The sequence below is a fragment of the Desmodus rotundus genome, chromosome 2, assembly GCF_022682495.2.
Source record: "Desmodus rotundus isolate HL8 chromosome 2, HLdesRot8A.1, whole genome shotgun sequence".
Lineage (NCBI taxonomy): Eukaryota > Metazoa > Chordata > Mammalia > Chiroptera > Phyllostomidae > Desmodus > Desmodus rotundus.
In genome coordinates, this window is record NC_071388.1 from 197,404,108 (window position 1) to 197,548,286 (window position 144,179).

General features: G+C 43.7%; 2 protein-coding genes and 1 pseudogene across 4 annotated transcripts; all 3 read right to left on the reverse strand.

Annotated features, from left to right (window-relative positions):
- Positions 1-15,502: 15,502 nt before the first annotated feature.
- On the reverse strand, positions 15,503-15,710 carry LOC112308101 (U2 spliceosomal RNA; annotated as a pseudogene).
- A 7,545-nt stretch (positions 15,711-23,255) lies between these two features.
- On the reverse strand, positions 23,256-113,227 carry PAX3 (paired box 3). 3 transcript variants are annotated; one of them, XM_024563916.3, is made up of 9 exons: positions 112,770-113,227; positions 111,257-111,492; positions 109,802-109,928; positions 108,515-108,649; positions 51,544-51,749; positions 42,980-43,145; positions 41,921-42,135; positions 25,275-25,521; positions 23,256-24,791 (listed from the first exon to the last, which is right to left on the reverse strand). In XM_024563916.3, the coding sequence occupies exons 1-9, from the start codon at positions 112,852-112,854 to the stop codon at positions 24,757-24,759; spliced, it is 1,452 nt and encodes a 483-aa protein (XP_024419684.1). In that variant the 5' UTR covers positions 112,855-113,227; the 3' UTR covers positions 23,256-24,756. The 3 variants fall into 3 exon arrangements, with proteins under 3 accessions (XP_024419684.1, XP_045054469.1, XP_071076825.1); XM_045198534.2 differs by having other exon boundaries at positions 109,802-109,931; XM_071220724.1 differs by lacking the exon at positions 108,515-108,649 and having other exon boundaries at positions 23,281-24,791; positions 109,802-109,931; positions 112,770-113,210.
- Positions 113,228-131,846: 18,619 nt separating this feature from the next.
- RNF228 (ring finger protein 228) lies at positions 131,847-135,717 on the reverse strand. The gene is made up of 2 exons (XM_053919119.2): positions 135,380-135,717; positions 131,847-135,196 (listed from the first exon to the last, which is right to left on the reverse strand). Exon 2 carries the CDS (start codon positions 134,576-134,578, stop codon positions 133,580-133,582), a length of 999 nt encoding a protein of 332 aa, XP_053775094.1. The 5' UTR covers positions 134,579-135,196; positions 135,380-135,717; the 3' UTR covers positions 131,847-133,579.
- Between the last annotated feature and the right edge of the window lie 8,462 nt (positions 135,718-144,179).

A 144,179-nucleotide genomic window follows, 5' to 3' on the forward strand; every position in this document is an offset into this window, starting at 1 on the left:
AAGCTTAAAGCTTAAGAAAAAAATTCCAGGATAGAACTATGATTTCATCCAGCTGAGACAATGGTTCTTGCTAAAGTTTGGGGGACTTTTTTTCTACAGAAACAATGATTTGATAAATTTATTGAGAACTTTCCTTCTATTGGTACTTGGCTATTTATCTATCTTTCCCTATCTCAATTTTATCCATTTAATGAATTTCCTTTTCTCCTAAATGAGTTCATCACATTTGAAAAATTAATAGTTATGATATGCCAAAGATCCAACCCACTACAGCATATTGCACTAAAAGAACGAATGACAATTTCATGACCTAAATTGCCGCTTCTCGTTAATATGGATTCCACATCCTAATTACGTATAGCTCAAGTTCTCACTAAGATTAAACAAAATTGAGTTTTGGGTCATGAACAGAACTGACCCACAGGAGAATGGCAGGGCAGAGCCGTTCGGGAATTCTGGCCTGTGTACAACCTGCACAGTTATACAAGCGGCCGTAGGTCCCAGACACAGTGTTTCTCACCTGGACCATCCCAGTAGCTTCCGCATTGATCTCCCTGACTCCACTCCTGCCTCCCTACTGTCTGTCCTTCACACAACAGCCAGAGCGAAACTTTAAAATCAAATCAAAACCTTCCAGTGCCTTGGAAGGGCCCTTCCAAAACCCTTTATGCTTAGAACGAAATCTAGTGATCTGACTGTGACCAGCAAGGCCTTGCATGATCTGGACCTGGCCTACTCTCCTAGACTCTGGTCCCCCGACTTCTCCCCAGCTCAATTTACATTCCCACATGCCATGCTCTTTCCTTTGCATTGACCTCACACTCTCTGATTCCTCTGCCTAGAATCTTCTTGCCCCAGATCATCACATTTGTAACTCTTTCTTGTCATTCAATGCTGCTCAAATACCACCTACCCAGACATACTGGGTCTAACCCTGTTCCTAAAACATCGCTCCTAACCCTAGCTAGCCTCTTATCCTGCTTTATTTTTCTCCTTACCATTACAGCTTAACCTGGCACTTACTCATTGTCCCTGGCTCTTAGAGTTGTATCTGTCACACAGTTGACACTCAATTAATGAATTTATAACATAGTGACAAAATGCAATAGTTTTGATGCTTTCACAGACAGTGGGAGCCGCCCTTATTCATTAATGATGTTTGCAATGTGGCATCTGTTACTATTGATGATGTTGTTAGCATTCTTATAACCCTTTCAAGAGGGCCACTGAAAATCGTGATACGAAAACAAACACAAAGAGCCTCTAAATCAGTCTATAATGTTAAAGAAATCATTGAGTTAGACAACCTGATAATTGTAAATAAATACACATTAAATATACTGTGCCTTTGCCTTAACTTAATTAGTATTAAAAATATATCTGTTTTTCTTTTACATATACCAGAGTAACCTGAGGAAATAAATGACTATTAATAGACACCAATGAAAATCAGAGAAACACTAGTGTTATAAGATTTACAAACATTTCCAAGTCATGGAAAGCAAAAATGTCAGCTTTCAACTCCTAGCTTTCCAGTCAAAGGATATAAAACAGCACCATAATTATGTTCTGCAGATGTTGTGCTAATAATTTTCCCATAGCATATGAACTCAATCAGGTTGGAGGGGGGCAGGAAAGGAATTGATATACTTCCATATTCAGTGGTATTAGCTCATAAGCAAGGAGAAAACGTGTTCTGCTATGCCACACATACTCTCGGAGTTAATGCCCAATGAAAGCAAAAACCCATGGTCTCTCCAGCCAGATAACATCATGAGTGACAAATTCCTTGGAACTATTTACCATTTGATTCAAATGGTTTTTCTTCCCATAATTTAAAAGAACACAATCCAAAAATTCCATTACTCATGCTCCATGATAAATTAATGGCATGTGAATACCAACTTATAAGGAGAAAAAGTCATTATAAATTACATTGCTTCTTGAAAGTCCTTTTGTAAATAAATCAGCATTTTAGGAAGTGGGCTTTTTCTCTTGCTTCAGGCATTATCTGAGCTTAGCAATGATTTTGGCTTATCAGGCTGGAATTAGCTGAATGAGGTATCTACAACCCCCAAGAGAGAGGAGCCTCTACAACTACTTAACACAGTGCCCTTCTTTCAAAGAATGCATTGGTCTTCAAAGCCACTCTTCACCGCTGTAGACGGTCACATTCCCAGGGCAGTGCTTCCCTCACTGCACTGGTACAGATCTTTCTTTGAAAGGGCTTGCTTGGAGCAGCTATAACCCAAAAAGACAGCTAATGCCAGGAAAGAGCAAAACAACATGACAGAGGGGACGAAGAAATAGGCATTGTCATATGGTTTGGATTTGGGATTTTTTCTCTTCTGTCGCATTCTTTACTTTGCTTTCCAGTTTTCTTCCCAGTAGTTGGAAAAAAACACTGAAAGATTTGAGAAGCCAGTTCTCTTGATTTATACTGCAGCCTTTCTCAAGAATTAAAAAAGAAGGCGGGGGGAGGGGTAACTTCAGCTTCAGATCAAGCTGGTGTCCTGTTCATTTCCTTCTTTGCTTCCTCCTTCATAAGAAGGCAACTTCCCTACTTGCTCAGTTCTAGCTACTGGATCGTGTTTTGCCCTACAACCCTAAGTACCTTGAGAAGAAAACTCGTTTCTAAAACAGAAACTAAAATGCACTTGCAGACTGACTATAAATATAAATGTTCATTGCAACTTTAATTAATACTTTTAGTATTTGGGGTAAAATGCAGGCTTGACTTCTCTTTCTTAGAGGAAAAATAAAGTTGGAAAGGACACATTGGTTTAGTGTCTGTTATTTTTAAATAAAAGTCTGAATCATACCTCTCATTTCATTTACTTGCCCTTGAAAAAGTAAGGGATAGAAAAAGCACAATTTTAAATCTTCAGAATCAACTCCAAATTTAATATTTTCATTGTAGTTCCCAAACAAACAAAACCATGTTTTAACTTCACTCTCCCCCAGAAAAGGAACTGCTTTCCTAAGTTTCTCAGCAAATGAAATCCTGAACTGTCCTGGGCCAGTCAATGGCCTGGGGAAATTTCAGATGGGTTTTTAGTGTAGTTTGTCCTGGATCGGGTCCCCTTGTTTGATATGAGTGACCCAGGCTTCTGTGGACTCAAACTTCCTATTGTGTTTTACCAGCACAGCCATCTAAAGTAAATTGTTGTTTTACAAAGTAGTGAAATTCTATCTCAGCTACAAACATGCGCAAACACACACAAACCTTCCATCTCTGGACAAACGACAATCGCAGCTGTTTCTGCCTGGGATCTGAGTTCTCAGGGCCAAGCACGCCCCCTTTGAAGTGGAGGGCACCTCTGCCGACCTGCATTTTGCAAACTTTGTGCTGTTTCTCTAAGCCTGACCCCTGAACTGATTGTCTGATGACTAATTCACATGCTAAGCTCGCGGTATATCGGTATCACTGGCTTGCCTGCGTTTGTCATTAAGGGTTTGTAGTAAAAAGAAAGATGAAAGAGAAAGGTGTAATATTAGACCAGCAGCCAAACATCTTATGAGTGTGTTTTGAAAATGTGACTTATAAGAGAAATAGGCAACTCATTTGAAATAAGTCTTTCAAGTTACATAGAAGGTCTATAGGTTTTTGTTTCTTAACTTCGCTGACTTTGATTCCTTTCCTTCCAAATAGTTGGCTACTATTTAAAGTGTGCCTTATGCAAGAGCAATGTCATTGCTTAAGAAAATAAAGCTTGACTCTCCAACAGGCCTTTATCTGAAACTTACCTGTCCTTCTACCACCATCAGTGTCACCAAAGTAATCTGACAGAATCAAAGAAAAGGCTGTACGTATATGGTGCTTCCGATTGAAGAAGCTAAGTGGCTTGTTAAATCCATTACCAGGGTTTCTGAGCTGTTAAGATAACCTTTTGTCTTACACATATACACAGAAGATGACAAGTCTGATTTTTCTAAACTTTCCATCACAAAAGTAATTTCATTCAGCATTATTTTTTGTCCCTGAGATTTATGGTCTATTAATACTATGAAAGATAGTCTGTTGGGGCATCTTGACAAATGCTGCAACAAAACTCTTTAAAGAACTAGTGGGGCCTCTAAATGTGGATAATGGCTCTTTGAACAGACTCCAAAGGCCCATTTCCATAGACTGGCCCAATTCTTTTAAAGAAATACATAACAAGAAGTCAAATAAAAGGGGTGGGGCAAAATGAGAAGATTAAAAAGAGAGTAAAAGATTAAAAGAGGAAAAGAAATAAGGAAAATTCAAAAGGAAAAAAAGATCAAAAAGAGGATTAACCACGTTACTTGTTGTTTTTCAGAAATTAAAAAAGTATGGAGGATAAGGAATTTGTTTCCTTTTGGCCCAAGAAAAATGCCAATTATGGTAGCTAAACTGCCCGGATCACATATCGGCATGCTTTGGAAATGTGAGAAATGGATGGGAAATATAAACATGGAGCAATAGCTTACAGTTATGTTATGAATTAAGCCAGAAAAATATCAAGATTTAGTCACTGAATAAGCTGCCAAGGTTAATTTTCTCTGATGAACTTGAGCAACATCAGAATAGAAGCGATAGCACTGTAGTTGCATGTTTTCTGCAAACCACCCCCCCACTGCTTTCTAGAATCAAATTCTTCATTTTCTCATGGAGAGAAACCCCAGGCTAAGAGAGCGTAGTCAACAATAATGAAGTCAAGAAATTGACTTTCATTTCTTGATTTGTATTTGATCAGCGCCCGAGTTCTGAGTTTAGGTCTCTGACAGACATAGTAAAACCAGGTAGCCACACTGTCATGGAGAGTCGTTTAGTAATGGTCTTTGTATGTTATTACCTGTTGGGGGTTTTTGTGGTATCATTTTGATATCAGAAATTGATCATTTAAATTCACTTTTCAGGTTCTATATATTTGATAAAATTGATCTCACACATCTTAAAAAGGAATATACATTTTATTATTGAATATGTGTGTGTGTGTTTCAGACCACTTAGTTTATTTTATTTCTGATGAACTTATAGCAATATTTTTTCAATTCTTTTTTCTGGTCCACATATTTCCTTTGGGTTTGGCTTCTTTTGTTGTGGTGGTTGCCTGTGCTCCAGCTAATCCAAAGCTAAACATGTTTGGGGTTGTTTTTTAACTATAGATGTTTTTAATTGCCAGATATTAATAGCTTAAAAACAGAAAATCAAATAATTTAGAAGCTCTAAAACATAAAACAGAGAAAGAGTAAATCATGAATTAGAAGCTAGAATGAAGGGAAAAATTAAAACATCATTATATTATACTAATACCAAACGAATTCTAATAAAATAAAGATTTAAATTCTAAAGCATGAGATAAAATTATATAAGAAATTATTTATAGCATTTTGGTACTCTAATATGTACTTAATATATTCTTTCTTAAATACTCAGTATATATAGACATATATACATACATATACACCTGTATATATATGTATATATATCAAGAATGCAATTTAATGGAAATTTGAATAGATTTAGCAGCATCTCATTTTTCTCCCCCTCTGTTATAAACTACGTAAAATTTTTCCTAAATCCTAGGTGCTTTTAATTTTATTCCATTTTTTTTTAAAAGACAGGTAGCACAGAATGCAACCCAGAAAAGTGCAAGAATTTTATATTAATTGACCCATTTGTCAGCTGTCAAGAGGAGTGGAGTGTCACTTCTGAGGAAGGTCACGAGAAACAAACATCTCAGGGCAGGAGCCACAGTGGGCACTTGACTGCCTGCGGTCTCCATCCTGTGTGCGCTTTGGTGGGGTGGGCGCCACGCTGAAGCCAAGGCCAGAAGGATGACCGGTTACCAAAGCCAATGAGAAGCTGGCTGAAATTAGAGTTGCTTACCACAGCAATCTCAATGGAAACCCACCCTATGGAAATAAAAGTGCCAACATGAAAGGGTATATACAGTTTACCCCAGTATATTTACTAGCAGAAAAAAATCTGACTTCATTCTTCCATCCATCAGGAAGTAGAGTAATAAATTAGGACAGATCCACCCTCTGCAATATTATGTAATAGGATGCCCATCATATCAACTGTTATGTGAAAAAATAAAGTGAAAAATAATGTGCTACAAACAAAACAAAAAGCAACCACAAATGTGGGTTGTATGTGAACGTTAGGAATCAGTGAAAGGATACTGTTAAGATTGGGAGACTAGAGGGAGATCTGCAGACCTAAACTTTTTATTTATGTGCCTCTTTCTGATTTGGTTATAAGAAGTATAGGATCAATTATATGTAATATATTGATTAATAAATTATTTATAACATATATTAGACTATATATATAGTCTAAGAAGGATTATAAGGACAAAAATACATTGTTATTCCCTATCCACTTTTTTAAAAAATCTTTCTTCTAAGCTCTAATTTTTTGAACCAACCTTTAGGCCTCTGAAGATGACAAAGAAGAATGAGGGAGAGTCCCCAAGTAGGTAAAGGAAACTGAAGTTGCAGAATAACTGGAGGATGAATGTTTCTGGAAGAATGAACACCACGTGCAAGGGCCCGGGGGTAGTAGGTGCTTGAAGTGGTAAGGAACAATAAGGAGGCCAATGTGGACATGGCTGCGTAAGCAGGAAGTTTAGAACAAAAGCGGCTGTAAAGGGACTCAGGGGACGGATTATAAAAGATGGGTTTTACAAACAAATTTACTGCAACTCAAACTAAGAAAACACTTCTGCGTTACAAACCAGTACATGGCTATGTACACACTCAAGTGACACACACACAAATCACAGTTTGAAAACCACATTGACTTTCATTCTAAGTGTGAGAAAAGTCACCGAAAGCAGAGGTGTTACAAGATTTGACCTACATTTTAGAGAATCAGTCTGGCAGCTAGGTGGAAAATAGACTCGTGAATGGGTGGGAAGAGGGGGAGCAGCGAGTCTTGTTGGTAGGTACTGAGGTACTGGTCTGGCTAAGATAGGGTCGTGGCTACACTGGAATGTTAGCAGTAGCAGTAACAAGAGGTGATGGGATTAAGGATATATTTATAATGCAAAGCTCTTTGAATGTTCCAGTAATTTGGATGTACAGCATTAGAGAAAGAGAAGAATTAAAAATGACTCTCAATTTGGGGACATAATCCACTGGGTTACTGATGATGCCATTTATTGACACATAGTTGAGCAATATAATAGAACCAGATGGTGACAAAGGGAATTAAGAATGCTACCTAGGACACATTAAGTTTGAGCTGTCTTTTATACACTCATTTGGAAAAGTTGAGTGGTCCCTTTAAAGTTAGAATGGCTACGTGGCTTGTGTTGGCTAATGAAATGTAAGAAATGAAGTGTGTCATTGTGGCAGAGACATAAATTTAAGTGACATCACTGTCTACATGGTTAGCTAGTACAGCACAGAACAAATAGGAGCTTTGAGGGCAGGATTTTTCCTGCTGTGAATCTCAGCCATGAAATTAATGTAGGGGTTGTGGCCAGATTTTTTAATGAAATCAAATTAACAGAATAGGATAGGGGAGGGTCAGATAAAACAGGATGGGATGGGATGGGATGGAATAGAATAGAATAGAATAAAATAGATCAAAGAACAAGAACTACACCCTTGTCATAAAACTGTGGCCAGTTACGCTGAGCTGTGTGAGAGAGACAGTTAGCTAGAAAGATGTGAGGAACGTCTGCACTGGCAAACAATATTTGATCTTTGCTAACCTGCATCTCATTTACCTCTGCAGTGGGCGATGGTTTACCATAACAGGATAGATAGCATTGTCCATATGTTTAGTTAGGATACTGGAAGTGAAAATAAGTCCATAGAGAAAATCCCCAAGTCACACAACCTAATGCTAGACCTGCCCCTTTTCTGCCTTGCTGTCTTTCTTTATAGCAGTTTATCACTCAGCTGGGACATAAAATATCAATAGGACTGAAAGGCCCAGTCATGACCCCCCTTCCATGGTTATATTTGGATGTGCTCAATGATCTGGATGGTAGTGTCATTTTGTGCATTTATAGCCAAGCCTCTCCTCACACATGAGAATACAAAAAAGAATAAGAGAATCTCCATGGTGACCATACATTTGAATGCTTGCTAACTGATACCTACTATTATAATAAGATTCCATGTGAACAAATACTTAAATTCAACTTCAATGACTTGAAACACTCACCCAACAAATATTTATTGAACAGCCACTAGTTTGCAGAAAAGAACTATCTTGTTTATTTCTCATGACAACCCTGAGAAGGATGAGTTAATATCTCTATTTAATAGCTAAGAAAACCAAGATTCATGGGGTTGAATGAGTTACCTATTCAGCTAATCAGTGGGACATGGGATTGCATGCCAGATCTTTCTAAAGCCAAGTCACTCTGCATGTTATTGCATTACATTACAGCAACTTTATCTAGATACACTGTTTGTGTTGCTGTCAAAGGAAAATATCAGAAGCACCTGACTTCTCAGTCAAAAAGGGAGTGGTGAAGTGAATTATGGTACATCCGATAATGGCCACTAATGCAGGAGAACTATATGATATATATAGAAAGGTTTTCAACATATATTAGGCAGAAATAAAACAATCCAACAACCAAGAAAAAAACACAGGATAGTGTTTATTAAATATTCTTATCTGAATACTAAAGAAGAGATGCATACATATATCCATATACCTACTACATATGTCTACGTATTCTGAGCACAATATAGCAGAGTTCTTTTAACAGTGGCTGCCCCTGTAGAGAAGGACTCAGGGTCTTTTCATGATTTACCAAGTGCGCTATTAAAGCACAAGGTGATCATAAGTGCTATATAGTTAGAGTAATTCCAGATCCCTTCCTTGGCACAAGAGTGGGAATGCATCTCCCCAAATCCTTTTTGAGATTAGATCACATGACTTGCTTTGGTCAATACAACGTGAGCAGATACAAAAGGAGTCATGTCTGAGTGGAGCTCTTAAGAGCTCAATGCCCAACTCACCCTTCCGTCCCAGCCACACTAAAAGCAAGTGCAGAGATAAAACCTCCACCATCCAGAGTCCCCGAGTGACCACGATGAACAGAGTTCTCCTGCCAAACCACATCTCGCTGTCTCTCTCACAAATGTAGAGAGAACAAGAAATACACCTATGTTATCTTAAGCCACTAACAGTGGAGGTTGCTTATTATGGCAGCATGGCACAGCCTATTCTGATGGATGCAATGTACAGTCAAGATTTCTATGTATAAAGAAACATAAACCTAGCAATTACATTCAAATGTTTTAGTATTTTTAAATACTAAAGGGAACAATGTGTTCTAAAATAATAAATTGGTTCATTCATTCATTAAGCAAATATTTATTGAGGGATAAATATGTCCCAGGCAATTATAAGCACAAGGGAAGTACCATTAAATAAGACAGACAAGATCCTAACTCTTGCAATTAATGCAAATAAATGAGGAAGAAGAGATCAGGTAATAATATGGGCTCTGATGAAAATAAAAGCCACATGGTGTCACAGGAGGGACTGGGTGACAAGGCTGGGTGGTCAGAGAAGCCTCTGGGAAGAAATCACTTCAGCTGATGGTTGCATTACAATGATAGTTCTAAAACCACAAAGAAGTTTCTTTAAACTTCTCCACAGCCTCCAAATATTCTCAAGTAGGCCTACATTTCATTGTATGTCAGAATAACACCATGAAATAAATTCCTCACAGCAGATAAAGTGATGGGGTAATAGAGTCCTCAGTAGAAAACCCAGGAGGAGGTCCTGCTTTCACCGAGAAAGTGTGGGACCATATTTAGTTACACCTGCAGATGGAACCGATAGAATCCTAAGTGGAGACAGAAGCAAATGTTGGCACCTCTCTAAGTGGGGAGGCCTCCAGTCGAAAACGTATCCCATAAAACATCAATCAAGATAGCAGTAAAAGGGGTGAAATGCATACACACGTAAAAACAATTGAAAACATATTTGCCTAATTATACAGACAAAGATATCAAGACCAGTGCTGAAAGGAGATGAAAACCTAGGAGATGGGAAATCTCTGCTCCAATGGAACCCAACACCAGGGCTGGTAACAGGGCCTCAGGGACAAATGCCACCAATCACAACAACATTAAAGATTTAATAAAGCCTGTGAAGTGTTTCCAAAGAAAGGAGGATCTGAAAGAAGGAAGCCACAATTCTGCTTTTATCAGCAATTAGTCTTTTATATTTTTATATCAAGCGAACTTTATTAAATCATTCTGCAAAGGTCAAGAAGGATGTGTCTTTCCTGATCTATTTTCATATTTCATGACACAGACTGAGTAACTGGATTATATACACTGTATTTCCAAAGACTGGAAGACATTTATGCTCAAGTGTTCATTTCCTGTGGTGTGATATTAGTCACTTAGACAATGGGGGTTTATACGATGCTTGGTATGTGTAAGAACTCAGCCAATTCCTTTTCTTTTTTTCTTTTTTTTTGTTTTGGTGCCTGAAAAAATCTTCCAGTTACCAGCTGTCAAAAACACAACTTAACTGATTATCAATAGAAAAAGCAAGTACTTCCAATTCATCTGTACAGGCATAAGGAATCACATACTCCAGGTTGCCACAGTCAACACTTTACAGGAGGTATAAAATCCATTTAGCTGCCAGATACTAATTTATAAGCTACCAAATTTCTTGTAGTCAAGATATCTTCTTTTCCCAAATATTGGAGTGATGCTTGAGACTCAAAAAGTCTGCCTAATCCTAAAGAGGACCCCAATATTTAAATTTTTATTGCATCATTGTGACAATCATTTTGAAAGTGACAATGATACAACAGTACACTCTATGTATCTTTCATCCAACAATTTAACATTTTTTTTGAAAATTCACAAACATTATCTCATTTTTCTTTCAGCATCTCTAACAAGTAGACACTGCCTAGTATCATAATCCCCAATGCAAAGAAGCAGAAAAAAACCAAATCATCAGTAGTTGTGTTTGGGTTATGGCTCTTCAAATGAATTATTTTCTTCTTTCAATATTTTTCTGTGTTTTCTAATTTTCTTTAATGGACCTTTTTTATTTTCGCCATGAAAACAGAATTGTCAACATTTGAGGTAAATACTAACAATCATCATTATTCCCATAGCTGACCCCATAAGGCAAGAATTGAGGTCTTTTCTCGGTCTTATTTTCACCAACCCATTGGCCTCTACACCACACACTCTTCTTCACTAAGAAGCAGAGAGACATGTCTTTTATCTCTATACCCAGTAGGGAGGGAAAAAGAATTAATATTTCTTGAAAGTTCACTATGAGCCGGAGCTGTGCTAAAACACATAAAATTAACCCAGTTAATCTCACCATCCTGTGAGCTAAGTATTTGTCACTTAATTCTGAAAATGGCAGCTCAGAGAAGCTACTGCTTCAAGGGCATAAGTAAACTAATACCAGGAGACCAAATCAGCATCCAAACCCCACATCTGACTGATTGCACAGCCAGTGGTCTCTCCAGTATGGTGCACACAGGCCAAGTCTTATCATCTACCCTCCCAGCATTTCCAGTACTGTCTCCATCCAACACATCCTCCACAGAGCATGGAAATGAGAGAGCATTCCTCCTGCACTTGAAAGTTTTCAGTCACTTCCCACTGCACACAGAACCCAACCTAAGATCCTTCCTGTGGCCTACAGGTGGGGTGGCATGACCCACCCCAGGCCAGGTTCATCTTGGGCCACATTCCCCCTTCACATACCAGATGTAAGGACCTAACTTCAGTATCTCAAAACAAGCAAAGCTCTTTTTCAAATCCAGGCCATCGCGTATGCTGTTCCCTCTACTTAGAAAGCTCCTGTATTCACTTCACAAAGTTGATTTCTTATTCTCTGGCAGGCCTTCCCTGATGCCTCAGTCTATGTAGGTCTTGTTACTCTCTCTTTGCATCTTATTCTCTCCCTGACCAACACTCAGCACAATTGCTAATTATATTTGTGTTTCTTTACCCATTTATATATATCCTCCCTACCTGAGCTTCAGAAGCCAGGAACCAAGTCTGTTTGATGAACAACACATCGCAGATGCTAACACAATTCCTGCCTAGAAGAAGGTTCTCAAAAAGTATTTACCAAATACTGTATTTTGCAGTGTATAATGGGTGCTTTTTTACCCAAATATTTGAGGGAAAAATAAGGGTTCACACTATACATTAGGTATACCTTGTATCTTATGTTTTGTAATTATTTGTTACATAAAATTTCTTGTATCATAATATGTTCAAAAATAAATTGTAAAATTCCTTTATAACACAAAAAACAAGTATCTAAATATAAATAAGTAAATAATTGAATTAAAAAATTAAAACAAAAGATTTTTTTCCTGAAAGTTTGGGCCAAAAATGTGGGTGCACATTATACACAGCAAAATACGGTAGTCATTATACCCATGTATAATGTGCATCCTTATTTTTCCCTCAAAAATTTGGGCAAAAAAGTGTGCACTATACTCAGCAAAATATGTAAATAAATTAAGAAATTAGATCTCAGGCCCCCACTTCACATTCTAATTGTTAACAAAATTTTTCACTTTTATTCCAAAGGTCGTTTGGCCCGACTGGGTCTGGCTCTGCCATCAGTCAGCACTGGCTTCATTCTTATCTTCAAGACCGTGTCAGTGACATTACTGGGAAGTGATTCTTCCTTCCCTCCTGACCTTTGCCCTGGGTTCCGCTGGACCCGTCTGACCCAATACATGGCTGCTGCACAACTGACCAAAGTTGGGACTCTTTCAGCAAAGAAGACAAAGGGGAATGACCCTTTGGGGAGTCAAACAATAGATCACTTCCTTTCCCGGACCTCGTGATTAAAAGCCCACAGTCCTGTGTCTGCAGCAAAATCTGCTCACAGTGTCTCCCCAATGAAAACTAGAAATGCTTCTCTCCAAGAGATTCTTGACATCCCCAGTGCTGTTAGGAATCAGTCCTGCAGCTGTTAGGAATCAGTCCTGCAGCCAAACATCCCTCCGTGGGTGAGCACAGGGGGTGGGGGGCTCTGGGGGCCACTGCCTCGGACTGACCCTTGCTGTGCTTCCTTTGGGCCTTAGAAACAGACCTGTTTTCATGGCAACAGCTGCAGTAATAAGGCGCCGTCAGTAAAGACTCTTTGGAGCAGAGGTCAGCCTATTATTTTATTGTTTGTAACTTCAGTCCCATTAGTTTTGGAACTCTTGGTGGTAAGAGGGAGTCCATTTTCAAACTACGACCCTATATGGCAAAAGAAAGAAACTATGAATACATCTTCTCAACATACTACGTTCACATGAAGGAGCTATTTTGTGACTTCTCCATAGACGGCCGTTAAAAATAATCCTTCTGTGTATGTCAACTATAATTTAAAATAAATTTAAAAAACAAATAATCCCTCCATTATTTTAGCAACTTGGAAGATTAATGTGCAAGTTTAAAAGCCAAGAAACACATTTAACTATCTGCATCTTATGATTAATGTGGTTAAATAATAATATTAATAACTAACATTGATTATTCATCACCCGCCAAGCACATTGCAAGATAACGTTTAACCCTCAACAGAGTCAATAAAGGCACCATAACCACATTTCTTTCTTTATAGAATTTAAAATTACTTTAGAGAAATAAGATAACACCCAAAATTATAGAACTAGTAAAAAATTTTAACTTGCTGAACCAGAATTTAAAACTTAGGTCCTCAGTCCCCCAAGGTCTATAGCACTAGGTTACACAGCCACCACTTTCAGAATGATGTGTCATTTTTAAGGATTTTGATAATGCAAAGGAGTAGAAAGAGGGTTGTCTCAGAAGAACATAGCCCCTACTTTGGAATCCTATGAATTTCAGCAGCTTGGGGGTCTTTTTCAGCCTATCCGTGGAATCCCTGGGTGGAGATGCAGTAGTTCCCATCTTGGGTACTGTCCCCAGCTCCAAAAGAAGCTCTCCAAAATGCTCTTTCCAACAATGTATTGTAGGTTGTGTCTGCCCCTCCCTGCTCTGAAACCCTAATCTAGCAGCCTCACGTGCACTTAGGAGGAAACCCTTATGATGCCCCTCAAAGCCCTGCAAAAGCCAGCCTCTGACATCCTCACCAGTGGCATTTCCACCACTCCCTCCTAGCTGGAGTGGTGGAAATGCCTTCCCAAATCCTTCCCAAAAAATCAGTCTAGTCTGCAGTCCACTCAGACCCTACTCCTGAGCTCCAAGTGGGGCTAAAGAAAATCACTCCCTCCCCTGGGCGCTCCCTGCTGCTCCACAACCTCTGTGTCCCAAGACAGAGTGCTTACTGCTCCCCTGAGGCCACTTTAAGTGCCCGCCTCCTCCCAGTCACAACTGTGTGGCCTCTTCTTCCACCTGCTAACATGCCTGTGTTCTTCCCTACTTCTGCTATTTAAGAAGAAAAGGTTTAAAAGTATACTCTCTGTCCTGAATAAAGCCAGTCCCCCTAAATCCCTCTCATCCCCTCTGTACTCTGCAAGGACTTGCTCACTTCCATCAGTGACCTCTTTTCTTCTGCATCTTCAGCATCTCTACACCAGTTTCCTAGGGCTGCTGTAACAACCTGCTGCAAACTTGGTGGCTCATAACAATAGAAATGTATTGTCTCACAGTTCTGGAGGTTAGAAGCCCAAAGGGATATCAGGGTTGGGTCCTCTTGAGGGTGCTGAGAGAAAAAGCTGTCCCATGCCTCTCTCCCAGCTTCTGGCGGTGGCTGGCAATCCTTGGTGTTCCTTGGTATTTCTTAACGTGTAGCTGTAGCATTTCAATCTCCGCCTGTCATCACATGTGTCTGTCTGAGGCTCTTGTCTTTTCATAAGGACTCCAGTCATATTGGATTAAGGGCCCACCCTACTCCTCTGGGACCTCATCTTAACTTACATAGTAATGACATCTGCAGGGACTCTGTTTCCAAATGAGGCCACATTCCCAGGTATGAAGAGTTAGTACTTGAATGTGTATTTTGGGGAGACACAATTCAACCCACAAGAATCACCCATGCCATCAGCCTATTCTTCTCAGCCTATGAATGTGGTTAAATCTCTCATCCTACCAATCCCTCTCTTATTCTCAAACAAATATCTCCAGCAGATACAACTTCCTAAATGCAGGTTTATGTGTCAGTCACCTATTAGACAGCCCTCCTTGGATGTCCCTGAGACACTTCCCCATAAGTAGGTTATGCCCAAAAATGAACACATGAGCTTCTCCATACCTATTCCTCTTCCTCCTGCTTTCTTTATCTCGGTGCAAAGTACCATCATCAAGCCCATCACCCAAGCAAGAATCCTGGAAATTACCCCAGATTCTTCTCTCCCCTCACCCTCCTCAATCAATCTGTCCATAAGGCCTTACATTATCAGCAAACTATAAAGAAAAAAGTACATTAAGAATAGACTTTAGTATTTAAATCAATCAAACAAGTGAATGTGTTGTATTTAAGGTAGAAAGAACTATCCATCTGATGCATAATAACCAAGTATAAATGGTAAAAAACCATTTGATTCCATTCAATAAATGTGTCAAGTAGGTTGACAATGAATAAAATAAAGTTGGAAATACAAAAATAACCAATATACTGTCCTTATCTTCAGAAATTTAAACTATGGAGGAGACAGAAAAGTTGCAAATAGTTATGAAACTGTTTACATGGGCAAGTCTGATGCTCCAGATCTCCTGGAACTATATTAAACTGATAAGAACAGATACTACACTCGATCTTAGCCAAAAGGCTGAGAAGCAATCTCTCCTGGAACTATAGAAGAACATTCTATAACTATCAAAGAGCATTCTCATTCTTAGAAAGCAAACACCCATACTAAACCCCAAGAAGTCCAACCTTTGACCAGATTCCTCTCATCTAAACAGCTCCCGGAATGCTTGGTAAATGACTACATCTTGCATATAAATTTCACTTAACCATCTCAGCCAACCAGCTGGCTTTGGAGAGACTGCACCTGACACCTTTTAACCTCCCTGTGTCAGCCTTCCTCAGGCAGCATCTGCCGGTGTTCCACCACTTCTCCCAGCTGAGGCAGGACTCTTCCTTCCTCGCTTAGGGCAATAGCTAAGGCTGACTTTCTCTGAAAAGTCAGGAATAACAGAAAGCGACTGTGAAACAGAAAGCTTAAATCTCATTACAATCTGTGGGCCCTCTCAGACCCCTCTTCACCCTTCCCCTCCTCTGTAGGAACTGCTCTATAGACCCACATGCTTGGCTCCTGTGCCTTCTGGCTTCTAAGTGGGCTCAGCCCATAGGAGCCCCAGCAGGAGTTTGGAGAGTTTTCCCTTGCTTCACTCCTCTTGCAGCTGCCTCTGGATGTCTCTGTCCCTTCACTAGAGGTCACTCTCAGAGCCAACTGCTCTCCAGGACTCTCCCACCCCACCCCATAGCACTCTCCTTCTCTCCCGCTCGCTCGAATAATCCCTTGCAATTCCCCTACACCCCCCCCAACTTATAAACAGTCTCTTTCTTAAAAGACCTTCTCTAAATTTCCAAATTCAAGAGTGACATTTGTTTCCTGTTGACTCTCACTGATACAACCCATGATTGCCTGAGACCCAGACCCAAATGCTCCCACCGACCTCTTCTCCTGTGCTCCTGGGACAGTTTACTTCCCCTAAGCAGGTCTCTACTCTTCCAAACCCAGAAAGAAGGAACTGATTTCCTACAGGTAAATATAATATGCAAACATAAAACACCTACAAAGATAATTTTTTACATCTGTCTGCAAAGCTGCTTAATTTCTCAACATTTGTACACACATGTATATGTTATTTACTCTCCCTTCTAGAGTAGGATATTTGCTTTCCCTTTACATAACCAAGAACACACTAAAGTTTGTTTGGGAGGGGCGGGGTAGAGTTTTCTCCTCAAAATAATTTAAACTTGGAGCTTAAAAACAAAAAATAAGAAAGACAATTCTTCCTATTTTTGTCCATCCAGGCTAAGCAAAGAGATCATGGGGCCAATTACACACCTTTGGGTAATTAGTAAGAATGGGTCATCCCAGTCAACCTGGAACAAAGGGCACTACAGCATCCAGAGCTTCCCAATGATGAAAACGCAGCTGGGCTACTAAGAACTGGCATTATACCCCTACGAAGCTTTTGGGGGGCGCAGCTTAGAAAGGTGACAATCATGGCAGATACATGTTCCTCCTCCCATGTGTTTCTTATTGGGCCCCTGAGGTAGAAAGTCTCTCAATCCATTTTTAAGGAATAAAGAATTATCCCATATTTCCTAACCTCAGGTCTTCTGAACCCTCTGAACTGGAGATCATCAGGGTGAGTGCCAAGAGACGACAACTTCTTCCCAGACAAACCTCCAGAGGCCAGGCAGTGGCATTGTCCCCTTGCTGAGGGGACAAGAAAAATTTAAAAAACAAAAAACAACCAGAACTGACAGAAAATCAAACTGTATGGAAGTCTGACAACCAAGGAGATAAAGAAGAAACACTCACCCAGACCAGTAAGAGAGGCGGAAACGGGCAGCCGGGGCAGGGAGGACCGGTGGCAAGGCAGTGGCTGGAGGACCCAGCGAGGTGGCGGATTGCGGAACAAACAGGGCAGGCAGTGCAACAGCTAGCAGACCCTGTGTCCCCTCATTCATGCATAGATAAACCAGGAGGAACCTCGGGGGAGCAAAACAGACCACCCAACCCAGGGCTCCAGCGTGGGGAAATAAAACCTCAAACCTCTGATTGAAAACACCTGTGGGGGTTGAGATGGCAGCAGGAGAAACTCCCAGCCTCACAAGAGTGTTAGTTGGAGGGACCCACAGGGTCCTAGAGCATACACAAGCCCACCCACTCGGGAATCAGCACCAGAGGGGCCCAATTTGATTGTGGGTAGCAGAGGGAGTGACTGAAATCCGGCAGACAGTGGAGCAAGCGCCATTGCTCCCTCTTGGCCCCTCCCCCACATACAGCATCACAGCACAGCAACCAGCGTTACCCTGCCCCGGTGAACACCTAAGGCTCTGCCCCTTTATGTAACAGGCATGCCAAGACAAAAAAAAAATGGCCCAAATGAAAGAACAGATCAAAGCTCCAGAAAAAATACAACTAAGCAACAAAGAGATAGCCAACCTATCAGATGCACAATTCAAAACACTGGTAATCAGGAAGCTCACAGAATTGGTTGAGCTTGGTCACAAATTAGATGAAAAAATGAAGGCTATGCTAAGAGAAACAAAGGAAAATGTACAGGGAACCAATAGTGATGTGAAGGAAACTGGGACTCAAATCAACGGTGTGGACCAGAAGGAAGAAAGAAACATCCAACCAGAAAAGAATGAAGAAACATGAATTCGGAAAAATGAGGAGAGGCTTAGGAACATCCAGGACATCTTCAAACGTTCCAACATCTGAATCATAGGGGTGCCAGAAGGAGAAGAGGAAGAGCAAAGAATTGAAAACTTATTTGAACAAATAATGAAGGAGAACTTCCCCAATCTGGCCAAGGAAATAGACTTCCAGGAAGTCCAGGAAGCTCAGAGAGTCCCAAAGAGGCTGGACCCAAGGAGGAACACAGCAAGGCACATCATAATTACATTACCCAAGATTAAATATAAGGAGAGAATCTTAGAAGCAGCAAGAGAAAAAGAGACAGTTACCTACAAAGGAGTTCCCATAAGACTGTCAGCTGATTTCTCAAAAGAGACCTTACAGGGGCTGGAAAGAAGTATTTGAAGTCATGAAAGGCAAGGACCTACATCTAAGATTACTGTATCCAGCAAAGCTATCATTTAGAATGGAAGGGCAGATCAAGTGCTTCTCAGATAAGGTCAAGTTAAAGGAGTTCATCATCACCACACCCTTATTATATGAAATGTTAAAGGGATTTATCTAAGAAAATGAAGATAAAAAATATAAACAGTAAAAATGACAGCAAACTCACAGTTATTAACAACCACACCTAAAACAAAAACAAAAGCAAACTAAGCAAACAACTAGAACAGAAACAGAACAACAGAAATGGAGATCACATGGAGGGTTATCAATAGGGGAGTGGGAGGGGGAGAGAGGGGGGAAAGGTATAGAGAATAAGTAGCATAAATGGTAGGTAGAAAATAGACAGGGGGAGGGTAAGAATAGTATAGGAAATGTAGAAGCCAAATAACTTGTGTGTATGACCCGTGGACATGAACTATAGGGGAGGAATGTGGGAGGGAGGAGGTGGGCAGGATGGAGTGGAGTGAAGGGGGGAAATGGGACAACTATAATAGCATAATCAATAAATATATTTTTTTAAAAAAAGGGAAAAAAAGAAAGAAGATCAATACTATGAACAATAAAATGGCAATAAATTCACAACTATCAACAATTGAATCTAAGGAAACTAAGCAAACAAGCAGAACAAAAACAGAAACAGAAATATGGAGACCATGGGGAGGGTTATCAGTTGGGAAGGAGAATGGGGAGAATGGGGGGAAAGGTGCAGGGATTAAGAAGTACAAATTGGCAGGTACAAAATAGACAAGGAGAGTTTAAGAACAGTATAGGAAATGGAGAAGCCAAAGAACTTACATGTATGACCCACAGACATGAACTAAGGGGGGATTGCTGAAGGAAATGGGGTGTACAGGTAGAGGGGGGCAAAAGGAGGAAATTGGGACAACTGTAATAGCATAATCAACAAAATAGATTTAAAAAAATAAATAAATAAAAGTGAAAAAGAAAGAAAAAAAAGAAACGAACTTTTTGGCCAACCCAATATTTATCCCTAGAAAAGGTTATTTTTTCTAAAAAGTGTTCCAATGCCCTCTTCTCTGGGGTTCCCACACTAACTTTTGCTTACACGTTACTTTGTGTTCAAATTCTTTGCTTACTGATCTAGCTCATTAAGAGCTGTGGTCTTTTGATGGCAGGAGGAGCTTGATAAATATCAAACACATTAATGAATTAGGAAATAAAAACCACTGCCTATCTCCCTCACTCTGCAAATAATGAAAAGAGCTGGCTAGGGGCCTTATTTTCAAGGCCCAGGAGCTGAGTTAATGCTCGTCTTCAAGGATTAAGGAAGCCAGATGAGAGCCTGAGGGCCAAGATGTCAACACGCTTCTTGGGGAAAAGCCCCAGCACTACTGATTTCTGAGGGAAATGGGGACCTGCTGGAGATCCACTAGGACATGTCAACCAAACACGAATTCCATGGCCTACCTTCCCCCAGCATCACTGCCGCTTTTTACATCTCTCCCTCTAGGTCGAGAGCTGGTGGTAGGGCTTGGGGACATGTGAGGCTCACATGTCTCCATACTCCAAAGTGACTTCCCTCTCTTAGCTTTGCTCTGGTAAGTGACCCTAATCACTATTTCAAGTCCCAGAAAACTCATCAATCAGCTTTCTGGTTAAGTGTGGCCAAGACTTCAATGCAGCCAAAGACTTCTCCCTGAGTTGGTGCTTTGTCAACCCTCCCTGAATCCATCTCTGTGGATTCTGAATCCAGCAGTCCAGGTGCACCCAAGCACCAGTCTGGTTGTGGTTGTTGTTGTTGTTGTTGTTGTCGTCGTCGTCTTAATAAATCCTCAGAATCCTATACTGGCCGTGGTGAAACCAGAGCTCTAAGCAATAAACTAACTAGCTATTTCTCTTTTCTGTTCTAATCTTCCTGGTGGTGAATCCAGAAAAATCGACTTTGTGTCATCTACGTCAGTCAGAAGAAACACAGAAATATGGCTTTTACTGAACAGGCAGGTACTGAGTACCCATCGTGGGTCAGACGTGATGGGATGTGATGGTCGGCAATACCCACGAGTTCTATCTATAAAAAAGACAGAGCTAGCTCACATCACTGGTATTTGCAAGAAGCCTGAGCCTAGCTCTGTTTCTCCCGTTCCATTCACTTATCATCTAGCACTCCAGACCCACGAGTGCATGTCTGGCCCTGAGACGGGCTTTGTGGATCTCTTTGCATAAGTACTGCCACTTGTCACTTATCCTGCTCCTCAACATTTGACACCAGCTCTCCTTATCCATAAGTGATTGAACACCCAAAATTACTCAGAATGGTTGAGGCCCAAGTCTTTGTCCTCCAAACAGAATTTGTTCCTATAGAGATATTCATTCTAGTTCCATGTGAAAGTTATATAGTTTGAGGATTGATTCTTCCATTGCATGTCCACACAATGAGTATTAATTAATGTGTCCCCTCTCCATTTAAGACTCTTTCTCAACTATAACCATAAGTCAGTGACTTTGTCTATTCCATCGGTCCTATATGCTGGCACTAATGAAGCCCCTTTCTAACACAGGATGTTCCCCAAATATCCAAATGTCTATGAAAGTACATTTCCAAACTGGGCTAATTAAAAACCTAAATCAGTATGTTTGTTTCCATCACAGATGTGAAATACAGTCCCCATTCCTAGGAAAGTTACTGTCAAGCAATGACTTAGCACCTCACATTAATACAGCCATTATTTAATAATTTTAAGTTTTGATTTTCAATTTTAGTTGTAACTTTACAAATTTTAATTTGTATAGCTATATGGACAAGGGGAACCTCTCCAGACACAATCAGGTTGAAGCCCAGTTGAATGCCAAGGTCTCAGAGTCCTTAAAGCTGCTTGTCCCAGGGAATGAAGTGAGGACCCCAACTGGGATTAGGACTGGGGAAGTCACATCCCCATTCCCTTGGAGATGGATTTGATACAAAAAAATAGGGAACAAATGATCTACAGAGACTTTCAACAGGAGAAATATGAGCAAAGCAACATGTGTCCAAGGTATGCAGAAATAAAAGGACATAAAGAAGTATATCAAAAAGAGACATGAGCCACACATGCCAGGTTCTGAGATCGGGAGGGAAAGGGAAGTGATATGGAAGACCAGTTGCTCTTGTGTAATCCCACATCCCGTAGTTTCTCCGGTGACTTGGGAGTTCATTTTTTTAATGCTTGTTTTCAACTTGAGTTTGGCATGAGGATGGGCTGACACAGGGAAGTGAATATTGCAGGCAGCATTTGAAAGGGCAATAGGAAAACAGGTTCTGCCAGTAGCCTGAGTAGAAGTCAAAGCCGGCTTCTGCTATGTCTGGCTGTGTGCAGCCCTGGCCAAACTGATGAACAAGTATAGATCTCAGTCCACTCATCTGTAAATTGGGGCTAAAAAAGCCTGCCTCACAGGATTTTGTAAGGATGAAGCAAGATAACAAAAGTCACTGGGATTGCCTTCCTTTTCTCTTCTTATAAGAGTCTTGGAAAAATGATTGTCAGAAAAAAAGCCAACGTAGTTGATTGAAAAGACAAGTGTATGAGTTAAAAAGACCAAAGACATTTAAAGAATTTGGAAGTTTTTACCTACTACATTTCAGGTCCTTGGGGTTTTTAAGAGATGACCTCCATGCTTTAGATCAGTGATGATGGGAATGTTCTGTATCTTTCCTGCCCAATGCAGTAGCTTTGGGCTATTGCACACTTAGGCATGGCTAGTGCAACTGAGGAACTCACTTGTTAATTTCATGTACTTTTAATTACTTTGAATAGTCGCACATGGCCAGTTGCTACCAAATTGAACAGCGCTTCTTGATATGAACTCACGTAAGCTCCACATGGCTCAGTTTCCTCATCTAACAAAGAGGAATGCTAATGCCATCACCTGTTACATGTTAGATGTTGGGAGAAATAAGTTAGCACAAGTTAGAACTCATGATTATTCATCTGATAAAAGCAGTCCGCATGATTTATGGCAACTATGTGCTTCCTCCCCTGTCGTACCCGCTAGGTTATAAGCACAGCTATAACACCAGTGCCAAGAGCCACGATGGCACATTTAGACTCTCATTAAATAAATGTTTAAATAAGTGTTGGAGGGAGGAAAAATGAATGAAAGAGGCAGTAATGGTTTTCATGAAGAGTGAAGAAAGCATCTAAAACAAAGTAAATAAAATATGAGCGCTTTTAATACAAATTTCAGTGAAGACAGCCGTTGGAGATGAGGATGAAGTTAGGTGCTCTGGGTGGGGAGGAGGCGGGGGAGGGGGGGGACACGCTTCCAAGTTCAGTGATGGGACTGACAGTCTGAGAGAACCAAGGAGAGAAGAATCTGACCTTAAGGGATTTTTCTAGATTCTACCTCTATAAAAATACAAATTTCAATTCTTAAAAGTGTGTCCAACCAAAGTTCTTTAGGAAAATACTACTCTGGGTTGTGTGGCTTCATTTGTCCATGTTATAACCTAATCTGAAAGGCACCACTAGAAGTGAAGTCTGTGTTTTGCTGGCTCCCCATTTCCAAGGTTTTATTAATACTACATCCACCCATTCCCACAAAAAAAGCAGTGTGGGGCAAGTTTTCATAGCTGTTTATTCATTATAAATAGTAAATATTTACTGCACTTTTTACATGAAAGACATTTTTACAACACGTTGTTGTTGGTGGAGGCTGCAACACAAAGATAGAACTTCTCCCCATCCATCACCCTCTAAGACCAATGTATGAACTAAACTCGGTACTACGTCTAGTCTCGCTAACCCACTATGTCATAGTTCTTAACTCTAAAGGGAATGTATCTGTGCCTACCTCATTCATGGGTCCAAGAATAGAAAGAAATAAATAACGCTGCCTTCCCCCTTCTTGTTCCTCCTAACACCTCAAAAAACAAATTTATTGACATTCTAAAATGTCACCGCACAAACGTATGTAAACCTCAGTCCTATAATCTTTCCATATTGGATATCATTGTATAATTTAAAAGCACATGAGAGCCACATGGACATTTCTGTTCTTGCCCTGCCTTTCATAGAAAAGAGAATGTAAACGTAGTCATCTTAAAAGCATTATTCTCGAACACGTTCTCTAGTCAAAAGGAGCAAGCCGGGTGTTGGCTGTCCAGCAAATAGCAAACATCACTGCATTCGACCATAGTGAATCATGAGCTGCGAAAATAAAAGCACCTGCAAAAATATAGTTCTGATTCTGTTTATATGACCCTGGCCATTGCCAAAGCTTCCGTGAGGTACACAGTATTGCACACTGGTAAGCAGCTGTGGGAATGCATGTCACCGCTCCACCCGCCCTCCCCACCCCGTTGGCTTCTACACGAAAATGAATGGGGAAACGGCACACACCTCTCCCACACTGGGAGAGAAAGCACACTTTCTTCCTGTCACCCCGTGTCCTATTAGCAAGATGTATCCTTCCGGGACATGTAGTAACAACTGAAGGACAACTGAGGATAAGGTAACAAATAATTTATTTGGGAGGTCCTTTACAACTAGGCTAACTTCCTAAAAATGGTGGCATTTATTTTTATATCAATTTCCAGTGTGTAAAATCAAGGGTTCCTCTGTTCTTGCTTCATTAAGTGAACAGTTTGAAAGTTGTACAAGTGTCAGCATTGGATATCAATCATGTTATACTTTAGAGAATCTCCGACTACATTCTAGAACATTCAGTTTGCCCAGACCAGTCCAGATAAATCTCACACACACATGTGCATGCACACACATGCATGCACACCCAGACACACACACAAATGGAATGTTCAGCTCCTTGATCATCAGCACTAAAGAGTTGGGACATTTGATAAGTTGCCATGTTAAATCATTGCCTTAAAATGTTGCATTCATCTTTATTGTTCCGGGTCTTCCCTTTCTCCACTGCTTTTGTCCGGCATGTTCAAAAGAATTTGAAACCAACTACTGGAGAAAGAAAATCAATCATTCTCCTTTGTCTCCTGTTAAGACTGCCCCCCAAAAGGGTGATATATTTTTCTGAGAAGATTCTTCACGTCTCGGCTGTGGAGACCGGAACCAGGGCCAGTTTTAGCTCCAAGTGGACAGTCCATTTACGCGATATCTGGCTTGAGATAATGAAAGGCACCTGTAAGAAAACACACACAGCTTTTTAGGTCGTGCTGGGACAACTCACAGCAAGGGGCAAAATCAGATACAGGCTGACAATGTCATATTTAATACCATGGTATCAAAGGATCGAGACTAATATTTTTATTCCTGAGACAAGTTCGACACAACTCTGTGTCTTTGGGATTACTCTCCACGTGATCCTTGAGCTGACCTCATTAAGAACATGTGTTTCCAATGCCAGCGGTTATTTCGTTTCGGCCAACCCTCGTGTTTTACCTAGTGGCAATCAGGTTTCACATCTCAGCAATTAATAACCGCAAGATGTTGTTGACATCAGTTAAGAAAATAATTGTACAAGTGAGTCCTTGCTGGAACAATCAGCTGGCTTTGCCACAATGTTGATCCTGGGCTGTGAGGCTGAATCAGGCCACCACCTCCCCTTGCTTGACATTTTTTACCCTTCCAGAAGCACATACACCCTAGAAAGTGCAAGGCTTACTTTGTCCATACTGCCCATATTGGTAGCCTGTGACAGCGTCCATACTGTAGCCAGTGGTGCTATAGGTGGGTGGACAATAGGACTGAGATGTTGGCAGACTGTCCAAGCTCTTCATGTGCTCTAGTCTCTGACTGCAGCTGGCCGACACCGTGGTGGTAGGTTCCAGGCCCCCGGTGAGAGGGGACAGAGCGTAATCGGTCTGGGGCTGGTGGGGTACCCCACCATGGTTGGTCAGGAGTCCCATTACCTACAATAAACAGGCAGATTTAGGAAGGCATGAGAATGTGAGGAGGGCCAGATCATAGGGTATTGCTGACGAAGTAACTGGCCAGGTCCCATTTCTATTTCTCTGGAAATCTACTGTTAAAGAGCTGTCCGGAAGATGGTGACCCCAATTCAAAGTGGCAGAGATATCACATCAGGCCCAACGATTACATCTGACTGCAGTCTCAGCAAAAGGAAAGGGGAGAGCATGTGGGCATGTGGGGAGAAAGAGAAAAGAAAAAGAAGGAAGGAAAAGGGAGGAAAGAGAGAGAGTGATAAAATCAAACCGGGATTTCAAAGGAGAAGGGAAGAAGGGACACAGGGACAGAGCTAAGGAGAAATTATATCGGCTCATATAGGATAATGTCGAACCATATATTACATCTGTTGTGCATGTCATTTTGAACAGGCATTTGCTTGTATGCTTTTCAAGTTAAATGAATTCAAATCAAACTCTTTTCCTTTATTTTGAGATCTTTCTGTCTTTTTTCAAAGTGTTCCCTCTCAAAGTTCCTCCCTATCTTGGGATCCATCATTAATTAGAAATAATTACTCCATCCCTGATGCTTCCTTGTACTTCCCTCACCCCTCCCACTGCGTAATCAGTCACTAACACTGAGTTGCAAGAGATTTGAGGGGAATAACCTACTCAGCTTTATGTGCCCAGCACCTAACACAGTGCTTAGCACCTATTAGGGAATGAACAAATGAATGGATGACTAGATGAATGAATGAATGGCAAATGATTCTCCAAGTAACTGCTTCCATTGCTTATTCTTCCATTTCTTCTCTAAGCTAAAATTTCATATAACATAAGTGTTAAATGAAAAGCCCAAAATGCAAACATGTTATAAAAAGTCCACTCTGTTTTGTCAATAACTCTAAAGAGCAAGCGAACTTAAAAAAAAAAAACTGTGATAACAGAACTACTTTCAGATTAGCACAGTGACATGCTTCACAAACTCAGGCTCACTGACCCTTACAACACCTTGTTTCAGAAGTAAGTGGATAATTAATTTTGCAGCTGGAAACCTGTCACACAAGAGAGGAAGTGATTTTTCTCAAGTTCATACAATTCAGTGGCAGGGCTGAAAGAGCAATTGCAGAAAAATTCGACTGTTGGGTAAAGAGCCTCGTGTGTTTACAAAAATCACCTGCTTACAAAGTACGGAGAGGCAGGGGCCCACACTGGTACAGTATTACCGTAATAGTCCTGTTGTGTTTTATGATGTTTGAAGGCTATGAAGCTTAAAGTGTACACAGAAGAGTAGGAGGCAGGGGCAGCAATGAAACCCCATGCCTGACTCTGGGCCTCATCCTGCCCTCCAAGGAAATTCAGACCTTAGAAGCTGGGATCAAGAGCTTCCAGCAAGGCGAGAGGGAGAGGCTAGTCTTGCATCCCAGAAAGCACCTGAAATTAGATTCCAAAAAACAATGAGGCCACAATCCCCTTCGGGAAGGGTTTGCATAATCCTCACAGCTAAACACAATCTTCTTGAAAGAAAGCTTTAAACTGATCCATCTTCAATTAGCCCCAAGAGATGAGAGGGACAGAAAGACAGAGACACACCACCTTTTGTAGATGACCCCTGTCTCCACTTCTTCGTCATAACGTCCAACTTCTTAAGGGCATTTCCAGATTTTCTTCAGCCATGTGGTGAAATATCTTTTTAAAAATCTCTAAAACTTACATATATGCTAAAAAATCACCATATGCAAGAGAGCATAGTTTTGTTTTATTGGTGATTTGGGGGAAATGAAAATCACAAAATAAAGTATGAGTCAATAGGATTCACAGCTCCAGGAGAATGGAAAGCACAGAAGCTGGGGCTCTCTTGGGGACCTACTCTACAATTTATAGTGAGTTATTTCATTCATTTTCTCATTTTAAAAAGTTGAACATAACCTAGAAAGCACTGAAGTTATTTTCTGAATGTTCTTTCAGCTACGTGGGGTTTTTTTTCTGCCTTTCCTTAAGTTGCATAGATGATTTTACAGTGCATACTTGGAAAATTTATAGACTTCAATTTACATAATAATTTATTAAATACTTCATTTTAAGCCAAAATTACATGTCTATTAGAAGGAAAGAGTCTTCAAAATAGAGGTTGTTCAGTGTGAAATGCACTCTTATTTAAATCAGAGGTACCTCTTTGTGTACTGGCCTAATGGGCAAGAATGGATATGGAAAATCAAAATACCAAAAAATGTGATTTTTTTATGAAAAGGAGATAATGACACAGAGTGCAAATATTTTACTGTAAATAAGCTGTGCTTAATTTTCAGAAACACATAGAAAAAGCAATTCTGTGACTGTATCGATCCAGAGAAGAAAATTACCCAGTGGTACTAGGTAAAAAGGAAGATATTTTAAACTAGTAGCATCCTTCATGAAGACAGATACTTGAAACTCAGTTAATGGTATGTCACTTTAAGGAAGAAATGGAATACTCTACATACAGTTATAGTTGGAGAGTAAGAGCAGAATTTTATTCAAAACATACACACTCTCCCATGAGCTATATGTACATTTTTGTGATAAAGGTTTTTTTCATCCTCTGCCATACATTTCTTGTTTGCATAACTTTGAAGGCAGCAATAACTTTTACCATGGGGGAAGGGGGGAACCATGAAGACTCTAAAAGAGAAGAAATGTTCCTGCCTATAAGCAAAATTCTGCTTCTGATGTTCATGGAGCAAATTTCTGCAGTTGCTGAATTGGAAAAAATGTAGGACAGGATTTAAATCTGAGACCTTGAAATATATCTATTGGTGGGTGGAGATACCAGGCAGAGCCATATTCTAGGGCAATAGAGAGACAGTTCCTCAAACATTGCAGGGCACAGTGTCATTAAGACAGCAGGAGCATGACCCAATCAGAAAGAATGGCTGCTGGGTGAATGAAACGGAAGAGATGCTTATTGGATCTTCCTATCAGTATTGCCACCTGTCACACATGGGAAGCTAGTGACAAGAGGATCCTGCTTTAGCAATAGCTCTTAGCTCAGCAGCCCAATACTTGCGGTGGCTAATGGGAAGAAATGAAGAGGACCAGAGGCCAAGTACCTTTGGTCCCTCTGATTTCCCTGATAGATCCCAGGAAATAAGACATTCTCCTACAAACTCATATTTCCATTGTGATCCTCGCAAACTGTAATTGTGATTTGTGTCTCAAGCATTGTATGAGGATGAGGAAAGGCATGCTAAAATTTTCCTACATTTGGTTGCAAAATGAAATTAATAAATAATTATAACTAATGCAATTTATTTCAATATTTCACATTGCTAAGACTAGAGAAATGTACACTGTAATAACTTATAATTTAAAATTTAAAAATGAAATCTCTGTTGGAAAAAATAGTAAATATACAAATACAAAATATATTACTTTCCCCTGACGTAGTTTAAAACCTCAAATCTCTGTGGAAGGGTCCCATTACACTCTTATGTACGTTTCTTTAAAAGCTATTTTATATTTCATGTGGTTTAAGGAAAGCTATGAAAATTTCTTTTCACTGCACAAAGAAGTTGGTAAACGAACTTCTTGGAACCATCCCCACTCCCCCCGAGGATGGTTATGGAATGTCTTCCAGTCCTTTTCTCTTTTAGAATATTATCAGGGTTTCTTTTGTACATACTTTTCCTACAGCAATTGTAATTCAAAACATAAAATAAAATCTTAATTTGTTGCAAAGTGTGTTTTTTTCCTCTCATTAACCATTCATTAGTAAGTTATTTTTAGTACAGGGATGGCCACTTTCGCCTGAATTTTTTTTTTTTTTTTGATTTGGAGTAGGAGGAACACAATTGCCTGCCTTTCACAATATATTTCAAAGGAAAGAAATAAACTTAATTCTGTCTCTGGAACACTGGCCACATTATTAAATGTCACATAAATATAAAGGGCATTTTTCTAAAAACTTCTACTCGTCCCTCCAAAGTGTACTGACTACAGTGACTATATGTATTTGTTTAATTTGGATATTGGATAAACCAAACCAATATTCAAACATCTACCCAAATGATTTTTGCAGTGCGGGTGCCACTGAAGTCACCTAATGGTTAAACCTCAGTGACCGCATCTCCGAGGCCGAAACGCCTACATTGGAACAGCAGAGACTTTCCAGAAAATGTTGTCTTCAGATTCAAATGCCTTAGGAATTATCCTGCAGTTGATTAGCATCTAAATAATTAGATTTTTGGCCCTGTGTGTTTGAAAGCTATATGAGGGAAGTTGCCTGAAGGCAGAAGTTTCTCTGAAGGTAAGTAGGGTGACCTTCTCACCCAGACCAGAGTTAGGGAAAGGGCATGGCTGACCTCTACCAAACCTGACAGAACCCCAGTGCCTGTAACACACCCTGCTAAATACATCATTATTTTTTATTTTAATCATTAGCTCCCTTTACAAGTAGCTATGTTTAATGCGTGATGAAAGAGTGTGAGTCCCAGACAAGTGTGGTTCAGATGTTCACATATTTTCAAGTTTTATTTGTGAAGAATACAGTAAGTACTGTCTCCATTAAACTCTAAGTAACACATATGCTTTAATCTCCAGTCCTGTGACCAATTACAGAATCGGTTCTATTTTATCAATTCTTTAGAATACCTATTTCTTAACAGAGCTAAGCTGTTAAATTGGTAGGAATATTCTTTAGGGACTGATGCCTAAAATATAAATCTAGGCAAAGAATTAGCATAGAAAAGGCTTGCAAAATGCATGTATGTATATATATGTATATATATACATACCCAAATATGTATAGTTTACGTCTAGCTAGTAATGAACACTCATATTATGTCCATCTATTATCGATAAAATAAGGCCCATTTAAAAAAAGGCTTATTCTATCTAAATGAAAAAGTATGCGAGTTAATACATTTGGTATTTGACTATGTTAGACCCACCATGGGCCGTAATAAAGTTCTCATATGTTTTAATTCATTTACGCATGCCTGCATTTAATATGCTTTCTGAGCATGTCTACAATTAATATGATTTATGGGGAAAGAACATGTGCAATATTGGGGAGGGGAGTACAACATACATGTTTTTTTTTCCTTCTATGAATGAAAAATATAACAAAACGGCTCAAGGAGAATTGTTGGTGCATAGCATACTGAGATGGACTGACAGAGCCCTGAGTGAACTTGGGGGAGTTAATGATATCCTCTTATCTGACCCTGACACATTTGCAGCATGTAATTTACAGAAGCTCTGTCCAGGGAATCTTGACAAATGCTCCTAACGATGTCAGGGCAATGTTCCATTCTAATGCAAAACAGATGTGGGTCAGATACCCTCATTCATCACTTCACACAAGAGTCTCAAACTCTTTCTGGAAGGAATGACATTACCTGCTGTTAACTCTTCTTGGATCAGGGAATTCCTCACAATCACAGTAGCCCTCTTAATGGGTAAGCACTCAAACCTATCATCGTTTCAAAAACCTGTCTGAGCACATGGTTGTGGAAAATCAAACATATATCTTGGTTTAATTTCATGACGACTGCAGGACACATTTGCTAAATATCAATTGACCTGTTGGAACCTAAAATTCCAAATATAGAAAGGGAAAAACTCTGCCGGGGCATCCCACAATACTTCAGTGAGATAGCATTTAAACCTTTCTCTCTAATTGTCCATAAACTAAACCTTCATTCAAGGCAATGCAGGACTCATTCCCCCTAATAACCATTCATAAATCTGAACCTTGAAGAAACTTCAGTGCCCAGCTCTGAGTTTCACCAAGAAAAAAATCGTATAATAAACTAGAACTACACATTGCCATTTAGCAAAAAGAGACTCAATTTTGCCTCTCCTAACCAAAGGGATATTAGGCTCCACTACTTCCATCCCACTAAAATTTCCCTTCCACCCAAAACCCTAACAACATAGAGGGCAGACATTCCAGCTTACTAAAGGAGGAAAACAGTTGCCCGGTTCAACAAGAAAATTTCTTCTTTCTTCCAGATCATTTGTGAAGGAGGCAAATATGTCTGTGGCTGCCCAAAGTCAAAGTCATAAGATTCCACCTACTAAATGCCTGAAGATTATAGAAGAGAAGCATCCCTTTCCTTCTCTCCATGTGAAGGACGATAGGACAGAGGAAAGAGCCAAATGAACAGACCAAGTGCTACTGAACCAATGAATAGATGTCAAGAATAACCATAGCCTTTGGGAAATGTTTTCTGGTCAGTTGCACAGGCTGTGTGGTAGGGAAGAATAAGCAATCATTTCAGACGCATGGAAATGTGCAGTAACTCGACAGACTTGGGTCACCGTCTGAGCGTAGAGTCTTCCCAGAACTAGAAGCTACAGCTCCACTAGGCTAAAATCCTGTATACCTTAGTTCCCTCCCTTGCCTGATTCTCGGGGCATTGGACCAGTAGCGATGTTGCATTGCTTTTCCACTAGAAAATGCACTTGCATCCTTGACCATAAATTGGGTGGTAGCTATGCCTCCTATTGCACAGGCAACTTTGTGTGGGCTGGCAACAAACAGGGAAGCCACACACACAGGTCTCTGACCTACAGAAATTGTCTGCTCCTACAGATTAGACGAAATAGTCTTCTTGATTTAGTGATTGAAAGAATGCTTCCTAATCAATGAACTCAAAATTACTTAGATGGCCCCTTACTTTCTAAAACCTTTCTAGTGTTCCTGTTGTTTTTGCTGCTTCTATCCTTTAGGGTGAGAAAATCATCAGATTGTCCTGCCTTTGAAGTAAGTATCATGCTTCCAATTTATCCAGTATCTGGAATCATAGAAACTGGACTATCTCATTTTTAAATGAATTCAGGTGATATTATATTCCAATAAATCAAAACAAGAAAGAGAAAAGGAAAACAATAGGACAATCCTCTCTCCTCCCCACACTTAGCCACACGGAATGAAGGGTTGTGGGCTCTCATTTTCGCTGTAGCAGATTCTTGTGTTATTGTGATCCTAATTACTCAAACAAAATCAGTATGTTTTACGCTGCATTTCTGGGGACTATCATATCCCAGGCATATTACAATTGCTGTATTCTGAATGGATAGCGATATGAGTCCTTAGCTGTTTAGAACGTCCCAGTGTAATAGTCCCTGAAAATACCTCAGCCCACCAAGAAACTGCCTTTCTTTGATATTACTCAGTTTCCACATTTGTTCTTTGTCAGGGACAAAGAAAAGTTTTGTGTTTTTTTTTGGTCAGAGGTTCACGTGGTATTTTTAAGTAAACAAAAATGAAACAGTGTTATTCCTTTATCAAAAAGCATTTAAACTTCCGAGGTGCTGTATTTCTCAGCAGAGCTCTATAAGACGACTCTTTTTAAGTGTCTTCCAAGTTTAACAAGAAGATGAAACAGAGCTGAGACGGTTAAAGCAGCGTGTCCGGAGACACACAGCTAGTGAGGGGCTCATAAGTACTAGAGACTCGTGCTTTCGACTTTGGGGCTCCTCGCCCAGAAGGATGAGTTTTACCCACACTGCAACCAATTCACTAAACGGGAATTCTCTCTCTTTCCTTCACTCCCTTATCTGCCTTATCTAAGTAAACATTATTAAGCAGTGCACAGGTTCTTTAAAATTACTCTTTCCTGTTAAGTTGTTATACAAAGGGGTGACAGTATGTTGACTCGGACCACAGAATCAGATGTTTAACAGAAGCATTCCCTTGTAAGAAAAATCAGGAGTTGGGTCTCCACCTGTGTTTTCTTCCATTCAGCATTTCCTAGGAAATGTTCCTCAAAACTTGGTGGTTTCCTATTCAGCAAAAGCGCTCCTTAGTTAAACAGAAAGCACCGAGCCACACGAGCACGTCTCCACACTGCTAGCCTTGTCAGAGACTTCAGCAGGCTAATGTATACTGAGACTCTGAACGACAAAGGGATGTAATTTGTAACATCTGCCAAACTGTTGATTCAGAATTCATTTTCCCCCAAATTGTCATTCCAAGGAGCCCACTTTGGGGATCAAGCCTTGATTATGAGACACCGTTTGGTTTCTGGGTATTCAAAGATGATTATGACTTAGGACCATTCCTCCAGAACAGCAATTTTTGACAGGTGTGTTACGAGAATTTTTAAAACATGTAACACCTGACTACTTAGGCAGGGGCACTGACCTCTTTTCCCTTAGATTGTCAAATTTTAAAAAGTGACAGCAGCCAACACAACAATAGCCATGCGGTATGCATAAACAAAATTATAACTATTTTTTTGTCAAATCAACAAAAAATACGTATTTTGTGGTGTGCTGCAGAATTTTAGGGATTAGTTTACATGTGCCATGAGATGGAAAAAGTTGAAAATCACTGCTCGTAGCCCAGAGTCAAAAAAGGAAATGGTTACTTTATAAAACGGTGTGGCATATGTTTTAACAAGGTATGAACACAGAGGCTAAAAGAAGTTCTGCCTGCGAGATTTATGGAAGGGTTGACATTGAACTAGAAATTTTGCCATGGAGTCATATAAGTAAGAGGATTGGTTCTATAAAGGGCTTTTAAATCTCAGAACAGATCCAAAGTTTTAATCCAATTTTTTAATGCAAGTTGCACAGAGTGAGACAGTGCTGTGTGAGGAAAAAAAAGTTAATGATTTCTTTAAATAATACCTCCCTCCTTCATTAGTTCAGCATTGAGGGCTAGCTGCACACATAAGAAATATTCCCTTTAGCCCTGGCTGGTGTGGCTCAGTGGATTGAGCTCTGGTCTACATACTGAAGGGTCGCTGGTTCGATTCCTGGTCATGGCACATGCCTCAGTTGTGGGCCAGGTCCCCGGTTTGGGGTGTGGGAGAGGCAACTGCACATTGATGTTTCTCTCCCACTCTTTCTCCCTCCCTACCCCTCTCTCTAAAAATAAATAAATAAAATCTTTAAAAGAAAGAGAGAAATATTCCCTTTAAGGTAGAACTGCTACCCTGTGGTTCTACAGAGTGCGCTGTCTCTAGGGTGTCCCAATTTGCCATCTTTCGCTTGGATCAGCAGGGACAATGCCATCACTAATTTCCGAAATGCTCGTTTACTAAACTCTAGTGAAATGTCAAGAGTAATTTTTAAATATTGCACTGTACATTGAAAAATATACACCTCTGATGGAACCCAGACTGTTTTGCAGAGACAGATTCTTGAGGGGGAAAAAAAACAAAAAAACAGTACACAACTAATGACTGAATCCAGCCTTCTATGTCTGCAGTACAAAGCACACATTCAGCCCCTAATTGAATAAATATGCAAGTATTCAGATTTCTGAAGATATTGCCATTTTGCAAATGCAGTAATAAATTAAAAGCTTTACATTGCATTCCAACCCCATATAAAGGGTTGATTCAGACCACTGGCCTCACACTAGAATCCAGCACAGCTTTACCGTGTATTATTGAATACAAAGAAAAACTTTTATTCTAGTAGCTTAGTTATGGACCAAGCAATCACACTCAATTTTTTCTCCTCAATGGCTGAAGGAATTCAAATGGGCCTAAAAACGATGGGGTTGTTGCATTTGATTTGTGTAACGTACGGGAGAAAGTTGCTGATGGAGTTTCTATTTAAATCAGTTCAGCAGACACCAGAAACTTTTAATTCAGCAAGAAAGGTTTTCTTGTGGCTTATTTCAGTGACATGATGTAAGATTCAATCACTGGCTGCTGCTCCCTCCTTTTCTCTAAAAAAGGAGACTTTGGCCACATATTTGTTTCTCTCACAATGCTCCAAATCTGTAACTAACTCGAGACTGTGGCTAGAGCTGACATAAACCAGGGCTCTCCTCATATTCTTTAGGGGTAGTGACCACAGCCTTCAGGGAAAAACCAATGGCACCAAGTCAATTACAGTCTGCATCGATTCAACAAATGGATTAGCAGCACTCTTTTCACCGCCTAGAGAACATCTCAAAAACCTAATACGGCAGAATGGAAACATGCAAATGGCCGATGGTTATTCCAGTGTAGCTGAGATGGGCTCACTATGGTCATAAACTTGAGCCTTCGTAAACATGACAGGCTTCTGCAGCCCTGGGTTTGAGCTCATGAACTGCTTTAGAAATGAAACAGAAGAGCCTCAAGCTGCCCCTGTTGTCTGGAATGTTTCTCTGTCCAAGCTCTGCCGGACACCCCACCAATCTCTTTAATCAAAATCATTTCTTTCTCTTCCACAGATGAATTTCTGGAAAGTGTGACGATGAGGAAGTGGCTCTGCTGGGCAATGGCTGGTGGCAGGCCACCTGCGTGCTGGGATCTGCACAATGATAAAAGTAGGCCAAGGGCGCAGGACCTGCAGCCTGTGTGTGAGATGGACAAAACAACTCGCCTGGCAGCAGGGAGCTTCTGGATGCACGCTCAGAAATGGCCAGGAGCTGGCCCTGCCACCAGGGGAGATCTTACTGCTTTTATATGTCTCAGCAGCACAAGGGAAGGTCAAGGAATGACCATGCCACGGTGAAAAAGATTGTCTCCCGATATAAAACCAAAACGTACCCATCACAAGCATTCTTAATGATTGCTCCCCATCCACCTACCAAGCTGATGCATCGTAGGCCCTGACTGCCTCCATGGACAAAGAACCACCATCTTGCCGGCAGCTAAGGAATTTGAGATCATTGTGAACAGTGTGGTCCAACAACTGACAAGCAAAATCAAAAGCAGTCTTGAATTTTGTGTACACATATTAACACTTAAATGCTTCTCCCTAATAAGTTTCAGGATTAACAAATGTTCGTCAAAAGAAACTGTGCTGAGCAATTGAAATCTAATTTGAAATGGAACCACAACAGTCTAATACATATATGCATGAAATGGAGAAGCTGCTTAATAAGCGTAGCTGACACCAAATATGCAATTTACATACATTACACACTAATAATCTCGATTTTAATATTATTCTTTAAAAGCAACTGTGGGGGTGGTTGAGTTAAAGGTTTTCTTTTGTGAAATGTGAATAAGAACAAAAGATGACCCTGGCGTCTTCTGCCATTAACCACAATCTCGTTAACATAAAGATCTCGCCGCTCTTCCTTGAGTTCATTTCTGAGACTGTGCCTCATCCCCACAAAGCTGTGATGATTCAACCAGACTTAACAGATGAATGGTCGGTAAACCTGATGAGATCTGCAGACCTACTCTTTGTTCTTGAGTTGTGGAGTGGGGAGCAAACATCCAAGCGTTTTCAAGCCTGCTACAAAAATCTTTATGAGATTTTTTTTTCTTTCCTCAGTAGATTATCCATGAAATAGGACAGGTGTACTGGTTATTCAATTACATCTTACCCAAGACCTGGGCTAACTTTGAAATGAGGCCTCTGAGCATAGTTCTTACCGTGGGGATTTATTAATAACAGTTAAACATTCTCTCAAACAAAACTTTTTTTTTTGTAATTTAAGCCTATTTTCTTATTTTGTCATTTGTTTCACTCATAAACCAGAAACGAAAATCTGCCCATCTGCTCTAAACATAAAATGTGTTCATAATAATCCAGATTTATACCAAATGTATTTTTAAGTGTTGCTGAATTGAGAGAGTCCTCAAAATTTATGGCCTCTGAGGTTGCAAAGAGGACTTCCTCTTTTTACGGAGGGAAATGCTTAAAATGAACGTAAGAAAGGCTTAGAAAGCTTCTTGGATATCAAATGGCTCCATAAGAAAAAAAATGTCAATGATATGAGTAAATGAATCAAAACCATATGGATCAAATTTTCCCTAAAATACACAGTTTGAAAAATTAAGGAGGAAAAGTGCTTGGCAAAATGTGTTTTACGTTTTACCAAACCCAAAACATTTGAAGAATCATTTGCAATGGTTGATGAACCTTAAATGCAGCCAAGTTGGCCCACGATTGTATACTACATAGCAATAAAAAACAAAAGCTTCCTCGAAATCACGTAACCCACTGATACAGCATGTCACTCAAGAAATTATTAGAGACCGTCACCAAGAACTGTGGAGTTTGCAGACGCAGAGTGGGGGCAGAGCGTGAAATGATAAAAGGTTGTTCGGGTCAAAGGCCTTGTTTTTCTGGTTTGGCTGTATGTGTTCTGGAGGTGGGGGAGCAGTGAGGGTAGTGTTTCTTGCAAAGTTAATTAGAAGAACATGTTAATTAGTCTCATGCCTTGAGCACGTGGTAGTATTTCCTTGGCACTCCCTACTCCAAGTCAACGATCCGTTCTCTGTCCTGCATGTGCAGGAAGGTGCTGGTAACAGGCACGGTCTCTGTTTCCCTGGGTTCTTTCTCGGTCGTCTCACACCAAGAGAACACAGCCTTCCACAAGAAGGCAGCTACTGCCGGAGGAATGAATCCCTCTGTAAGAGTGAGTTGAATGGTTTTCTTCTCAGAGAGTGTTTCGTCATTCATTACAAAAGCCCTGTCTCCTGAAAGGGTTATGTAGTTCAGACAAAATGCAATTCAGAGACTGCAGAAAATTTTGAGGTCATTGTCTCCCCCCTCCCTCACCCGTCACTGAGAATCCCACCTCCAGCCCCCTGACAGATCCAGTCTTTGAGGGAATGGGAAGCCAAACACTCCCACTCTGAAGCCCTTCAGCTTGCCTACAGGAAGATCAGGGTGAACATCAGTGCCGGAGCCCCTGGAGAACTTTCTAGGACACTGTGCTTCCTCAGCAAGTAGAGTATGTAATTTCTGTTTATAGAAGAATTAGTAACAACTGCAAGACAGATGGATAAGGCTCCTGACTCCGGCTGTTACTCCCCTGTCATTTCTGTAACTGTGTGCGTCAGCCTCAGTTTTCCCATAAGTTAAGTGGGGCCGTCTCCTAGATATAGTTACTGATTTCCTCAGAACAAGGTAAACTTGTCAACAATTAAGCAGAACACACACCCTTTCAGAGCTTGAGGGAAGATATGAACAAAGTTCCTAAAAATTGTTGGCGGTGTTCTGAGATTTATAGTGTCATATGTACATGTCAACCCATTTTTGCTCCAATCTCAGCAGCTGGACAGGTATGACCTTCCTGAGTCCCTGCTTTACAAACCTGTTCCTCCCAGAGCCGAGACCTTCCCTGAGACAAGGGCTGAGGGCATCTAACCAACACCACTCAGCTAATAACTTTGATTCCAAGGTTTAAAAGGATGTTTTGCTTGAAGGGGCAGATAGGTTAGAAACCCCCAAAGAAAAGCAACTACGGTCCACACATAGAGAAATAATAAGCCCGTGCTGGTGTCTGTTAACACCTTCACAAGAAACTTGGAAAGCCCATTGTACAAAAGTTCACACACATTCTAACTCATGATTTTCAAGTTGGGATGGCAAATAACACATCAGTTTTCATGACACTAGGGAAACAGTCAAATAAAATGCACAAATATTTTTAACATGTCAAACAGCGTTCACTGAAGGGATCTGCAATGAGTTGGTCATGATGACTCAAACAACACCCACTACCATTCAATTTAAACTACTAGGTGGGGAAGGGTCTGTGATGAAAGGTAAAGACAGAGGAAAGGTAAGATGCAAAGTCACACACACTGCTACCTCAGGTGTGTTTTTTTAAAAGATGTAAGACCCGAAAGGAAGAACTAGAAGGCAACAAGCAAAAACATTAACAGTGGTTGCCCAAGGTAATTTTTTTCTCCTCTAAAAACACTTTAAAAACTATTTCCATTTTCTACAATAAGCACACAGATTATTAGTATATGTTAGATTAATAGAAAAAGTGTGTAAAGCAAAAATATACGTATATAGTGTATTAGCATAAAGAGTGTAATTTAACCTGAACCCCGACAAGTTTAGAAATCTAGTTCCTACTAAATGATTTTAAAATAAGACTGAAGCCCAGAAGCCAAGAATCCCAGGTTCTAGTCCCACTTGTCTCACTCTCTGCCCTGTGGCTTCAACAGGGTCACAAGCTCTCTGAGCTTCAGTTGATGTGTCTGCATTGTAAGTGTCCAGATAGAGGCAGAGAAGTGAAAAAGTGAAAAGAAAAGAAGATACGGCAATCCTAGGATTAGTTTCATTGTAATATTACATAGTCTAATATATTAATAAGCTCTTCTACAAAATAAACAATAAGCCTAAAGGGTCCCCTCTTCCCTTTCTCTCCTTTAGTTTACAGGTACATGGGCTTTTATTCTTCAAATTTTCTTCGTAGTATTTTTAATAAAGCCAGACAATCAAACATGGGGCACGCCCCCCACCCTTGCTCAAACAGAGGCATTCCTGAGGAGTGATACATCCCAAAAGCTATAGAAATCTGAGTCCTAATTCCCGAAGGTTCTACTCCCACGTTTTGTAAAGATGTTTGACAAGATACTAATTCATTCACTGTCTTTCATTCTTCAACTTTGTGTGAGAAAATAAGAAGCTTCACAGTATTCATCTCTTTGCTAACTCTTCGGGGAAGCTACCAGAACTGAGACCACATGGGTTCCTACTGGACGTTTGAGGCAGGAATGTATGGTAGAAATGCAAAATATCCTGGATATTTGCAATGCTTTAAGGAAGAAATTAACATAACATGTAAAAGCATACTAAAGAAATACAGAAAAAATTGCCCACGGAATTTTCCATTGCTTGATATTGGAAGGATTCCCACCCTCCCGCCAGCTCCGGAATCATAGCCAAGCTTCTTGAAAATCAAGGATTAACAGTTTCAAGATCAAGTGCTAATAATTCCACTTTTGTAATGCTTGCCTAATATAATAAAATACACTTATTAGAACATACAAGGTGATACACTTATAAAAAACTAGCCATTTCACTTATAGAATACAGATTGTATCATTATATTTACCATGCTTGAACACTACAAAGTGCTGACAGATCCCTGGGTCTTACCTTACAGAAGTGGTTAGGCTTAAAGTTTACTCTTATGGAAACTTTCAACCAAATCATGTTTATAAAAAGCTTTTTCGTGGCCTCAAACCACTCCTGTGAAAAACTGCAGAGATAACTACGTCTGATGTTACTTCTAAGCTGTGGAAGATGCTTATATGCCACATATCTGGGCATTTTCAAGATCCATCTATTAATATAAGTTCACGGTTTTCATGCAAAATCACATTCCTAAATGCCAGCACTTGGAAATTAAATGGACTAAAGTCCCATAGGAAGCACGTTCATTGTTTTCATGTTGTTATTTTCGGCTGAGGTTTAAAGCCCCCTCTTAATTTTTTTTATCCCAGAATATGCTATAGGAATCTATGAAACTTAATTACATTTACTGTTACCCAAAAAAAAAAAAAAAGGATTTATGAACTTTTGCCTTGAGGCAGAAATGTTTATTTCATTGCCTTTCCTATTCATTCTTTTCAACTCCAACAGCTTTGAACTTTTTAGCTGCTGAGAGTTATCACCGTGGTGCAGAGCCCAGGAACCCCACTCCCAAGACACAAACCACAAGTTGAAGAAAACGAAGAAGGCGAAGATATATGAGTCGTTATTTTGGCCACCCTTTGTGCCATTAAAATCTCATTTTCTGCCTATTAGAATGCCCTCTTGGTGCTTAGGCAGCGGTGATAGTCAGTGATTAGTGTGTAATTGACTATAATTGTCTTTTCACTTTTCATTTGTGTCATTCGAAGCTTCTCTCTGTTTCTCTAACCACCAAGAGGAAAAAGGGGGTTAAGAAAAGATAAAGCTGTTAAAAGTCGCACTCTCAGCCCCCGAAGAGATTCTCGATCGCAATTATAGATTGCCACCCCTTTGTGACATTTCTCCAAATTTAGCAGGCGGCCATCCTCCCCACCTGGACCAAGAGCTCTCTAATAAAATCAAGGGACCGGTATTTAAACAACTGCTAATAATGTCAACCTCCGACAGATGCCACATGTAGGAAATTTAACCAACCCTCTGACATGCAATTATCAAGGCAATTTATTAATATGATCTCTCAAGAAAAGCTCATAGTCCAATGCAAATTAGAAAAACAATTACAACATTCAAATATCTCCATATTCCCAAAGAGCAGTCATTCTCCTAATTTGTGCATTTATGACTCATTTATCCCAGACTTCTGTAGTCATTAGCCCTCTCACTACATAATTGGTTTGCTTCCTCTCAATGGTTTTTATAAAATCTGGTGTTTTGTTAGTTGCTTTTGCTCACAACCTTATCAGCTGACCAAATACCATTTTTTTAAAAATGTGTGTGAGTTTCTTACCCAAAGACCAGAACTAGGAGTAGAGATGGCAAATACCTTGGCAACTATGTATAAACATAAAATCTTCATGATTACATTATAAATCACTTGAATTTTAAGTCTAAGCTACAACTTTTGATCCAGCCTGTAGGAAGGCTGGAGAGAAAGGAAACTAGGAAACTGAAATCATGTGGCCCGTATAAAGAATACATTATGGTTTAAATTTGGCAATTCATTATACCACTGCCTCAGGGAATTGACTATTCGGTTCTGGTGCACAGCAAATCGTCTGTCTGGAAACACGGGACTGACCTGAGGTGAAAGGCCATTGCCAATGGCGGGGTTCATGGGGTTGGAGGGCCCAGACGGAGGCACAAAGCTGTCTGTATAGCTGGAAAATCCATGCCTGGTGCTGGGGAGACAGTAGGCAGAGCTGCTGTCCGGGTTCGAAGGAAGAGTGCTTTGGTGTACAGTGCTCGGGGGAAGCGGCTGAGGTCTGTGAACGGTGCTGCTGGGATCTGACACGGCTGCAAGGAAGAAGACGGTCAGCTATCAAGCGCCTTTGTTGGCACAGAGAGGTCAGTGCAAAAGGTCACAGTCACCAAGCCATAGGGGACATCTCTATTGGTCAGACCCAATGTTCACTTGCAACTGAATTTTTGGCATGCGAGTATCTCCACACATGTACATAACTTATTTATATCTTTTCATGGCAAACGCAACCCGAATAGGAATTCAGGAATCACATGAACAATGCTAACAAATTTATTTGGGTAGCAAATGTTATTAATCAACATAAAAATTAACCAATGTAGGAGTTGCAAGTCTCAAATTTCTTTAGCAAATATACTTTCAAAGCCCCAACATATTAATACAATGGTATAGTTCTGAATGCTTGGGATTTTGTCTTATTTACCCCATTCACCTCTATGTGCCAGCAAACAGTAACTTTCCCTCAATTACTATTGCACTTAGTACCCATCATAGAACTTTAGTTAACTGCACACTGAAGTACAAATGAAGAAGCAACTTTTTAACAAACGAAAAGCAAAAGGCACATATTTTCTTTTTAACAAAAGAAAAGCAAAAGGCACATATTTTTAGAAAGTTTGTTTGGTTTCATTGTTTTTGTTTTGTTTTGTTTTCAAATACTGGAATAGGATTATATTACAACACAATTTATTTAGAGAGCTTCGGATTTGCTCCAGAACAACCTATGTTTCTGAAACGTGACTGGTATGTTCAGGACAACCTGATATAATGTCATTAACACACAAACAGCAACAATGTCATCATCTTCCTTAAAATCCACAACAGGGAAAGCTATCCGGAGTTACACTTTAACTTGGCCTTGACTCCTGTCGTCCATACCTTGTGGAATAGCAGTGGGCTGGTACGAGGGCTCGGACAGCTGGTATGTTGGCAAGGTGGGCATGGCGGTGGGAGGGAATCCCCCGGGAATGAGATGGTTGAAAGCCATCAGTTGATTGGCCCCAGCTTGCTTCCTCCATCTTGCACGGCGGTTGCTAAACCAGACCTATGGATTTAATTTAAAATTTGAAGATTTCACTGATGAAATAATAGTACATTCTTAATGAATTTTTCATGCTAAACCAGATTAAAGGCCCTTTACTGACAGGGCAAATAGAAGGAAGAGCTCTCTGCCCTCTGTGTGTCCTGTCAGGGGAGAAAGGCAAGTTAAATGTTAGGGGTCACAGAGGGGCTTCAAGGGCCTTCTGTGGGCTCGCAGAGCCCCGATAAGTCCAGTGATGACCACGGGAGGGGGTGGCTGAGCAGGAGTGGGAACAACAGAAACTCCCCACTATCACCACCAACACCCTCCCACCTTCGTGTGTTCTAAGGAGGATCCGTGAGCCCCTGGTCCCCACACATCAGGTGTCCCAATCTGTACTTGCCAATTACACTAACCCTGTGTCTTATATCCTTACCAGGCCGTCTCCACATTTCTGTGGTCGCTATGGGCATAGCTCCTGGATAGCCATGTAAATTGACCAAGAGGCTAAATGAAGCCACTTTACCATCACTTTCAAAGTGTGAGACATTGTACTGACCTTTGTGGAAATAAATGCCGAAAAGGTAAGTATTTCAAGAAATGAGAGCATGTTCTCTAGGGAGATCCCTTAAATAATTAGTTTATCATTTCTTTCAACAACAACTTTAAAGCATCTGTAATATTCTGTGCCAGGCGCTATGCTAACCAGGTACATTCATAAAAACTTGATGTAATAAACTAAAATGCCTTCAAGGAGTTGAATGTCCAAGTACTTTGTATGGGCAGCTACAGGGAACTGGCAATAATCAGAGCAAGAAAGTAACTGAACATCTAAAATATTGAGAAACCGTAAAGTGTCTAAGGGGCCCCACGATCTTGCCCAATCTTTCACCCTCAGAGTTTCAAAGTAGAACTTTGAATGATTATTCTAGAGTGTACATGTGTTTTGCCCCCAAAAGGAGAGAGAGGATTTCTACCAATTAAAGCTCTACTAATTCCTCTATCGAAAGTCCACCAAAAACGTAGTATGGACAAAGCGCTGTGCCCGGGGTCAGAGGGATGAAGATGTGAAAGAGACGAGAGGAAAAGAAAGGATCCCTGCCCCACACTGGCTTCTAGCCTTGTCTCCGTGGAGTTCAGAGTCATCAAGGAAGCCAAGATAATCGCTCACTAGAGTTAGAAGCTCCCCGTTTGGAAAGGCAGAGAATCAGGAAAAGTTTAGAGTGGAGACAGAGTTTCAACTCGTTTTAAAGCGAGGGTGTGATTTGAACAGGAGGTGACTCCAAATGGAGGTGATAATGCAGGAGAGAGTGTTCCAAGAAAAGAGATCAGCTCTAAGAAAACAAAGTTAACAATTACACAACGTGTTAGTCATTTTGTAAGTTATAAAACTGTAAAAAGACTGGAGGGAGAATTTCTCCTTTCTGGGACAAGTAAGCCTGATTTAACAAATATTTTGCCAGGGCAACTGCTTCAACTTTTGCTCCTTGCCCAAGCTCTGAAAGACGTCAGTCTTTGCTGGGCATGTTGCAAGATACTGTTAAGAAGAGCTGTTTAAACATCCTCAAAACACCAACATTTAACACTCCTTAAATTTCCCCCAAAAAAGAAGGTAAGTCAATATTTTCCCATGTTGATACATAATTGAATTAGAGTTTTACTTAACTTAATAAATTGCCACCTGGGATAATAGAACGCAAACAGCGCTCGGCTGGAAGTGCGCATCAACTGTGTTTCCTCACTTGGATCTAAGCAAGCATCAGTTGCCATGACTCCCTGAGGCATCGGGGTAAGAAAACTGTTTTCAGAGAAGTGCTTGGAACGAGCTGTGTTAGTCTGAGGAGGCTGAAGGTGAGAAATTAGGGGCATATTCACACCTGAGTGCACTGTACTGTACCACACACTGTGATATTATTTTATATTGCAAAACTCTGAGATTAACAAGGCCACCTGGCTCAGGTGGCATGACCCCCCACACCAATCTAGACCAACCTGCCTCCAGTGGATCCCCAACTTTATGTACTAGGCTGGGAGAAGAGCTGAATTTCCAAAAGTACCAATGTGACTTTGTTCTTTCAGACACACTGTTCTCAGCTGTGCTGGTGAGATACTTTAGGAAGAACCCGGAAGCCTGCACTTCTGACACTATCAGAGCAGGCTGCCAGTCCCTCTGTGTCGATTTCCCTGTGTTCCTTAGCTACATAAGCCACGTGTGATTCATCCAGTGGGTGGCTATGCCTGATGATCACTCCATCAATTTACCCTCCTTCTAATTTTATTTTATTCTAACTCCTCCATAGCCCGAGTTTTAAATCAATAATGTCTTTCCTCAAATAATAAATTAAACAAAACATCCTAATTTCTCACAAATACCTTCAAATTATCAAATCCAAAAGACTAGAGGTATAAGGTTTGGGGGGTTTTGTTTTCACTTTTCCAAAACAATACAAAAAATGTCGAAGACATTGAGTGAACCCACCAGGAGTTGGATTTAAAAGTTCTTTTATCAACAGTGCAATTAAAGATGAAGAGAAATCATGGGGAAGAAAATCTTTACTGAAATAAAAAAGAACCTTCAACAGGAGGGTTAAGAGTTTGCTGAAGGAAAGAATTTAAATGTTCTTTAAATTTAGGCTAAATAAATCCAGAGGGCTATTCCTGAGAGAACCAGGGCTCACTAAGGACTGGTCTTTCTCTGTCAGGCCATTGAACCAAATTCATTATCATCTTGTATGGCCAGCCTTCTGCCTCTCCTAGCACCAGCTGAGTCTGCCCCAAGAAGCATCAAATGAAAAATACACTGAAGTTGCACATTGGAACATTGGAAAGTGGTCTTTGCCTCCTTTAGCTTTGAAACTCATCAAAGACGTGTCTTCTATTCTTAACAGAAATAAAAAGTTGCCCTGAAAATAACCCTCATTTTAAATCCCAAACTAGCCAAGCACAGTCATCCTGGGCCACCGTCATCACCCATCTTTAACTGAAAGACATCATTCCCTTGAAGTTTTTAGCTCATTTGATGACCTGCAGCCTGGTTCATTTTCAGCTGCTCCCTGGATCTCTCCTTACTTGTCTGTCTCTTTACAGAGTCCTTCCACAAAGCTATATTCATGCCTTTTGGAAATAATTTTTATATGCATTTCTGAGGTAATACAAGGTCCAGTGATTTTCTGAAGCAGAATTTCAATTGACTGACAGGTCCCCCATAACGCCATGGTAACTGGGGGGGGCGGGACAAGATAATGAATCACAAAAGAATAAAAAGATTTTCATAAATTTTTCTCTTCATGAGTAAAATAAGTAACCAATTTGTTCAGGCCCTCAACAATATAAGTTGGGGAAAACTTAGAACTTGAAAAGATATAGTAATATTTTTCACATAGGTGCCACACCAACCAGGGAAAAGTTGACTTGCAGCTCCCCCTCCCCCCACCACTACCTCTGTGACCTTGAACAATTTGCTTACTACTGTGGGACTCTTTTTAATCTGCTAAATGGGGGAAATAAAGAAACCATTTTACAAGACTGTAGTGACAATTAGACAAGACAGTGCAAAAAAGCCCTTACAAGAACACCTAAGAGATATTAAATGTTCAATAAATGTTTGCTATTAAGCACAATGTCTCATTGCCACCTCTAAGAAGCCCAAGAATTAAAGCCTTGCTTTGTTTCCTTAACTCTGTGGTCTACAGCCAAAAGTCTTTTATGCCCATGAGCAAACAAAAAAGTGCCCAAGTAACACCTCAAATCACTGAAAGCCAGTTTGGCTGGAATGGAGACGTAGGTCAAATTTGCTTCCAAGTTTCATGGATTAGTGCTAATTGTCCCATGGTGTAAGCCTAATTTTGCCCATGCATAAATTACTGATTCACATTTTTGGTATGGTCCTCAAAGGCAATCTAACTTACATTATTCCAGATGGGTTACTTCACATGCAATTTGAAAAATGGGAAAAGAATGCAATACGTAATCCTTAGAAAGAGAATGCATAACAAGATTATAAATTGCTTGATTAAACACTAGATTCAGTGATGTCTAATGCTACAATGCCAAATACAGGACTTTCCTAGTAGGTAAATTCCCCTGGACCTCCTCATTCACTCCACCCCCTCTCCCTTTCCAGGCCACACCCACCCAGCACTCTGTCGTTGTGGCCACCCAGGTCTGACTACTGTGCGCCCAGCAGGGTGGGGAGAGGGTGAGCAAGAGGTTGAGGGAGAAACTCCATGCCCCCTGAGTGTCAGAGGACCACAGACACGCATGGAAGCACGCTCAGGTGCGTCTTACACATTCCAGCACTGAGCACATGCAGCTAGTTGCAGGATGGCCATATTTTTGCTTCATTGTGAAGTTTAAGGTCAACTATTCCACACCTATCCTAACTCCCAAACTATACAGATCTGTCAGATGGCTTTAAACATCATTGGGCTTCCCTGAGAACCCCAGACTATGATGCTAGCGGGGTCCTCAGAGATCAGGCATCCCACTAGTTCTTTGTTTTGGTTGTTGTTATTGTTTTGATTTTATTTATTTATTCTTAGAGAGAGAGGAAGGGAGAAAGAGAGGGAGAGAAACATCGACGTGGAAGAGAACATCAATCCATTGCCACTTGCACACACCCTGACTGGGGACCGACTTGTAACCCAGGCGTGTGCCCTGACCAGAAGTCCAGTCAGTGATCTTTCACTTTGCAGGGCAGCACCCAACCCACTGAGCCACAAGGGTCAGAACCATCCTAGTACTTTTCACCTGGGGAATGGAACAGTGGAAGATGGCATTTGAGAGCATGATAAAAGCTGGAGGCCCACTGGCTAGTTAATGCCCTGTACACACACACCTACACAAACACAGGGGGAGAGAGAGACAGAAGGAGGAGGAGGAGGAGGAGAAGCAAAGGCACACAATTTTGTGCGCAAGTCTCAAATCTCCTGAAATCATCCATGATTTTCTTGTCCACAGACCCAGACAGAGATCATCTCCTCTACCCTACCTCAAATTTCAAAATTAGAAAAAAAAATCTGAAGCACACCCAGATTATAACACTATTAAGTGACTTGCTCAACAAAATGCTTTGACAAGCTGAGACCAAAACCCACATCTTCCGACTTCTAGTTAAATGCTGTTTCTATGAGCAACTTCCTTTCCTGTCTTCTATGATCTCAGTGGTGATAGAGAATGATTCTTCCCTGCTTCACAGAGTTCTTACATGAAATATTTACTACAACTTCTGCACATCATAAATATTTGTAAGTCATTCTTCCCCACAAAACTTTAATGTTTGCCATCATTTCCAAAATAACAGCTACCCAGGAAGTATATTAGGCAAATTAGTCTTTGGTGGACAACAATTCTTAGATTGCGTACTCAGATTTGGCTATGATAAACAACATAGCTACTCTCCAAACAAATTTTAATGAAATACTGACAAAGGCTTAAATTAATATAGCTTTAGTCTCATCTCTATCTAGAAGAGTTTAGAAATATTTTTCCTCAGGGGGGAAAAAAAGGAAAGTGTTTGGGTTTTGGGGTTTTTTTCGGTTTGGTATTTGGTTTTCCCAGGTGCCCCAAATTAAACTAACTCACACTTTCTGGCTATCACTCAAACTGAGTTGACTTTGCTACTGCTTTCCCAGATCCTTCTAAAAAGGAAAGGATTCTGTTCTGGCATTTTAATCAGTGATTAACTACTCCCTTCTTTTTCCTGCTGGGTTAAGTAAAAGATCCATATGCTGGGTGTTGTAGGGAATTTGTTAGGCTGTAGATCATAGCTGTGGCTCAGGACATGATGTGTCTCAAGGGAACTAATGAAGCCATAAGGAATGTAAAGAGTCACCGGGTTAAAGCCACATTAGGACAGCTGTTAAGTTAATGAGGGCCCTGCTTTGGAGAGGAGGTCACTGTATAGAAAAATATGAACTACTCTTTATTGGTTTGATCCCATGTCCTCTGGAAGTTAATGGGCCATTCTTATTCTCTGACATTCACCGAGCAGGACGCACATGCCAGGCACTGTACCAGCCACACGGGCTTGTGATTTATCCTGTCCCCCATCCTCGTCTTTGGCAAAGGCAAGAATGAAACAGAGCAACACCGAACACCCTTTTCAGTTCTCCATCACTCACTTTGTTTGATTTCCTTAAAAATCAATGTTTATTTTTTGACTCTGAATTCAGAGCTGATATTTGACCTATCTCAAGGCCAGCCATGGAGTATGGGGACCAAATTCTGGAATACAGTGCGTACCCCATAAAGGTTTGCTAAGAGAATGGAGGGATTTAAACCAGGTAATCATGGGACTATAATAAAAGCAAAGTAGATTTGATACATATAATAATTATAGCGCTGTCAGATATAATATCATAATACGTACACCATATATCATTATGTAGTAATACCACTCCCACTACATTTTGTCTCTTTCTTTTGGTACTTACCTGCTTAGTTTTTAAAATTACTTATGTGTTCACTTTATTACCCATATTAACTATAGCTCCTTAAAAGACTTATCTTAATTCACCTTAGCGTTCCTTGACTTCCCTAGCCCCGTGATAATCGCATGGAAAGTTGAATTGAAAAGGACAACTCCTCTGAGCAGACTCTGCAGCCGGGAAGAGGTTCCTGCTGTAAAATGCTCCGATGGCAGAGGTGACGACCGGCATACGAGAAAGTGTGGATCGCTTTAGAGACCATCGACTGACTCGTTCACTGCTGAGTTCCCAACCTCACTCTGACTATAAAAGTTCAGTGTCTGGGAACAACACCACATTTCCAAATAAATTAACTTCTGGGATAGTAAAGATCTCCAGGACACTCTAACAGGGACGTCCAACCTTTTGGCGTCTCTGGGCCCCACTGGAAGAAGAGTTGTCTTGGGCCACACATTAAAGACATTGTGACACGTAATCACACACACAAAAAGAAGTCTCCTAACGTTCTAAGTAAATTTACGATTTTGTGTTGGGCCGCATTCATAGCCACCCTCCGCCACATTCAGCCCATGGGCTGCAGGTCGGACACCCCTGTAAGACACTTACAATCTTTCAAACGATGCTTTACGTCCTCAAGGGGCAAGTTCATTATTAATGATAAAAACATTATTCTGTCACACAACGGAAACATATCACCCCCCAAGAAGCCTTTCCAGAGGGCCCAGAGTGTAGCTGACTCTTGAACAACACAGGTTTGAATGCGTGGGTCCGCTCTCATGCTGGTTTTCTTCAGTCAATACGTGCGGTGTTTTCAGTCCGCAGTTGGCAGTTTGCGGGTGCAGAGGACTTGAGCGTACTGGGATTTCGGCATCTGCACGGCTCTCTGGAACCAATCCCCCAGGGATCCCGAGGGACAACTGAACTTTCCAGGAGTCATGAGTTACGTACAGACTTTCAACTATTCATGACTCAGCACCCCTAACTTCCATGTTGTTCAAGGGTCAAGTGTACATCTCAGAGTTCAAAAGATAATTCAAACTATTCTTAGTATAGTTACTTAAAATGCTTCTAGACAATAAATCCCTTAAAGGAAGGGATTTTTACCTTATACACCTTCACACATCTTCATAACTGAAAGGCCGTGGAGAGGAAATGTACGGAGTTCAATTACCTCTTATCATTTACGAGCAGTGTCATTTTGGTTAATTACTTAAACAATCTTATAAGTAAATTGGGGATAATAATAGTACCAACCTAGGGTTTTAATTACGAGTAAATGGGTTAATTCATGTAAAGTACTCAGAACGATACCTGGCACAGAAAGACCACTCCCAATTGGTTTGCTAATATCTGTGTAGCAAAAGTCCAAATAATGACTGGTACATAATTAGGGTTCCTGAAATGATGAGCGAAAACAGGAATTGACACATTTCTGTGTGTTATAGCTAATGCAATCATATTCTCCTACTAATAGACAAATTCTAAAATAAGAATGTACACTTCCATAAATACTAAAAAACGTCAAAAAGTCAAAGAAAGCAAATTCAATAGATCACATGTTAAAATGTATACATATAAAATACAATACTTGTATCAAACAGCATGATGGAAAAGTCAAGCATACCCATCATATCCATCATAAATTTAATTAAACTTATCTACATATTAAGGGGAAAAAACCAATTTTCTGACTGACTAGCAAGTAAGATGTTGCTAAATGGACATACTGAAAACGAAAGAGATGGGGGGAGGGGAGGCTGAATCGGGCAGATGCAAATAAAAAGGTAAAAGAGATCGTGACAAGGCAAAATATGAAGAAAAGGAGTCAGAGAGAAAAGAGGAAACTCTATGATGCTAGAGGCTACAGTTCACAAAGTGCCATTGTTAACATAGCCATAGTCTTGGCTTAAAACCTGCTTTACAGGAGAAGGCCCTTGTCGGTGTCCTGCCTGGTCAGAGAGGCAGGACCAGAGCGCGCGGCCAGCCATCAGTACCTGTACTCGGGCCTCCGTGAGCTTCGCCCGCTGCGCCAGCTCCTCCCTGGTGTAAATATCCGGGTAGTGGGTTCTCTCAAAAGCGCGTTCCAGTTCTTCCAGCTGCTCTGCTGTGAAGGTGGTTCGGCTCCTGCGCTGTTTCCTCTTTAGTGGCAAATCAGGTTCAGAGTCAATGTCAGAGCCTTCATCCGACTGGGGTGCTGAGGCTAAGAGAATGGGAGGGAAAAGTGGTACAATGTGAATCATAAAACAGGTCTGAACAGCCGTCATGACTCAGACCCCGGTCTAAGATACATTGTCCTTCACGGACTCCAAGCCCCTCCTTGCCATATCATGTTATGAAATGGTATTTAATCTCCTCCCCTACACCATCTGCAGGTCCCCCAAGCAGAAATAACAGCACTCTGCATCCGTCATTCTAGGTCTGTTATGAGCTGTTAAGAAAACAGGGACAGGACTTACTCCATTTTTATGATCCTCATCCTTAGCATTTAATGGATAATGTACTGAATGTCTAATGAATAAATCACATTTAATTTGATTCCAGATAAATTTTCACCAACTTTTATACCAGAAAATCTGTTAACACAAGTGACTTCTTAAATAAATAATCAAAAATCAACTTAGTATCAAAAAGGCAATGATAATAAACTATTGCAGGATTCCTATGAATTTATAGATTCTACCTCTCCTTTACGAAAAATCATGTCTAACTATCTCATTCCCAAACATCAGGAAATGCTTTAAGGAGAACTTAGAAACTATTAATGTGAATCTAAAGGACAAATTCAGGAAGAAGCAGGCATCGTCCGATAAACTGTCCCTAAACCCAAGTTCAGAGTCTGGGTCCCTGCTGAATGGGGGGCGGGGGCGGGGGAGCCAGCTGGCCAGACTGCCACCTCATCGAAGAACTCGGTGCAAAATGAAAATGCAGGACCCTGTGTTCCAAAATTCCAAGGTAACAACAACCCAGGCACAGGGCCCTTCTGAGCGTGGGGCCTGGGGCAACTGACTAGGTCAGTCCCTGAAACCAGCCCTGCTGTGGTCCCCTCCCCACCAAAGCTTGAATTTGCCTGTATTATTATGCGTCTGGGAAGGAGACTTCCAAACCGGTACCTAGGAAAGAGGAAAAGGTGCTGGGGAATTAGATAGGAATTTGAGGTTATGATGCAACATGGTGTCTGTGAGTTGTGACAGTAGCAGAGCACCTGTCGGCCTGCAGAGGGTTCTGAGTTTTGAGGGTGCACCAGACACAGGGCTCTGGACAGGAGAGCAGCCCCCAGCCAGAGCCCTGGACACTGGGGCAATGGCAGAGGGCCATCAGAAGGCAATCAGGCCATAGACTCCAAGTATAGTACAGGAATCCAAGTCCCCTGGCTCCAGAACACATCCAAGAGTGTTCTGAAAACTCCCCGAACAACTGGGGGTTCCTCTGGGGAAGGGGGTGAAGTGTGCTCTCAGCAAATGAGGAAGGAAAGCCAGAAAATTGTAGATAATTAATGTTATTGTCAAGGTAGCTCATCTGCACCCTCAGACTGGCAGAACCTGGGGAAATGCAGGTGAGGCTACAAGCAATGTGAAAATGCAATGTCTCCTATGCTACTACTAATTCTCTGGTCTTCAGCTCAAACTTAGCTCTGCCTTACAGAAACCTAAACTTCCATTCTACATCAGTATAAGGTATATGCTGCCCCAAAGGGTACATGTCCAAATACCCCATAAATTTAATTCTGTTTTTTAACATTTTAACATGGCTACACTTTATTTCTATTCAAACACTGACACTGACAGAGTTAATATATACATGGCAAATTTTAAAAAGCAAATACTTGTGCATAAAGGCAAAAGAGAGCTGTAATATACACGGCACCTGCGGTGTGTTAGACATTGTGCTAGGTTTTCAATTACGTTATCTAATTTAATATAAAACGGTCTACTTTAATATAAATTAATTATTTCAGGATGTTTTAGAAAATAAATTTTCCTTCAGTATGGTGGTATTTCAAAGGAGTATTATCATGCAAAACAGTATGTCCTGCGCTGCATCACACACTTCAAAAGCTCCCGAGAGAACTCGCATGCGTAAACGTTTGATAAACATGAGCCAAATTCTAAAAGTGATGATTCGTGCCTAGTGGTGGAGCAGCGGTGCTCACCGCAGTGCGCAAGCCGGAGCACTTCTGGAGCGCCACAATCGCCTGGCACACAGGTTGCGTCCCCACTTCCACGGCTGCTGTCTGATCTGTGGGTGCCGGCCCGCTCTGAGAATTCATGTTTTCATCACATCCCCAGGGAGCTGATCTTAAGTTTACTAGTCCTGGACCACACTTTGAGAACCACCTCGACAGAATATTCTCAATTAGTTATTCCCTTCCTTCTCCGAATTCCCAAATGCAGAAAATATTACCTGCCACAACTTATCAAAAGCATTGCTTCCACATATATTTTTTTTAATTATAAATAATATGTGCCCCCCCAGAAACAAACTACTTGTTTCCCTCAGAGGACAATAAATTCCCATAAAATGTTTTCTTTTTATGCATCTGGCCTGGGATGCCTGAGTTTTCTGTCCGACGTGAAATCAGGTGACAGGACCGACCAAAGGCTTCCTCTGCCTGTGAGAACTTTAAATCTTTGCTCGTACTTTCTCTTCCCATGACCCCATTAGGAGAATGGTAGGTGGAAATGTTCATGTTTCCTTTGGGAGTCTCGGGGGTTATTAAATCCTCCCAAGTAAATATGATGTGTCATGCACTGTCAGGTCAATTAATCAAAATCGTCTCTAGTTCCTGAAGAAAGGGGGACGCTTAGTACCAGCAAGAGCCAGTTCTGAGGGTCAAGACCACCGTGTTTCGCCTTCATGATGAACAGTCCCCAGAATGTAAACTGTGGGAGCACGAGGCTTTTCTCTGGCTTGTTCACTGCAGTAAGTCTGGAAACATAGTAGGTGCTCAATACACACATGTTGAATAAATGAGCGTGCCAGGTAAAATTTAAGTTTTGAACTAACACTGATGTCTCTATCATCCTTATATTCTTAGATGGATATTTTGCTTATATGAGTCTCCCAACATCTTTTCACATGACCGTGGGGGAATCTGTGAATCCTCTAAAGTTATTTGGAAATTCTCACAAGTATTTGCAATACTTGCATTTTTCTGGGGGATATTTATCTTTTTTTTCCAAAAAGGGTTATGATTTCTTTTTAGGATTTTATTTATTTATTTTTAGAGAGAGGGGAATGGAGGGAGAAAGAGAGGGAGAGAAACATCAATATGTGGTTGCCTCTCATGCATCCCCACTAGGGACCTGACCAACAACCCAGACATGTGCCCTGACTGGGAATCAAACCGGTAACCCTTTGCTTCGCAGTCCAGTGCTCAATCCACTGAGCCACACCAGCCAGGACAGGATTATGATTTTTAAAAAGATAAAGAACCACCAGCAGATGGGGATCAAAAAGATTCAGGCTGTCTAAGAGTTCAGTAGGACAGCCTTTAACCACCAAAAATTAAATTTTCTTTAAGGAACTAAATATCACTGCTTTTATTTCTAGGCTGTTTACTCAAAAGCAATCCAAAAGGTTACATCTAACTAGTAAAGCCTCCACATGACATCATTTCAAAAGTCACAGAGGAAACAATTTTCCTGATTTTTCCTGGGGGAAATTATCTGAACCAACTGATCGTTTTTGGCAACATGAAGCCACAATTTTGCAACTTAATTCTAACTTTTCCCCCATCTGTAAACCCCAAAAGGATGTGGGCTTTAAAAATATGTTAAGTCAGCAATCCAAGATTAATCTACCAACTAAGAAATACTAGCTATTTCTAAAGATGGAAATACTACTTTCTTTTATCACTCAAGAAAAATAAAATTCCTTATATACACAGAACAAGGTCCACAATGTCCCAAACTTGAATCATTCAGTTTTTACCCCCCAAAAATCTGAAGTTTAAATCTTATTTTAACAGCACAAAAGGAAGTATTTTGTGGAAGTTCATCTATTGTACATATTCAACTTCACTCAAGGCATTAGAACAAGTTAGATACTAGAACAAAATAGATACTAGATACAAAGTAATCTATCTTGCTAAATAGTATTATATAACAAATCATACAATTTTTCTAATTGAATTCAACAACCATATACAGAACTCCACATTATTCAAGATAAACTGTACTTACTAAACAACAATAAAGTGCTAAGAGATTATTAATTCATTCACCAAGATAATGAATAAGTTTAAGAAATCAAAATAGTCAGTCTGACCACTAGCGGACCCCAATGAGAATGATCACAAACCCTTGGTCTTAAGGTCCAGGGTCCATCTAGAATAAACTGATGTTCACCAAGAGTTCACTGATCACTCATTTTATTATACTTTAATAAAGTCGTCTCTTTTGGGGGGAGAGGTATTAAAGACATCTTAATGAAAGGATATCAAGAGTTGCAAAATAGGAGCTACTATAAATGACACAAGGACAAAATCAAGGGGGAGGGTAGAGGTGGGGGAGGGAGGTGGGACTGGCTGGGGTGGGGTGGAGGGAAGGGGAGAAAATGAAGACAATTGTAACTGAATAAAAATAAATAAATTTTTTAAAAAGAGTTGCAAAGAACCTCACACTTTTTAAAAATAACATTTTTACAGCAGTTTTAGGTTAAAAAAAAATGAGCACCAGGTACCAAGTTTGCATATATACCTGTTCTGCCTTTCCCCATTCTTTCCCTTATTACCGACATCTTGCATTAATGTGGTACTTTCGTTCCCCTTGACACACCAATATTTACATATTGTTATTAACTACAGCCCATGGCTTACACCAGGACTCTCTCTTTTTGTTGGACAGTTTTATGAGTTTTCTCTAATTTCTAATGCTATGTATCCACCATTACAGGGAGGATGCAAAGCAGATTCGTTGACTTAAAACACCCGAGGCTCCATCTACTCACTCCTCTCTCCCTCGCCACCACGGTGTACTTTTAAAACTTTGTAGCACACAGTCCATGTTTATTTAGAGTATTTACATCCAGCTTTCACATTCATTTTAGGTAAAAGTGCAGGAACAAGTCACTTGAAATCTGTTGAATATTCACAAGTTATTCAGCAGAGACCCTGGAATCACCATGGGAAGTGTCAACTCCCACCAGGCGCCTGAGTGCTTCCACTCAGCGCTGTATTAGCAAGTTCATTTCTTCTTTCTCCGGCTGATTTCAGATCTTAGGAGCCACATCCTCAGTTATCCCAGTGACTCACATTAACTCCCAAGAATAACCTCGGGAAAATGAACGTTGTCGGTGAAAAAGAAAAAGTACCATGCACAGGCAACAATCACACCCCCACGGAATCACAAATTCTTCCTTCGGAAACAAATCCAACTGGGAGGAGAAGGCAGACATATTACCACCAGCAGACCGACCATTACCGACCAAGTTTAATTAAAGAAGGAATTACAGAATTAAAGAGTATGTCTTTGTCCATTAACCCTTTTAACCTCCTCTGTAACCTCAGGAAATATTCATCCTAGTTAGCGCCATTATACCTGAGATCTTGCCTCAATTTCATAGGGATTTAGTCACGTGAAATTCTGTAATTATTGGTTTCCAGACCAATATAATTCAGAGATGGGAGACAGGCAAAAAACGGGGGGGGGACAAAATAATTCATGAGCATGAATCTGGCACATTGTCTTTCTTCTCAGCAAGACCTTCCATTTGAATAATTAAAGGATCAAAACATGACAACCATTTAAACTCTATGTTTGCCCCTGATATAATACAATGCGACTTACAGACATGGAGGAGGTTGGGGTGGGGGGGATCCCTCTCTGCAGGCGTTGAGACTGAACTTCCTTAGTCATCATCGGTCATTCATTCTAAGGTGGCCTCAGACCAACTCAGAGGGTCTTTCCGTGTGTGCTAACCTTTCCCGGCTAGACCTGTCAGCATTTGTACCCAAACCTGTGTTCCACTGATTTAAAAAAATATAAAAGATAAAAATAAAAATCGTTTCTGAGAGGTCCATGAGGTTGTTTTACCCTGTGTCTGAGTTAAAAGTACTTCACAGAAATATTCTGTGAGGCCTTTGATAGGTCAACTCGAAGTCTGACGCACCTACTTGGCTAATTGAGGAAGGTCTCCTGTGTTTGCAGGTTCACGATTCCACACGAAAGGGATAATGGGACAACTCACTGTTTTCTGATCTGAAGTAGCCCCTTTACACCAAGAGAGGTGTGAATGACCTCTCTCGTGTTTACTCGGGTGAAAGCCAGGAGGAGTGAAGCAAGACTGATATTCCCTCACAGACCCAGAGTAAATGACAAATGACATTTTCCCTTTGTGATCTTTGGGATTTTTGTTGACTTATTTGGAGGCTTTTGTTGGATCCCAAGAAATGGCCTGTGGCTGAAGCCTATTCTCCCGATTTCCACGCTCCATCTGTGGAATCCATCAACGGGGCATTTACCCTCATTCAGAGCTCTGACACCTGCCTGGCAGGGAGCAGCAGACACAAAGAAAGCCGGAGTGGATGAGAAAAGGGAGGTTGGTTTTTTTTTTTTCCTCCAGAGGAGGGAGGTGGGGGAGGTTGAAATGGATGCACAGTAGGGGTTAATCCAATCCAGTTGAGAGACTTCAGCACCTGGAAGCTTCTCTTCCACATTAATTCACAAGCTAAGAAGTAATCGGTGACATTGTTTTTCTGTGGTTTGAAATTGTATATACGTCGAGAAAAGAAAAGAGAGACACGCTGAAAGGAACAAACACAAGGTTTCAACAAAATCTTGAAGTAGATCTGGAAAGTCTGGGCAGCCTAACAATCTATCAAGCAACAAACTGAGCGTCCCAGATCCCTAACCCAGAGCTAGGATTTGAGTAATTGTCATTTTGTTAGTTGATAAATTAGGAAAGATGAATTATAGCCACATCCGTGGTCTATTTGGGGGAGGAGGGTCTCGTTTTGTTTTCATTGCCTCTACACTTTCTTACAAAAATGTGCCTGCGAACAATCTTCCACAAATGGCCAATGAGAGAGAGAGAGAGAACGTACGGCAAGGATATTCTGGGCTTTCTCGCAGAACCGTGCTTTTAAGAACACCAAATCAAATTAAGACCCTCCAGCCATTTAGGACTCTGGTGCCCTCCCTGCCCAGCAGTAGCCCCCGATCGGGAGCCGGAGACGTGTAACGCTATTCCCCTCCCCTCTCACCCAAGTCCTTCCCCCAGAAACCGCCCTCTCCCAGCACGGGGTCATTAGAAGGAAAATAAGCTCCTGCCAGGTTGGTGCTAATCAAAATAGCACAAATAAACCCTGACACTCAACAACTCCCCGAGTGCCTGCTGCCCTGGGAGGTGAGTACAGATTGGTTATGAATATGACCGGCTGCAGGCACAGCCCACGAGGGCCCGCCCGGCGCTCCGTAGCCCAGCAGTTATTTTAAATGCACTGTGTGGACGTTTGTGTTTATTTAAGATAAGGGCGGACGAGCAGAGGCAGAGGCTGGCAGAACCTCCAAGCTGCCTCCAAGGCACAGAGTTACGCTGCCCCGAACAACCCATATCCTAAGGTTCCAGCAACTGAATTTTGGCTGCAAGCTGGGTTGCTATCCACCTTATATTATTGAGAAGCCTTTCTGTGGATGGCCACCTCCTTACTATCAGCCACTTAAAAGATTGTAACAGCAAAGCTACAGAACAAAACAAAAGCTACGTTTGTTATCTGTAGTAGCAATACTCACTGGTGTGTTTACGAAGAAACACGCCGGTAGCCTTTCTCTTTCCCCTGACACACGCAACATTCTGCTTGCAGGAGTCAGAGAATCCCGAACAAACTACCTGTTCCAGCACCTCCTTCCAAAGGCTTAACGGGAAGGAGGAAGGTTACTGGCTCAGGGACCCTGGCACCCACCCGAATTCACCCCGGGGCTTCTCAAACCCTTTATTCTGAGACTTGTGTGTGTAACAACAGTTCCTTTCACAGCATGATTCTCCCTCGTCAAGTAAAGCTCTGGTCACACCTCCTTATGCCACCCCCGCAAATAATTTCTAGTCGCAATTTTTTTAAATGGCTTTTTTAGACTCCATGGTAACCGCCACCAGAGCATTTCAAAGAGAAAAAGAGCTGAAAGCCCCAAGAAAATGTGTTGCTATTCAATTAGGAAAACTGATTAGTTAACTAATTAATCAGCTAACAGCTTTCTAAGAATAGTCTCCCATGATAAGAACTTTCCCCCCTCAAGAGCTTAAAAGTCAGTCATAATTAAAGTGAAGAGGCAGAGCTCTGGCCATGGGAGGGGAAGTATCCGTGTCTCTGAGCTGGAAGCTAGGTTCTGGGTTAGCGGGGTGGGATTGGGTTGCACGGGGCAAAGAAAGGTAATTTGCACACTGAAGGGGAACAGGAAAACAGTAGTTCTCCTGAAAGGAAAAGGGCCAAGTGACTTTTATTTACAATTGCCAAGAGAGAGGCTATTATTGACCATATGTGGCACAATTGCCCCTCTTATCTCGGCTGGCCATCGCGTCCTTTGGGAGCTGTTAATGAACTGGGTAATTGAGCTGCTGACATGTGTTACCAAAACAAAACAATAGGAAGAAGAGACAAATGAACATTTTATTTGCCAATCAGAGTAGGTTCGGCTTTTCACAGAGCTGCAGCTAAGTAACTGACTGAATACATAAAACAGTGCATTGAGGGCAGGCAGATGCAGACACAATAACAGTTAACTGACAGCTTATGGCCCATCTGTGCTTAACATTTTGTTAAAGAAATTACTTGACTTGCTAAGGAGACAAATCATACAGCTGCCCCAAGTGCTGCATTATAAGACATAAATCATTAGCCAAACTGTTTCATTCTTAAAATGACAATGCTTATTAACAGTTATGTTGGGACATTTTGTCGGCACAGCTTGACACAGTTATTACTTACAAAAAATGTGACAACTCACAGATATTCAATGGAATTGAGTTGGGGGGGAAATCAAAACAGGGCAAACAATTTGAAAGAACAACAAGCATTTTTAATGCTCACGATTAAATGTGCATTTCTAAGATGCTATGAATGCAAAAAAACCTATGAAATAGAACAGAAGATCATGTTCCATGGAGTAATTATGTACCTTCTTCCATTTATACCATATTTATTCAGAACTGTAAAATATTGGAAATGCTCTCATTCTGGGTTGATTGCATTAATTTCCTCAAGGCTATCAGAACAGAAACACAAGTAGTTTAAGAAATAATTGCATCTGGCCCCTTCACTTTCCCAAACATACTCATCTTCCTCCCTCACTTCTTTAATAGGGAAAGAAAACCCATGTTCCAAAAGACTAGCTTTAAGAGGAGATTTAGCTTGTGTTTTTGTTACTGAATCGGAATTGAACCCACAGTTTTTGATGCACGTGTGGTTCACCCACTGTCATGGAGAATAACTTACCTCTGAAACACTTTTTTCCGTACACTGGTTAACCAGGGGTAGAGCATGGCTCTCTCAAAGCCGGTCTTGTGATGGTTCCTTCAACATTCTGGGCAAAATTACATCAATAATGGTGATGGTGACACAAGAAAAGCTGCTGTTCGATGGCTCCCTGACTGCTTACACTAGCCAGCCCTGCCTCCTGAGGCCCTTAAATGCCTTTTCTTCCATTTTTACCCCAAACCCCAGGAGCACTGTCACCCCCACCTTACAGATGAGAAAAAATGAGGTCCAGAGAGTATGTCACATGTCTGTCCCATGAGGACTCAGAGAGCTCCCCAAAGATAAGAGCGCATGTATCAAATATGCAGTCTTGTAGGCATTGTCCTTTGAGGAACAGGACTGGCACCTCCTTCTGTGGCCAGCGTTGTCCCACTCTTTCCTTCCTGGCTGGCAGTACCAGGACTCATGCCACAGGCAACCCTGTAAATCAGCTGTATAAACAGGACCAGAAAACATGAGCGACACGTTCAGTGGTGGTTGGTGGATGTGAAAACTGTGTTATGTATAGTTACTAAGAAAGAATTCTTGCTATGAAACCTAAACCTCAGCTGTATTGACCGAGCTTTAAATGCAACACAATTAGACTCGCAACACAATTGCCAAAGACAAAGAACCACCCTGCCTTCAACTTTACTTTCCACCTCGGACTGTTTTTGCTATTGTTGGCCTCAGCCAATTTTAAAGCCAACAAATAAACCAAGACTCCATACACAAAAGAGGTAACAAGTCACACAGAGAGCCTTTCGGGGGCAGAAAACAAAAGAATGCTTTCGCCACCCTTGTTAAGACAAGACTACCCCAAAACACACATGACCCACCGAGCTTTATCCACAACTACCCTTTGCCAGGATTAGCATGATGGGAGATGTCTGGAAAATAGAAGACAAACAGGTTTAAGAAGAAAGTTAAAAAACTACACTTTGGGAGCCAGAAACCTACCTAAAGAGCTAAAAAGATAAATGACTCAGAGACCCGAAGTACTCGAGCAAAGCATTTACAAAATGACAGATCACCAGAAGAAGCCCTTCATTTATAGCCGAGACCCAAAGAAAGCTGGTGGCCTTGCCCCAAGGCTTTCATCTCTCCATAAACCATTTTTGAATCCCAAGGATGTGGCTGATATTGTCCCCAGTGCCATGGATGCAAATATAAATATTCTATGGAGCTTCGACCTGGGAAGTAAAACTCAAATCACCTAACTTCCACCCCAGTGCTCTGTCCACTGAAGCAAAGCCGAGCATGGTGTACGCGGGAGATAACCCAGCCATGCCCCGCAGCAACAGAAAGAGTAAGTAGCCTCTCAAGGCTGAAAAGCCTAGATACATTGTTTACTAAATAACAGAGCCGCGGATCCTGTGAGGCTGCGATCGTTGATATAGAGATCAAATTAATATCACACATAACTGCTTTAGCTGACACCTCCTCTATGGCATTCCCAGACTGTTTCTTTGCTGTTTGTTTTCTGTTGGGTTCGGTAAGGAAGGACAGGGGCAGAGCAGGGAGTTTGTTGTGAAAATCCCAATCTTATCAGACTCAGTGATGGCTTGTTGGGAGATGGACAGAGGTAATCAGGGAACATAAATGAAAGGGGAAACTTCCTGGAGTCAACAGAGGAGGCAAGCTTAATTCTCACTGGCAAAGAAATTAGTAGCAGCATCGAGGCCGTCGTCAGAAATCACTCACGGGATACCTGCTGTGCGAGAAGTCCTTCCTAGGGGCTGGAAGGAAAGGGGCAATAAAGAAGAGAGTATGGTTTTCCCCTTCCCCACTGGTCCCGCAAAGGTATGAGGCTCAGGGCCAGGAGGCTGGCTTTCAGATTAGTGTCACATCCCACCAGAGGACCCGGGGAGAAATCGGCAAACCGGTCCAGATGACTAAGCAGAGGATGTGAATGATTTGTCCCCGTCCTTGGATAAGGGCAGCTGCTTTCTTAATTTTTGTTTTCTTCTCTTCATACCTACTGTGTGTCACCAACTGTATGCCATGGCGGAAGACCTCCAGCTGGGGAGACAGGCCGATCCAACCCAAATACCCACTTGTCCACTTCCTCTCTGACTTGGGGCAACATGCCTACTCCTCTGAACCAGTTTTTTCATTGGTAAAATTTTATTTTAAAACATCTGCTTTGAAGGCTGGTTTTAACCCTGCAGAGGTCACAGTTGATCTGAGAGGTACAAACAAACCCTTTCCTTAAATATTACTACACGTATCGTGTGCATAGGTTCAAGGCCCTGACTAGCTTGAATATTATGTCCTAACACTAGTCACATACAAATGCATATTCACCCAATAAATGCATTTATGCATTGCATATATCATATATGTATACATCAAGAATATCTTTAGTAACAGGCTTCTACATCAATCATCGGACAATTGCATTGCCTCTCCACATTGCCTTTTCAGGAACAAACCGGCAGAACTGGAGGGAAATGAATGAGGAGGTGCTTATTCATTGGCAGGAGAGAGGAAGGGAGGAGAGGAAAGAAGAGAGCAAAAGAAAAGAGGCTCAACTCTCCATGCTGGGAAAGAAGAGTAATAACGCAGTTAAGTGATTTCAGAGTCAAGGGGTTGCCACCAGGCACTCCTTTCTCCAAACGACTCTGATGACAACTCTTTTTGAGTTAGGAAAGGCTGATCTGAGGGGGGGAGGAGGATCTAAAAACATGCCCTAATCCTTAGTAACTTTGAATAAATTAAGGCCCCTCCTGGATGCAGTTAGAAGACAGTCTTAGTCATCCTTCCTACCCACACCAGCCAGTAATTTTAGCTGGAAATTCCTCGATCAATAGGGCATGACAAATGCTAACATTTAAAGACTATGCTGCTGACTCAGTTTGAACTCAAGACCTACTTTTCACCACTCAATCATACGTCATTCCTAAGAAGAGTGTATTGGACAAAATATACTATATTTCTTATTTGTATGCAGTTTTGGTTTTACATTATAGAAGTATATTACATTATAAAAGAAAATTTGGGCAGTGTCTGAAAACAATGATAGTCCCAGAATCCAAACACCATTAATATTATTTTTTAAGACTTTATTCATTTTATTTTTAGACCGAGGGGAAGGGAAGGAGAGAGGGACAGAAACATCAATGTGTGGTTGCCTCTTGTGCACTTCTCACTGGGGACCTGGCCCACAATCCAGCCGTGTGCTCTGACTGGGAATCGAACTGGCAACCCTTTGGTTCACAGGCCAGCACTCAATCCACTGAGCCATGCCAGCCAGGGCAAACAAACAGTACTAATTTCAAATTAGAGAGATTATATAAATGGATGGGTGGGTGGATGGATGGATGGTTGGATGGATCAAGAGATAAAGATTGACCAAACTCTTCTATTGTGGTTCTTCCTATTCTTTTGTTCCAGTATACTATTAACAAAATATAAGTTTTTAAAAACTATCTCCAGCAAGTGTTCAAATGAACTTATCTTTGTTGTTTTAGTTATAACAACAAAATTGTTTGGTTGGTAGTAGTGTCAATGTGTGAAACTTTAACTTGAGTCCTGAAATTACTTCTTCCAATTTGCTAAAATACACTGTAGATACTTTTGAGTGTGCAAATACAAGCATTTGCCCATCGCTATATATGAGGATCAAGATAATTGACATATATTCTCCCTGCAGTCCCATCACACAGACGTGTAATTCATTCAAACAGCACTGAAGCCACTCTCTACTCTCACAATAAAAAAGCCACTGTTTTAAGAAAGCCTGTCAAAGGCCTGAGGCATGGGAAGTGGTTGTCCTTCCTGACGGCTTCTCCCAAATGCTCATCCCCATTTCTAACCAGGCTGCCATTAAGTAAGAGGAGATCTTTAAAATACTTTCTTCTTCCTGATAGAAGATGCCAGAGGAAGATCAATGTGTGAATGTCTGAGCCTAAGACTGTGACTAGAAAGAAGGTGACTCTACACAAGAAAACAGCGGAAGAAAACCAAGCAAAGTATAGGAAGACAACATCCCCAGTCACTAACAGTGTAAACTGCAGAAGGGAAAACTAGGAATATATCACTGTTTAAAATATTTTTTCTACCCTGGCTGGTGTGGCTCAGTGAATTGAGCACAGGCCTATGAACCAAAGGGCCTCAGGTTTGGTTCCCGGTCAGGGCACATGACTGGGTTGCGGGCCAGGTCCCCGGTAGGGGGCTTGAGAGAGGCAAACACACATTGATGTTTTTCTCCCTCTCTCTCTCCCTCCTCCTCTGTCTAAAAATTGAATAAGTAAAATCTTTTAAAAATATATTTTTCTACTACTTGCTATCAATGTTCATGTTTTATGTAGATGTGCTGCTTAGCGTAAAATTTTAAAAGCTGGAAATTACTTCAAAGATCATCATACCACACTTTACCTTATAGATTAAAAATAATAATAACTGAGTTTCAAATGGATGAAATGACAACTCTCTCATCTCCTGATTTGTTAGTGGCAGAGCTAAATCTCAAACCGAGATCTTTAAATTCTAAATTCTGGTTCTTTCCTCTTTCAACTCACTAGTGAGGTCAGCAAACCACACTATCAACTCACTTACTTTTGAAATTTCTGTCTATCTGTGGGTGAACCAACTTCTATTTTCCAATCAGCTGGTAGCTAGAGTCCTTCTACCGCTGAAAAACTCACTGAATCCAAAAATTAATGAAACAAGATGAAACTATTTGGACTCAAGATGGGGACCCGAGGAAAACAATAAATAAAGGTTCAACATCTCAACCATTCTCTGTACATCTAACTATGATGTGATACTGTTTTTGTTTTTGACCTTTAAAAGTCTTTACCTCATAATATCTTCAAAACAACTTTTTTTAAATGGAGTTGACGCTTGAGTATTTAAAAGGACATGCCCACAGTCTCCGCAACAAATCAGGTGTCAGAGTTGAACAGGTAACCGCCAGTCTTCACTCAAAAAATGCATAAAAGTGTTTTCTAGACCATCTATTTATTACTATCATTCACAAATTTCTCCACTCAGGTAACATAAATATTCAAATGTTGATCATAGTAAGCAACATTTACAAGAAATAATAATTGATATGTTCCTGAGTAAATCAGCATTAAGATGTAGAAAACTATTAATTAATGCGCAGTTGACCATGTAAACAAAAACCTGCTAAGTGTTCACCATGTGGAATTTTAAGTTGTATTGGCATGGAATAAATCCACTTCCCAGAATCCCATGTGCTTGCCAACACAGACAAAGGGTTGGTCATGTCCTAACTCACTGTCTGTTTTGCTTAGCGTGTCCTGTGTGCCCATCCTTACACAATGTCATGCTCAGTCCCAAAACCCAGTTCCACAAAACCTTCCCTGAGCCTCCCTGGTATAGATAGTCCTCTTTCACAGTACTACAAGAGCATTTCATATTTCTCATACATTCAGCACTTTCCCTCTTGACTGAACTATTGACTAAGCTTTCAGGTCCACTCTTTTGCAACCACACTTATTTCTCTGATTGACCACTTCCTTGCATTTATATAACTTTCGTTGTGTGTCCCAGTGGTACGTTTTCATTTACAGGGTCAAACAGTCAGAGGTCAACAAACCCACTAGTAAGTTCATAAGGACAAATCTAACAAATGCAAACACCACCTGACGAGGAGCAGGTCTTGAGGGGACTTGGTCCTTTGCCAGTTGAATAGTTTTGCAAGCCAAAAATTAGAGGCCATTCTCAAAGAAATGGCTTTGTGTGTCAAAGTTCAATGGTTATTTTGAGTCCTGTGATGTTGAAGGATTCACAAAAGAAGAGAAATGGACTGACGTGGTCATGGCTTTACCACAAAATAAGAAAAGAATAATTGAGAGGAGCACAGAGACCATTTTACCTCAATTTTTCATAGGATGCCAGTTTGGGAGGCATCCACAGGCAGTAGATGAGGAGACCCTTATCTTGGCTTTAATAGTTACCAATGAGAGAAAATAGATGAAACTGTTCAGTGAACTGGGACATTCACATAGCACACATCTTTTCGTCACCATCATCATCACAATATTGTAGTTATGATAGTAGACAATTGAACACCAATTAAATAAAATGTGTTGAACAATATTAAAGAGGAATTGTATTAAGCCCTTCGTGCTACAGAAAATAAAAATATAAGTATATGAGATTCTTCTCTGATCAACTAAAGACACTTGCCCCTCTTTTTCTCAAACTTCCTGATTTTCTGGGAATACAGGAAGACCCCAACACTACCATTCCTCTGTCAGCTTCATTCCCCTTTCCCTGAGAAAATCTGTCCTTTTTTACAGTTTTTTTCTTCAGTCTTAGGCCTGCGGGAAGATTTACTCTCAAATTCCAGAATGGTACACATTCCTCAACAAAGATGCGTTTCTTCTTTGAACACATCAACAAAGATGGGTCACTTCCAAAAAGGTCTAAGTCCCAACTTGAAAATACAGAGCCAGAAACAAATCCATGTTTTCTGGGGCCTGAAGCTTTTATAGTTTGGGGGGAGGAAGTGTTTAAAAAACATAAAACTAGCCCTGGTTGGTGTGGCTCAGTGGATTGAGTGCTGGCCTGCAAACCAAAAAGTCACTGGTTCAATTCCCAGTCAGGGCACATGCCTGGGTTGCAGGCCAGGCCCCCAGGACAGGGGGACATGTAAGAAGCAACCACACATTGAGGTTTCTGTCCCTCTCTTTCTCCCTCCCTTCCCCTCTCTCTAAAAATAAATAAAATCTTTTTTAAAAATTAAAAATAAAAATAAAAAACAGAAAACTAGCTTACTTTTGCGTATTTCCCCCCAAAAGACCTCATGGCCATGTGTCACAGTGTCGGGGCCCTTTGCAGGGGTTTGGGGGGAGAACCTCCTGATGAGAACTCTGAAGTCAGCTTCTCTGTGGATCCTCTTTCTGCTCATGAGCCTCTGGTAAAACCAGGCTCCCCGAGTGCAGTCAGTGCACAAGAGAAGACATTCTTTCTATAGCCACCTTTCCCGCCACGGACACAAGGTAAACAGCCCTACGCAATAGCAATGACATCCCATTCTCCCCCTCAAATAGCAGGGACAGACAAGTCAACTGATACTCGTGATCATCAACTCCCTAGCGTCTTTCATGGGGCCATTAGGTTTCTTCCCCAGCTCCACTAAAATCAACCCTCAAAGGTAGCCACTTCCTCAGTCTGTGAGTGAAGCCCATCCTATTGTCCTATGAAGTATAATAATGGAGACAGGCAGGTCATGGGAAGTTCAGAGAACCTCATGATAAATATGGAAAGCCACTTGTCTTTGTTTTCCAACCTTCCAGAAATACCTTGGGGACCTGGGACACACGCTAGGTAGGAGTCTCCAGAATGTGCTGACCCTCTCATGAACTCACCACCACGAGGTCCTTCCTCCGCCCATAGATCCCTTACATTCACTAGGCCTCAAAAGGAATGTAATTGAAACCACTTAAGAAATCCTATTTTAAATATGATTGTTTTCTGCAATCGTTATGTACTACTTTTGTAATAACTGAGAAGTACCCCCCAAAAAGCTTGGCTACTTCCACGGGAATTTGCAAATGACCTTGAGTCAATTCAACATTTGAATCAGCACGTAAAATCTTTTTGTACCTAAAAGACGTACCCTCCTAAACTTGGAAAAAATCAGAGTAATAATCGTGAACACCACTAAAAGTTCATGCATGTCAATTAACTTCATAACATCCTGCACAGAAAATATTTGCACATAGAAACTTGCAAAAAATATGATAAAAAGGGGGACCTGCACTGGACTGAGGCCTGATATAATACTCTGACAGCTGAAGGGGAAGAAATGGGGCAATTGCTGGCTTACAAAAAATAACTATAATAATACTGCTTTTGCTTAAATTCAGGCACAATGGCATTAGAGTGTCACTTACCAAAATAGTTCCTTGCATTTCTTTTTCACTTGCATCTGACAATGCACTTTATTCTCATCTGATATCTCTTAAATTCTGAATATGATACAGGACCTCATACAGTTTTACCCCAAATGACTCATATGGGCCTAAATTTCTTTACATTTATTCACATTTTTAAATAGATCACACACTAATTTTCACTTATCTCAGCAGTTCTAACACATTATCATTTGAGAAATATTTATTAAACATGAAATTTTGAGCTGACTTTGCCAAGACTCCACAAAATTGAAAATACGATTTGCTTTTAAAGGCCCACCTATCCTATCACTGTTTGTCCTCCAGACACTGGTTCACAAAACCATACAGGTTTGTCCTGACCGGTGTGCTAAGTGGGTTGGGCGTCGTCTCACACACCCGAAGGTCACCAGTTTGATTCCAGGTCTGGACACATACCTAGGTTGCAGTTCAATTTCTGGATGGGGCATTCACGCGAGAAGCAACCAATCGATGTTTCTCTCATACATCAACGTTTCTGTACCTCTCTTTCTCCCTCCCTTCCCGTCTCTCTAAAAATAAAAATAAATAAAATCTTTTTTAAAAAGCTATACAAGTTTCAAGTGTACAGCTCGACAAAACATCACCTGCGCACTGCATCGTGTGCCCATTGCCCCAAGCACAGTCTCTTTCTGTCCCCATTTTCCCTCACTTTGCCATCCTCCACCCACCCGCACTCCCCTTTCCCTCTGGTTAGCATCACACTGCTGTCCATGTCTACGGGTTATATATGTTTTTTGTTTAATAAATGGATCACATAAGATTGTGTTATCATTTTTTCTTCAACCATTAGATATTATTTAAGGGGGAAATTTGTCTTCTAGAGGTGCTCCGATGTGTGGGTCTCGCCCATCTCGGGTAAATGCAGAAGACGGTCAACACACCTTCACGTAAGTGGCTGCATAACCAGAAACTTCCAACAGAACTCTAATAAGAGAATCACCACAAACATAGATGTAGTGCTAGAAAATAAAATAATACTTCCAAGTTAAAGACAGGATGGTCTGTACTGGAGTCAGCCAAACACAACTCGCTACCTGTCTTTGCCTTTCCTGTCATCTAGGAATGGTTTCTACATATTGAAGTAGTTGAAAAAAATAAAGAAAGAACATCAACACATGAAAACTAAATGAGCCCTGGCCAGGTACTAAGTTGGTTAGAGTGTCATCGGATACACCAAGGTTGTGGGTTCAATCCCCGGTCAGAGCACATGCAAGAAATCTCTCTCTCTCTCTATCTCTCTCTCTCTCTCTCTATCTATCTATCTCTCACTCTCCCCCTCCCCTTCATCTGTTTCTCTAAAAAAATCAGTAATTAAAAAAATTTTAAGAAAAATTAAATGAAAAGTCAGTGGCCATTAATAAAGTTTATTGGAACATAGCTACACCCATCCATTGATGTATTCTTTATGTTTACACACTACAAAGGCAAGCTGAGTAGCTTTAACAGAGACCAAAGGTCCGCAAAAACAAAAGCTTTCACTACATGTAAAGAGCCCTTTACAGAAAAAAATCATCATGGTCTACATAACAGCCAACACTTTATGGGTCCTTACTATGTACCAGGAACCTCAGCAAGCATTTCTACCGGCTTTTGTTCATCGAATCTTCAGACTAACACTATTTAATTATCCCCCATTTTACAGATGAAAAAACTGAGGCACAAAGAGAGTCACATAGCTAGTACAGAGTACAGGTGGGGTTGGCATAACACCTCTCTCGTGTAGATGTTTGTGTTTATGAATTCCATGGCAAATTTTATCCCCATATTCCCTGTCACCACCAAAGCCCATCACCACTATCATCGTCCAAAAGCAGGCAAAATAGAGAGCCCACAATGCTCACTGTTCCACAGCGCGATACAAGTCCCAACCCCTGTGCAGTGGGGACAGAGGACCACCTCATCTTGTCTCTGCTGCAGTCACTCACCCACGTCCAGGCGTGAACAAGCCAGAGTTGGGGGTGGTTTCATCCCATGAGAGTCGCGTCTCTGTGACATTACTCAACTTCATAAAGCAGGCGCCAAATGTAATTTGTGGATTGATTACGCCCAAGTATCAACCTACTGCTCAGTTTACAAGGAGACAGAAAACCAGGGCATTCTTTTAATTGGACACCAGTTTTCCAGGTGGCCTGGGATCTTGCTGCTGTGGTTACAGTAGCTTAATAGTGACTCTTGCTTTGACTTCCGACTCTTGGATTGCCTTGGATTTCTATGCCATGAACACGGGACCTCTGACATGAACCACTGGCCACACCGCAGAAATGCTGGCACCATAGTGTCACCGAACTCCCAGTCCTAGGCCCTGATGCCCCGAACACCACCGCAATCCTTTCCACCTGAATGGCCAGCACCGGGGCAGCAAACTGACCTTTTCAGATACAAGGAAGCTAGAAGTAAGACAAAATAAAAAACTGGTATTTTGTTCCCAGGATTCTATTTCCAACCCAGACATTCAGTTAGGCAAGTTACCTAAACTGTATGGCTCCCAGATTCCATGTCAGTAAAGGGGTAAGAATAATCCACAGGTGACTGTGAGGAAAACAACTTCAGGGGTATGAACAGACTTTAGAAAACATGGAATAGAAATATAACATGAAAGCAAATCACAGTGTTGAAGTATAAAATGTACATCCTGGTTGACAGTAGTATGGTAACTTCCCCAAATGCTAAGGGCATCATGGGGTGTGAATCAGGATCCAAAACTTCATGCTAAGCAAGGCCACATCTTTATGAATAATCCCTAGATGGTGAGCCACCAGGAACAACAATAGAACAAGTTGTCCAAGACTTCACTGGAGTCCAGGTGCCAGGATATTACCTACACCACACACAGGTTTAGGGACACGTTTTCTTTCCTGGGGGCGGGGGAAAGATCAAAGTTTTTAATAACGTCATCACAAAACCTGTCTCTCATTTCACATTCATTTATTCACCAAATGCTTATTTAGTGCCTGCTCTATGTCCACTGTTGCTCAAAGCAAAATATTCAAACAGGTGAACTGAACAGAGCTCAGTCTAGCAAATACCCAGTTTCCAAAAGGAAAAATCTGACGTGCAGTCTGCAGGAAATGCCAATTGCAAATGTTTTTTTTAGGTGGAGAGTTTCACTTCAAGTTTCCAGTCAGACACGTTAGATGGCCAACCAGATAAGAGTCGGGCTTCTAATCTCATTTTGCGTTTAGTGGCTGTGTTATTTGCCTGTGGGGGTGGGGGGAGTCGTTGTCACAGTCTTTTTTTTTTTTTCACCTTACGTTTTGTCAGCCTTTTCTCGCCTTACCTTTAGGTTGGTTTTCTCATACGGAAGTACGCTTGTCTGTTCTGACACGATCCCTCCCACAGTACTTACTGTCCAATGCTTCACACAGACGGTTACCCTGAAGGTCTGAAACTCAGGGTCTCTTAGATGTCCAGAAAGACCTTTGGAAATTTGGGCTTCCCAGAGTCTCTGAGTATTATTTTTGTCACAAAGGCATCACTGAGAGCCATCTCTGGGTCTCTCCCTAAACTGACATTTCCGTCAACACTATGACTACTTAGGATGCAAGAGAGTTTTGTGACTGGCTGAGACCCTTCAAAGGTCTCTGAGAGATCTTCTTTTCTTACCACTCCACAGTACAAATATCTCAAACATCTCAGTTAATATCATATATTTCGTTTATTGTACCATAGAATCTCATATACTTAAAGTTTACTATTAAACTTTATATTCTCAATGCAGTCAGTTGGGGAGGTTGCAACATTGATAGAAATAGAGATTTTGTTTTGTTCAAAAGCTGAATCCATTTACATATTTCACTGGGAAAAGAGAGAATGTGCGGTTTCCATAACATGAGTCATGGGAACTGATTTTAGTACTGAGAATGAGTGAAGTGGCCCCACGTCAGGGGTACGTGGTAGAGAACACCTGCCCTGCCTACGTATGGTCAAGGTGTCAAGAATATGGGGAAAGGGTATCAGGACTTCCTAAATGGGGAGTCCCCATTAGGGGGTGAAGTCTTAGCGTTATTATTCCATGGGGATATCATCTACCAATGACTGCATCATGATCACCTGACATGTTTGTTTAAAATGATGATTTCTGAGCTCCAACCCCAGATCTGCAAAATCAAAATTACTTGATGTTGATCCCAGAGATATTCTTTTAAGCAAGGGACCTAGAAACATAATACTTACCCAGCATTTACCATGTCCGTCAATGTTCTGAGCATGTTACATGCACAAACTCAGGTTCTCTTATGTGTGACTCTTTGGTTCTGTGAAGTTGGTGAGTCACTGGGCTAAGATTCTGGACTAAGATGCACAGGGTCCAACCCTGGATCTGTCCTTTTTCTAGCAGCATGGCCATCAACAGATTATCCAGCCTCCCCAACCCCAGGGAACTCCTGTGCGAAACAAGGGTGACAGTGCCTACTTTGCATGGTGCTGTGATGGTGGAATTTCTGAAACACAGAAAGCACCGGGTAGGTGAGCACTAGACCTCCTCCGTGAACGGACAGCATGCACACCCTCTCACACAGGGCACTGAAATGCGTCTGAGACAATGCCCACATTGGAGCAGCCATGACATGCCCGGCCACACTCTTTACTTGCCCACGTGGAAGCCTACCTTGCGAATGAGCAATCCATTCCCCATGGAGTGTGCCTGCTCTTAGAAGCCTCCAAGCCCACGGATTTTGTTCTTCCTTCTGGGATTGGAAGTGTGCCAGAATCAATCACATTCCAAGGGGGTAAACTGGCTGGCAGGCACATCCTCTTAACTGTTTTCAGAGTTTCCATGAAGGACTCTCTCTGCTCACAGAAAACCATTCTTCCTTCCAACCAGTCCCTGGAAGATCCCTTGATCCCAGCTGGACCTCCTCCTGTTCGGATAATGCCACCCCTGCCTCTCAGAACCCCCTGCGGCCCTTCCTTGATCCCTCCCTGATCTTTCCCTCTCCTGCTCCACTCCCACCGAGACAATCCCCCAGACACAAAGACCCCTAACTTCCTCCAGGCCCTCAGCCCAGGAGGCTTGGAAATTACTCTCTGATTTCCCTACTGCAAGGAATTTACTTTCCTTTACTAGTAGCCTGGAAGCTCATTTTCTCATGGATACAAAATTAAATACTGTACATAACAGAGACATTTCAACCAATAATCTTTTAGACTTCCTTTTCCCCAAAGTCAGAACGTAATCGTGAAGACGATATTTTTTAAATTATGCTTCCCCTACACAACTTGTTTTCGGGAGTGTAACCTGATTCCATCTCAGAAAGCAGGCTTGGCATTTGAGGACCTGGCTGTCTGTTTTGAAATGCTGCGCTGTTCCAGACCTACTGTCCCTCCCAAGGGACAGATGTGGCCACCCAACACTAAACTCTGGTTCAGTGTGCATCGTGAAGTGGACTCCGTAGGTGTGAGATCATTTTGTTTGTTAGGCAAATTGGAGATAGTAAATACAACTAGTAGTAGTGATATGCTGTATAACATGCTGGTAAAATCTGGAAAACATTCACAGAATAGGCACAAGCAGGCACACCATGCCACAGGCTTCTGTCTGTGTGTGCAAATTACCAAACGGGGCAGGGGGGTGGGAAACTCCCCCACAGATAAACATTTTAAAGTATCTACACTTCAGTTACATACATGTCTTCAGGTGCCTTTTCTTAAGAGAGGCATAATAAATATTTGTTGAATAAAAGCTCGGCATTTTCTACCCTTCAGATCACACTTTTTGCCTGACTATTAAAGTGTTCATATAATCAACAGAAGAAAAAAGCAAACAAAATATAACCAGAGACATTGAAGTTAAGAACAATCTAACAATAGCCAGGGGGGAGTGGGGAGGGGACAGTGAAGAGAGGAGATTACAGGAACTACTATAAAGGACACATGGACAAAATCAAAGGGGAGGGTGGAGGTGGGGGAGGGAGGGGGGTTCAGCTGGGGTGGGGAGAAGGGATGGGGAGAAAAGGCATACAACTGTAATTGAATAGGAATAAAAAAATTTTTTAAGTGTTCATGTCACAGTAATTTAGGATATATTTTTTCCTTTCCTTTTAACTCATACAGTCAAACATAATTAATGTTAATAATATACTTTTATATTTTAATAATTACACTTATATTTTATTAACACACTTATGTTTTAATGATACACTTTTATGTTTAAAACATTAGTACTATGCTAAAACATTTTTTTGCCTCCATAGCTACCAAATTAAAACCTCAATAGCTTGTAAGTTTTTTTAATAATTCCTTGCAGTTTTTATCTCTCTAATTATGGAGACTCCTGTTCTCAATGACTTCCACTGAGACACTGCCTATTTTCCAGACCATGTTTCAAAACATCCTTTATTTTGTATAGAAAAAGTAATCAAATTAACTACCTGTCTCGTTTCATCTTTTTGAATGCCGATAAGAAGGCATGCAGTGATCGCTGACTGGAATGTCCTCCAGCGATATTGTCCTAAAAAAAACAGTGAAGAGTCCTAAAGACTTGAGGGCCCTTCGCATGAGATGAGTGCCCAGGCTGGCCTCTTGAGGCTCAAGGCTGGTGGCTGGGCAGGAAATGGGCCATCTCGTGTCCACCAGGAACCCCGGGTGATCATCCAGCCTCGGCTAGGAGTCCAGTGTCCAACTAGAAGCTTTCCACCCAGCTGAGGAATGTCCAGACCAGGACAGAAGGAGCTTTGTAACAAGATGGACTTCAAACCCTTCTGGGGGAAAGGAAAGAAGAAAAGAAGCACTTCAAGGAAGAGGAATATTCAAGAGCCACCCTTCCATCCTAAAACTAACTTGATATTTCCAGCTGGCACTCAAGCACATTTTATTTGATGTTAAATCAAATGAGGACTAATTAATATCACATCATCCAAGTTTTGGGAGAAAATTTTAGTGGTAGAAATAATAATATATTTGCCTGCCCCTTGCTATGACCTCTGAAGGGGTGCTCCTTTGTCTCAGCCTCACTTAGTTCATCTGCAAAGTGTGAATAATATTTGCCTCCCAGCACTGTCGTGAAGATTGAATTTATAATGTATGTGAAGTTTCATTTATTATTATTTCTTGATAGTAATTATGTGAGAACATTTTCCTGATTCTTTTGTTAGATAATATTTCATAAACCTAACAGGACAACTTTCTACAAAATTAATATCGTGCCCCACATGTACGTAACTACAAAGCCTATATTCAGTATCTGAATGACAGCCCCACCCCCCTTCACCGACCTGGAGATACACTCTGACCTGTTGTTTGACGATCGCACTTTCTGAAGGTGCCTTGTTTCTTTTAGGGTGACAGTCTGACCCCAGAATCTGGAAACTGACAGGGACCCATACACCTCTTCCCTCCCTCTCTGACTCACCAGCCAGAACCTTTAACCTTTGGACTTCATTCCTAAACCATGTATATTGTTTGCAATTAGAGAACATTTGGGGCAGATGGAGGAATTTTTTTTTTTAATCTGAGTTTTATTGTGTGCTGATGAAAGCCTGGATCAGAAATCTGGTTCTTAAAAAAGGGTGCGGGGGCGGGGGGACTCTCTTATGGGTAACACTGAATGATTGAGTTGTATTTTTTCCCCTGAGTTTTATTCTCTTGGGTCAAATCTGGAATTGACTGCATGACACTGATTTAACACACTCTATAAAAATCGCAAACCCTGCGGCACAGCGTGGGGTGAGCCACCAACCCAGCCTCAGCAAGAGACCTGGAATAAGAAACTCAATCCTGCGGGTTTGTACCTCTATGGCTTCCTTTAAAAGAAAAACCCTAAAATTTTAATTTTCTAAACTAAATTTATTCTGTATTTTACCTACACCAGCCAGGATCTACCGTCCACGAGTAGTTTGCTGGGAGAGAAAAAACCTACTGTGATTCCTTCTAAATGAACACACACAAACACACAAGCACACATGCACACTTGGAATGGACCAACACAACTTATCCAACAGAACACCACTGTCGAATAAACCCACCCTTCACTTCCTGATACATTCTGAGATGAGAATTCCTAATTCCTGGAATCGTGTTACATTAAAGGCAGGAATCACATTGCTTCTGCCTGTTTTATATCTAAATGAAAAGGGAAGATGAAAAGGTGTATACAGCAAATAAGCCTTTTGCAGGAAATATAGGATATATCAAATACAAAGACAAGGCATAGCACTATGCCCATCAACAGCTATTAAGAACATCAAAATGAAAGGGGTTTGTAACTACTAATCCAGACAGAAAAAGTGCACTGGGAAATAACAGATTCCTTTAGTAAAAGAAAAATGCAAGTGGCCATGCCTTTTCAAAGTTTTCAAAGCCAGAGCTGGTGCTAGAGAATTAAGCATTTTTGTCTGTTTTCTTTTTGTTTTAATGGAAAATATCAAAAAAAAATATAACAAGTTTTGCCTTAGAATCAGAATACTTTGGAGTATTCTGTACTTTGAATCACCCTCTCCCTTTTCTCACAGATACAGGGTAGGAATCCGTCTATCTAACAGTTAAGCACCATCTCAGACCACCCTCAGGAGAATGAACTCTCTGCCCGGCTCTGCCCCTCACCACTAGCTCAGCAGCTTTGCGTCAGCCAGACAGCTTCCCTGAGCCTTGCTTTCTCATCCCTGACGTGGGCAAAGCACTGGCCTCTGCAGCTCGTCACGACATTGAAGGGCATATAAAAGCTACGTGTAAAAGAAAAACGTAACCCTGCATTTATTGCTGGATTGTGATAGTGTTACTAAACTATCTACTTATTCCTCAACTAAAAAATCGAATAACTACCTTTCATTTACGTATGGCTATATCTCAACACCATAAGGTCTTGAAGGAAGAACAAAAAATATTTCTGGCAACACAACCCTTAAAAATAATGCTTTCCTCGGAACCGCTGGAGAATTACCTAGGGCCACCTAGACTTTATATTAATAATAAAAATGAACTCAAGTAGCCGCAAACATTAAGTACCACGTCTTTCTTTTTTTCTTTCTTTTTAAATTTTTGTTGTTGTTCTATTACAGTTGTCCCAATTACCCCCCATTGCTCTCCCCTGTCCCGCTCCCACAGTGAGTCCCCATCCTGTGCAATCTCAATGCAAAATTCTCCAAATTATTTCACTGATAAACTTTAAACTTAGATACTCACTTCAACACACAGCTTTGAAGGAGTAACCTGCAATAATGGACTTTATAGAACTCAAACTTTCCCAAATTAGACAGACAAACTGAAGTATTCTGGCAGACCTGGTGTGCACATACTGAGTAGCCAAGATATTCAAGATTATGGACTTTAACAGCCTCCCTTAAAAAAAAAGAAAGAAAAGAATTTCACAGGCAATCACTGCCAAATTTGAGACTCACTTGCTGAATCCTTGATTGCACTTTAAGCTCATTTTCATAATGCTCACATTGACTGTGTAAGTGTTAAATGTTAATTCTATTCTAAATGTTCGAAGATGGGTAGAAAAAAGCATGCTAAATACCTAGCATGCATGTCAATTTGTATAAAACATTAGGACTCAGCATTCAAAGTTCACTAGAACTTTGCAGTGAAATTCTAGACCAGGAGAAGAGGATACCAAGAAGATTGTAATAGCTTTCTAATTATCTGCTTCTGAGGCAAAGCGTGGGGTAAATTTCATTCTTCACTCAAAGCAGAAGAGGAAAACCAAACTTCCTACCTTCTAACTCTCTCCCTGAGTTCCTGATATTCTGGATTTTAATTCATGGACCAGAACATCGCACTGGAAACCCTATAATATTGCACATTTGCAAATGTTTTTGAAAGGACCCAGAGGCTTAAAACTATATAAATTAAATAAATGATAAGAAAGCCCAGGGTGGGTTGACCTGTTCTTCATGAACAGAACTTCAGTGTTTCACGTATGCCTTCCTTGTTCTCTGAGACCGGTTTTAAGTGTGGCTTGACAAACGTGGAAAGCGGTTAAACGTGTGGCAACTCACAGCTTATCTCTGGTGTCGACATGACTTTGCTCAACCTCTCTGACCTACGGCCAACCATTCCACTAAAACTGAGCCTTAATACAGCAGAGGTGTTTGTCACTGAGTGACATCTCCAGTTGGGTAGGTGATTTTATTAATGTTGCATGTAATAAAAATAGATTCATTTTCTTTCTTTCTGATTTCCAAAACTATTCAAAACCAAAAAAAAAGAAAAACCAAAAAACTACTTTTCAAAAAATAAACAGTTCCCAGCAGGAATTTTTGTACATGTAGACAAACAGATTCTAAAATATACATAGAAAAGCACTAAAATAACTAAAAACAATTCTGAAAAAGTTGGAGGAATGACATTACTGAATTTCAAGAATTACTGCAAAACTAAAGTGATCAACACATTATGATATTGGCAAATGGCAAGGGGTATAAATCAAGAGAGCAGAATTGAGTTTAGAAATACACTCACAAATATGGCCAGTTGATTTTGACAAAGGTACAAATGCAATTCAGTGGAGAAAGAATAGTCATTTTAACAAATTGTGTTGGAATAGCTGGACACTCGTACACACACAAAATAAATAAATAAATAAACCAACAATGCCTTAAACATAAAATCACATGCAGAAATTAACTGCAACTGGATCACAGGCCTAAATGTACAACCTCTTTTTTACAGAAGAATAATCTTCATGAGCAGAGCTAGACAAAAGTTCTCGATCATGATACTTAAATATGCAAGTATAAAATTAAAAAATGACAAATTGGACTTCACTGATATCCAAATCTTTTGTTCTGCAAAAGTCACTGTTACGAAAATAAGAAGAGAAGCTAAAGACTAAGAGAAAATATTTGCAAATCACATATCCAACACAGGGGTTGTATCTAAAACATATAATGAACTCTCAAAATTCAACAAGAAAACAAAATAATTTAAAATGAGCAAAAGAACAGATATGTCACCCAAAAGGATATTTGGGTAGTAAATAAAGACATAAAAATACGTTCCATATCATCAGCCATTAGGGAAATGTGAATTAAACCACGATCAGATGTCGCTACGCATCTGTTCAGAACAGCTAACGTAAGAAGAGCTGACAAGACCAAGGGCTGGCACCAAGGCAGAGCAACTGGAACTCCCCTCCATTGCTGGTGGGAGGCACAACAGCACAGCCATCGTGGAGAACAGCTGAACAGTTTCTTACAAAATTAAACAAATACTTAACACACGACTAGCAATCCCACTCCCAGACATTCACACTAGAGAGATAAAAATCTGTGTTCGCACAGTCCCTGTTCACAAATGTCTATACCGACTCTATTCACAATAAACAAAATATGGACCACCTAAATGTTCTTCAGCAGGTGAATGGATAGCCAAACTGGCACATCCATTCAATAGGATACTATTCAGCGATAAAAAGGAATAAAATATTGACATCCTTGATTTCTTGGATGGATCTCAAAATAAATATACTGAGAGCAAGAAGCCAGTCTCAAAAAGTTATATAGTATATAATTCAATTTACATGATATTCTAAAATGAACAAAACTACATTGGTGGAGGGCAGATCAGTGTCTGCCAGGGACCAAGGGGTGGAGGAGAGTATGATTTCAAAGGAACAGCACAAGGTAATTTGGAGGGGGGGGTGACAGAACTATACAGTAACCTGGCTGGAATAGTTACATGAATTTATACACGTGTTGTTATACAAAAAAAGAGCAATTGCGTGTACATGTGTTTTCATAGCAGCACTAGTCATAACAGCCAAAAGGCGGAAAGAGCCCAACTGTTCAGCAATTGAAGAATGAATAAACATGTAGTGTATGCCTATGGTGGAATATTATTCAGCCATAAAAAGAATGAAGTAGTGATATAGACCACAACACAAATGAACTTCTAAAACATGCTACGTGAAAGGAGCCAGACATAAAAGGTCATATATAATTCCCTTTATATGACATAAGAGAATAGTTAAATCACAGAGATGGAACACAGGTTGGGGGTTGCTAGATGACGGAGGAGTGGGGAACAATGCTTAATGGGCACGGGGTTTCCTGTTGGGGTTATGAAAATGTTCTAGAACTAGACAGAGCTGGAGGTTGCACTGCACTGTAAATGTACTAAATGCTACTGAATTTTTCACTTTAAAATGGTTCATTTTATGAGGTGAAGTTATGTGAACTTCACCTCAATACAAAAAATCCAGAGGTCTATGTTACTATATGCTAATTTCAAAAATTAAATGTATAGTCACAAACCTAAGGAAACTAGAAAAAATTAATGCGTTTGCAACAGCACGCTCAGATTACCTCCTTGAAGAAAGCATGAAGAGTTAGGCTTGTAGGTTCCAGAGGACATCCTGTTTCTGGGCACCCAGGTCTGCTCTTCCCAAAAAATGTTCCTGCAAAATGGTCACTCATAGCGCAAGAACTTTTTGTCCCATCATTTTAAAAAACCCAAGTGTATGAAATTCATTTTCTTTTCAACAACACTTACTTAATAACAAATGTTAATAAAGTGACCTACCTATTGCGGCAACATGGATGAACCTTGAGAGTCTTATGCTAACTGCAATAAGGCAGAGAAAGACAAGTACTGTACGATCTCACTTATATGTGGAATCGGAAAAAGCCAAACTCATCGAAATGGAGACAGAATGGTGGTTACCTAGGCCTGGGGAAGGGGTGGGGGGAGATGTGGGTACAAACTTCCAGCTATAAGATGAGTAAGTTCTGGGGATCTAACGTACGCCGTAGGAACTGTAGTTAATAATACTGTATTACATACTTGAAAGTTGCTAAGAAAGTAGATTGTCAATGTTTACGCCACAAAAAAGAAATATTATGTGATGTGATGTGGGTGTTAGCTAACAGTATGTGATCATTTTGCAATATATTAATACATCCAATCAGCACTTTACATTATATAGGTGTATCAAATGAATACATTGTACACCTTAAACTTACACAATTATTTTAGAGTATATGGCTTGCTCATTTTCAACAGAACGTAAGAGAGGGAGAAAAATTGGTTTATTTTTGCCTTTAAAGACTGCAATGCTGGTGATAAGAAATCTTGTTGTCTTTAGCTCTTTGCCAATTCCCACAAACACTGTGTGTTCAACTGCTCCACGCCTTTGCCCATGCTGTTCCCTCTGCCTGTAATGCCTTTCTTCTTTAGTTCTCCTCGTGGTCAAATCCCAGTCACCCTCTGACATTCACCTCTGAGATCTTCTCCTCCCGGAAACACCTCTAACCTGGGGAAGACCAGACGACCTTCCCAGCATTCCCACAGTGCCATAGACTTTTAAAAGCACTTCAATGTATTAGACCAGCATGATCTGCTCACGTGACCATCTTCCCCCCAGACAATAGGCCCCTGGAAAGGAGAGAACACGTCTTATTAATCATTATTCTCTCCAGTAACTGGCGAAGAGTTGGCATTCAGTTCAAGTGGCATTGGCTTGTGCAGGCTGTGGATGTTTCCCATAACACAGTCTGAATCGATTTCTGAACAAGTCCTGGGGTCTCTTTACTCATAGAGGTTCTGTTGCCCTTGCTTTAGAATGAATTCCTGTTCCCCAGGTTCTTTGTTTTCCTAGTCGTTCTAAGTGCTGACAGCTACAAGTAGCTGACCTAGGTCTGGGGGACCCTCTCTTTTACAAAGAATATAAGTTGACAATACAAAATCCAGGTACAAAGTAAATATTTGTTTGGAATGAGGGAGAAATCACAGCAAGTTACTGGCACTCCCTTTCGTGTGCGCCTCTGGAGGCGATTTACAGAAACACACACCCTGATTGCATCCTGGTGTCCCCTCCTTACCTAGAACATTCTTCAGCACTCAGCAAACTCCCAGCACTCTCTGGGTTTTGTGCACATAAAAAGCCCTAAAGTTTAAGCTTTATTAGCTTCCTGGGAAACCCACCTTAGAGCCACACCGCACAAATAAGATGAACAAGGACAATACCTGCTGCTTATTGAGGGGAACTTGTGCCCCTGTGGATTCTCTCATATAACTGTTAGCACCACGTTATAAGGCTATAGTCGGTCCCATTTCATAGGCCTACCAGCTGCAGAAGCTCTAAGCACACTCCCTGAAACCAGGCTCCCTCCTCAACACTTTCTCAATGCACTTGTCTTCCCAGCAGCTATGAGACCGTTGCACAGTGGGGCAGTTAAGAGTTCAAGTTCTGGAGTCAGGTAAACCTGGGTTCCCAGCCCTGCTCTGCCTTTTACAAGTTTGCTACTCAGCCTCTCTAAACTTCTGTGTCCTTAGCTAAAAAAATAGGAAGTACATTTTGATTGTTGCTCTGTTGTCATCTGCCTGGCTCTCTGAAGGGCTGATTCTGAACCCTGATTTGGGGGGAACCACCAACACCATGAGATCCCAAAGATCAGACACATTCCAGGAATTCCTTACGTACCCCTAGGAAGCAGCTTAGGGACTGACAGAAGTGGGTTCTCTGCACTGTAAACCTATGAAAACATATGGCATTGAACCTGTATGTACAAGTATAACTATCACTCTGCTCTGGAAACTAGATTCAGCCATTTCAACCCAAATTGACCAAGGTACAAGCAGAGCAAATGATGACATTGATCTTGACTTCAGAACCACAGCCTCGCCTGGAGATGGCACATGATTCTGATAGTTCAGGAAGGCGGGCAAAAGTTAAAGTGGGAGGGAAACTGAAAGGAAAACCAAAACTTCTTGTCTCCACTCTTCCCAGCCTTCACTTCTTGCAACAAACAAGTGGAGTTTGTGTGGGAAAGAGAGTAAAAAAAGAGAGAGAGATTGGAAGGGTAAAAACTGGTGGAAACTTGTAAGTCACCCAGAAGGAGAGGGAAGAACACGATGGAAAGCAAAAGCCCCCATCGTCCTTCCCACTTCCAGCTGACTTTGATCTGAAGTCACAGCAACATTTCAGTATTCTAAGGTCACAGACATTCCCCAAGATTTGCAAATACTTTGATTTTTAATCATTCTAAAAAAAGGATGTCAACATGAACTATGTATTTTTAAAACTTCAGAGAAACGGTTTTTCCAAAATCACTGAGACAAAAGAAATGTCCCCTTTCTAAACTTTCACGGTTACTATTGGTGAAAATATCCTAGCTGGTTCTGCTCCTATTGCCTGCTTTCCCTGTTTTAACAATTATTACTTAATTACATTTCATTGCTGTTTGGGGTGTTTTGTGGCATTTTTCTCCCAAGACACCTAAGGAAATTTCCAAGTTCATAGTCACTTCTTGTTAGTTAAGCAGCTACTGTCCCATGGACTGTTTCCAAGGTGGAAATGCCTCGTAGCCCCTCGAACATCTTTCTGTTAATTTTCCTTCTGAGAATTTATGGGTTGACTCTACTAAATAAGTGGAGTTATCAATAGGTTTAAAAATTAACCATATAATTTGTTTTCCCACTTTTGTATACAATTCACCCTGGGTGACTGTCCCTCCTCAAATCAGGGCCGATCTCTAAAAAAGAGAAAGTTTTAAAGCACCAGCGTATGGTCGGTGTGTTAAAAGGGAGAGCAATTGAGGACTTGGTTCAATATGGACTTTTTACAAAGGTGGAGACTTTTGTATGAATAGCTCCATTCTGGAATAGTTATCAAAAAGCTGCATAACAGAACCTTCATATGTATTACTGTTCCTCCCAACAAAACCCATCATGGACAAAAGTGACATCAGGCAAAAACATCTACAACAGCCCATGTTGTGAATAATCTGAACGGAGTCCTTCAGAGCCTCTTTAAATCTGGCCACACTCTGCGATTCACAGACGCGGTCGGTCCACCTATCTGCAGATATTTACATGGGTGCTTGGGGTTTCCCCCTCTCTTTCCAGTTCCCCTGGGAGAGTCAAGAATTTTTTTTTTAATCTGCTCACACTTTCAAAAGAAGTACTTGGTTGTCCTTTTGGGTTTGTTTTTTTTATATAATGACCAACAAAAGTGCAATCCAAAACTATCTGTTTTCATCACACTAACAGAAACCCAGCCAGCCTCCAACCAGCCCCCCCAGGCCCACCTCCTCCCCACGCCCCTCTAGGTAGCATCTGTAACTCCCAGTCCTGTTACAGAGGGTTCCCTCCCCCAAGGCCACCTTCCACGCGCCAACACCCCCCCCCCCGCCACCCCCCACCCCATGTGTCAACAGCCAGGCACCAGGGGGACAGCGAGGAGTTGCGTGGCCAACTTCATTCTGCATCTCCTCCTTTCCACGGGAGCACAGGGGACCACTAGCCAAGTGCTCCGTACGATTCAAGCACAGCTTTTGCGGCCTAATTTTTTTCCCTCAAAAAAGAACTTTCCGAGATGAGTAAACGTGTTTGTCTTTAAGGGATGTTAAGAAAAATCATGCATATTTCAGTCAGCTCCAGATGAAACGAGTTAAGTGATCCTGCAGCATGCTAATATTTGAAAATGCCATATTTGTGCCATATTTGGCCCTTTTACTAGGAACTCAACTTCAATGCAGCCCCCACCCCCCTCCAACCCCCTTCCACCCTCCCCCTACTCCTTTATGTATATATATTGCATAATTACGGCGCAGTGAGTATTTATCACCTTTTCTGGGCAGTAAGCAGAAAGAAATACAATACCATTACTTCCAGTTACTGCCTTTCCCAAGATAATTAGGTAACACAGTGGAGGGAGCCTCGTAGGCCTGATGCTGTTCAAGTTAAGTGATTGACATGGCTCTGTCTGGCTGCTCTATTAACTGTTTCATTTTGTTGCTATTTGCAGTTTGCTTGGCTAATACTCCGAACAAATACAGACTGTTTCTTTAGCCCCTTTTTTCTCTTTGACCTTCTCCTGCCCATTTTCTTTGACTCACTTCACACTGCCTTGAAAAGGCCTGTTGAATACACACAGTCCATCAGAGGCCCAGGTTCATCCTTACCCTTGCCCTGAATGCCTCACTTCAAAGATGGGCCGCATTCTTTAATTGCCCTTTGAATTAATATCAAAGGGTCACAATGCGAGTGCCAGAAGAGAAAGGGGCTTTAATGAAGCAAAGAGTTGCCATTCATTTGCAGATAAGCACGTTTTTATGCCTGAACGGTCACCACAGCTAAAGGCTTCGGGAAGGGGAGACAGTCCTGAGAGGACTTTTCCCTAAGTAGTGATTAGTTCAAACAAACAAGAGTAAACACATTCAAAAAAAAAAAAGTCTACAAACAGCGAGGACATAAAATAAATAAGACAAACTCCATGAGCCTCACACACATTCCCCTCCTACACCTCCCTTTAAAAAAAAAAAGGTACACTTCATTAGCAAATCCATTCACCATTTTTAATCCCATACTTCAACACTGAAATTCTGAGGACTGAGTTCAACAACATGCCTGAAATCAAGTATTTTCAGTCTGAAATTTAACACAGAGGGAAAATGCTGTGATCTTAAAATGCAGAGACAAAATATAACTTTCCCAAAAAATGTCCCAGGGCTCAAAACATAATTCCTTTTGCTATAAATATTTCTGCTTAAATTATTGATCTTTCACTATCCCTTTTCAGTACGGAGAATTTAGTCTGAGCCTAAAACAATAAAACATGTCTATCTATCTCTCCATTTCTCTTTCTACGTAGGCCACATTTTCAGTTTCTCCCAGGGATATTGCTACTTAGTGGCCACTGTCATCCTCTGTCCCCTTGTAATGCTGTGGCTGTGACCGCAGGGCGAGCACATGCCCGCAGCATCAGAGGTCAGCACAAGGGAAAACACAGCTCCCATCATAAATGATTACAGAGTGAAATAGTAAGCTCTGTTTCCCCTGTTCTTCATTCTGCTTTGGGATAGGTTGGTGATTAAGAAAGAATTTCAGTCCCGGTGAGTTTTCATATTAGCCGGAGCTCAGATAGCATCCTTGGTGCCCAGCTACAAAGTGGATGGTTGGCCTCTGGTAGACAAAACATTCGGACCATCGCCCGGACCGCTCTTTGGTGGATGCCTTGGTAAACAGAGCTTATGTTACTATCAGTGACGTAACAAGGAAGGTCCTTGTTCAAATGCTTCCATCAGTCTCCAAAAGTGAGCTGCCAGCTCTGAATTCGTGCACATAGAATTGCCACCACTGTTTTGAAAGAGAGAAAAAGCGCTCCCTTATCTTTGAAGAAATCAAAAGCATGTTCTCTTCACTGGCCTTATTTTCCATGAGCTTGTCCATCTGGTTCATAGTTGCCAAAATAGAGTGAAAAAAAAGGGCAGCAAATAAATGTCAGAGAGTCAGCCAGTCTGCATAAATCTCCAGCTCCTTCCCGAGAACCTCCTTCCTGGCCCGCTGGGCCTTCCAATCTGGTGACATGAGCCAACAGGCATCGGAACAATGTGGAAATCAAAAGACTTATTTTGCCCAAATCCAAACCCGTACAAGCAGTTTCTCCCATACCACTTTTCTACTAGATATGCCCCAGTGTGCTGCTTTTCAATAAGGTAATGTTATCCTACCAAGTAGGTCCCCGATGTCCTGGATACAGAATTCCTTCAATGTATTTTGGTCTGACCACAGGAAGATCCACTTAATTCATATTAATCTGAGAAAGCATTAAGACAAATCAGTTGGCTACCAGATCTTATTTCAGCGAATACAAAAGCAATGGGCAGATCATAAGTAAATAACACTTTCTATTAGTTGAGAACTTCGAATGTGTTCATCACAATTCTTCGAGGGAGTGGAGCAAGTCTGGTCACCCCCACTTCAGAGGGGTCCAGATCAGCATGGCTAGTGAGTTTCCTTGGGTCACACAGCTAATTAGAGATGGCCTGGGACAGACAGCAAAGTCTTTTAGTGGCCACTCCTTTCAAAAAAAACCAGTTATATCTGGGGCAGAACTAGATTTGGCAGTCCAAAGGGCTGTAGTTTCTTTACCAAAATCCACAAGTGGAATAAACCTCAAGCACTGCAAATACAGCTTAATGAGCCACACACACACAAAAAAAAGTGTTTAGACCACATGTTCCAATGCTTCCCCAGAAGCAAGTCATATAAATACAGCCATTGATGAACTCCATTCAAACCCAGCAAATAATCTGATGCTGATGATAACGATACTGCTGATGATCATGCTTATATCTTGCATTTGTCTAGGGTATTACACCTCTGAAAGTGTTTTTCACACCCACTATCTGATGGAATATGATTCTTTGAGATGAGAAATTGTTTTTCACTTTGATTTCAAGTGCCAAAGAATACAGTAATGCAAAGCTCTAAGGTGCCTTGACGTCAGAGGAAGTAAAGCACAGGGGAGTTTTCAAATCTAAACAGCCTAGCCACCAAAGCCACGCAAGTAATAGGTTTCTTATTTCCCATGTAATTCTCAGTAGTGTAAGAGGCATTCGACACCCAAATAAAAAGTAGACTCCCAAGGGGAAAATCCTTCATGACAGCATTTGCGTCTCTAGCCACCGTTAATTTTTGCAGCTCAGAGAAACGTGCCCTGAAATCAGGGGGCTGTGAAAGACCCTCTGTGAAGCTACACCTGCAAGCTGCCGAAAGGCACCAGAAAAGGTGTCCCAACCCCACAAAGAGCTGTCTCATCAAGGGGCTATCCTAGAGTTAAGTGAAAGTCCAGATGCCAGCTGGGTCTCTCTGCAAAGTGACGGTTTCCACTTTCTCTACATCACGGTGTCATAACCACCAAGCTGCCAGCATTGCCTGCCACCCTCCTACCCGATAACGTGGCCCTGGGACCTGGTGACTATGTAGTTCAGTAAACACGGCATAGCAGCCTCCACTGTTTACCCCAGTTAGGAATCAGAAGCACGCAAGAAGACACTCTCACCTTCAATGAAGAAAAAGCAAAGCAGGCTGTCCTGAATTGTGTAGACTTACAGAAGTTGTGTTGGCTCGACTTTGTTAAAAATATAAGGCGGGCACTTTGGACCTCACCACCACTTCTCCTGAAAAACAGCCCAGAGTAAGCGTTATGTCAACTAAAGAGGCTTAAAGGGGAAGAAAATGTGATCTAAACAAACCTCTCGGAGCAGACATCCTGCTGCAGGCTTCAATGGGAAACATTCGTTATGAAGTAATAAGAATTTGCATAATTTGGGGGAAGACTTTGCTTTCAAAGTAATTCTCTTTTTCACCTGCTTAGGTCTTTGCCGTGTATGGCTTTGGTTAAGTTTTGTTGATGGAGGCTCATGTTTAACCAACTGTTTTTAATTTACAAATTAAACTTGTCAGAAGTAGAAATCCTTCCCTTGGAACTCTTCCAATATGTCAAGAATTAATTCTAATGAAAACGGCATTGCCTAAATGCAGGCTGGCCAGTCACTTATTTTATTTACACAAAGTCCTTCTCAGTTTCTTTGATAAAAGCAGCTAAATCTTTTTCCTCTTTCATGTTTTGTCAGCACTTGATTCCTTTTGTCCCTTGGCTATTTGCCTAGCTGCGGACAATAAGGCAGGAAGAATAGAAGCAGATTGTTGGAATGGCCCTCAATAAACCTAATTATGACATGTTGACTGCCCTCACCATGACACAGTCAAGGGACCCAGGCTTATTCAATTACCCTTGCCAGGTTTCTCTTTCAGACCTGAAGTTATCCTTTGACTGTTTGTATTTCTGAACAGTATTCATGTTCATTGTGAAAGAAAATCCCCTGGACTTTGCGGGGTTTTTAAGTTGATGCTGTTATTGTAGCTAATTTTTATTAACTGAATGATAACATGATAAAGAAATAGACTTTTGTTATGTAATAAGAACAAATCAGTGTGTGCTCAAAGTTACACCTCTCTTGCCTTTCTCTCTCGGCCAGTCTGGCGGGACGTGTCACCTGAGTTCCTAAACAAAATAATTTCTTCAACCTGCATGTCCCTTAGAGCACGATTCTGAGTCTAGCTCCACAGACAGGACTGTCACTTCGCTGTGATTGTTCTTAACTTTAAAAATTATAATCATTACACGATCGGGGGGCACGTATGTTGTGTGTGTGTGTTCACCACCAAGAAGATTCTTTGCCCTATTAATGCCAGTGAACATAAGTTCATTGGTACCTTCACACCAGCAGCTATTTCTTCTTTGCTTGAGATCGACAGGGGGAACCGTATTTAATTAAAACTCTGGCTACTGGTCGGAGGAGACCTTTCCTCCTCCAACAGATTGTTCACAGATCACGCCGATGGTAGCCGCAAAGCCAGCGTATGAAAGCTGTGTGTCAAGTGAACAAAAGGGTGGAAAAATGAAGGAATGCCAAAAAATGAGCTCCTGATCCATCCTAGCTTTTAAGTCAACTAGATCTGATAGAATTAATATTCGGTTGTGTTTAGAGCTGCACAAAGCTTAGCAGGGACAATTGTTTTGTAAGTTGCACCATCTCTGAGTATTTTCTTTTTCTTTTCCTGTGTGTGTGTGTATAGAAACTCATTGTTTCCTTTGGGTAATTTGACAGCTCTTGGGACTATAAAAGAATAAAAATCCAACTATAATGTAACAAAGTAGGTGCTATAATTTCTTAAGTTGGTTCCTCAATACATTTCCTTCATTAGAAAATTCCCACCCTTTGAATAAAAGCAAGTCTATATTATAAGCTGTCCTTCAAGCAGATTTGGAGTTTGGGATTTATTTGGTTTCTAGAGAAATTACCTTTTTTACGCTAATATGAGAAATCAGCTTCACAAAGGACTGGTGAAACAAAATACCCAAAATCCTCAGCATCGGAAGAATGTTTGGAATAAGGGGCAGAATGTGCCGGTCTGCTGGCCCCTCCTCCTTCCAAGTAACCACAGTTTCATTTTCTCCAAATTCTAAAGGTACATTTTTAATCTCAAGTATCCAAAATGAATTGTACAACAGAGTCTTTAAATATTATTAGTACAAATAATTTCAGTGGAATGTATGATTTTACCTTAGAGAATGTCATTCTGAAGTTTAGTTTTTAGCATTTGTTGATTTCATTTTCTTTTAGGCATACAAACTTATATTCACATTGGCATTTAAAATCCTTCTGAACAACTGTATATAATCATAATAGTATTCTACTTATAATTATTTTTTTTAAAAAAACCTCCTTTACTAGCAGGATGAAAAACAGTGGGAGTGTCCTTCCAAAGGGTTCAAATTACTTTAATCAGCAAGTGTAACTTTTGTATAAAGGCAGTTGAAAAATAAGTCTGCTTTTGCTACATTAGAATGGAAATGTTATTAAAATATCCAGAGTCTCTCAATATTGTAAACTGAAGCATATGTATTTTTGCATTCCCTAAAATGTTTGAATGTTTTTATATAGTTAGACGGAATAACAACTCTTCTTCGAATCTCAAGTAGCACTTCCTTAAAAATAAAACATGAAGAAAAAATTAGAGAAAATCAAACACTCAGATCCAGTACTGCTCACCACCCCAAACTTGGCAAAGCATTTTAAATGCCTACTATTTTAAAAGTCATACAGTAATCTTGTTACTTAAACTATGTTAAGTAAACATTGCCGTAATGCTCACAAACTCAACTTCTTCCAAGCTGAACCTAGTTTATGTGGCAGTATAAATTAAAGGTGTGCTTATGGATATGGGAAGGGCAATCAATGATTTGATTTGTTTTGATTTGTATGGAGTTACTCAACAAAAATTTTCATGTTGACTAATAGAGCTAAGTTCAGATTTCTTCTTTAATCTATAAGTAAAGTAGTAACTTTCTCTTGTATCAAATAAAAATTTTAATTTGCCATTCAAGGTTCAAAATTGCAATACATTTTATCTGAATACAGGATAATCACTAAGAAAAATAGAAACAGCCTTTCATACAGTAAACAGTAGTACTTATTTTCAGAAAGTATGAAACTGTACAGTTCTTCTTCCTGATGTTTTCACTGTATAATGTCCATTTTCTGTGTTATTCTAAAAGAGTAGTAAATATTAATGTGGATATTTTATATGCTCTAAAATTTCCTCAAACCAAAAAAAAAATTTTCACAATGCATTTTACACTGTTAATTTTATCAGTTGGTCTTTGCAATTAAGGATTGCAGCATTTGAATGAATCATTGCCTATTTCCAGAATATATACCATAAAAATCAATATGTAGATGTTGACGTTTGAAAGAATTTTCCTCCACAAAAATAAAGGCATAAAAATGTGAGGGGAAAAAATATAAAAATCTTCTCTTGATAGTCTATGACAACTTGCCTTGAATTGTTTTAATGCAACAAAAAATATTTCTTACATTCTTTCCAAGTTTCTAAAATACTTCTTAGCAAAGTCCTGGCAAAAAAAAAAAAAAGAAAGAAAGAAAAAAAAAGTTTTCAGATTTGAAATAATCTCCTGTTTAATCTTTACAAGTTTTCTCACAAACTCTGTTTTGCAAGGAAAATTTTAATTGATTCAAATACTATATTTTATTTGTAAGTATATATGTATTTTAACTCAAAAGCAAAAAAAAAAAAAAAAAACTTGTTTGTCCAATTGAGTTTCTGATAACCACTAGAGAGGGACCTGGTTTAATTTAAAGATATGTCAGCAGAATCAGATGGAGTGAAGGGTGAATTCACCATTGTCTGCTTTCTCCTCGGGCCCAGTTTCTAGCTTCGACTTAATCAGATACCAGAAATCTCACGTGTCCCTCTCTGAGCACAGAGGAAAATGTCTAGGCACAGATGATTTACAGTCTTGCTTCAGCAGGTCTAACTTAAGGGAAATCTCTCTAACCAGGACCCCCAGGCCTTCGCAGTCTCATCTGGAAGCCGCAGCTATGACAGGAGGTATAAGAAAGCATGACTTTCCCCACCTGGATGGGGAAGAAGAGCCAGAGTGTCTACCTGTTCAATGGCTCAGCAAGCTTCTGTTCCCACCCTCTCTGTTCCAGCACTAGGGCATCCTTCCTCCCAGAGATACGACTAGAGTTGCTCACCTTCCAAGACATCAAGGGTCCACGGGACCTTTCTATCCTTGCCCTGATTCCCTGGTTGCCTGGAGGTCCCACTGTTCCCTCAAACAGGATGTGGCCCTGGCTGCCACAGCCTGCCCAAGCTGAGAGACACTGCAGCCTTCTCCTGCCTTCTCCTGACCAAAGGTTCCAATTCTCAGAGGAAGGGCGAATGAAGTCCAGAGAGGGAAAGCAGCCTAGTCACAGTAACAGTTTCAGAGACCTACAAGAAACATCCCAAAATTGCCTGGTGCGCCCTTTACAGCTGAGGGAACCAAGGCCCCCAAAATGTAAGGGTCTTGCACACATGCCCATGTCCAGCTTGTGGATGGATAGTCCTCATCTCCTTGGGAGGAGTTGATCCAGGATCCCTCTCTGGAGCTCCCTGCAAGGACTGAAGCTGCTGTGTGGTACTGGGGCCACAAGGGTAAATTCTCAGCAGCCCTGGGGTGGCAGACCCAGATTTGGGCTTCATGGTAAACAAGACAAGACATAAGAAATGAGGAAGCATCCTGGAAACTCTAAAGTCCAAGACAAGAGTGGAGGCTAACTGAGCACTATTATTATTACCATTATTATTATTGTCTGTCTCACACGCCACACTCCCAGCATAGGGGGCCCTTCTCTCCTCACTTCCACCTTTTCACCCTAAATGAACAAGGAAATGGGTCCAAGTCTTTAATAATTTAGGGAGCCCCTCTTGAGAAATAAATACCAACATATCTTAACTTTGCAACATTTGCAAAAACCCGATGACATAAAGACATTGTTAGCACCCCTCCCACAACCTGCAGGGGCTCACAGGTGAGGGGCCCTGGCACCGCAGGTTCCTTAGCTCTCTGGTAAACCCACCTCTGACAATGACTCCCCTGTCATCCTCCACCTGAGCGGGCCTGGGGGAGAAATGCGCTGTTTCTAGATGTGTCCACCACCATTACCTAATACTTATAAAACACCGGCCAAGTCTAAGTGCCAACTTTGGGGGCTGAGCAGGAATCTGAGCTCATTGAATTGTCCGCAGACACAGTGGGCTGTTTCTGACCCCCGCAGATCACAGGTGGAACAAATCCCAGCTGTGCCTCTGGGCCCCTGCAGCTTGTGCCCTCCACAGCAATGCGTTTCTGAGGATCTCCGGGATCCAGCCCTGAGAGTCTGGGAGTCTGACCTTCCGGAACCTCTCCCAGCCAGTGGATCCGCCTCAGATGCTCACTGCCCCCCAGCTTCTTGAGGAGGGCATCCTCCCTCTCCTGACCACTGACAGCTGTCCAGGAGCCATAGAGGTGTGAGAGCTCAGATCAGATGTCTGCCCCTTGGGGAGGGTTTTGAGCTCTGAGGCAAGATGGGCCCCACAGTGCTCTCGCTGCCTACGTTCGTGGGCCACACCAGACCCTTCATGTCTTTCTTCTGCTCCGGCTCTTTGCCAGGAAGCCCAAAGGACATAAGCCAAGGCCTTTCCCTGACTCCCAGGAAGTGTGGAAATTCTACCTGTGGTGGAGGAGGCCCGAGGCCCCACCTGTCCTCGACTCCTTCTGGTAGCTTAGTGGGGTACCACGCCCTGGAAGACACAAGGAGCTTCCCTGTCGCAGAAACTAGTCCAGCCTATTCACAGGGAAGACAGCACCTTCCGGGGTGTGGTCTGCAGGCAGCAGGAACTATCCCTTCTCCTACCAAAAACCTTCCCGACACGGATACAGGAATTGTGCCATTAGGGATTCATTCTCCTTGCTAGGCTGTCAGCTTCCAGGGGCCTAACTGGTTGAGCCACGAGGTGAATGAGATGGAGCTTGGTGTAATGTGTGTGCGCAGAGCTGGGGTGCACAAGAGGAGGGTGAGCCAGATGGAAGCGGGATGCAGGGGGAGGAGACAGGAAAGGACAGGGGACATTTGTGACTGACCTTCCTCTTTTTACCTCAAATCAACTCATATAGGCCTTTGTGAAAGAAAAGGGGGGAGCATTTTCAAAGGATTTGGGGGATGAGGGCTGGAGATAGGGAGATGATCGAACATCCCTACAAAAAGCCCAAACTTGTCTGGTAACATCATTTCCTATAAACTACAGTGTGAGTGGCAATTTTTCTATTTTTCCTAAACTTTTTCCAAAAGGATTTTCCAAGTACCAGAAATTTGAATGTGAAAGATAGTCATTGTCTTTCCTAACAAATTTAATTTGTGTTTTCCATTAAAAGAATAATGTAAAAAAGGATTCATGTCAGGGGAAAATCGTTCATTTAAGCTAGTAACATTAAATTATAGTAATTCAATAAAATGATGAAAGCCAGCAAACAAAGAGTCAGACCAAATTCAGTTCTCTCTGTCGTTGGTATTTTGTAATAAGGAAATTGCTCCTCTCCTTATCTTCCCAAGTGTATGCCGGGGCCCCGTTAGGAATATAAGGCTGTGCAGCGGCTTCGCTCCAATTTACCTACAAAGGGCAGACAACGTGACCCAAGGGTGTGCCTGGTAATGAGTACTTTGCCTTGACCTTCAGGAGACCTATATGTCCCCACACTCCACTGACCACTTAGTGAGCTGCTGATGAAAGCCAAGATAAAGTGGCCTTTGCAGCGACCAAGTGGTTTTATGTTCAGGAGTGTCCTGAGAGTGCCAGCTGACACCCTCCACAGGCAGAAAGAAGACAGACAGACGTCAAGGCCCCAAAAGGTCACTGGGAAAAGCCCGGAAGCTGAATCCATCACAGGCCAGGCCCCAAGTGTCCACCCTGGTCTTCTACCTGGATATCAGGGGGCTTTGCAATACCCCTGCATCCTGCCCCCTCTTTCCCCAGCTCTGTACTCTTAAGCCTAGCTCTGCAATTTCTAACCTGATGCTATGCTAAGTCCCCAGTCCTCCATTTGCCTTCTTCTTTCAGATAAAAACTCAGCAAGTATTCAGAGCTTGGCAAGGCCAGTGACCACAAGCAGACATTGGCTTCTAGTAAGAAACTGTAGAAGTTGACATCCCACTGCCCTCTGATAAATGTGTGTCGCGCCCACACAAGCCCCGGATGTGCCCTGTCTGCATAAAATCCAAGCAAATCTACCACCTGGAAAGATTCCACACTGGATAGCTTCCCGAATCATACTCTGCTCTGGCGGATCGCTGGTCCGCTGGACGCACTGTGAGGAAACCCCATGGATCTGGATGACTTTTCTGAAGTGGATGGGCCTCCTGCCCCCTTTGGAAATGGTCAGAAAGGATGCTACGAGTTCCAAAATTTTCCAAAATATAACCAACAAATCCAGACCCTGAGACCCCATTCACTCGGGAATCATGAAATGGAACATTAAAGCATTTCACCCATGGGTCCCTTTTGGGGAGTACAGACTCCCCACCGAATTCCCTGCTCCCTGACACGGGGCCCATCCCCTGGAGAAGGCCTCTGCTTGCTGCTTCCCTTTACCTGCGTGGGTGACAGCAAAGTGACCATGTGCCAAGGAATCTGAGTGTGCGTATGCTTTTGCTGCGAGCCTGCAAACCCCTTCTTATCTGTGGTCTAAATTTCCGTTGAGAACATCACAGCCATCTGACAAACAATCAAAATTTTTCTCCTTGGGATTAGCTCTCCCCCTACACCCTCCTTCCTATGTGGACAGCCGCATACTTCTGCAGGTAGCAATCAGATGTCACAAATTACAGGTCTGATTCAATCCAAATTATGCAGAGAGCTAGAAGTGGGGAGGGGGGAGCTGCTTTTAATTCCTCTCAGCTCTTTGCAGCTGGGTTTTTTTTTTTTAAACATTTTATTTATTTATTTTTAGAGAGAGGGGAAGGGAGGGAGAAAGAGGGAGAGAAACCTCGATGTGCCAGATATATGTCCATCAGTTGCCTCTCACATGCCCCCAATCAGGAACCTGGCCTGCAACCCAGGCTTGTGCCCTGAGTGGGAATTGAACCAGTTACCTTTCGGTTCACAGGCCGGCACCAAATCCACGGAGCCATACCAGCCAGGGTGTGCAGCTGGTCTTAATACCAGGTCTGTTTACATTCCCAAATAGACTCCTTTAGATTTCCCTAGGCAAGTCAGAGGGGAAGCAGGAGGAGAAACCAGAGTTCCCAGCTAGCTGCCTTCCATCTAAGTGCAAAAGAAAATTCTAGCATTAGAATTACCTTCCTGCCTTCCTGATAGAAATAGGCTACCTTCTCTGGGAACCAGCAGCCAGAAAAAAACAGTCAGGAAAGAAGACCTGTACTTGTTTTTATGTTATTTTTCTTTTAAATTGAGCCAAGATTTTGATTTTCAAATATAAATCCGTGTCACCTGACTCATTCTCCTATTTCTGAACGGCTGGCCCCTAAAAAGGAACGGCTTGAGACATTCACACTGCAATTATTTACTGGCACTCACATCTCTAGTTGTCTCAGGAGGGTTTCAACAGGGTTCTTCTTCTCTGCAGCTGGGGCACAGTTCTTTCCGGCTCGTTCCACAGACTCAGACTTCCTGCTTAGTAAGCCAGGTACTCAGCAGCAATGACGACTGAATTCCCGAGATTGCATTTAAGAAAAAATAGGCTGAAATGATTTGAGGGAGGTGAGGTATGTGCAAAAGTATAAATAGTCTTTTGTGCACAGAAGGGAATGGATACATATCCCGAAAAAGTTCATAAAATTCAAAATCAGCCTTTACCAAACTCAAGAGCATCAGGTCAGCAGTTTTCAAAATCTAGAAATGCAAGATCTTGTTTGAGTACCAGAATTTGCCCCTCTCACTAGGTCAAACCTAATCTGGTGTCCCTGAAAGACAATTTCACTTTTATAACTAAACAATCAGAACATGCTGCCTCTAAGGATTGTTATAAAACTATTCATTTTCCAGCACAGGAAAAAAAAATAAGAATGCTTAACATATAGGATTTTTGTTGGGTGTGAAGTGATGTAAGCTGTAGGCAAGAAAAAAGAATAAAAAGAGGAACAAATAAGTTAAAAAAAAAAAGTTCTCTTTGGATTTTACAGAAGTTGCCTTGGGAGGAATATCTGAATATTATAGGAATTTCCAGAGGGCGGTCAATATTAGCAGAACATCTCCCTAAGCAGGAATTCCAAAACCTATGCTTCTATATACATGCAGTGGCCACAGGCGAACACACTCCCGTTCCAAGCTCGCTGAGTATTCCTCCTCCATTTGTTCTCAACACTGAACCCAAATTCCACCAAAGCTATCAAAACTACAAATGCCATTCCTTTTGTCCCTGCCAAGGAGGAATTATTTCACAAATAAACTCACACATGTGCCAAATGGTGCTGTTAGATTGTAAATGATCTGGTGTCACATCATCGTTTGCCATCACGGTGGAATACTATGCAGCTATACAAATAGGCTGAGACCTTCTGACCCTGATATGGAGTAATTGCTGAGATACATTCTAAAGTGGGAGGAAAAAGGTGCAGAATAGTTTCCACAGTAGACAACCATTTGTGCAAAAGGGCAGGAGAGAATATTTTTCAAAGGGAGAGAGAGAAACGTAATTGCTCATTTATGCACAGCCCCTCTAGGGACACAGGTAGAAGAAAACGTGTCACTGTATCTTTTTATTTAATTGATTGATTTTTTTTTTAGGAAGAGAGAGAGAGGCATCGATTTGTTGTTCCACGTATTGATGCATTCATTGGTTGATTCCTGTAGGTGTCCTGCCTGGGAATTGAAGCCTCAACCTTGGTATATGGGGACAACACTCTAACCAACTGAGCTATCCAGCCAGGGCCACTGTACATCTTCTTCTATCTTCTGAGTTATGTACACAGTGAGTGTTTTACCCAGTCAAAACTAACTGTGGTTTAAAATAAAACCTGACAAAGTATGTATTTCACTTGAGTGTTTGGATCCACCCAAGTGAGATCCTCAGATAAAGAATGCTTCCCTTTTGAGGCTGAGAGTTGGCCCGCATAATCCGTGAGTCCCCTTGCATCTAAGAGCCTTCAGGGGGCCAGCTCAATCCAGAAGGAAGGCCCCACGGCTGTCCCGCGCCAGCGAATTTTTATCAGTTCACGGGGGGCCGGCTGGCTGAGTATCCCTGGCTGCCTGCTGTGACGCCTAAGCCACAACAGCTGCATAAACTGGCTGTGCCCCAACCTGACCTATTCCGGAGACAGGTCAGACCAGTGCACGCAGGGATAAGAAAACAACCTTCCTTCTCTCCAGTGGCCGCACTGGCAAACTGATCCAGCGGTAAAAATGGGGTGAGGGGGCTCTCCAGCTCCCCAAATCTTTACAAGCCAATCTGCTTTCTTTCCCCCCTCACACTGCACCCCAATAACACGGAAGTTCCAAGCTTTTGAAACTGAATAGAGGGAAACTGAATAGAAAGGTCATTGAAATATATCCTCCAGCTTAACAAATTGGGGAGTTTCCTTAATATTTCTATACTCAAATTTTAAAGGACAGGGATTAAGAAGAATCACGAACAGAGAAAAAATATACAATGTCATGTTCAGAGCTGTAAGGACATTTAAGAACAGTGAGGTAGACTGAAGAAGGGACGTGCTGAGAAATCATACCAAAAACTCCACAAAGTGAAGGATTGCGGGAGGATTTCAGGAGAAAGAACGTATGTAATGAAACTTAGTTTCAAAAGGCAACTTGCTTGTCAATCCCCGATTAAGGGACTGAGGGAGAAAAAAAAAACTTGTACAAAAAAAAGTTTGATTTGGAGGAGTTTTTAAAAGCCAAGTTAATGTAAGAGAGAAAAGTAATCATTATAGAACCAGGAGAAAAAGTAATTTAAAAATACCTTTTGACACCTCAGTGAATGGTTTTAGAATTTGATTATTTTTCATATCTATTAAAACCATAAGATCTACTATATTAAATAGTTGTTTTAAACTCATTTTTTGACTCAGTAGAAGTGAATTTTGTGATGTGTATGTGTGCACGGGTCTGTGTGTTGGTCTTTATTGTTGCTCCTAAACCCCCGGAATTAAGCTTTCTATCTGCCCTTGGGCAGAGCCCATCTGCCAGCAGGCTGGTCACTTTCTGCACACCAGGGGCTATTCTTCCCCAGGATTGTGAGTTTTCCCACAATTGGTTAGTTTGCACATAACTTGCACTTACTGTTCTATTCTCGTATCACCCTGGAGTGTTGGTATGACGTGGCCCATTGCACAGATGTCAAAACGAAAGTTCAAGGGGTCACACCTGAAGTGTGCTTGGTCTTGGTTTTAAAGCAAAATCAGTACGGCAAGAACATACCACTTTTACCTTGGGGACTGAGCTCTTATAAGGCAAACAAAGGCAGGGAAAAGGACTTTAAAGTGTATTTAGTCAGAGCAGACAAGCAATACTCACTTGCTTTAGTGAACCTCTATCAGGAAACTGGCCAAGTGGGGATTCAGAAAGAAGAAACCTGTTGCTTTTCTTATAATAAAATGAATTGGACCAATTAATTTTCTTTAGTTCAGGTTAATCCCAGTCATGGTAATTGAGAGATACATACAGTCATGCCGAGATTTTCTTAACTATGATAATATATTTAAAAATTAGGAGAATTTTTAAATATGTGTTTGAAGATACACTCTGTGAGCCTGGAACTATTTAAAAATAAAATGTTTTTTAAAGATAGACCTTATAAAGGAAAAAGGAAGATATTAATACTCCCGTACAATGCCCAGGTGCCAGTTGACTGGTTATGTCTTATACTAAGGTTTGCCAAAAATAAGAAGAAAAAGAAGATAAGAGGGCTAGGTGTCTGTATTTTTAACATATCTGTGTACCTATAAAAATTACAAGCCTACAGACGTAGGCTTTTTGTTACATGCAAATTTGTATGTGAGCATGTAAGCCTCTTCTATGAAAGTACACAAAAACTAAACTAATTCCATGTTGCAACATAAACTGCACAGCAATTAACTAACTGTCCTTTCTTAACAACCCTACCCCAACTTCCTTATTGTTTCCGTGTAATGACGTAAGGCTGAGGACATTTAATTCTGCAGTTGTTGCTAGAAACATGACTACCATCCACTTATAAAAATTTTGACAATTTGCATGTAAGCCTCCATAAAACTACACTATTTGAAGTTTCAATGTGATCCTGGAAATTTTTAAATACTGAAAATCAGTGCTATTTCCTCTCCCTTAATCCTAGACTGGACAACCAAGAAGAGTCTCTCATCCTTGTCACAAAGCATTTTGATCAGCTTTTTGAAAATGGAATTCACTGGAATTAGATCCAGGATGAGTGCGAAATGGGCTCCTGGAACTGGGAGCTGATACTAATACACTATTGTAGATGGGCAGAATCCGGCCAAATAAAAATACTTAAGAATCAAGAAATCCTCGAATGGGTTTGAGGAGACACATGCACAGCTGGCTCGTCACTGCCTGTCATGAGTTATAATTCGCTGTATCAGGGAAGATGCACCTCCCGACCACTGCACTAAGAAAAACATAAAAACTCAGACCACTTTGACCAAGTTGCTTCACCCCCAAAAGAAGGGGCTTTTTGTGATTGTTGTCATTTGCTTAAACTCCTGCAGCAAAAATGTTAAATGCTACAAACTTCGCTATAAGTAATGTGCAAGGTAAAAAACTCTCTCAGTATTCTTTTGGTTGGTACATCCAACCAGATGCTAAATTTTATACCACTGCCCTTTGTTAAGATACAGTCTTGTTGGTAAAGAGAAGTGGCCTCTTCCACAGCAGAAATCATCGGTTAGTTTTTTTCTTAGTTTTTATTAGGAAGGAAAATGCACATTGAAGGTAAGAATTCATAAAACCTAGTATTCCTCAAGTGTTTTCAACAAATAGTTTCCACGGTTTTCATATCTGCCACTGACAATGGTGAAGTTTCTAACTCATCTCTCTCAAGTAGATGTTTTATAATGCCAATGGGCATTTTGATAACTGGTCATGTTCCAATTACCCAGTGGAAATGATACATTTTTTGTTCATTTGGGAGCATAATCCCAACACAGATAATGTGAGTGGAAGGTTTCTTAGAGGAGAGATGTCCAGATTCCAGCAAAAGCACAGCACTGCCGGAGCTCAGTGTTTGACCCCACACGGCAAGGCAGAGCTGAAAGCCGAGCTGCGCCACTCTCCACTGGAGACTGGCGTGAGTGGGGGAAGAAAGTCTTTGGCGTGCGTCTTCCAAGAGAACAGCAACTCTGAAATTCCCTTTCCCTTTCTCTGATCACAGTTCCTCAGCTAAAGGCAGCCAGTTCTTTTATTTTTTTTTTAAACAATGCTATCAAAGTTTTATTTTCCCCCATCTTTATTGAGATACAGTTGACAAAAGCTGGTTCCTAAGTCAGTATTCTGCTTTGGTACTGAGATCAGGCCCAACTTCAATTCAGGGAAGCTCAATTCTGCTGTTCCCCTGGCAGTACACGAACACAGACCCTGACACCCAAGGGTGTCAAGGGAGAGTCACTTTAACTGTGTATGTATATGAGACATACATGAATGTATGGAACATGCAACAAGGAACTTTCTAAGGCTTCATCTGGACCCAGGAGGAGGTAACCAAAACATATCTGAGCTGACTCACACTTCCAGCTTAACCTGTTTCATGGGGCATCAAAGGCCAGCTGAGCACAGGTAGATGGCCCATTACTCGGGAGACAGGAATAGAAAAAAATATAAAATATCTGCTAATGATCCTGCCTCTGGATGTCAGGATACGTCTTGTCCAAGAGTGAACAGAAAGAGTACAAAACAAAATGAAATCAAAAGAAAGCCATAGGCACACTGATTTAGTATTGAAATGAGCATAATCAGAGAAGGGGGCCCTGGAAGTCCCACACACAGGCAGACCTATGGTGCTCAGTTGAATACCTAAAGCCCAACTCTGGCATAAATTTCATCAACTCACTCAGAGTGATTCACTGGAATTTGGGAATTAAGCAGAGAGATGGCATTTCCAAAAAAAAGCTCTTGCAGGAATTTTAGCTCTCATAATAAAAGAAAAGCCTACTCAAATATATTGAATTGCTAAAAGAGAAAAAAGAATCCAATCATTCATCTAATAATCAGCAGCAAAAAAAAGTTCATAAAGTCATTCGGGGAAATATTTTCCCTAGCATTCAACAGTAGTGCTGAGTATCAATTAAGAAGCTGTGCTGTTCCCTTAAATTCTGATGACTCTCGAATGTGTAATCTGTAGGACCAATGAACTTTTATTTTCTGCAACTGGATATAGTTTACTGCCAGCATAATTCATAGTGACCAACTTATAAATAAACTCTAATGGTGCACAAACTGTACACACAAACACATCTACCTCTTCATTCCAGGGGGTTTAAAAGTATACCTGAGTCTCATACCATCTACAAACGCAAAAGTAATGGAAACACATGTAGAGAAATGTAATCAATATAACTCTCAGTTTCCTGTGTATTTAATTATTCCCTACCTAGTTTTTCATAAAAAATTGGATGTCTTTCCTTTTAGATCAACCAAGCTGGGAAGGCAACTGCAGTGAAACTTCCATATTTAGGACTATATCGACACACATATAGTAGTTTCCATGCCTCCCACCAACTCTCCAAAATGAAAATTTATTTAAGGATAAGTTCGCCATCTTAGCCTAAGTTCTAAACAAAAAATCACTGTAGGATAATTAAAAACACCCCATGAATCTCTTCTCTATACACCCTCCACATGTAACTGGTTTCAGTTCCTATTTCTTGAAGAGAACTGGTCAATCCTCCTTAGAGGTTTCAGAGGAAAAGGAGGATTTTCCCGAGACAGATAAGTCGAAGTGATCCCGCTTTGATCTCAGCGGTTAAGAATCCCTCACAATGGAAGATGGCCCGTGAGGGGCCGCGATCCCGGCCTTTTAATGCCTAACAATGGCATCAACAAACAGCTACTTAATCAATATTTGGCCAGAGCTGCTGAAAACTTCCTTTTCAGATTTTAATTCCTGGTTGTAAAACAACCCCAGAGCAACCAGTGAGATAAGGCATTAAACTGACTGCTTAATTGCCTTTTAGTGTCTTGTTAGTTCTGTATCTACGTTCTTAATGGTTCTTTAATCTTTATTTACCCGCACAAAGAAGGTAGCTCAGGTAGACCCCACCGAGCAGAACCTGCTCGGGCCCAGCCCTGGCCAGCCCGGCTCTCACGCCCATCGTGTGTTTGTTGATGGTGTGGCTTCTTTTTCCGGGGTGTTTGCTAACCGCATGGCTAGCAAGGATGTGTGTGCGTGCGTGTCCTCGAACTGTGCGCTTTCGTGGACGATGGCACGGGGCTCAGTGGCACCCCGGCCGTCCGCCTGATGGATGCCGCACACCGCACTCCCCCGACCCCGGGCGCGCCCGCCGGTTCCGCCTCGCCGCCCCGGCGGGTTTTATTGCGCAGCCCTGGGGACTCCTAAATCACCCTTCGGTGATTCTTACGCACGCGAAACCCCCGCGTCCCCGTTCCGGTGCTACCAACGATCAAATCAAGCGGCCCAATAAACACACGATTTCAAGCATTGATGAGAAAATCTGCATGTTTGCAATAAAGCTAGCACGTCCACGTACGGCAGTCAACCCCGACAAAACAGACGAGCGACCGGGAGACACCGACTTCCAAACGCTGCTGCTTCCTCTCCCACCGTCCCGCCGGGAACCTCGCGACCGCTACGTTCTCGAGAAGAACGCGGTGTGGTGTCCCGATTTAATTCAGGTCCCAGCGCTACCAACGTGTTGTCAGATGTGTTGTGGGGCGTTGCAAAGGACTTCGCAAAATATGTTATGTTCTCTGAAGAGATGCTGTTGGGGTCAGATTCGTGACTCTGACAAATGAACTTGGAGAGTGGGCTGCCCACTGTAATAAAGGCTCCGAGGCCACAAACCTAAGACCTTCTACCCCGCGAGTTTAGTCCGTGGGAAAGTCCACCCGCCAGCCCCTCGCCTCGCGCCAAAATGTCCTCCCCCTTCAGCCCGGGGGGAAGACACGGCCTTCAGCTCCTCTCGATTTTAGTGGCACTGCCGACAATAATCCAGTGCTCGTTTCGCGATTCCACTGGAAATGAAATACTACTTCCAGATCCTTTCTGCGTTTCTGCGTTTTTAATGGCGTGGTGTTACGCCCCACTGGAAAGCTGACGTGGACCTCGTTAATTTCAGAAGAGCTCAGGTTTACAAACAGAACAGGAGGGGACTTGAGCAAAACTTTTGTCACTTCAACTTTGTCAAATCAAAAAAAAAAAAAGAGCAGCACTGTTTTTCATAAATGTCAAAAAGTAAGGGAGAGATAGGAAAGGAATATCAGCCCCAACTGACCCATGCTTGGGGGTCTCTTAGATCAACCTTTGAAATTGTTGCAAAAACTCCCACGCTCACTGGTGATTGTAAAAAGGGGGAAAGTCCTGTGAAAGTGTGTCTCCAGCCCCAATCAAAACATCAATTGGGCGACCTGGCCTCTCTCCCCCTGCACCCTCCAGCGCCACTTCAAAGCCGCTGCAACAAGTCAGTGATTGTAACGTTGCATCTAAATATTTAAGCGACGGTCTTGCAGTCGCGTGTCCATTTACAGTCCTCATCTGTCCTCTAATTCCATTACGGCACAGGGTAAAAATGTTTCCCAAAACTCACAAACAGGAAAAGCGTCACTGAGATGGAGGAGGAGTAAGAACAGGAGCAGGAGGAGGAGGAGAAGGAGGGGGAGATGAAGGAGCAGTTTCTATTGATTAGTCACTGCTTTGTGTTCAGGGCTTTCTTTAAAATAAGAAAAAAAAGTGGGGAGAGGTTGCAGAAATTTCACTAATGTGAGCCTCAGGCAAGGGAGGAAAAAAAAAAAGAGGAGGGGGCGGGCCGTGTCTAGATGAAAGTGAGAAGGACATAAAGGAGGCGATTGAGTCGGCTGCAGCCCGGCGAGCTAAGCTGCAAGCCGGCCGCAGCGTGAGGGAGGGGGCGGCGCGGCGCTTTGGCGCAGGGCGCAGGAGTGGGGGCCGGCCCATTGTGGCGGCGCCCGCGGGCCGGGGAGGAACAGAGGCGCCCATTGAGTGGCCGCAGAGCGCGCCGTGCCCGCAGCCCCCGATGCTGCGACCGGGACTTGGCTCCTCGGACTGCTACTGCTTGCTTGGGTCTCCTTGCCAGCTAAGGGCTGGGCGGTGGGGAGTTGGGTGTTCCCTGGCTGCGCAACCCTTCCACGCGAAAAGAAGTTGGAAGAATGGACCCCGGAGGGGCGCACAGGCCTGAGGGTGCCCGGTCCGCCCGCTGAGCTGCTCTTGGATTGGGCGAGGGACGGGGGAAAGGTGGGGAAGTGAAAGGGGCCATCTTGGGAAAGAGCAAGACCCCGGAAAGAAGATCGAGGTTGGTTCTGACTTCTTTCAGAGTGCCTCTCCCCTGTGTCCCAGTGTCAGACAAGCGGAAAGATGTCCCCCAGGGAAGTCCGTTGTAGCAGCGCCCTGCGGAACCACAAGGAAGCTGGAACCTCCGGAGGGAGCGCACTGCCCTGGTTAGGGCACCTAAAGGCCCCTTCTGCTCCTCCGCCAGGGCGCTCAGAGGTCTTGATCAACATTCATTCTCTGTTACAAAAGGGGTGACCTGGGACGTTTGATGCTCAAACAACAGAGGGAGTTTTTTTTGAGGTTTCTAAACTTCCCTTCAAACTATTCTTCCCTCTCCTTTCTTTGGGCCCCTCTTGCCCTCCAGGGATCACCTGGAAAGAGAGCTAGAGGCGATGGAGAGACTGACGCTGCATCATCCTTGACAACCCCAAATTAAATTAGGCTTCAGCTTCCGAGGTGTGTGCTTATGTGTGTTTTCAACGGTACAGCCCCCGCTGGGAAGAATACTCAGATTTTTAAAATGGTAGCAATTGCCCTTGAATGGCAGCCGTTCCAGCTAGACGGCCCAAAAGACTAGAAACATTTTGTAGGTGAAATGGCCACTTTTTCCACGCTGGAGAGTCCATAAAACTTCCTGGCGCAGCACTATTGGGGCTCATTGAATAATTCATCCCTCATTGCAAGCCCATAATGTCTATTCGTGGCCCTTTGTGGGGCTGTTTTCTCTTCTTTTCTCCTTGAATTATAAAAAGGTTGCCTTCCTTTGTTCACATCAAGCTGCTGCGAGCCAGAGCTTTGTCTGGGCCGAGCTAAAGTGTGAGTTTCAATGGACTCTCCAGGCTTTGTCTCCCAAGTTCATCTCCAAGTGTAGATTGTGTAGAGAAGGCCTTCTTTGTAAAAGCTGGAAAAGTTGTACAAATGTTTGACCAGCTCATTTGGGGCGTTTTGTCTCCTGGGCCTTGGTTGCCTGTGCTGCGAGAGAGCCTCGATCTGCCGCGCCGGCACCTCCGGTAACAAGTAGCAAAGTTGTGCCTCCCCCGCATTCTTCTCAAGCCTCTGGGACTCTCTGGGCCACTGCCCGAAATGGCTCATTGGGTTTGGGGTTGGCTGATTTCTCGCTTTTCTCCCTCCCCAGCACCTCCATGCTGTATCTATCTAGGCCTGGAATGAAACCCGTGTCTTCTCAGAGACTAGGGAAGGAACGCACCCCTGCAAAAGGAGGGGCTTAGACTGAGACCATGTGAGACCCATGCTTTAAAGGGAGGGAACCAATCTGCCATGATTTTTGGTGGGTTTTTTTTTTCTTTCTTTTGATTGCCTGTATGTGCCAGAGCATCTAGGCTTCTGTTTACCCCTGAAATCAACCATCTGGATTTGTAACATCTAAATCTAAGCGTCCTTTTGAGGCTGTGTACAGATTTTGCGTTGGTTTCTAAAGCCCACGGGTCTGCCCAGGGGCTGGGCAAGGAAGGTAAATGAAAGGACCCTCCACAGTCCTACAGGAATAAGGGCCAGGCCCAGCCAGTTACAGTGTGTGGAGCTCCGAGCCCACCTGAAGAGTCGCCTTCTAGGGCAACTCACAACTCAGCCCTACCAAACCCAGACCCCAGATAAGGGTGACCCAGGGACTCTGGGTTCTTTGCAAATTTGAAGAGGTGAAGAGGTTTGACCATCCCCAAGGTCAAATTTGCTGAGGAGCAAATCCGCTGAGATTCCTCCTTGGTACAGTCCCCCCTTCCTGGTTCAAGGCGAAGAGGTTGACTTTCCTTGGGCGGGAGGTGGGGGGGGGGACCTTTAGAGTCTGAAGAGGACCCACAGCCTGTAAAAGGGAGGCAGGCTGAACTCAAGGTTCTGCGGGAGAGATTTTCTCTTGATGCTGACAGGTCCCACGCAGCCAACAAAAAGTGGGTGGCCTTCACCCTTGGGCAGAGAGGGTGCCCGCATGGCGGGTTCAAAACCCAGATCCCTCAGGGGTTACCTAGAGCTTAAGTTGTTTTCACTTGCAGGCCCACACAAATCAAACCCCATCGCATCTGAAAACCGAGTTAAAACAAAGAAAAAGTAGCCAACTAGCCAACTTACACATACATTTATAGGGTTGTTCATGCGAGGCAACTTTGAGGGCCCAATGCCTATCACCATTCTCTCTCTCTCTCTTCCCCACCCCCACCACCCCTCCCTCCTCCCTCCTCCCTCCTCCGACTGCAAAACTCTGGAGATCTGGGTTTTTCCCGAGGGCGCAAAAGTTCCCTCCACCTCGGGAGGGTCACAGACTGTTTCTCCCCAACCCTTCGGAGCCGCCCAACCCCGTGCTCCCGAAGGCAAGGCCCCGCACCTAAACCAATTCAAAGTTCTAGACTCCCGAGGCTGGAAGGGATGCGGAAGGAAGATGTGGGAAACAGAGTAAACAGAACAGAGATTTTTTTGTCTTGATTGCAAGTGTGTCTCTCACGTGAAGGCTCTTACCCCGGTGCAGAGCGTAGGCGCGAGAAGACCTCGACAGGAGCCCGAGCAGGGCCGATCCCCGGCTCCCAGCGCCGCGGCGCGCCTGTTCTCCCCGGCGCGGGCCCGCCGCTTACCTCGCTCGCTCAGGATGCCGTCGATGCTGTGTTTCGCCTTCTTCTCGCTCTCTTCTGCCTCCTTCCTCTCCAGGTCGACCTCCTCCTCCTCGCCTTTCCCGAATTTACTCCTCAAGATTCGGCTGATGGAACTCACTGGGGGTGGGAGCAGGCAGGGAGCGCAAACGACTGAGAAGTGCAGGGCTGGGCAGGAGGGAGCCCCCACCTCCAGTCCGCGCCCTGGAGCCGCGGCCCCGCACAGCTCACTTCTCTCTCCTCCGGCTTCCCGAGACCTCCACGTCCGTCTATCTCGGCCTCTCTTCAAACCCACCCCACCCCCATAATCAACATCTAGAAAAAGGGAGACTGGAGCCTGGGAAGCTTGCACCTCTAAGTGAGGGCCGGGAACCGCCGTTTCTGTCCCTGTCTCCCAGCAGGAAGCGTTTTCTTCTCCACTCTATAGACAGGGCTCAAGGTCTCCAATCTAAGAGAATACTCCCGCCAGCCCACCCTCCACCCCCCCTCCACCACCACCACCTGAAGGCATTGGGCGGGCCCAGCGTTCCTGTTCGGGGAGGAAGGCCCGCAGCGGACCCTTCCCCTACAATTCAACTTTTTTTTTTTTTGAGGCTATAAAGGGTTTCAATTTCAACTGCAGAACCGTTTCCTATTGTAAAAATCAAAAGAAAATGCACTCTCCTCCCCCCCCCCATTTATTTTTTCCAGATTCCAGTGTGGTAAACAAATCCATGCTCTGAAGTATCCCGTTCGCTCAGTGGGGGGAAAGGGAGTTTCCTTTTAATTAAAAACAAACGGTCCTGCGCGCCCTCGCTCTCGGCCTGCGCTCGCCCCTCTTCTCCCTGCGCCACCCACGGCTGCCCAGGGGTTCCGGACGGTCCCTGGGACCCTCGGGGGCACTGCAGGCCCGCGTGGAGCCCGAAAAGCCTCGGCGGCCCAGTCCCATCTCCTTTCGGTTGGGGTTACCAAAACATTTGTTTCTCCTTAAAAGGGAACATCAATATTAATAAAGGCTTGGCCGGCGCCTCTCGTTTCCTGCCCTGTTTCCTGGACAGAAATCCTCTTTGGGGAACCCTCCGCGGCGGTCTCAACCCCAGGACAAGCAGCTCAACGCTCTCTCTCCATAAAACACTGGTTCGTGAATATTTCAGGGCCCCGGGAAGAGCCGACTCCCGACTCCTGACTCCCGATGGCCCAGATCGATCATTGGGGTGATTATAGCTTAAATGACCCGCCCGAGAAACAGCGATTTGTGGCCTCGCGTCCGGGAGACGTTAATGGGCCTGATACCTGAGGGCACGGTGTTTCGATCACAGACAGCATCTTTGAGTAATTTGTCTCTAATTTCCCAGCTGAACATGCCCGGGTTCTCTCTTTTGTATTCCTCAATTTTCTTCTCCACGTCAGGCGTTGTCACCTGCTTTAAGAGAACAAGCGGGCAGGTGTTGGTACCCAGTCCTCTGGGCCAGATGTGGTGGCCCCACCGCCTCCGGGCCAAGCCCAAGGCGCCTTCCCGCACCCCCTGGGAAGGTTCTCCTTGTTAGCAAAAGGATCCCAAGTCTCTAATGCAGTGTATTTTTAGTTAGGGTCAGACATAAAGTCACCATACCCCGAAGCAACCTGGCGACCCTCCCCTCCCCTGACAAAGCTGGTACAATCTGGATAAATGAAAAAGTGGGGTGCACTTTCTGATCCCTGGAAATATGGCAAGGCAATTCCTTACACAAAATCAACACGAAAACGAAACTTAAAAAAAAAAAATGCTTGAGAGAGAAGCAGAGAAATCAAGTTAGATCTGCAACCTTTGCCTCTCCAAAGGAGCACAAGATTTTAGCTGAATCGAAGAGCAAAATGAAATGCAGAAAGTGAATATCTAAGTTTTCAAAAATTAGATTGGATAACAAATGGGGATACTTTGAGAAACTGGCTCTTAATTTTTTTTTCCAATTAAAAGAGTTTCCAGAGATTCTTAGAGAGGTTACAAAGGGCACTGAGGAGGGAGGAGGCATGCAGGGTGTTCAGAACTCTTAAGCTTACCAGAACTCTCCTTTGGATTTTGCCCTGTGGCAACTAGAAAATTATATCGCATTTTGCCCACATCGAGGAGAAAAGGCAGACCTGATGTAACCCTCTCCCACTTAGTCCTAGACAGTGGGACTCTATCTCTCTCTCTTTTCTTTTTAAAATGGAACCAAAATAATTTGAGTAGAGCCCCAAACTGCTTTTTCAAAACCAAGTAATTGGCTCATTTCAAAGAAAACAAATAAGAGTCAAATCCAGCGTTTGACTCTTTGAAGACAATTTGGACTGGAAGAGATTGGGGACAGGAGTTGGGAGAGAAACCAGTTTTTTAAAAAAGCAGAAATGCCTCCTTAGATTAGTTTTGTAAATTAAGGTGCAGTGGGTGGGAGCTCGGGAGCTACTTGGGGGGAAAACCAGCAACAGGTGGACACATACAGTTTGTTGTTTGCCTATTAAAATAACGTGCTGAGGAATTACAGGGTTCAGGGCAATAAAAACATACTGTGTCTTCTTTACAAAAGGGCTGGAGTTTTCCCTTGAAGTTTACCAAGGAACCTCAGCTTAAGCAGCAACTAAGTGCCCCCCACACACACACACACCCCTCCCCAGAACTGAAAAATCATTCCTTGAAAAGTCCCAGAGGCCAGTCCTTCCCCGAGTCTGCTCCTCCCTAACCCCGAGACAGCAGGCTCAGAAGTCTCCAGAGCCCGCGCGCTTGCTCACCTTGGGCTTGCTGCCGCCAATGGCACCGGGACGGATGGAGCCCGTCTCCTGATACCTGCACAGGATCTTAGAGACGCAGCCATGGGACACGCGCAACTGGCGGGAGATGACGCAGGGCCGGATGCCGTGGTGGGCCATCTCCACGATCTTGTGGCGGATATGGTTGGGCAGCGGCCTGCCGTTGATAAATACGCCGCCGAGCTGATTGACTCGGCCCTGGCCAAGGGGGGTGGACACTGGGGGCAGAAGGTGAAAAGAAAGGCAAAGGGAAGGTCATTTCAGGGGAATGGAGGGAAACAACCGGAAAGACGAGCCCGCCTAACTTCTCACTGTTTTGAGCAACCCCAATGTTACAGCCTGGGTACCTCCACTGCTCACGTTCAGCTCCCAGCCCCAGATCCCTTCTCAATCGCATTTATTCAAAGTACTAAGCCATTCAGGGCCACATAATGCTGTGTGTAGGAAACAACCAGGGCAAAATGACTTGTCCCAGAGAAACTGTCTTCCCTTTCTGCCCAGGTAAGGTGGCAATTCTGGGGAACCCCGGCGACCCTGCCGCCGGCACAAAGTGCATCTTGCTGAGGAAACAGCCTCCTAGTAGTCAGAAGCTGGCCCAGGCTCCGGCCTTCCGGAACTCTGCTCACACCAAGCTCTATCCAACTATGACTGCTCCCTTCCTAAGGGACTTGGAGGAGCTGACAGCCTTTGGGATTTTCAGCTAAGAGTGCAGCAGCCAAGGATCAAAGTCCCGAAAGGAGGCCGCAGGTGGCAGTGTATGTCACCTGTTACATCTCGGGACAGGGAGACAGCTGGATTTGTTCGCAGGCCCCCTTGCCTCCAGCCACGCTCTGGGTATTACATTCCACTCTGGACCGAGGGCGAAAGGCAGGAGCCACCGAACCTGCATCCCCCCTGGGGCGCCCCAACCTTTCAAACTGTCAGAAAGGTTTGGGCTTGCAAAACTTCCTGCGTCCTGGGGATTGACCAAACCAGCGAGCTGACTGAAAGGCAGTTTCCCAAATGGGTTATGAAAATTTCAAGATGCCACTTAAGAAGAACGAAACTCTAAATAATTAATACTAAAAATCCCAAGCACGAGATCGCAGGCCTCGCTTTCACAACTTTGCGCTGGCAAGAAAATTCTTCCGCAACTTAACAAGAGTTTAGCAAATATGGGGAAAGCCGGGACCATTTTGAGACAACTTAGGGTGCACAACATGCGGAGAGGTTGCTTTCTGGTGTTCAGAGGCTAGTTTATCCCTTCCCCACCATGCTTCATGGACCCGCCTGGAGCAGGCCTGGCCGCCAAACTGCATGGGCTTTTTCGAGAGAACCGCGCTGAGTTTGCAGAGAGAAAATCGGCTGTGGATCTCTCCCTGACTTCTCTCCCGGGGTGAGGGTGCCCAGGCAAAGGTGTCCCCGGCAGCGCCGCAGGAACCTTCGGAGATTACGGTTGGGCGGAGTAGCCCCGGCCCAGTCCAGGGCTGCGGGCGCCGCTGAGGCCCTCACTTACCTTCCAGCGGGAACCCGCTGCGCGGATAGTTCTGCCCCGGGCCGGGTCGCATCATCCTGGGTACAGCTCCGGCCAGCGTGGTCATCCTGGGAGCAGCTTCGCTTGGAAATTATATTCAGGCGAAGGCGATTTAGAAAGGCAAGAGCGGCGCTGGTGACCCTCGGGAACTCCCCAAAGCGTGGGGAGCTCCTCCCCAAAAAGGCTGGAGGCAGGGAGGGCCTCGGGGAGGAGGACTGTTCACTTCTAGTCCTGGGAGAAACTTGCGGTGGAACCAGGCTGGGAGGCCCGAGTCCAGGATCGCGATCCTAGGGCGGAAAAGTTTGGTAGGAGCCTAGGCGAGTGGCCCCGCGGCTTGGGGCGCTGGGGAAGGGTCTCAGCACGCCACAACGAGCCAGGGAGGGGGCGTGGGGCCGGGAACGTGGCCGGCCGGAGTCTCCTTCCGTCGTGACAGCGAGTGCAGGGATCCGGGCTCTGGAGCATTTATTAGTTCTTTCACCCAAAGCTTGGTCAGGAGCCCTGAGCTGCGATTGGCCGACGGGGAGACCGTCCCGGGTGGCGGAGACACGCGCTGATTGGGCGACAGCGGCCACTTTCTCTTCCCATCCCCGGCGGTGCCTAGGCCTCCGCCGGCGCCAGAGGGACCTGCGCTGCTCCCTTTCCCCAGGAGACAAGGAAAGACTCGTAGAAACTGGGAAAGAGAGCCCGAAGGAGATGACAGCTGCTTAGAGTAGAGAGGGGTCCCTGTCTCTCTGTCTCTGTCTGTCACTCAATGCAATGCACTTGGTGTTTCTCTTCTTGCCTATTTCTCTGTCTCTTGGTCTCTTTCTGTATCTCTGTGTGTCTTTCTCTGTCTCTAATTCTATTCCTCTCTGGGCGTCTATGTCTACCTTTTTCTGTCTGTGGCGCTGAATCTCTCTCTCTCTCTCTCTCTCTCTCTCTCACACACACACACACACACACACACACACACATTTCTTGGCTTACTGCCACTGGAGGGGGCGCAATTCCGTGAGAAGGCGTTGGGAACCTAGAGACGTGCGGAGCCTTCCTTCCTCTGGTCAATGCCCCTTTGGCCTAGGCTTGTTAAGGGGACCCTCCCTGGGGCTCCTCCCAGGAGGAGTCCAGGCTGTCCTGATCAGTTCTTTTGTCTTCTCAGTCACCAGGCAGGGGTACTGTGAAGCCCGAGCAGACGTGGAGAGGCCCTGGGCCTGCTAGTTGAAGGCTGGGGAGGGGAGGGGAAGAAAACTGTCTCCTCTTCTTGATTGAAAAACCCACTCTGTGAAGCCCCAGCTCTAAATCTCGATGTATAGATCCCAACGTGCTGGCAGAGATGCGTCTATATGTTAAGGTTTTGCCCGGCTGCAGCGTTTGTTCTCAGGAATTTATTATGGTATTCAGACTAAACTGCTGGAAAAATAAAAGGAGTGAAGTCTTGGCTAGGAGCTGAAGTGTCCCCAGCAGGATATGACGCCAGGAGTGTTGTAAAGACTGTCTGTCCTTAGAGAAGGTACCATTGTGCATGGCCTTTTATTTATAACTTGGTAAGTGCCAGCGAACTCGCCTGCTTTACACCCCCAGTGCCAGCCCCGCGCTCTGCCCCATGCTTTATTCGCTCGCGTCTATTCAGGGACTGTCACTCCAGGGCTGCGAGGTATTCAGGGCCTTAATCAATCAAAAGGATGAGAATCAGGCAGGTTTTTCCCTTTGAAATAAAGGAAACAATGACTTCTGGGCTTCAAAATCCCCCTTTTACTTTTACAATTTTTGAATCTTTCCTGCTATGGAGGTCTCCACCCCTCTTTTTCGGTCCTCCCTTCCCCCAACTCCTTTGAGAGTTTTTACGTGAACTCGGGCTCCCAACCCCCTAATTAAGGCAAACTCAGAAGGCAAGATGGGGGGGAGGGTGAAGTATGCCTGCTCAAGGGTCTTCAAGTTGGCCCTTTAAAAACACACTCACAAGTGGGAAAAGCAGGAAGCTTTGGTCTGGGCTCCATGTCAGAAGACTTGCTTGACCTCAAAGTAGCCAAGACAGGCCTCTGGAGACTTGCAAAATATTCTGGACACCCCCTCACTATGCTTGCACAGTGCCCCATGTGAAGCATTCTACAACGGAGAGGTGTTGCTCAGAATGGAGCTCTGTTCAGCCTAGCTTTATAGAAAATGATACAACTTGTCAAGGGGAAAACTGTCTCATCACCTTTTCGCACTCACGGGGCCACCGAAGGCTGTGTCCTTGTTTCTTAAGCCCCTTCTCAGGGATTGCATCTCAGAAGCTGGACATTTTCCAAGTTTCCTGTCTCCAAAAGGTTTGAGTGAAGCAGACAGAACACTTTCTGGGGTCAGCAGTAATTGTTGGGGGAGGGAAGTACCAAAAGTGTATTTCAAGAAGGTAAAAGGAACTTCAAGTTGTGGCTAAAAGGACCTAGGACGGCGGTAAGCGGTTAAACAAACAATGTCGGGGGTAGAGTCTCTCTCTCTCTCTCTCTCTCTCTCTCTCTCTCTCTCTCTCTCTCTCTCTCTCTCTCTTGTCTATAGCTTCTTGTTTTCGGGCCCTCCAGGCGCTCTCCCCAAAGCATTCTCCCTGTGGAGGGCCGGCCGGTCCGTGCAGGGGCGCCGCTTGCTGCAGACTCCTTCTCCCGGTTTGCGCGTCAATGCCGATGCGATAGAGCCGGGAGGACCTTTGAATGGAGGTACTAACCGTAAGACTGGATCTGGAGTACGTGCATCCATACACCGACCACCACTTGCTATAAAACTACGCAAATGGAGGCCTCGAGGGTGTGTGGGGGTTGGGGGCCTGCAGCTCCGGTGGTCTCTGCTTCCCGGCCTCTCCCCTGAGGGAGCGCTCTGAGGTTTATACTAACCACAGGGTTAGCTCGGCCCTTTTCCACTCGGCACTGGTACCGGCCAGAGGACCCCAAGACCCAGCAGCTGGGCCGGTACGGCTGCCTGTTCACTTCCAAAGACCTCAGGAGTTCAAATTCCCTGAGGTTGGTGTCCCTGAGGTTGGATCAGAGAAGGCCAGGGCAACGATGTTGGCTGAGGCTCCCGGGCCGGTGGCACCTTTCGAAGCCACGCCAGACCAGGCCCAGAGCCAGCCCGGGTACCCCACGCTCTACAGGTCGCGGAAGGGCAGGGCGGTCCCGGATTTCCCAGATTGGTTTCGAAGAACGCGCACCCCGGGTTCTACACTCAAGTCATGCCTTCCTTATCTCCGAAGTTTGGACCTCCCCTACTTCTTTCCCAAGTCTCTCCGGAAGCCAAAGGCACCCCCTGTCCCTAACTCCCTGGAGCAGGAAGGGATTCTCCACCCAGCGCCTTTTCCCTTGCCCGGAGCGGGGGAGCCACAAAGTCCCCGTGCCAAATCTGGCCACGATACAGGCGCTAAAGAGTGATCCGGTAGCGGGCTTGGAAGGCGAGAGCGCCTGCGCCTGCAGCCCTGAACCTAGGTTTGGTGAGGCAGCATTTCTCCCTGTGGACGAATTACCCAGGAAGCAGCCAGAGGGGTTCCACGACTGTTCTGTGAATGCGCTGTGCTTTCCACGCCGCTCTCTGTGCACGTGCAAAATGAAACTGGAGTTTTGAGGACGAAAGTAGGATCACTTAATTTTGAAAAGGGAACATAGCTTGCCACAGCCTCCTCTGCCCCCAGTTTCGGGGGCACTGCAGGTGAAATAAACAGCGGCTGCATGTGCAAGCCTGGAGTGGGGGCGGTCATGCCTCCTTTACTTGAAGGTCCTCCTTCTCTGCGGGTTTGGATGCAGTCCAATCGCGGGGGAGGGGTGACAGCTTGGGCCACGCGTGACATCCTTCAGCGCACACCCCCACGATTGTGGGAGCCGAGGGACAAATGTTTCCTGTAGTGTGGACTTCTCTGTTCTCTAAGAAATGACATCATTTGTAGCCGGACACAGGCCTTAAGAGGAAATTACGGTCTATGTACCATAGTGTCCCTAACCCAGGGGGGTATCTGCTTCTGCCACCCAGGCTTCTTCCTCCCCCCCACCTCCATCTGGAGGGCTGACCCGCCTGGCCGCCTGCCTGGTCGCAGGCATCACTATCAAGAAGCAGTTTGAAGTTTGAACCAACACCAGGAAACCAGGAAACCCTCAGTTCCGGAGAAAGGCTTTCCCGTGTTTACCGGGAGGAAATCTAAAGGCCAGGTCCTTGACCACGCGCCTCGTGGCTGGATGCGATGATCCCGGGTTGGTGGCTGCGCGGGTTAAATCCGCGGCACGTCGCAGCCTGGCGCGGCGACCTTCGTTAGGCACCCGCAGTTATTTGTCAAAAGCTTTGGCGCCGCTGTTCTCCTCATTGGAAAATCAGCCGGGACGAAGGGATGAGATCGGATTTAGGGACCGGATGGGGATAGGGGCGCCGCACCAAAACGTGGTGTCAGGCCAGCAAGCAGCGGTTTTGCCCCTGCGGTGCCCCTGCCGCTGGGGGCACAGGCGAGAGCGTGTGAGAGCGTTCTCAATAAAGAACATATGGCTTGTGGGAAGAAAACAGGACAAAGTAAAAGGAGGAAAGGGGAAAAGACGGGAGGGGAAGAAGACAGATGGAAACATTTTTTTGTTAAAAGGCAGGGAGGGAGGAAGAGAATGGATATCAGGACAACTTGTCACCTTACAGACGTTCATTTGGTTCTGCAAAAAAATGTTTTTGTGCACATAAGGAAGACAAGATGGCAAAGCCCGAATCTCCAGGGAGAACAGTGGCTCATAAAAAAATTAAAGTCCTCTCTAACCTTCAAAAAATGTTCTCCCCAACTTGGTAAGACTCCACGAGGGACATTCGGTAACTACTCTGCTAGTTTGTGTATAGGGTGTGAGCCTACCGGGTACTGGGGGGGGGCGTGAACATTGGCGGGTCTGGGAGGGGAGGAACTGGCTGGTATTGGGGGGACCCTCAGCCTTGGGGAAGAGAGGAATCAGAGTGGAGGCAGGAGCGAAGTTGGGAGACTTGGACAGGAATGTGGGGGAAAGCAGGAGGGTCTGTTGGGTTTCCCTAATTTCTGGAGCAAAAAGGAAGGCAAATGACCACTCCAAGAACTTCTGCCTCAGGATGTTTGGCCCTGTTCTTGGACTCAAAAAGCTCCGACTGTGGGTTCCCCTCCTGAGGCCCCGGGAGTTCCGGGGACCGGAGTGAACAGAGGGGGAGGGAAGCTAACAGGCCTTTTGCTTGCATCAGGCCAGGTCCCTCTCCGACTCCAAGCCTTCTAGTGCGTTCACGCCTGGAGCCGCCGCCCTTCTCCGCCTGATTCCCGTCAACCCTGCGGGAAATCTCTCTGCGGAGTGTATTTCAGAAGGACCGGTGGGAGGCGGTCCAAACAGCCTGAGGCGGCAGAGCCTTGAATGAGCCCAGGACCAATGGCCCGCATGTTTTTAAAAGCGCTCCAGAGTCAGAGGCTGCGCGGCCAGCCCAGCCCAGTAAATGCAACAGGTGGGGGGAGGTGAGGGAGGCCGGGTCTTCCAGAGCTCAGCCGGCGGGATGCGGCCGGAGCCTAGGGGAGCTCAGGTGAGGGACGGGAGGAGGATGTTGGGAAGAGTGTCGCGCGCTCCCAGACTCGGGTCTACCTGGGACTAGTGGGTCGGGCCCTGGGAGCCCACAGTGCGAAGACAAGAGGAGGGACCCGCGTGCCCTGCGATACCTCCTCTCTTGGCCCCCGCCCCCTTAAAAAGGGGAAGAGAGGCGGGGATGGGAAGGAGAAGAGGAAAGGAGGAAGGAGAAAGAACAGCAACAACAAAACCCACGGGACACTTCCTCCCTTCCAACGTCTAGAACTGAACTGCGCTAAGTTCCTGCATCGATCTTACACTTTCTCTCCATCTCCTTTTCCCCGGGAAAACATCGATTTCCTCTTTTAAACAAAGTTTCTCTTTCCGCAGATTAAACTTTAAGCTAGCCTTGGATCTGGAGGCGAGGGGTGGGAGAATAGTTTTGATTTAGAAAGCTGGAGACGGGGGAACTGGGAGGGGGAAATCTGAAAACATTTACAATGGCCATCTCCAAAGCCAAAAACGGTGGAAGGAAGCCGGCCGGCCGAGGAGGCTGAAGCTGGAGGGAGCGCAGGACAGAAGTGCAGACCCAGCGCTAAGCGGCTGCTGTGTGCACTTCCCCAAAGCTGTTGCTGGTCCTCTCGGTGGCCTCGCACGCAGGTCACCCTGTCGGCTGTACTTGTATTTCCCCAGAAAACTCCTTGAGAGTCCCAACGCCCAGCCGGGGGCCAAGAGTTAAGACAAGTAGCCCCAAGAGGAATGAGCTTCAGAGTCTCCTCTCTCTCTCTCTCTCTCTCTCTCTCTCCATTTCTAAACGAAATCGAATACTATCTGGCTGCAAAAATATATATCACCGGCCCAGAGTCTGAAAGATTAACATTTGGATTTGTAGGAAATGTAATCTGCATGGCTAATTGATTCCCAGCGTATCAGTTTAAAGGATAAAGATCGATATCTACATGATGGATACTATATTAATGGGGGCATAAATAAAGGCTGAAAAGTCGTTACCGAAACCTTTGAAGCTGCTTCCCCAACTCTTGGGCCCTCCACACGGCCACTGGGCCTCCCCCCTCCTGGCCCCCAGCCCCTGCCGGGTGGAAAGCACTCGCTTTCCCCACAGGGAAGGGGGAGAGTCTTCGGCTAAAGCGAAGTGTTTGCTGCATCCATGCTCAACAGAGAGGCCCGCACTATTTTTTCCCGGGCCGCAGCAGGTGAACAGTAAGGCGGGAGAAAGGGTGGTATTTAAGCAACACGCACCACTCATATGCTTCGATACACACACAAAGGACCCAAACAGGGACACACAGTCCTGTGCTTTCACACACACACTCACACGCTGACACCTGGACCTCCACACACAGACATGCATAGCCGAACAGACGAGCAATTATCCACCCACAGATACGTTCACACGCAGGGTATCGGTTTCCCCGCCCCCAAGAGCACGGACCGGAGCTCTGATCGAGCCCAGGGAGGGGTGGTCCGGCCTCCAGGGACTCCTCTCTAGTAAGATAAGTTGGAGGCAGGGAGCCGCAGCGGGAGGGGTGAGAGACGGAGGGAGAGGAGTCTGGCACGTCCCGCAGCGTCCCGTGAGGGGAGAGAGGCCCGCTGGAGCTAGGGTAGTTGCAGACGGAGGCAGGGTGGGGGAAGAGTCTCAGGGAGTAGGTCTCGGAGACAGCCAGGCGAGGGGGACAGAATCGGGGACACTTCCATCTGGAACGAGGACGCCTCAGCCCCGTAGTGGCCAATTAGTCCTGGGTCCCAGCGGCCGCCTCCACCGCTGAGCCAGCACGGGAGAGATAATTTTCCAAATGCAAATGAATCGCCTTTTGCACCCTTCTCTCCATTAATTAAGAGGGGCGTTTCGACAAAACGGGCGTAATCTTTATTAATTAGCAGCTCTGAGTGCGCTGTTCGCATTAATAGCACCCAAAGCGAAAGTACTGGAGCCTAACCCCTTCCCGAACGCTGGTGGAGAGGAGTCGGGAAGCCGTGGGTTCCCCGGACGTCCACCTTCTCGGAATCGGGTTACGGTCGCCGGAGGAGACGCGGTTCTCTAGGCCCCGCCAGGAGGCAGTGCCGCAGCCCAGAACCTGCTGCGCGCCGACCCGACGGCTCCCAGAGCCCCGACCCGCCAGGAAAGATGCCCCACTGACGTGCACCCCCCTTTTGGGCACTTGACACCTGAATACGCACGGAAACTCACTCGCAGACTCGCACGCACACGCCCCGAGGCCCTTTTCCTCCGCCAGCCCTACCCAGGCCCCCGCCACCCCTCGCCACGCCTACTGGCCACCCCAGCCTCCTCCTGGCTCCGAAGCTCCGAGGAGGAGCTGTGCAACAATCGATTCCTCGGGGCCTGAATCGGTCCCGAGCAGTCGGACTGTAGGGAGGGACTCGGTTTCCCCCTGGGGTCAGGCGACAGGGGTGGGGGTGGGGAAACCTTAGGCGCAAAGTAGGCGGCCCGACTCCTCCCGGGAGCCCTGGGAGGAAGAGGACCCGTGCACGGTGCAGGTGGGATGTAAGTGGGAGGTCGGGGGCTCCAGTCCTTGGCAGAGAAACCCAGGAAATCTCGATGCCCCCAGGTCTCGTGTGGAAAGCTGGCTGGAGATGGGAGTCGCCAAATTCAGGTTCCTTCAGGGCAGACCTCCTGAGGATGGATGGATGGATGTCTTCTGGGACCACTCCTCCCAGTTTGGCCAGGTTTGGTTTGCCTCCAGGCCTGTGCCCCTCTCACCCCCACCCGTCCAATTCCATCATAGCAGGTCCTGTCTCCGTTGAGCCTTCAACCTGAGATCGTTCCACTCGAGACCCTTGAAAAGGTTCTGGCCGATAAAAAGAGGGAGGAGGGGTGACTCAGGGCACAAACGTTACCGGGCAGTTATTTCCAACCTGTCCGTGGGCTCTCTGCGATGGAAGGCAAGACTCCGAAGCCGAGTGGCTCCTGATGGTTTTGCTGCCCAATTATAAATTCTGTGTGAAGCCTGGCATCGGAGATCGCCTCCTTGCATCCTTGTGTCTTTGCGGGCCTTTCCGAGGCTCCCCATCACCCCAGCCGGCACCAGGCTGAAAGTCCCACCGCTCCATTCGAGGCCTCTCTTTAGCGCGGTGCCGGAAGCTGCAAACCCCTGGCGTGCAGCCCCAGCTGGCTTTAGCGGCGCTAGGAGCGTCGCCCTCTTTTCTATTGCTCGGTTCGTGCCCGCGCTGGGCACACTCCGAGTCAGAGATTTCCCTGTTCAGTCATTCATTACCACCTCCGAAAATTCTCATTAAATACTCAGGATCCTTGCTCACTGGTTACCTCCAAGGCTTGAAACACCTGCAAACCTGGCCCTCAAAGCCTTTCCCAGGGACGGTTTTGTTTATTTTATTCTGCCCTCTCCTCCTCCATTGAATGGTCCGCAGGGCATGACTTAGGCTGTGCTCCAGAGCAAATCACGTGGCCTTTCATTCATTCCATACAGTCTTATTTGAGCTTCTCTGCTGTTCCAAGTGCTGAGGCTACACCAGTGACTGAAACACACCCAAGTTTTCCTCCTGGCGGAGCTGATGTCCCAGAAAATAACCTAACGGCAGATAAATGCAACCAGCATTGGTTGTGGGGTGAGGCTGAGCTCTGAAAAGGCTAGAAGTATTAATACTCGGTGGGAGGAAAAATAGGGAGGGAGCAGCTATGGAATGCTGGGGTGGGGGTGCGCGTGACTATTTCAGCCAGGGAAGTCTGGAAGCACGCAGCCAGGTAGCTTGCAGATGAGAAGAGAGGGCAGGCAGGAGTGTTTGGCGAAGGAAAGCAAAGGGTGAGGAGGGAGAGTGAAGGAACTGTACTATTCAACCACACTTCAGTAAGCAATTAGTGTAAGCTTTGAATTCTGAAGTCTGGCAAAGTGCAGCTGAGCCTGGGCAGCAAAACTTGCGGATGAACTATGCCCGGAAAGAGGCGGCTCTCAGGGTTTGACATCCTTTGGACCTTTCCTACTGTCCTCTTTCTGAAGACTCTTCTTTGGGGCTATGGAAGGGCTAATGAGGGACCGAATCTTCCCACTGTCAAGCAGAGGCTTCCCGGAGGCCTCCACCTCTGGGAGTAAGGCAGGTGTCCCCGCTGGAGGCCAGGGCACTGAGACTCCCCCTTCTCCTCCCTTCCTGTGGTCGTAACTCAAAAATCCAGTGTGGGATCAGCATCTTGCTCTTGGTCCTCATTGTCTGCAAATTGCATTTTTATTTGAAATAAAATGAAGGCCCAGCCTCTTGGTGTCTAGCCAACCCCTCCCCACCTGGACCTGTCACTCCCATTCCCCAGAGAGGAGGGAACTCCTTTCAGGCTGGGTGAGGTAGGTACACCCTGCTCCACACTGTGGGGGCGGGGCTCCTGTCTCTCCAGAGTGGTTCTGGGAGGCTGCCTCTACCTTAAGGGGAAGGGGAAAGGAAAGAATTTTCCAGAGGAGCCCAAGATTCTAAAGAAGTAGTCATCATTCCTCAGCTGGTGGTTTTCTGAGATAAGTGGAAAAAAAAATGACCAGGGCCAATCAGGATAGAACAGTATACAAAGGGGGACAAAAAAAACCCCCAGAATTTATGTATGAAAAATTGTGTATTTACCCCTTCATGTTTGAACGTCTTTCACCTTCAAAGTACTCTCCATGTGATGCAATACACCTGTCAAGACTTTTTTTATACTGCTCAAAACAGGTTTCGAACTTGTCGATTTTGATGTCTTTTAGTGCTTCTGCTGTTTGTTTCTTTGTTTCTTTGACCTCTTCCACATAGACAGGCAGATCGTTTCCCTTTGAGGACCTTTTTCATGGAGAAACAAACAAACAAAAAGTCTCTGGCGGGGAGATCTGGTGAATAGGGAGGGTGGAGCACAGGGACTGGGTAGTGTTGGGTCAAAAACTGCTGAACACTCAGCACGGTGTAGGCAGGTGCGCTTGTAAATCACCCATCATGAAATGGGCAAACGTGTTGAAAGAGTCTCCAAAAAAAAAAAAAAATTCACTGAAGCTGAATGAATGCAGCCTCTCATAACAATGCCAGCAGGCACACTGATACAGGGTGGGTTCCTAGAACATCACCTAGTGGGGGAAGCCTGTACTTCAAGGGACCCACCCTCCAGAAGATAATTCTGGGTTTGGGGGGAGTTCCCCTTGTGTATAGACCTGCAGTGGGGGGCTTGAATAAAGGTCATGACTTTCTTAGAACAGTAAGCAGGAATATCGCTCAGCCAAAGAGAGCAATTCTTACTTGTCACAAAAATGACTGATAAAGCAAAATTTTACAAGATTTTGGGGCTACTTAGCAGGGGAGAAAAACAGAAACTGTGTGACTGCAGCAGAGGTGAGAACACTCCTGTGAAAAGGGAATCCCCCACGACATCTCCAGACCTAAGTTCTCTATCTCCAAAGCAGGCTGAAGAGGATCTCAGAAAGCTCTGTCACAAGGAATCAAAAAAGGCATCCCTGTAACAGAAAAGATAATCTCTGGTCCCTCAGAACAAGGTCACATTTCCAATGGCGGAAAGGGGCTTGTACTCTACCACTATGATTGGTGAGGAAGCCAAATTTCAGAAGAGCAAACAGTGCATTTTCACTGGGGGAGGATGACTTGGGAGGACAGAAGCCAGACCCTGGGGCATTCAGGAAGAAAGTGGAAGGTCTCCCTGGGAGAGTGCAATCAAAGAGGCTTTCTGAGCTCGCAGAGAAGGAAGTATTAGCAGGACAGAAGGTTTTATAGACAGAAAGAGAAGAAAATCTCCTGGAAAGAAAGAGGACTGCTCCAAAACTGAAAAGAAAAAAAAAAAAAAAAAGCAGGAGGAAAGAGAATGGCCAATTACTGGAGAAACACCATGATTAAGATATTTCAGATCAAATGAATTCTAATGACATCAGTCCAGGTGGCTTCATATTAGACAACGATGGATGACTGTTTCTGATTCGTACTGAGAGAAGTGGCCTGAATCCCCACTTCACTGTTCCAGAATATGTGGCCGCGGAGAAGACACTTGGGGGACAGCAGGATCCAGGTGGCTGAGAGGCAGAAAAAGACATCAGGGAGGGAAATACAACAGTATATGCCAGATATGTCACATTATTTGGTATTAATTTAAGAATATTTCTATTTGGTTTGCTCCCAAGGTTTTCAAATTCATTGCTGTTAAAATAAAGTACAATAGAGGTTGGATTTATACATTGCAAAAGGGCAGGGTGGTGGGAAAAAAGATAGATGTCAATAAAAACTGGACACTTGGAACAAACACTGTTAACGTACCAGTTGTGGAAGTGCCAGAGTGGGTGGGGATTAGGGATGCCCCTCTTCCACACACCACCTCAGACTGCTAAGCCATCTCTCCCACCACCTGTCCCTGCCTCCCTCCCGGGAAGCAGACCACACTGTCTAGCCCTCTATGAGGACACGTCCAGAGTCCTGGGGTTGACAACATGAGAGCCCAGAGGCCTGGCGCTCCTAGGACCAGCTACTTGGGTCCCCCATCTTGAGTAAACTCTCTTGGCAGAACTGGGGGAATCGGTCATGTGGCGACAGTAGTACTTAATGACACTGGCACATTACCATTATATAATGAGATAAGAGCGATATAATATATAATTACATTATCTTACTCTCACGGTACTTTATGGTTACTGTAGTATGACAATATCACATTGCCAGTATATGATGTGCTATGTAATATAATATACACTGTTCAGTACTTGCACATTCTGTATTTATTGAGCATTTTGTAGGTGCTGGCATTGTTCTCAGCATTTTGCAAAGATGAATTTACTTCTCAAAACAGCCAGATCACATCTAGCTAATACGGGATAAGGGGGCACAGGGAGGTTAATTAACTTGCCCTCCTCACATAGCTTAGGGAGCGGGAGAGCAAGGATTTAAACTGGGGACAATGGTTATGTTGCCAGTCCTGTTGGGTGAGAAAGCCCTACCTCCTACCATCCCTATTAGACCCCAAGGCACGGGATCAGGGACCTGCTTAAATACTTTACTTCTAGCTGTTGGTCTTGTTCTGGTTGTAAATAAATTCCAACAAAAGTTACCTTTGATGCTTCTGGAATTTGTCTTATCTCCATTGAAAAGAATTTGAAATTTTACTTCACCTTTTAAAACACATCCAGTGATATAATCTCACTTCTAATTTTTTTTTCCGTATTTTAAGCAAGCCTTTTCCTGACCCCCCCCCCCCCCGCCGGGAGAATTTATCAGCCTCTGTTTCTATGCCAAGAAGGATCTGAAACACGTTAGCATCACAAATCTGCCTCTAATTCGGGCGGGACACGTGGTGGGAAGCTGATGAATATTTGCAGAAGAACCGGAGTCTTCCTGCCTTCCCGCGGATCGCCGCTACATTATGTGGAAGTGTTCGCTCGGGGCTTCCTGAGGTCGTCACAGCCAGGTGACAGACCTCGAGGACCTCGACCTCCCTGCGGTGGTAGAAGGTCTGGCTGGGGTAGGAGGCAGGCGCAGCCCTGCTGGGAGACTGCCAGGACGCCACTGATGGAAACCCCACGATTCCTAAGGAGTTTGCAAGCTCTGTCCCTCGGCCTTCACGTCGCACGACCGGTCCCCCCGCAGGGGCAGGGTTTGTCAGGACAGCTTTTGCATCTTTGAGAGCGGTGGGGGACACCGACACACGCGGCTGCGTGTGGTTCTCAAAGCCCCTCGGGGCTTGGATTTGCGGAGACCCCGGCGTGGGGCGCCAGGATTAGGGCAATGAGGGACTGAACCCACGGTCTCCACTCCCCGCACAGGCTGCCGCAGCCACCGCTCTCCACGTCTCTTTTCTTCTCAACCCAGGTATTTGGGGCGTCTCGGCTAACTTTTCAGAATCCGTGCGAAGGCGGAGTTTGGGACGGGCGCTGGGAGGGGCCCGTAGGCATGCAGGATGGTAAATATCCCATCGGATCATAAATAACACGCCCTTTAGACCCTGAAATGGGGGGTGGGGGTGTCACAAAATCCGGAGAGTTGAGGCCGAAGACCAGGCTCCATGCAAACACGAAACAAAAGCTACGCGGAGAGGTTGGGTCACTTGTTCTCACGCGTGCCAGCTGGTGCCCCCACGCCTCCCGCACAACAAGTGGCCTTGTGCCAGCGTCCTTGTATCTCGATTTCTCCTGGCCCGCGCCTAGGGCTGCGACAAGGACAGGCTCCAGCTGTGGGCGCAGGTGGGTGGAGAGATGCCCGTTGCCTCAGGATTCCACCCCGCGGACCCGGGAGCCGCCCCTGGGAACCTGTCCGGTGGCTGCCTCCCGCGGTCCTCGAGGAGCGAGCGGGGTCAGCAGTTAACGCCCGGCGACTCCGCTTTTCCCCTGGCTTGGAGCCACCGCGGGCGTCTGCGACCAAACGGAGAGAGATCGAGGTGATTCTCCCCTCCTCCATCGACCGTGGCCGGCTGGGCCTGGCGCGAATCCACCTGTATCAAGAGAGGGAGTTAATTTGCACGCTGAACGGCTAGTCCAAAGGGACTTTGAAAAGAATAACTCTCCTAGGGAATATTTTAAGACATGGCTCTCTGCGAGCTGGATCTGCTTGCTCGTCCGCACCTGTTGGCGACCGGCAGATTCCCCCGTCAGCTGTCCCTGGCGATGACACCCACAGCTGTCGCTGGCGAGGGTTTGTTACTTTAACCTTGAGACTTCCCTGGTTATCCTCATAATCCGCCCTCAAATCCCCACATTGTCGCTGGATTTTGATGACTCATGGGACATGGAAAGCACTGCCGATTTTTCGGGGGCGCGGGGAGCTCCCCCAAAAAGCCTGCAAAACGCAGAGGCACAGAGGTCCCCCCGCCCACGTTAGGAGAGGAAGCAGCACTCGAAATGGGGATGCAAATAGTTACTTAACTCTCCTGGGGATACAGAGGCAACAGGGGAGTGGGGAGGGAAGAGAGAAGAGACAGACAGACACACTGTGTCGAGACGAGAACAGTCGTTAAATAGCTATCCGCCTCCCCAGTCCGAGCATGGCCCGCGATCTCCCCGTTCGTAAGAAACCTGCGGCGCTCAGTTCGTGAACGCGAGACTAGGGAGAGGGTCGCCCTTTCAATAAATTCTCTCGGAAGTATAATGGCTTTCCAAGTTTCTGCACAGCAGACTCACCTGGGGCGCTTTTTAGAAATCCCGAAGCGCCTCCCCTCCCCACCCCCAACCCAGACCAAGTAAATATGTGTCTGGGGGGGCTTCCGCGTTTTTAAAATATTTTATTTATTTATTCTTGGCGGAGAGGGAAGGGAGGAAGAAAGAGAGGAAGAGAAACGTCTACGTGTGGGAGAAATTTCGATCAGTTGCCTCCGTAGGTCGCCTGGCGCGCGTGCCCTGACCGGGATGGAGCCGGTGACGTCCCTCTTTGCGGGAGGACGCCCAAGCAACTGAGCCACCCCGGTCAGGGCCGCCTTTTTGCTGGAGTGTGTGTGTGTTGTTTTCACTTAAAAAAAAAAAAATAAAGCTCTCCAGGTTATTCTAACCTGCGGCCAGCCATCGAGAACCTCCGCTAAGGCTCGCATCAGGAAGTAAGTTTGCTGTGTCTGAATTTAGTAAGAAATGGGCTCCAGGGACAAATCGTTTGCCTTGCAGAGCTGGGTCCCACATTTTCTTCCCAAGCAGTCACTGTCCACTTCTTAATTGGAAGTAATCCTTCCCCCAAACTAAAGTCAGGTGCAGTTGCTCCCCACCTGTCAAGTTTGACTACAGAATATTTTCAAATGCACACAGAGTGGAATATACTTGTAAATAATATATGATGAACGTATAGAAATGATACATTTCATGGTGGTAGGAGACAGCTGAGCCACCATATATTACCATGGTTCCTGAAATATTCTCTGTTGAAATAAAAGTGTTCTGTCTTTGTGTTGATTAGACACTTTCTCTTCTGTTCATTTTTTTGATGTGGTTTTATAATAGCAGGAGCTAGAACTTTGTTGTATATTTTCTCTACCCCCTTTCCCCCACTTCAACCCTCTCCCTCTTCCATCCCATGGAGATGAGGTATTTCTAAACCAGAGATAACCCAATTTTACATGCAAAGGCATTTTTTTTTCTAAAGGAAGTGTGCTCATTCCCTGAACTCCTAGGAATATTCTTGAAAGTTGGATGTTGAATTACTTTTACCTGCCAACAATGTATCTTTTCATTGGGAGTGATTGTAAATTTATCACAGACACAAACTTGCTTCTTTTTGGCATATTTTAGTTTTGCATAAGAGAACAAGAGCCTTAAGGTTTTGATGGATAGAAACAATGCTGATGGTGTATATCACCATATCATCACAAATCTTTTTTAATAAGAGCAATCAAGTGAAAATCAAGTGAAAGATAGATTTTAAAAATCTCTCACATTTTCTTCATTCACGTAATTTTGAACTCAGATCTGGCTACAGCCATTTCTAACACAATTTTCAGAAATAGTTGCAGTAGTAAAGAGCCCTGGCTGGTGGGGCTCAGTGGGTTGAGAACTGACCTATAAACCAAAGGGTCGCTGGTACAATTCCCAGTCAGGGCACATGCCTGGGTTGCGGGCCAAGTCCCTGGTGAGGGGCACACGAGAGGCAACCACACATTGATGTTTTTCTCCCTCCCTTCCCCTCTCTCTAAAAATAAATAAATGAAATTTAAAAAACAAAACAAAAAAAAGAAATAGTTACAGTAGTAAATAGTAGATATTCATCAATTCTACACTCTAACATACACAATGAAAACATTATTTCAAAGGAAGAAGTGTAAGTGCATACTTAGCAGGGGGCAGTCCATTGTCCATGACATGAATTTAATAATCTTTGTATTATCGCAGAAATTTAAAATACAAATACTAGCTAATGGGAAGCAAATGATTAAATAAAGAGGATATGAGCTGGATTATAGGATAATGGGAGATTACTCAGTTATTGACATTGTAAATTCAGCAAGTCTATGAAGGGTAATTTATTTTAAATGGCAAAGGGGGAAGAATTAACCATATGGAAAGTAACAAATAATGTGAAATTTAACGGGTCTTGTTCTCCGTATTGTGGGTAATTTCACTGCAGTGTAAGCTTGTTCGAACTATGCAGGTGCTGTTAGCTTTGGAGAGGATGGTGCAGATGTGCTCATATAGGCAGGAAGCCAAAAGGAGTCATATCTTGAAATCTCACAGTGCAGAAAATGATGGGAAATGGAAGCCAAATGTTCTTTGGTCTGTCCAGTGGCGCCTGTCACTAATATAATGCAGTAAGAGTTTCACCACGATAGCACTGACTTTTTTCAAAACTCAAAGGGGGGTTGTGTATATTTCTTCACCTTTTACAAATCCCCATGAAGTAGGGGAAAGCAACTAAGTCAGCCGGGGTCTCAGGATTTACTGCAGGACAGCCAAGTTGCTTAACAGTCAGTGAAGAGTTTCCCATTCAGCCAACTCAGCAGAATATTTATGTGCCACTTACCGTGTGCTGAGGACCGGCTAAGGCTTTGTGAATAGAGTGGGTGAGCAGACAAGTGTGCTTCCTTGTTTTTCACATTTTGGTTGCAGGAGACTGAGATAAAGAATATAACACATAAGACCATTCCAGACAGGAATAAGTGTTAGGGAGAAAATAAAATTTCAATAGTCATTTGGGATAGAGTGGTCCTGGCAAGCCTCTCTGGGGAGGTGATGTTAGACCCATGGAGATGTGAATGAGAACATGGCCACGGATCCACAGAAAGCTTCAGTTTCCAAAGCCTCAGTTTCACCGATACACTGTCGTGTATGTACAAATCCTTGCACCAGGCAAGCAGGACTGATAGTTTGTGTTCCCATTTTATAGATGAGAAGCTTGAGGCTTAACAAGGCTGAACTACATGCCAAGGTCTTTCCAAGAAAGGAGAGAACCAGTATTTAGACTCATATCTCCTGGATGCAGTTACTAGTCTTTAGACCCCAAACCCAACGTTTCTTCTGGTTGTGCACACTGTTCACGAAATCATGTTGCATTCAGAGGCCGAGGATTTAATTCATCACCTGCAAGATGAGTTTTTTCACTTGAAATTTAGACTCTCTGGAAGCATGATGACAACTCCAATCTGCAGTCCCCAGGACCTGGGCAGAACCTGGGCCATGGGGACCATGGCTTTTTGAGCAAGTGTGCAGGCTGAGCAGGTCTGGCTTTTCACAGTGACTTTACTGGTAGTTCAAAATCATGGGCTAGAGATGTGTCCAGGACTGAAACATGAGCTTCCAAGAAGATGAGAATTTCCATGGGGAGAAGAGTACCTCCCTGCCACCAGGAGCCCTTCAGACAACTCACCAATCATTTTAACGATTACTTCCTAAACACCTGCTTTGGCTAAGGTATTGGTGTACCAGGACTTCCCACGTGATGTAGGCAGAGATAATTAAACCATACCTGAAGAATATGGGGGCGCCAGAATATCAGAAAACCACTAGAAACCAGAATCCATCCTGCCACTCGATTCTCGGAAAGTCAGAAATGAATAAACACAGTCAGCCAAGAAAAATAACCTCTCCATGTTTAGGTGCTGGGCTATTAATTGTATCTGTTTGATTTTAAAGTATTCTAACTCAAACTTTTCATTATAAGAAATTTACATGTGCAACCTATGGAAGAAGCAGAATGTGTCTTGCATTGTGACTGGGACAATTTAAAGATGCCCTTCTCATTTATATGGAATAATTTAGTTTATGGCATTGGTGGATCCTCCTCTGTGGAATACAAATAAACTCTACAAGGAGCAAGCTGGCCCCACAGTAAGTTTAAATAGACTTCAGGTTGCCAAATTAATGGAATGAAGTAACAAATGTGTGTACACACAGGTATACATGGTTACATCCACAAAGCCAAGTTCTGTTGCTAGTGTATACACAGACATACATACATATACACACACATACATGTGTAGATACACTCGCACAACTAAACAGTTGTGAATGAGAACAGAGTCGCAGCACTTGTGAAGTGAACAAAAGAATAAAAAATAAAAATAGGAGTAATACAAGTCACTTGTTGGAGGTACAAATTAAAACCAATCTCTGAAATGTAATTCTTAGAGGTAAGAACCTGGAAACATTTCACAGAATCTGAGAACAAAATCTGGCAATACCTTTTAGTTAATGTTATAGTAATGGATGGGTCGGCCACTTTTCCCTCCAGAATGCAACAGATTTCACTGGGCCCTCAGGAGTCCTGTTAAAGACTAGAAACAGCCCTGGCTGGTGTAGCTCAGTGGATTGAGCACGGGCCTGTGAACCAAAGGGTCTCCCGTTTGATTCTCAGTCAGGGCACATGACTGGGTTGTGGGCCAGATCCCCAGTAGGGGGCGCACAAAGGGCAGCCACACATCCATGTTTCTCTCCCTCCTTTCCCTCTGCCTAAAAATAAATAAAATCTTAAAAAAAAAAAAGACTAGAAGCAATTCCATGCAATGCCCACCCCAGCATAGTACATTCTTCTCATGTGTGATATCAGCCCCATTTAGAACGTGAAATTAGGATTTGGATGAAAAATGTACTTCAGGAAGACCACACAAATAACTTGAAGCAATTTCCCCATGAAATAAATTTCATGAAAATAGTTTTTTTTCTATAAATGCTTCTCGTTTTTAATTAAGACAACGCAGACATAAAACACATCATATAGCAACCCCTGAATCGGAGTGATGCCACTTTCCAATGGCCAGTACATGACTGCTCTCTAGGACAGACACAAATGTTCGTTCGAGTTCAGATACTAGAATAGTGTCACGATATCATGCAGACAGCTTGAGTAAATACACGAGGAGTAACAGCACACCTTCAGTCGCTTCTGTAATGTTTAGGTACAGAACATCTTTGAAATTTGGAATAAGACAAAGTTTTCATATAAAATACATTTGCAACAGGTGGAGGTTTTTGTTTCTTTAAAAAGGCATCAAATCCACCTGTAAGACACATTGCAGTTCAGGTTTTTTGGCTACAAAATCAGAATATGTGTTATTTTTCATTTAATGTGACTGGATCTGAACCTAGTGATCTCCAGTATCAAATAGCTAAATTCAAAATAATATTTTTCTGGTAAGTGTTTTATATATACTTGTAATCAAAGGAAGGAAAACTTGTCCGTTTAGTCTTTGGGCACTATTTTATATTTTATCAAGTAGTTGAAAGTCATTAGTGGTTTCACAGTACAAAATCTTGAATTAGTTACCAACACGCTTTTATTTCTGCTAATTTCGAAATGTACTTGGACTGGAGGTACGGAAGGAATGTTACTGCTTATCAAACATCTTTTCTGGAAATTTTAACGCACAGAATTTCCAGGTTTATATATTCTTAAATAAATTATTTTTAAAAAATGAAATAAAGAAAAAAGGAGAGGAAAGCCTGCAGTTTCTACTCTGCGTGAATAGCTCTCAGTATCTTCCAGGTGGGGGCAACAGTCAGTCAGTTTTGAGAGAAGATGGGAGAACCAGCTCTTGAAGCTCCCTGAGTCCAGTTACAGAGGAGTAAGTGACTCCCTGGTGGTAATGCCGTGAATAAAACCACCGGGAGTCTCCACGAGCCCAGTTTCCAGGACTTTGGGGGCTCTGCGGGTAGCAACACGGTGGGTAGCAAGATCCACCGCCTGGTGCGCCCCGCCACCTCCGTTCCGCTGCAACAGCCCGCAAACCGGAGCGCGCACGCGCGCCGCGCACCTGCGGGATCTCGCAGAGTTACCGGACGCTGCTGCGCCCCGCCAGCCGCCCAGCTCCGGCCGGTGCGGTGCCGGCGGGGAGTGGACGCCGCTCTCAGCGCTCCAGCTTACCCACTTTCCAGGGCCGCCAGAAAGCGGGGAAACCTTCTTCTCCCGTTTACATCTCATTCATTCTTCTGAACAATGCAAGTGCATTCACGACTGCTGTAGCTCTCTGCGCGCGCGTGCCTGCACCCTTAAACTCTGAAGTCACCGCAGGCAGAAAACCAGCGTTCAGGCGGAGCGGCAGGGGTCCCACTCCCCTCTCCAGCTCCCTTTGCAAATACTCGGACTCTGGGAGGGATGGCTGAGCACTCTGGCAACGACGACGGTGGTGCACGAAGCAGAGGTTCATACTGTACTGTCGGGGAGATGGACTCCCCAGTAGCATCTCCGCCTCCTCGATTTCTCTCTCTGGCCCAGGGCGGAGGAGGCGGGGCGTGGAAAGCCCGAGAGGCTGGAAACTGAGGTCCCGTCGTGGCGGGGCGACTAGAGGGTGCGCGTCAGGGGGCCGCAGGGACGGGGTGGAGAAGCTCGAGCGCACGGAGCCAGAGGCCCCCTCCTCTCAGGCCTCGCAAGGCTGAAGGTGCACGCGTGCTGGAGACCGGGCGTGTGCCCTGACTACGTGTCGCTCCTCCGCACTCCACCCGCCGCCCGCGTCCTCCGGCCACCGCCACCGCCCCCGACGGAGCCGGCGGCCGCGCCCTCGGGTCGGTACTTGAGCCAGCAGATGAGCCAAGTGACAACAACCGAGAAGAGTGCCAGAATGCTGGCCACCGACAGGCAGATGGGCCCCACGGGTGAGGGCGACCCGGCAGCTGGGGCCGCGCCAGGGGGCGCCCCGCCGCCGGGGGATGCCCCACCGCCCCCGCCGCCGTAGTGGTTGACGAAGATGAGGCCGGTGAATAGCAGCACCACCATGGAGAGAAAGGAGAAGACGACGCACACACAGCCAGCGGTGAGTGCCGCGCGCTTGCAGTTGTGGCAGCTCTCGTAGGCGCCCGGGGCGCGCAGGGCGGCGCGGGCGCGTGGCCCGCGGGCGTCTTCCTCCCTGGGCAGCGGCGGCGCCGGGGCCGGCGCGGGCGGCGGGGCCGGCGCGGAGGTTGGGCGGCGAGCTGGCAACGGCGGGAGGCGGTCCGGGGGCAGCGGGTCGTGCGCGGCGCGCAGGGCCAGCGGGTAGGCCTCGGCGAGCTTGGTGTTGTTGGGCAGGCCGTGCACGCGGCTGTCGGGCAGCGGCGTGCGGTGGCGGCACACGGGACACGCGATGGCGCCGGGCGGGCTGTGCCAAGGCGGCGGGCGCTCAGGCGCGGCGGCGGCGGCGGCAGCGGCGGCGCGGAGCTGCAGCTGGCTCAGGCACTCCTGGCAGAAGGTGTGCAGGCACGCCAGGAGCTTGGGAGCGCGCCGGTCCGCGTCGAAGTAGTTGTAGCAGATTTTGCACTCGTAGTCCTCGAACGGAGGGAGACCGGGCACTGTCACCACTGCGCTTCGGCCTCCCGAGTCCCCGCTGTCCCGGGCTCCTGCCGCAGCGCCCCCGGCTCTGGTCGAGCTCCCGGGGCTGCTCGTTGGGCTTCGCTCGCCGCCTCCGCCGCCACTGCCGCTGTCGCTCGCCGGTGCTGCCATGGCATGATCCGCCCTTCATCGGGGGCGAGGTAAGGCGCCTTCCTCCCCCTCCGCCGCCGGGTCGGCTCCGGGCGGGGAGGAGGCGCTTCCGCCTCCCGCCTCCGGCTGCCGTATCCTGGCGGGGGAGGCACCGCCGGCTGAGCCGGACGGGGGCGCAGCGGCGACCGCTGCGCCCACTCCCACCAGATGCGGGCGCCTGGAGTCCTCCCAGTCCCGGGAGCGTCTCTGCCGTCCCCCTGGGGCCTCTCAAGGCAGCTCTGCCGGCAGCTTTGGATGTCGGTTTTTGTTGGAATTGGGAGTTGAGGGCTCCTGGGGAGGGGGGCGGCACGGTGCGGGATGCGGATTTGGGGGGCGGCCACTTAGAGATGGAGCGCCCTCGCAGCACCCCCCGCCTCTCGAAGTCACTCTCGGGGCAGTGAGGGGAAGCCTGGTCTTGCTTTTCCCTTCTATCCCTCCCGCGCCCCCTCCCCCTTTATCCTTGTCATTCCCGGTGTATTGTCCTAGGTCTGGGGCTGAGTCCCTGGCGACACCTCCTCTCCCCCCAACAAGCCAGAGCTCACCGGTGATGTAATGCGGGATCCGCGCTGGGAGGGAATGCGGCGGCTGCGGCGGCTGTTTCTGTCGGTGAAAATCGTGATCTCATTTCTCCGACCAAGGGCGAAAGCCAGTCATCACCAAGCCATTTACACTTTCCGCTTTTATTAGCAAAGCCCAGGCAACCCTGAAGCCTTCTCAGAGTGGAGGCGGAGGGCTGGCACTTTCCTGGTACCGTGGGGAGGAAATTTTGGAGCTGAACAGTACCTTTTTGCCTCCAGAAATACTGCTTCCTGAGACTTAGGCAGGCACGAAGACGCAGACACACTCAGCCGGGTCTGGAAAGGTCCCGACGCTGACCGCAGGGGACGGAGGTAGCTGTTTGGTTGGTGCACAGGCGGCTACAGAGGCCGAGAGGGGGAAATATTATTGCCAAACAGGCTCACAGAATTTCAACGTCCACCCTAATCCGAGCCCCTGTCATCCGTCGCCCCCGCCGCTTCCTCACTTTAACGTTTAGCACGCAAATGCAGAGAGCTGAAAACTGCTTTCGCAACGTGGGACAGATCTTCCTGGTTTTATTAAAAGCCAATAGAAGCTCATCTGAGCAGGTTAGCAAAAAGCAGCACTTCTGGAAGGAACACTCAGTAGAATACAGGAGTGGTGGGTTTGGGGGAACCTCTCTTGGGTGCTATTCACATATTCCTAACCAGAAAGTTCTGCTCCCGTTTCTCCAGGTTGGACCTCACCCTATGAAAAGAGACCCCTCCCCTTCCAAACAAGGAGAGGGAAGAGGATGGAGCTCTGGGGTCCGGTGAGATGGGAATGTTCTCACTTTCTCTGGATTCTCTGCAGAAGACAGCAGGATGCCCCAGGGAGTGTTTGTGGAAAGGAAGACTGAATGGGGAACAAGTGGAAGGAAAGGAAAGAAACGAAGAAACTACCGATGCACAGGCAAGGGGAGGAATTGTCATAAATAACCATTACATGTCTATAAATGTGTTTCTTATTCTCTGCGAGTAGTAAATGTGATAGATGTCTTAAGTTTGAGGGACTTTAGACGAAGCTCATTAACAACCATTTTCTTTTTATTTTCTAGTCTCAAATTTTATAATTTAAGGAACACTTTTTAATTTTTTCTTAAAGTATATCATTTTGTGATGGGGGTCGTTATGAGCAGAAGGTAGGGTGATGGAGAATCAGAAGAAGGCCCTAGTCTGGCCTTGAAATATCATACACAAACCTACCTATAGTGGAGGAAGTTGGTGCCTGTCCTCTTTCCCTCCTTGACTGCGAAGAGCCTGGAATGATGCATTTTATGCATTGTTTTAAACTGGGTTCTTCTTCCTTAAGTTTTGATTAGCCCTGTGCTGAGAAGAGACATCACTGATGTCGGAAAAACTTTAAACAGGGCTTGGGGAGAAGAGAAACTCAAGACAGGAGAGGCTAGTGTGCATTTAAGTGTTTGTCCTTCCCATCCACCCATTTCCTAGGACATGTGTAACCTCGATGCTGAAGGGGACTGAAAACGAGTTCCGAAGGCCTACATGTTTGCATGTGGTGTGCACTTGGGCAAACATGTAAAATTTTCAAGTGTTGCTCTGTTACGTTCTCACCATTGAATGGAAGAATCGAACATGGGGCTACCCCAGGGTCTGTCGATCTCAGCACAATCGACATTTTGAGCTGCATAATACTTCACCGTAGGTGCTGCTCTGTGCATTGTCAGAAGTTTGGCAATATCTCTGGCCTCTATGCACTTGATGTTAGCAGTGACCCTCCCCACTGGTAACAACCAGAAGTGTCTTCTGAGGACAAAAGTCACCCCTGGTTGAGGATCACAGGTCTACCCCTAAGTCACAGATTTGTTTAAAGTGAAACCAAAAGCAGAAACACCTCCCAGCTCTTAGCTGGTGCAAGCAAAGATGGCATTACCAAATTCGCTAGCTACCAGCATGTTTTTTTCTGTAGCTCACGGCACCTTCCACGCCACAGCACCATGTTTGAGAGGTCCAGGCAGTTTTTGTCAATAATATGTTCTGTTTATGGAGTCATGACGAATTGCTAGAATTTGATTAACAAGGCTGGAATTTACTGTCAGTTTATATCCTAGGACCAGCCGCTCATTTCCGGACTCCTAAAGGTGGCCTGTGGGGTTTCCGTCAGTGCAGCGAAGAGCGTGAGCTTGCACGACCCAGGCATCTACCCTAACGGACTGGAAGGCCCAGTGCTCAGTGTCCGCGGCAGCAGTAAGTAGTGAAGCGTGGTCACTCATGTAGGAACTAGGTTTTCACTATGGTGAGAGATGAGTTGAAAGAGATCTTAAGTCACAAAGAACTCAGTATTCACATCATGATTTGTGTTGACTTTGCAAGAATCTAGCTCAGGCCTTAAATATATTAGACACTCAGTTTTTGCTGAATTTGTTTTCTTTTTCAGAACCCAAGTAAATGGGAGACAGCAATGGCCTTGGGTCATCTCTTGTCGACATTCTCTCTCTTTACCATCTAAAGAGAGAACGTTTTAGTTTTAGCATTGACAGTCCTGAATCCAAATGCTAGGTCTGCTCCTCACCCTCTGCCTAGCATTAGATGTACTGCTCAACTTCCCTGTGCCTCATTTTACCACACTGGAAAGTGGGGATGGGCAGTTACCACATAAGTCTGTTATGAGGATTGAACAAGTTGTATACATAACACTTACAGAGAGTCCCGACCCCTGTTAACACTCACGACTATTTATGTCAGGGGTTTCTATTCCTGATCTTAATAATATTTACAAACACCCTGTGAGAGAGGCTCAGAGGGTTTGTGAAACCAGCCCAAGATGACACAGACATCAGGGACAGAATGGTCCAGCTCTTGCATTATTTCAAAAATAGAGATACAAGGAGCCCCTCAGTCAGAAAGAGCAGGAGGAGGCCAGACCCATGAATCTAACCACGCATTACTGATCTGTCAGCTTCAATGAAGCCCTGGATAAAACATGAGGGCAAAGAGAAATCTCATTGGTAATATTGGAAGAATAGATGTATAGGCAGATAATGCCACTCAGAAGCAAGAAGTAAATGAGTCAGTCAAACAGTTGGTATTTTAAAATCTGAACTGGCCCGATTCAATTCCACATTTATTGAGGTCCGATTCTGGAAGGCATACTGCTGCGAGGTAAGTTATCTAAGCCTCCAGAAGCCAAGAGTTTAAGAGAGGATATTAAATATGTACAAAACTTGGAGGCAGAATGAGTCAAGTTTGTGGTCTAGGGACCAGGTCTGGTGGGAAGAAAGAGAAGAGGGAAGTTATTTCCGCTGCAGGAAGTTTCTGCAGACTCATGGTCAGTGAATTTAAGAAAACATACAGAGAGAAAGACACTCAGGGCAGCGGCAGCAGGGAGAGCAGGTGCGCTGGGCACGGTGGGTGACCCGCTTCGGAGAGAGCATGCAGCGTGCAGGATGCTGCCCAGGGAGGCCTGGAATGCCGTGCTAGCCGGGCTGGGCTTCCTTCTATAGAGGACCCGAGTGTTCCACCTCCGTGCATGGTGAGAGTGCCCACAGTGGATGGAGCTTCAGAGCGCTGGGTTGGCTGGAGTTGGAACTGACTATCCAGAGGGAGGCATATCCATTAAGAGGTTACTTTAGGAGCTAAATCTCACTGTTATGTACTGCAAAGATAAAAACTTTTAAAAGAATTAATGTGCTCCATTTATGGCGATAAATTCTCTCTCCTCGTGTATGAGCTAGCAGTTCAGAACAAGCGCTGTGCTTCCAGGTGGCCTGTGCCACTGACTAGCTATCCAGCACTGGACAAGGCCCTTAACCTTGTTGTGCCTCAGTTTTCCCTTTTGTAAAATGGGAGTGTTATCTACTTTGTAAGGTTGCTGTGCAGTTAAAATGAGATGACACATGCTAAGCTTCAAACAGTGCCTGGTATGTGACAAGTGTCTTTAAAATGTTTCAAAAATAATAAAACCTATGCAAACAAATTGCTTATTCTAGAGAAATTATTTCTTTATTGCTAAATAAAAATAACTCAGAGCAAAGGCTCCCTTGCCCAGGTGATCAAAGTTAACACCGGTAGCGACAAGTCAATGGCACTTCCCCTTGATGCGATGTGTTGAGAATGGCCCTTTGTGATGGCCCTCCCCCAAACCCCACAAACCCAGTCCTCTTATAGGACACAGATCTGACGAATCCCAGCAGAAGGACATTCTACAAAATATCCCTCAAAACCTTCCAAGTCATTGAAAACCGGGGAAGTCGGTGAGTGTCACAGCCAAGAAGAGCTGAAGGAGGCAGGACAGCTCAATGTGTTGTGATATCCCGGATGGGGTCCTGGAACAACCACCAAAAAGGACATTGGGTAAAAACTAAGGAAATCTAAAGAGAGTATTGGCTTTAGTGAATAATCGTGTATCGATATCGGTTCATTGGTTATAATAAATGTGGCACATGAATGCAAAATGTTCTTCACGGCAAACTGGGTGTGGGCTATATCGGAACTCGGTGCTATCTTTGCAATGTTTCTGTAAATTTAAAAGGGCTCTAAAATAAAAAGTTTATTTGAAAAATGTGGTCCATTTATGGGGAATTGCAATCAGAAGACCACTAAAATTTCCTGGGATTAAGATGTATCTGCGCATTGTGCATTTGTATCACTTCGAGTAAGATCTATTAAGCGAATTTGAAAAACCTTTTAAGGAAACATTTGACTTAGCACTAGGGTGTCTAATTACAATATGCAGATAATAGTGATTTTTTAAAATGTACAGAAATAATGCAACTGCCTTAAAATAAATTCAGAAAAGAGAATTAAAATATTACCCTATAACCCAACAGTCCAGCATAGCTATTATCATCATTGATTTATTCTTATAGGCATGTGGTTTTAGTTGTAATAATATTTCACTTTAATTTGAATTATTCATTCAAATTGCTATTTATGGTAATTACTATGTGCCAGAAAGTGTTTTTGAAACTGGCAGCATAAAAGACAGCGGACAAAAACAATATGCTCGACTTCACAGAGCTTATAATCTAGCATATGTGTATTTTTGTGTGATGCAGAAAATAAACAAATAAATATATAAAATGATAACTACTGGAAGGTGCTATGAAGAAAAATATAGACCAGAAGGACAGGAAGTGTTGGGGTATGGAAGGGGTAGTTTGCTATTTTTAATAAGGCAGCCAGAAAAGCCCATCTAATAAAGTGACATCTGAGCAAAGACCTTACAGAAGTGAGGGACAGAACCATGTGGTTCTGCAAGAGAGCCCCAAGCAAAGTGAACCACGTGTGCAAAGGTCCTGAGGTGGGAATATGTTTGATGTGTTCCAGGAACAACAAGGAAGTCAACAGGTTGAGCAAAGGGAGGGGGTAGGAGATGAGGCCACAAAGGATGTCCAGGCAAGGGTGATCATATAGGGACTTCTAGATCATTTAGATAATTTTTAATTTTTAAGTAGAGTAAGATAAGAAGCCATTCAAGGGTTATGAGTAGAGAGATACTTAACCTGACTTAGGCTTCAGGTGAATCACTGTAGCTGCTATGTGAAGAACAGCTGAGAGGGGACAAATTTAGAAGCAGGTGACCTGGGTAGATGGCTCTGGTTTACAAAGCAGAGAGAGGAAGCTGAGACTGCATGGATTCCACATGTGAACATGAAGCCAACAGAATTTGTTGCTGTGGAGAGAGAGAGGGAGAGAAGTTTCCAAGGCTGTTGTGAATGAGTAGTAATCATTAATTTAACAAACATGTAATAAGCTTTTCCCCAGGATGTTAATAATATGAATAACCAGGACATTTTTCATTTTCTTGCTCAAATATCACATCAGTGATACCCTGACCATCCAATCTAAAATGGCAACCTCTTTTGTTTATTACTTTTTTCTTTGCTCTTCCCCCACCCCCCACCTCGGCTTTCTAAAGAAATCAAGGAAGAGCTAAAGGGACAGGGAACCCAGGTGTCCTCTGCCCAACTGGGTGGAAAGTCCGTCCTCTCACTGCCCTTTGCAAATCCTCTCTGTCCTTCCTCCCAGCTGCTGCTCTGGCGTCAGAGCCCAGATCTCTACCCTTATCATTCAGACTTCTGTGAGTCATTGTTCCCAAACAGTGAGTGGATCAAAAGAGATGCAGAGAGTACAGGAGATTATCAGTTACTGCTGTGTGAGCAGAATGGAAAAACAGGAGCTACCTGCTTCTCTTAAATACCTGCTTCTCTTCCATGTATGATCTGTGAAGCTTTTTGTGACTCAGATCTTTTCAAAGTTTCAAAGAGATGCAGGTCTTGGAGGCAGGGCCTCCCAACCTGGGGAAGTTTATGAGGCTAAAATTGGCCAACCTTAATCTCTGGGAGTCATTCAAGAGATTATGGTTTGCCCTGGCCAGCATGACTCATTTGGTTCAGCACTGTCCAGCAACACAAAAGGTCAAGGTCACCTGTTGACTCCCCCTCAGGGCACATGCCTAGGTCTTGGGTTGGGCCTGTGTGAGAGGCAACCAATCAATGTTTTTCTAACACACTGATGTTTCTCTCCCTTTCATTCTCCCTCCCTTCCCCACTCCCTAAAAATAAATAAATAAAATCTTTGAGATTCCTGGTCAGGGCACATGCCTTGAGGTAAAATCTTTGAGATTTTATTTATTTATTTTCAGGGAGAGGGGAAGGGAGGGAGAAAAACATCAACGTTTTGTTACCTCTCGTGCACCCCCAACCAGGCACCGGCCCACAACCCAGGCATGTGCCCTGACTGGGAATTGAACCAGCGATCCTTTGGTTCACAGGCTGACACTCAATCCACTGAGCCACACCAGCCAGGTTAGTAAAATCTTTTTTTTTTAAAGATTATGGTTTATATGCCAACCAGCTGCAAGCTCAATTCTCAGACGGTTTCTACTCCCTCCTATCATGTGGTGCCCTTTGCAAAGCCAAGGTTAATGGAACATGCATGCAAAGTGCTTTTCTCCAAAAGGTCTTTTATGCAGCCTGGGGCCCTTTTCATCAAGTCCCTCTTATGAGTCTCCTCTTTGATTAGATGCTATAAAAAACACTTCATTAGGTACAACAAGTGTTTTAAAGTTAGAAAAGCTCTTCCTCTTTGAGCGATGACTCTCCTCCTTGGGAGACAAAAGTAAGGTGCAGTATTTTTAGTGAGAAAATAAAGAAAGAAAGAAAAGGAAAGAAGGAAAGAAAAAGAGAAAGAGAAAGAAAGAAAGAAAAGGAAGGAAGGAAGGAAGGAAGGAAGGAAGGAAGGAAGGAAAGAAGGAAGGAAGGAAGGAAGGAAGGAAGGAAGGAAGGAGGAAAGCAGGAAAGGAAGAAAGAAAAGTTCCTTGGATGGCACAAATAGGAGTAAATGAAGCCGTGATCATACTGCATTTCTTACTATTTTTTGTTCTGATGTTTCTATCACAGCAATGAATCCCAAAATGCTAAAGGCTGCCCGAATGTTGTGAAATTAGAGACTCTCAAGTTCCCAGCCTAACACCAGGGACTGTCGTGACCTTGAGAGAGAACAGAGATCAAAGATGATGTAAGTCTATACACATAATATCGCGCCTTTAATCGCACCTTTGAACAACAACAACAACAAATTTGGAGGTGCTCATGGACTGGGGGAGGTGAAGACATGGCCCAGCCTTCAAGACTCTCGTATTTTGGGTGCTTTGCAAAGATTTGAGTAGTGAAAGGCTGTCCAGGCCCTGAATGGCCAAGCAAGTCCTTGAAGCGTTTAATCATCGATTGCTAAATTGGAAAGGAAATGGAATTTCAACGGATAACATTTCAGACCCACTGTGAAGCTCTCCTTAGCTTTCTTGTTTTATATACATATATAGTCTATTTATAATCTCTTAAATATTCTGGCTCCAAGGGATATTAAAAAAAGACTTCCACATTTGATTAGAACAAAGATGAATAAAGGTGAAAAGAAGTTCTACAAGATCTAGATGTAAATGATCGTGACTCATCTTTAAGTAGTTCTAGGATTGTCGCTGTTCTTTTTTTTAAATTGTGGTAAAAAAAAAAACCTAACATGGAATTTATCATTTTAACCATTTAAATGTACAGTTCAGTAGATTGTTGTGAAACAGATCTCCAGAACATCTCCTCTTGCAAAACCTGTAACTCTACTCGCTCTAAACAGCTGCCCTCCTCCCTTCCCCCAGCCACCGGGAGCCACCTTGTACTTTTTGCTTCTATGAATTTCATACTGTGGACACCTCGCCCAAGTGCAGTCACACAGTGTTGGTCTTTCTATGACTGGCCCGTCTCACTCAGCACGCTGTCCGCAGGGTGTGAGCCGTGTTGTGCTGTGTGCCAGGGTTTCCTTCCTTGTCAGGGTTGAATAATATTCCAGTAGTATACGTACTTGCCACATTTTGTGTGTCGGTGTATCTGTTGGTAGACATTGGGCTGCTTCCCCACCCTGGATACTGTAACTAGTGCCACGGTGAACATGGGTTTGTAAGCATCTCTTCAAACCTCTGCTTTTAATCCTTTTGGATATATTCCCAGAAGTGGGATTAGTGGATCATATGGCAGTTCTGTTTTTAATTTTTTGAGGAAACAATCTGTGATGCATAGTGGTTGCATCATTTTACAGTCTCCCCCACAGTGGGCATGGGTTTCAATTTCTCCGCATCTTCGCCAACACTTGTTATTTTCTGAGGTTTTTTTTTTTTTTTTTTTTTTTTTTAGTTGCCATCCTAATGGGAATGAAGTGATATCTGATTATGGTTTGATTTACATTTTTCTGATGACTAGTGGTGTTGAGCATCTTTTCATATGCTCGTTAACCATTTGCATTTCATCTTTGGAGACATCTATTCAAGTCCTTTGCCTATTTTTAATTGGGTTGTTTGATTTTTGTTGCTGAGTTGTAGGAGCTGTCTACATATTCTGGATATTAATACATTTCTGGTACATGATTTTCAAACGTTTTCTCCCATTTTATAGACAGCCTTTCACTCAGTTGATTGTGTTCTTTGATACACAAGAGTTTTTAAGTTTGATGCTGTCCCGTTTGTCTATTTTGCTTTGTTTCCTGTGATTTTGGTGTCATATTTAAGAAATCAT

Bases quoted from the DNA above. Each gene is read 5' to 3' on its own strand.
- PAX3 (XM_045198534.2), bottom strand. From the start codon at position 112,854: ATGACCACGCTGGCCGGAGCTGTACCCAGGATGATGCGACCCGGCCCG. The intron at 111,493-112,769 runs GTAAGTGAGGGC...TTCTGCCCCCAG, and splicing joins CAGCGGGTTCCCGCTGGAAG to TGTCCACCCCCCTTGGCCAG. The intron at 51,750-108,514 runs GTAAGCGGCGGG...CCATTCTCTTAG, and splicing joins CGGCATCCTGAGCGAGCGAG to CCTCAGCACCCCAGTCGGAT.
- RNF228 (XM_053919119.2), bottom strand. From the start codon at position 134,578: ATGGCAGCACCGGCGAGCGACAGCGGCAGTGGCGGCGGAGGCGGCGAG.